We start from the raw sequence: 144,179 nt of genomic DNA on the forward strand, positions 1-144,179 counted from the left end.
TTTACCACTTTTTGATTTTACCGACGGACGTTTAATGCAACCTTTTGCGAGCACCATTAGAACTATCAAAAAGCCAGTTAAGGGACTGGATACTAGTTTGATTATAAACAATAAAATTTGAAAATTATGACCGGTATCGCACTTAAAAATCACTTTCAGTTTTCAAATTTGAGGGAATCCCCTTTTGTGCCAAATATTACGGTGGAGATTGTAGACCTGGGCCAAAATTGTTTAAACTACAACAGGTCGAAAAGATTTGACTTTGTCAGGGCCTATGCGCGCAATTATCAATTGACGTGTCTAGGCTAAAATCGAATTATCCGACTTTCTATTGTGCGCATGTGTAAGAAAAAAACACATATAATTAATACCTCCAACATAACTTGTATGGTCAAATCTTTCTTTCTCAATTAGTAAGAGGTACTTATCGCAAAATGTTAAAGTAATTAAATTTTTATTGCTCGTGCGACTCGAGCCAATACATCAAAAAGATTTACTTTTGTAAATTTGTATTGCGACTCTGCAACGAAAAATTATGTTGATACTGCCAACACTGCTGGGCCTTTACGCCGCTTAGGCTTTCTTGTTCTTATAGAAAAAAACTTGCACTTGTTCTCAAATCAACAAACATCATCAAGCTCGTTTCCTCTTTCTATTCAAAAAATGACGTCACGAAAAATCTCTAAAACCAATTCTCTGAAAAGAAAAACGCATCGTAATAAATGCGTGTTTTATAATCTAATGATGCATTATTGAAAAGTATAATATTTGCTTACATCAATTTTTGAATTTATTCTATGTGCCATTGAATATACATGGTATAGAACTTTCTTAGATCATTCTTAATATGTTCTCAAGCGAATGTTTAAGTTGTTGAAATTATTCTACATCTTTTTTGGTCATAAACATAATGCAGTTTGATGTTTTTGTTGTCTCGGTTTTATCAATATTGCACTATTACTTGATATCAGGTAAAAATAATATCTCTGGCCGGGGGGGGGGTGCTTTGGGGGGGAAATGATATACTGAGATATAGAGGAGATCGGATATCTGGGTTAGAGTGAAATATTACTGCGGTAAAGCAAAGCAAAACTCAGGGATAACTTTTTCTTTAGCTTGAAGATCATTTTTTCTTAGATATAGTCAAGTCTTCTTCGTCACAATCTACGCAAAGAACACAAGCTTCAAAAATGGAGCCTGTCCAAAATTTTTGGATCAAAAAGTGGATTCACGAGCCTGTCAGCAGTAGCATAGAATATTTGTGTAGGAGGACAGATTTTTATGACACGTAATCATTACAATGTCATAAAAATCTGCTCTCCTACACAAATTTTACGCCCCACTTGTCTACGCTACTGTGTCAGATATTTTCAGAGCCTAAAAAAGGGACCCTGCTTGCTCAGTACCACGTCCTCGAACCTCATTTTACCTGAGTTACCTTTGGGAGGGTATATAATTTTACCAGGTTCTGAAAAGTTTTTTATCGTTTAAAATTGTAACATATCAATGCCACTAATGATTGGCAAAAAGTTTTCTCTCGTTTCCGCCCGAAATTAGAGACGCAATCTTAATTGAGGAAAATATTCGAAATTAGCTTAGTCTAGCAAGCTAGACGACTAATTTATACATAGTAGAAATAAAGCAAAAAGTAATGAATGGAACAATTTTAGTCGTCTAGAAACCTTTGTGCACTAACTCCAAACAAAAGAAAAGTGTCAATATTGCAATTATAATTTTTTCCTGCTCAAAATGATTCTTGAGACAAAAAATATGTGTGGATTTGTGTATTGAAAGTTTTTCATTCGAGTTGATTTCGTTTTGAGAGTTTGTTGTTGCTTGATAAATTGTTTTCTCGCTACGCAAGTTTCTACGTAGCTAGCCCCTGTATCTATAAGGCTGGAACACCGGATTCTTCCAGTCGTTTATACAAACTAAATCCCGTATTATTATTATTATTACTATTATTAGTATTGGTATTATTAGTATTACACGCATTATAAACGACTCCAGTCTAGAATTAGCTGAGTTTAAATTGTAAAATGGATTTTGTAATTTCCCGTAAATTAATACACGATTTTTCATAAGAACATTCACAATTTTTGAAGCCTTCGGATGTTCTTAACGTTTTGAGTTTTAAGCCTAAAAATGTTCTTAACATGTTCTTATTTTGACTATTTTGTGAATATTTTTGACCATTTTCCTAAGAAATTTTCAAGTCCACAAAGCCTTAGATTGTTCTTAACTTGTTCTTAACATGTAGGCCATTGAAGCCTCATGGCCTTTTATAGTTTGTTTTTATAAAAAAACGTGTATTCTATCATTTCTGTCTTTATTACTGCTTTCATAGAACTGCTAAGTTATATAATTAAGGTCTCGTTTAGGTAATTGATACTTGGCTCCAAAATCACATTTATCTGCCAATTAGGAGACTATTTAATTAATACAAGCTCAAAAATGATATGCAACATCTTGTAATTACTAGTGATATTCCACTAAACTTTATTTTCTCATTATTAAAAGTTGGTGTATAAATGTAGTCCCGGGGATGGGGACATTCAAGGTAACTGACCTACCATACGTGCGGCCCTTAAGGGTATATTTCTCAAGCTTCAAATCAGCAAAGATGAGAAAAATTGCACTCTAAGGGTGTAGAATTGCCTGAAAATGGTCAAAAAATTTTAAGAAAATGCACCGTAAGGGTAGATTTTCGCCCAAATTTTGAGCCGCACGTATGGTCGTTTTTGAATGGAGTGCCCCCCCCCCGGAGTGTATTTTACAGTTTGCTTTCCTTTTAAAGCTGCAAAAACATTTACAGCTAAAGAATCAGTGAGGATTTCGAAGAAAAAAAATTTCACCAAGTGGGAATGAAATTCTTTATAATTCTCCGATGAGGATGATATTTCATGGCATTTTTATCACAGTGTTTAGATATATAGATAGAGTCGAGATTTATAATAGCCACATTCTTTTTCACTGTTCAACATATTTCTTTCACTGGGTCTAATGCCAGCTGAATCAATTATCTTTGAACTGAAGAAAATATTGGAAATAGTGGACATTCATGTCTACGGGGATAATTCTCTGTCCGGTATTTTGAGGTGGATTTAAGGGGTCCCATCAGGTCTCTCGAGGGGGGAGGGTGTTACTTGGTCAAAAAGGGTACGGGGATGTGGCGCTGGTCAGGGTACCTTTTTCATCTCCATGAGTCCCAGGTAGGGTCGCAAAAACACAAAAATAGAAAAATCAGTCCCTTGTAGGTACCTTTTTGGGGGAATTTGGAAAAAGTTTGGAAAATTTTCGAATTTCAGTCCCATTCAGGGTCACTTTTTCAAAATAACGAGTCCCACGTAGGGTTCATTTTTCGAGCTTCAGCGGCACACCCCGTCGGTCGGCAAGGTCGACTATTACACAGAGGTGCTATATACTCTATCTTTATCCTCTTACATACAGTCTCATCAACCGGCCCTTGCTCACAGTACACGCGCGAGAATGCAACTTCACTAACCAGAAGTGTAAAGAACGTTTTATCTCCTGGCGCAAATGGTCTATGTGACATTGACTTTGATGGATCAACTTGGTATCGGTTCACCACTAGCACTGGTCAAAATCAAATGATTCCTACACAATGTCCCGCTAAGAATTCGTGCGGTAAGCTTTCGGAGGAGGGCGTACAGGGTTTGCTATTTCCGAAATACCGTATAATCTTGCTAGAATTTCCGAAATTCCGTAAAAAAATACTTGAAATTCCGATACCGATTTTTTTGGGTATTTTTCCTCATTTTGACTAATTTTTCATCAAATTTGATTTTTCATGTATGAATTCCGAAAAAGGGGAATAAAAACTTTATAATACCGAAATTCCGAAGCAAAAATTCATTGATTTCCGATACCGAAACAATTTCAGCATTTCAAAATACCGAAGGAATTTTGCCCGATTTTCGAAATTCCGATGAAAAAAAGGTCGTTTTCCGTAATTCCGAAATACCGTACGCCCTTCACCTTTCGGATTCGATTGTAAATATTCTCTTATTCGACGTTCGACTATTCGATAAGCTCCCTCATTCGATGAAAATATAATATAGTTACTATAATGTAGTTTACGCTCTTTAATTCGACATTCAACTACACCATACGCTCCCTTATTTGATGAAAATCCCATTTTCCTTGAAAATCGAATTAGAGAGTGTCAACTGTTTATAGTGGCTATTTGAAAGTTCTATAATTCGAATCAATTCTCAGTTTCAAAAAGGGGAAGTCAAAACTTTCGATAGTTCGAACTTCTTTTTAATTCGAATAAATTAGATTTCCTATTCGAGCTTGAATTAACCAGAGTCAATTATAGGATAAAAATACCAATTTTAAAGAATATCAAAGCTGGTAAGTTCAAATAACATCTATTTAACATCCATTATAAACTTAGGTTTTGTTTTTCTTTTCAGGGACACAATATCCAATATGGCTTGATGGTACTCACCCACAAATTACCAATCAAATTTCATCGGTCAAAGTTTGTGTCCAAGTTGAAGGAATATGTTGCTTTGGATCGTGGACGATTGAAGTTGTAAAATGTGTCCAGAAAAATGAAGACTTCTTTGTCTATAAGTTGAGTGCTCCGACAATTGCCTGCCCTACAAGTTATTGTCTTGGTAATGCTGATTCTTTGGTCTAAACTTTCGCGCGACATGAGCGAAAACTTTTTGACTTTTTTGTAAGGTCATTGGTGTGTCGGTTGAAAAATGAAAATGAAAAAATGAAGAAATTCCATTGGTCGAATTTTCTTCAGGCAAAAAAGGTTACGAAAAAAATTGTCGCCCGTTTCGCGCGAAAGTTGAGACCGGCCTTAAGTGTATAGAATTACGGGTGAATTTTATTGGGCTATTTCAGAGAAAAATTTGTCCCCCCTATGTTGAGTGGGTCTTTTTTTGGGATAGGTGACTCCCTGGACTTTTTCAGGATCCCCTTGGATTTTTTTTTCCTTTTTTGGTTCACCCTTGATTTGATCAGACGGGATGGAGTTTTTATAAGATACACTGATTTCCCTGGATTACCTCATTTTACTGACCACCCTGGATTTTCAACCTCAAAAATCAGACCCCCTTCTTGGATGTTTTATTTTCTATTCCACCCCCGGACGACACACCTCCTCAACATAGGGGGTGCAGACTATTTCTGGAATAAACTATTACGATACAATGGAGTCTCTTTAACTCGAACCTCTATAACTCGAACCTCTATAACTCGAACCTCTATAACTAAAACAAGTTTTACGATCCCTTCACTTAACAATGCCTTATAAACCTTACTCCATAACTCGAACAAATTGTGTTTGAGTTACGGAAACTCGATTGTATGTGCCCATTGAGTTTAAAGCCCGAAGGGGCTACAGTAGAATCTCTAACCTTTCTCAGGCAAGAAAAAGTGAAGTGTTAAAAAATGCGCCGTATTTTTGACGACAGATTGAATCTAGCAATTCCTTTGTTTACGATTGATATTTTTTTCGAAATTTAGCGGTAAATTTTAGTTTCAATCTGTCATTTGTGTAAAAACCAGGCGAGCCGCTCAAGGCCGCACAACTTTGGTAGGATTTGTTGACTTCAAATCCTACCAAGGAGATTCCCCCTTCGGGCTTACACTTCATTGTATCTGCCACTTTGTTATCATAGTTAACCGCCCTTGGACGTTGAGTTAATTATAAATATATGAATATTGTCTATTATAGAAAATGAGCCACAAGTAGTTTCGACAACAAAGATGTTTTCAACCATAAAGGCGACAACCGCTGTAATCACTACCAAGGGGTCTGGTAACCAAGCAACTCCAACCCCAATGCGCATGCTTAATTCTACCACAGGTTAGAAAAGTTTTCTAACTATGCCAAACCACGAATTAAGATTTCATATAATATGCTAATGAGCATATTTTTGCAAACAGCAAAAAAACAGGATTAAGAGACTAAAAAACCCTCCTAATGCTATTGTTAGTCCGGTGGGGCTGCTTTAAAGTTTTTGAGAACAAATTTATTTATATGACGGCATTTGGATATCAAACGAAAAGTTTTAAAGTCTATTCTGGTCTGCAGATTACACTAGTGCCATATTTGAGGCCTTGGCGCAAAATTTTAAGGTTTGACTTTTTATTCTTTGGAAAGATTGCGAAGATCCCCCCCCCCTAGTCTTCGTTTCGGCTTATACATCAATATTCAAGGATTATACGACGCCCTTCTAAAGGCTTGGGGCACGAGAAGTTTTTTTTGCGTTGGTGCAATGCAACATATGCTCCATCCCACCACGCTTTTCGTGTCTCCACTCAATTTTTTTTCAATAACATTTGTGCTTCTCTTAGCTTTTGTCCCATGAAACTAAAAAAGAAACCATGGGACACGCACTTTTTTTCTTGTGTTGGTGGAATGGAGCATGTTGCATTGCATCAATGCGAAAAACACTTCTCGTGTATCCAAGCCTTTAACGGCTTACCTCTCGTTTTTAGTTTCATAACTGAATGGCGTCATCAAAAATACCAGGGAGATCATTAATTTGTTCTCTCTTTGTTGTTAATTTGCAGAATGAGATTTGATGGAATTCATGATATTCATGACGTAATGTTTTCTACGGAAAGACCCCGGTTTTTGCCAGTACTAGCAGATTTTATACAACTTTTGTCTAGTTTAAACTTGTCACTACTGGCTAAAACCGGGGTATTTCCGTAGAAAACATTACGTCATGAATATCATGAATAGTTTAGGATAATTTACGAAACGCATGCTTTCTCTTACATTCTAATGAGATGATGCCATGAGATAATTAAAATGCAAACAAGTGGGAATATATTCTTTTAATTAAGGAAGTTTTTTTTCATTTGGAAAATTTAGTTTTGTGTGTCGCTGTAAATCGTCGAATGAATGAAGAAAAAGTCTTGACTGGAGAAATGTATTTTTGAAAATATTATCTTTTTTGTTTTGATCATAATTGAAAAATGGTGGAGAATAATTTGCGATGCATTGCTTTTGTTGCAGTATTGTTTTTTGTATTACAAGGTATGTGTTTTGCTTATGTCTTGGTCCAAACTTATTTCCTTCTGTTATGTCCGTGTAATGTTATACATTAGATTATTCTCCTCGGAAATATCTTTCCAACAATAACTATATAACATAGTATGTATGGGTGCTGAGAAAAGGTCAAAAAACTAAAGTGTCCACATACTTTTGATACAGACTTTAAAAAGTAATCAGCATGCTTTCCGCAAAGATATCTTGGAACTCCATTAAGAGTAAGTGGGAAATGAAGACCGAAAGAGTGGCACCCCCAACAGTTTGGGTAGAAAGTCTTCGAAAAAGGAGCTTCCACAAGTTGCCTCAAATTGTGACTACTCGAATTCCCTTATTCCTTTGAAAACCATGAAGTGATCCCTAGCACATGACACAATTATTCTTTTCTTGTCACGCCTTGTTAAAAAGTGCTCAAAAGTGCTGACCCGTTGAGAATTCTTTTAGCAAGTGGAGCTAGCTACCGTGAGATCGGGTAACTTGCATCAGTGGAGGCTAGCATGCGTAGCCCTCAAATGAAAGACCTGGCTGGTCATTAAAATACAAAAATAAATCAAAACAAAAATGGTAGAGTAGAGCTGCAAGTGGAACTGCGTAGTTGTATTTTAATGACCAGCCAGGTCTTTCATTTGAGGGCTATGCATGTTAGCCTTCACTGATGCAAGATCTCACGGTAAATACCACCGGAAACGAAAAATCTCTTGTTTTGTTTGATGAGGCTTTTGAATTACATTCTTACAGCTCAAAAATCCCAGTGCGGGGGATTCCTCATGTTATAATGTATTTAGGTTTACTAGTAGAAATAAGATACTTCAGTTAGGTTTTTTCCCAATATAGACCTTGGACGACTATTTGGCTATTTTTCCCATGACAGGAGGCTCGTCGGGGTTCTAATACTTTCATGTGTTTATATTAAATTCACATGAAAATATTTCAAACACGACTACTAACTTTACACTCGATAGTTTATGCCACAATCTGATTCTCAATCAGGATAAAAGCAAATTTAGTAATGATGAATCATTAAATGATGCTGGATCATTATCATTGACCAGTTAAGTACCTGTTGGATGAGATCAGATCCCTCCGTTTCTTTTAGTTCTGTGTTCCTTCGTGAATGCAACACCGTATCTTCTCAATGCCAAAAATAGACTGTTTGAAAAAACTTCCATCCGCACATTCGCAGCACCTATTTTTGGCTGCTCTGGGGATTTGGCTGCTTTGGGGATCTGGCTGCTTGGGAATTTGACTGCTTGGGAATTTGACTGCTTGGGAATTTGACTGATTGGGATTTATATACTGATGACGTAAAACGCACTGGTAAATACTTAATAAGGTTTCCCCTTTATCTTTTTTCAAACAGGAATAAGAAACTAGAATCTAAAAATTTCTGATGATTTGATGAATTTATTAACGTCAGTTATTAAGGAGAAATAATTTCCTGTGTTAAAGTTTCCTACATTTACTCTATACGTTTTGTATAAGAATGGTATTTTTCCGATTCATCATGAAAATTCTTAACTTTTTGGGGAAAATTATTCTGATATGTTTTTAAGGTATTCTTAGGCTTGGATCAAATCTTGGGTCCTTTAGGCATTGCTAGGGAATAATTGTCAATTTAATGGTGGAATATCCTACAAATTACATTCTTTATGTTCTTTTGCAAAAATCCCGTGATGCCAGTAGTTTATTTTTCGGCCAATTTCATCATAAATATTCTTATAAAGTATAAAACTAATTATGGTGACATAATAATGTAAGTTTTACAATTCTTAAAATAAATTATCAATAAGATCCTTGAAATACCGTGGATTGTTAGTGCCATGTACAAACTACTTATACTTACAGGTTCTAAGTCAACTTAGAACTACTAAGTCGACTTAGAAGTGCTAACTCAACTTTAGGAGTGCTAAGTCAACTTAGGAGTGCTAAGTCAACTTAGGAGTGCTAAGTCAACTTAGGAGTGCCAAGTCGACTTAGGAGTGTTTAGTCAACTTAGAAGTGCTAAGTCGATTTAGAAGCACTAAGGATAAGTATAGGGAAGAAGCAGTGGGTCCTCCGTTGTTGTGTATATAGAATGGGTACATATATTGATGTGCAAAGTGAGGGGGTATGCAATGTTATGTACGGCAATATTGGGTATGTTTTGATGTGGACAAGGTATGAAAAATGTGTGTAAAGTCTGTGGTGGTTGTCTGGTTGTCTGTTTGTTGTATAAAAAGGGCTCAATAGAAGCTTATTATGATTCAACAGATTCGAATAAAGACCTTCAAGGAATCAATGATAGACAAAAGATTTTGTGAATAAAATACATAGATTAGGGATCTTTTCAACTCAGCCAATGCCGTTTTCAATTTTCTTTCGGGTCCAGACCACTTTTTACATTTCACTAGATGTGCGTAAATGATTACCCGCGCTTTTTTTCTAAGTTGACTTAGTACGTACTCCTAAGTCGATCGACTTAGCGCTTCTAAGTTGACTTAGTATTCCTAAGTTGACTTAGCACTCCTAAGTCGACTTGGCACTCCTAAGTTAAGACTTAGTGAAATTTAGATACTTGAAATCATAAATTAAATACTTTAATCAAATAGTAATAAAATAAAAAACATGAAATAAATAGGAGGCTTAAAAGCTACAAACGATTAAAGGGGCAATGTTTCGCTTATTTTTGGCCATGCAGGTCTTTTGTTTTACATGTGTTTTATGTATTGGATGATACCGAAGGCGACGCTAAGTAAAGTCGATGCAAAACAAAGTCGATAGTGGGTGTACGGCTCTATATCACCTTTGCTCATCTAAACTTTTTCTATTTGATAATTCACAGGAGGTTTAAAACAATTAAACTTTATAACTTTATAATTTCCAGAAACAAACGATGGTATTTTGGTGTTTTTACCGTAAGTAGACGGCGATTTTGAGGACATGTCAACTTTGCTTTTTTTATTTTCCTTTCGAATTTTATAAGAATGGTGTAAATCCATTTGAATCATGGATACTCTTAACTTTTTTGGGAAAATCATCCTAAAATATTCTTACAGTATTCTTAGACTAGATTTAACATTTAGTACATACGTCTCAAGTATAAAAATGGCATTTTCATGGTTTCAGCCCCCCCCCCCCCAGAAATCTGAAGGGCACCTAGGCCAGTTTATAGTAGCAGTGGGGGGCTAATGTTTTGTAATTTTTTGGGGTTACCTCTTCATTAAGGGTACCTAGCTGTCTTGATGCAGGCTCTGGGGGCTGGTTATATTTTCCAAATCGAATATTTCAAAATATTTCAAAATATTTCAAATTATTGAATTTTTTTACCCCAGCACCTAGTTTCCCATCCAAATTTTCTTTCGTTTCCCATCACGCCAGCTTTTGCTATATTTTTCTAATGTGATTGTTTTGATTTACAGCCGCCATCTTTATGGCATAACAACAAAGCTTATTAGCAGGCGTTCATTTGTGAGCGCTTCCCACGCTATCAAAGAGAAGCTAAAACGTCAGGATATAAGAGTAAACAAACATGGTAGCTAGTTTTGTTTTTGGCTCTGTTTCACACTCATAACATAACTGATAACAATCTTCTGTAGACGTTTTGAAATCTTTACTGGTACTAATATTTATTCCTTGCTGCATTCCTGTATATTATATAATAACACTATAGTCTTGTTTCTTCTTCATCATTAGAAAGATTTAAAAATCATTAAGATTTTAGGAATGACAAAAGAACAAAAAGTGTCAATTCAAAAAAATTATCGGCTGAATAGGGGTACTTAACTCAAAGTAATTTCTCAAGGGGACCTAACTCGTTGGGGGCACCATGCTTCAATGGGGGCACCTGAAAAGTGGGCTAAAACCATGATTTTTGTGAAAGGAGTGAGCCTTACTTTGGGATTATGACTATTTATAATTGAAAATACTCTAAGAATGGCATTCTTAACTTGGTATGACTATTTCTAATTAAAAATGCTCTAAAAATGGCATTCTTAGCTTGAGTAGCAAAATTCCATGATGGTGATATTCTTAGCATTATGTTCAATTTTTTGGCCATTTTCATCATGGACATTCTTATAAAGTCTATTCTTATAAAAAAACGTGTACATAAAACTTGCTTACATTTTCTCTTGTCAAACTCTTGATTACAGATTCCTTATTTAGACTTGGGCACCATAAATCCATACCTCCATAATGTTGACGGTGTTACTTAAACCTTGAGGTTGTTCAGCATAAAAAGCATCAGCATACCTCATACACGAAAACATTCTTCGTTTTTTACCCTCTAAATCACCTGTTAAAATGAATAAAAGCACAAATATATTGATTTGATTTTATTTTTTATTCAAGACGTCTCGTATTCAGGTCAATGTCCTCAGATGAAACACCCCTGTCTCACAGCCCCGGTGAAAGTTTTACCCTCGGGGACAAAAATTTCTATCAAAATCCCATTGGAATAGAAATTCTATTATTCCAATCTCAAAGGAGCAGGAGTTCAATTTTTAAAGTGACTTTTTAATGGATTGAAATCAAATTCGATTTCCCAATGGGGCTGAAATTTTGGCCAAAGTTTCCAGCGGATCAACCGGGTCTGTGACACAGGGATGTGTTAAAAATATTATATATTTTTTAAACTTTGGCTCTAAAAAAGAAATCTAAAAATGCTTGATACAATGGAGTCTCTTCCCGGGGGGGGGGGCAGCTGGGCAAAAGGACCGACGGGTATGTGCGGGTCCTAAGGGTACCTTTTCCAAGATGTTTAAAATGCACTGTAAGGGTCGGAAAAACTAAAGATGCACTGTAAGGGTAGAAATCTCAGAAAATTCTTGAAAAACAGAGATATTTTGACCAAAATTTTGACCATATTTTTTGCACGAAAGGGATCGAAAATTTGGGGGAAAATGCACTCTAAGGGTATGATTTTCACTGATTTTTGCTGCACTGTAAGGGTGCAATTTTAAAAGCCAATTTTTGGCCCGCACATACCGTCAGTCCGTAAACCCAGTGCCCCCCCGGGAGTCTCTTTTACTCGAACCTCTATAATTCGAATGCTTCCTTAATTCGAACTAGTTTTATGGTCCTTTGTGCGTGTTCGAGTCGTAGATTTATAAAGCCCGAAGGGCTAGATCTAGATCCAGATGTCGATCTTTAAGCCATTGTAGGCAAAAAAATTTGATATCGGAAAAAATATTGCCGCTATTGTTTTCGAAAACCTGCGAAGCTTCTGATTGGTCAAGCGTTGAAATTCTATTGTAATGTCACGTGATTTAGGTAGGATTTCCTGCCTAACCTCGGCACATTTTTCAGCCAAAGTACGCCATCTAGCCTAAGTTTTAAATCTATGGTTCGAGTTAAGTAGACTCGAATGTAATTGTATTACCTGTGTTTGCAAACCATATATAACGATCTTGTGCACCGCCAACAGATATGCTAGTAAAGAGGTCCATGTTATTGTTTCGCATGTCTATAAATTGTTCAAATCGATTGACGAATACTATGTAATCCACAAACACACGCGATTGAAATTCTGCCTTTTAAAAAGATGATAAAAATGATAAATTAGTGAAACAATTAATGCCCGCTTTTTAACAACAAGAACAAATGATATGAATTCATATACGTTTTCAACGAAATTTTGCAGTTCTCAACTAAGATATTGAACCAGATCTAATGTAGAATTAAAAAGTAGTTGATGTTGAAGAATTTTTGTGTTAATTTAGGGAAAAAGAAAATTTTGTGTTGAAATACAGCACCTCTGCCTCGCAGCCCTTTTCCCAAAGTGTGGACAAAAATTTCTGTCAAAGTCCCAAGGAGGAAAGGAATTCTATTCTTTTCAAGCTTAAGCAAATTTTCTGTCCGGGCTGGGAGTCCCAGCGGGTCTGTTACACAGGGGTGTAATGATCGAGTAACCTTTCGTTAATTCTTTCCGTCGTAAAAGCTCAAAATGTCAACATCTCAGGCTGTACTTTCTTATTATGAGTTATTTGCAGACTTTTATATGTTGGGTTATAAAGACCCTCAAAATAATGGTCAGCGAAACCCCAAAATGTAGGTGAAACGTTTTCGTCAAAATATCAAAATTAGGACAATGAAGTTTGAAATGGTCATCTAGCAGGTGGTCAGGTGAAATAATTCAACGCTACTACTTGAAATTAATTTTAAACCCTCTGTGGTGTATTTCATGCATTTAATCATTACCTGAAGCATTCTTACCTTCTTCTGTGAGTAGACCTCACTATACCAACTGTAACGACTTTTCTTGTTAATTCGAACGCTAATACATCTTTTCAACCGTAGTCGCGCGGTCAGGCGCGTCCGACTTTATTATATTTAATTATCTTCCTAAACTCGATTCGATCCTTTTTTTACACCTTTTTTTCTATTGTCTATAGGTGTGGAAAAAAGACTGGGAAGGTTTTAGATTGATAAAACGGACAAAAATATGCCCACGCGGTCTATAGAAGTTGAAATACACGGGTTGCAAAACTGTATCAATGCAGTAAAAACATGTGATTACTCGAAAAAGTTCACGTGATTTTATTCCCATGTTTCGCTACCATGTTTCTTACTTTACAACACACAGCTGATAACATTAGTTTTCGAACCAATCAGAAATAAATGTCATGCAACAAGCACATAAAAATGTTGGGTAAAAGCGTGATTTGTCTTCAGAGGGGGGGGAGGTTGTAGGGGTTCGAAATACCGTTTTCCCGTCAAAACTTTTGCTGAATCCCGGAATCCCGAAAATGGAAAAAATAATAACACCGTCACACCGGCTTGTACAGGGCAAAAATGTGCCTAAATACCGTCACCGTCTGATTTTAAAATACCGTTTTCCCGTCTCTTTTTTCGTCAAATCCCGTAATACCGTACTAAAAAGGGCCTATCGCGTCACACCGTAAAAGTACAAACCCCTTCAGACTTTAATCTTGCAACCTGTGTATTTACAAGAGTTAAGCTTGGGACACGAGAAGTCTTTTTCGCGTTGGTGCAATTCAACATGCTCCATCCCACCAATCTGAAACGCTTTCTTGTGTCTTCTTTATACCAATAAAAGTGAAATCCGTCGACAAGACTTTTGATAACATTTGTTTGTCTCTCAGTTCTCTCACTTAATCAATTTTGCTCCATTGTCTCAGGGACAAAATCAATGTGTCTTTTGGGTATTTCTCTCACTTATTGTCCCATGAAACAAAAAAAGAAACCATGGGACACGCACTTTTTTCTTGTGTTGGTGGGATGGAGCACTTTGTATTGCACCAAAGCGAAAAAGACTTCTTGTGTCCCCAAGCCTTTAGCTATAGTAACCAGAAAATAAAACGAACCTTGATCCAATGTTTTTGAGAAGCACCACCTTGTGTATGCCATTGAGACGTCTCCGAACCATCAAATGCTTTTGAAGCTGATCCCCAACTGGGCGATTCTGTTGATGCGGTGATTGTAGTAAGGTGACCTCGCAATGATTCTAAATAGAAAGCCATTTTAAATGTCTTTTGAGATATCGACCGTGGTGCAGTGGTATACCATCCGGCTACGGTTCTCAAGGTTGTGTGTTCAAGCCCCAGCCGGGTCATACCAAAGATTCCCAAAATGGTACTTGATGCCTCTCTGCTTGATGCTCAGCAATTAAGAGAATGATCAAGGGTAAGTAGGGAGCAACCCAGGGAGAAAGAGTGGCGCCCTCCCCTTCCTTCGGGTAGATAGCTATCGAAAGAGTACCCGAAAGAGGAGTCTTCGGGTCGCCTCCGACTGCGGTCGTAGACTTACTTACTTTGAGAACATTCATACAGCAAAATTGTGGTGTAAATTGTGCAAAAATTGTTGGCATTATGGGAAAAATGTTTGGTTTTAATTTTTTTCATTTTCTATCACGAACCAGTGTGCAAAAAAAACAGAATGCCCCGCAAATTTCGAATTAGAGTCCATTTTTTCTAAAGCCCCTTATTTGGAACTATGAGACCCAACGACCCAACAAACGAGAGTGGACTTTAATGTAGATAATGCCTTACCAACTGTAATAGATACACAAGTGGTCAGACCATCACAATTATCCACGCAACGTTTATCTGCAGGACAGGGATTGCTTTTGAAACACGAAATACCAATCTAGAAAAAAAGTTAATCGTGTAATAGCGGTTGGAATGTGCAAAAAGGTTATGGGATCTCAATCTCATGCCTAGAACCACCTGCACCACTTTTTGAGTTTACTAATGGAAGCGAGCGCTATCAGAATCATAAAAAGTGAACTAAAGGACTAGACTCGAGTTTTGTGAAACCATATTTTCTTAAATATGTTTTAGCTAGAGAAAGGTTTCTTTTCTCGCCGTCTATCCGTTGTAAATGGACAAAAATAGTTTCAAATATCACCTCCTGAATCTATTTTTTGTTCAAATTTGGCATGGTTAAACTCTGGTTAAGGAGTTTCATAAAATCAGTGTTTTTCATTTGTAATTGTGCGTAAATCCGATTAATCGCGATAGTCAGGTTCGATTTCCCAATCTTTCCGGTTTGATTTCCTGATTTGGTTTGCATTTGCGCTCGCACTTACTAGGATATACTCTTTTAAGGTTTATGTTAGATATATTAGAAAAAGGCTGACCACGATAAAGATGTTTGCATACACGTTTTTTTTTTTATTAGAACACCTAAAATTTGGCTGAGCCTGGATGTGCTTATTTTTTTAGCAATTTTCAGCCTGAAATGTTCTTAGATGCGTTCTTAAATTTTCATACTACTCTAAATCGACAACAATATCATGCAAAATAAAGAGCACTTAAAATTGGTAAAATTTGGACAATATTTGACTCTCGATTTAGAAAATCCATTCCTAAGTTTGATTAAAACTGCTTGAAAAGAGGAAAAAATTGTAGTTTCTTGTCATTTTTTTCCAAACTGAGGCTGGGCATGTTCTTACGATGTTCTTAAATTTTCGACGAATTTCAGCCTCGATGTTCTTATAAACTGGGTTCTAATAAAAGAAAAAAACGTGTAATGGTTCACTATTCAAAAATCACAATTCCTGGAGTTTGAAGCCGTCATTACGGCTGTTTTATTGTATCTAAAATGCATTTTTTAGATTCCAATTTCATTGGATGCGGCCATTTTTAAATTCTTACCGTTTTTCTATCGTAATTTGTTTCGAAATGATTCCAAGTTTCATTGGATGAGAGCGCAGCTGATGAATTTCGTTGTAAGCTGTTCCCTAAAATCTCGCAAATTTGATTGGTCCGCATGTAATTAACAGAGAGACAACCCATATAATACAAACATTTGGTTAGACATCGCCGTAAAGATATTGAATCTAACGTTTTAAATATATCTCCAAGTAATCGTTGACCATATGTGATTTTTGAGAATTCTGCATCAAAGTTTCGACATTGTTTGAGTTGTAGAACATGAGAATAACCAACGGTAATGCAAATTATTAAGATTGTAAAAAATAATGTATACTGAGTATCCAACCTCATAATTTTCTCAGCTTCACATTTTTTTAAATACCAAAAGACAATTTTCTCTTTTAAAAGTCCCTGTTGACGCTGTTGGGTCAAATTTAAAAAAATGAAAATTTAAGTTTTTTCGTGACAAAAAAAATTCCAAAATTGAAATTTTAAATTCGAAATGAAAAATTTATGAACGGTTTTTCGGCGCAATTCATACTTTTTTTACGGATTATAAAAACTGAATCGAATGAAGCAAAATTTGGTTATAAAATAAAAATTCATACTGGGGCTAATTGTCACGATATATGAATGTTAAATTAAAAATAATCGTTAAAAATTATTCACCTTTGTTCTTATGTCTGACAAATATTTCTATTACCCCTGCCTTCCGATTTAAGTTTTAAGCCTAAAAATGTTCTTAATATGTTTTTAAATTCCCCCATGTTATGAGTATTTTTTTCCATTTTCCTAAGAAATCGAGTGTTTTTGAGTCCCCAAAGCCTTAAAGTGTTCCTAACTTGTTCTTAACATTTTGGCCATCGAAGCGTTACATGTTCTTATATAGTTTGTTCTTATAAAAAACGTGTATCATAAAGAAAAGTAATACCTCTTTGGAAAGATAATTTTAAGTAGCTGATTTTAAGATGAAAATGAAAATTTCTATTGTAATACTGGAAAGGCTAGTTTACTTTACCAAACCGAAAAACCCGTTTGACTGTTTTTACAAATGATCACCAAGTTCCTACTAGTATGAATTTTTCCTCTCAACGAACATTTTTTAAGTTCGATATTACATAATTATGTGCAAAATTTCAAAGGGTGAAAGCTCAAAGGGTGATTTGAAGTTAAGCTTCTACCATCTACGTAGTCTAGCATGCTAGACGACGAATTCAGACATAATAGAAAATGAGCAAAAAAATAATGGAGGGAACAATTTGTAGTTTAAACAAACTGATTTTAACCTGTAAGAAATACCGTATTACTATATCGGCCAAAACTTAGCCCTAATTATTAGTCGGCCCTATTTTTAGTCACATCGTCAAAATTTAGTCACTAAGGGCCGACTAATAATTAAGACCGACTAAAAATTTGGGCCCTTTCTAAATTTACAAGGAAAATAGGAAAATAGGAGAACGCTTAAAATACTGGAAAATAAGGAAAGCTTAATTACGAACTTTTAATTTGGCCCAAATTTTTAGTCGGCCCTTATTTTAGTCACCAAACCAAAATTTAGTCACTTAGGGCCTAAGATATTTTATAACACCCATATCACTGTATTACACAAATTATAAACGAATCCAGTCTACACTTTGCGTTTCTTCTCTTTCTTTCAGGAGCAATGTCAAAGATATTCAACATCGAGATTTCAGATGGTATTGTGAACCAGAAGATAATCAATGGATCAAGTTACATTACAAAAACGGGCGATTTTACCGTTAAAATATCAGATGAAAAAGGAACAATTCCACTTCCGACAGCGAATGTAGAATCGTTACCTAGTTCATGTAATAGAATTTCTGGTGAACCTGCCCCTAACCTTTTCTGTGTCAATACAGCTTCTGGAGACATTTATGTCACGACAGTGGCGGATTTTGAATATCTTGGTGGTCAGAATTTCACTTTATCCATAGCTGTAAAAATTGTTAATTCACCAGCAGAAACGACCACTTTAAACGTACATTTCACGGATGAATGTCGAGCTACAAGCAAACCATACCAGGATCTTCTAGATAACGAATGCCAACTTTTTAGTAATACTATTACGAGGGGTTTTGGACTTACCGCGGGTAGTAAATCGACAGGTTTTCGATATACCAGACGGTCTTTTGAACGGTTGCTTATAGATATGACTATTCTACGATCGACTTTCGGTAACCGGGTTGGCAATGCTACTCTACTTATAACGGAGATCTTGAATGAAGGTACGCGAGAAATCTCATTAGATTCAATTCCTTTCGTGGTACCAGAAGGAACCAGTGATGTTACAGTGCCGTTAAGTTTTAAAGACAATGCCGAACTCAGTAGATCTTTCCGATTTACAATCAGCTTTGGAGGCTCAGCACTTCTTCTCAATACAAATTCTATTAAATTACGAGAAATCATATCGTGGAATCAATGCAGAAGGCCGGAATGTGTTTCTGCGTATAAAGAATGGAAAAAGCACGTGGCAACATCTGAACCTAAATGCAAGAAAGATACTGGAAATGTTGAACGGTATTTTGAGAGATGCATAAGTAAGAATCACTCAAATCTGTAAAATCTCACTTTTGTAATGTTTTGGCTTCTCGATGTTTACTACAGATGATACCCAGGGTACTAGGGTTGGCAGATGAGGGGTATATGTGGATGGGACCTCCAAAAACCGACCCTTAGAGAGACTTTTTTGAAAGAAAAATTCTTTGATTTTTGAAAAATCTTCTAAGGTCTTAAAGTATTTGTGATCTGTTTCTTTAATATAATTTTAACTGTATTAAAAGCACTACTGTATTTTAGAAATTTTTAAGGGTCAAACCACTACCATTGCAAAGCTTAGACTTTTTTCATAAATTACGTCACAAGCAACGCTGCTTACCTCGTTTTCGAAATATTACAATACGGTAAATGATTCCCACTTTTTTTATAAAAGTATTACTTGAAGACTTGAAGAAATATTATCACCTTTGCATTGCTCTCAAAACGAGGCAGTCGTTGCACTTAGAATAATTCATAAAAAGGCCCATACCACTATGACTTTGTATTGATGTTATTTTTGGAAATTTACCTAATACAAGAGCTTAACCTTTACTTTTTTCTAGATTTGGATCCAGTATTTACAACAACTCCCTTGATTGATGGCACCATGATCGATAACTGCATGTACCGTTCAATGTTTGCTTTCGATCAAAAATATACATATCTTTTAATTAACGGCGTTCGACGAGATTTTGAATTAATTCTACCGCAACGCAAAAAGCGTTCATTGGATGAAAACCATTTCACTGCCGGGTTGCCTAGATACCAAATAATGTCATTCAATGACGTTGGAGATGTTCAATGCGCCATCTTTGATCCTGAACGCATGAAAGCTCCTGCTCTTTCGAACGTCACTAGATTTTCCTTCGCCCGTGAGTATTTTAAATTCTTTTTTCCTGACGAATAAGGGTACTGTAAGGATTATTGAATGACTTTTGTAAACAAAATAATGTTATTCATATATCACCATACTCCGTATAAAACTCTGGTCTGGAAGCCTATTGTTTTAACTATTTGCTATCGCTTCCCTTCCTGGGATTGGTTCAACATATAATCACGTGATCAAAAATGGAACAAGACAAACTACCTCAAAAAAGTTCAATGTAGAACAATAAAAAGAAACAAAAGGCTTCCAGACCGGGGAATTTCAATACAGATTCCACCTACATGTCTAAAAAACGACGACAGTCGTTTTTTCCTGTATATATTTTTCTTGTTCTTACAAGCGTGCACGTTACATAATTTCATTGCTGTCAACAGACCCGGCGGAAGCGGGGAGACTGGAGAGACTTAAGCCTCCCCACTTTTGAGCAAAAGTATTTTTTTCTCAAATTCCTAGCGAATTTTATCTCATTTTGAGCCTTCAACTTCCCCACTTTTACGGTTTTTCCGCCGGGTCTTGTTAAGATACTACTAGTACTATGCTGTGCATAAACAATATAGATATCCTTTTCCCCTTCTTTCAGTACCAAGATTCGCGGGAACACCTACATATAATGCTGACATCGCTCTCCTTGGAAACTCATTAACTATAAGGGGTCCTGCTTTAAGTACCCACTTTACACTGACGAAAGGTGAAGCTTTTTGGATGAATGATGGGACGATTATCAGTAATGAGACTGCTTTATTTGGTGGGAGGCATTTCCCAGCATTTGAACTTAAAGAGTTGACTTTGCTCAGTACTGGCTTTTATCAATGTGGAGTCAAAGTTGCCGTGTCTGATGAAATCATAAAATCAAAAGGAGTGAATGTAACTGTCAAAGGTAATATTAAATATTTTTCTCTTCTTTAATTTCTCTTGTAAATCCTTTTACTTATATAGATTGATTTTACCACATCTAGAATGTATCCTCACTATTAAAGGTGAACCTGAACTTTTCAGTCCAAGAGAAAAAGTTTTCGAAGCCGACGTCTTACTTTAGCAAGGTACTAGGCAGCTTATATTTCCATCAAAGTTTTTTATTCTTTCTAATGGTAGCTATGAGAATTCTGGAAACTTTTTTGTACCGGAGATATAGGCCATCAAAGACTATAATAAGAAAGTTGCCAATGACGTTACAGCTAATGCTCGCCTTATTATGCACACTACATTTACTTAGCATAGCTAAAAACTAAACTCATGGCTCATTCTAGACGATCCTATCGTCTACACATTGTCACTAAAAAAGGGAATAATTCAGGAGGTGGGATAAATTTGAAAACGGAGTTCAGCTCGGGGCGGAGTAAACAGTGGCGGGGGTGTTTACAGTGTTTTGTTCCAAAACTCCACCGCCAATATTTTCCTGCAAACCGCCCTGACGCCCTGACTCTGTGCATATATACTTTATCGGGTTTACTGACCCTCTAAACGGACGATAGCATCGTCTAGGCTCATTCCCGAGTATTACTACTATTTCCGTTATTTGACTTATTCCCCCGATTGAGTGTACGAAAAAATATTCATTACACAGTAATACCGCCCAATGGTGCCGTGGGACTGAAAGGGTTAAATGTAAATGATAATTTAGGCTTGATCACTATGAATATTCATGACTCTAGGGTTTTTTCATAAACGAAGGGTCTTTAAAATAAACTGTCCATTCTCTGTTATTGTGCACTCTCTTTATTGCTAACATGTGGAAACCAATCTCAGGGAATCTATATATTAGTACGCTAAAACGTGTGTGTTTACAACGTATTATAAAAAGTTTTCGAAAATCTAACAAAGCCCTACAAAGCCTCCTCTTCATGGTGTTGAACCATCATGTTTTTGCACCGTATGCAGATTTCCTACCACTAGACTAACTTTGAGACGTAAAGATATTATTTTCTATACAGGTGCCTGGGAGGTGGATGGGTTAAATCAACCTTCTTCCCAAGTATAAATTTTCATTCTGAAGAATTCTTATTTAGATGCTCTTTAAAACTTTATGTTTACAATAGTGGCTCCCTATCACTTTCTAAACTTTTTAAAGTATTTCAAAGTCGCCTTCGAATGTCTTTCCACGATTGCTAGCCATGATGGCTAAATAGATCTAAAATATAATTCTTCTAAGCCATTTACTAATTGTGGTTAAAAATTGCAATGCAATATTATCTTTTTTCTCCTTTCTTTTATAAAGTCAAAATCTTATCATCAATCGGCAGGTATTTTTCTTCCGTTAGAGTTTTTAGATGTGTAGTGATTCACTGGAATGGGACACGCAGCGTGCGACGCTGCGCATACGGCTAGTTACTCTTATTATGCTGACATGGTTTCCCTGTAATGATGATAATATATTGCTATAAAACTACTTTGAATATTCTAACATTGTTTTATTCATAGCTGTTGACATTGAATTCACCAGTCAACCAAACTTCATAATTTCCAATCGAAGAATCCTTCTCCAAGGATGCAAATATAAATTCAACGCTGCTCGACTCGCTCGATCAAATAGTAATTCCTTCGCAAATGCAGCATATTACGAAATCTTAAACTCTACAGGAATATTCAAACTAACATCTTTATCTCAGCCAACGCCGACGCCCTCCACTCCACCCCGAACAACCACCATAGGGCGGGAGCAATTTTTAAGAAAAAGACGTGCTGCTGATATTGAAGAATTGAGCGCTACTATTCCTGGTATTGATTTGACTGATACCTTCCAATTAAACGCGACATACAGATGTGGTGTCTTTGATCCGAGATACATGCACACGCCATCAAATTCATCTTGGGTTGCAGGAGAGTCTCTCTGTAAGTGAATTGTTATTCCATTAAATATCCATAAAGAGGCTAGACGCAACCTTTTCAAGTCAAAAAACCATTCTTGTAAATGTGTGGATCCCCCTGAAAAATGGGGACGAGATGGAGTTTTTTTACAAGCTCTTATTTGATTTGGTTGGTCGTTAACCAGTAATAAAACAATTTTGTAACTTTTTCCGAAGAACGCGTCATTTTTATTACTTCAATTGACCAATTATTAAAGTATCTTATAAAAACTCCATCTCATCTGGAAAAATGGCAAAATTTGCAAAAAAAACGTGAAAAAAATTCTTTTCATACCTTAAAGAGAGGGTGCACGAACTAAAATCAGCCTTTTACCTCCTAGAAATTCTAAAATAACTGTTTACCCCCTGGAAAAATGAAAAACACTTCTTTAGACCCCCTGGATGTCTTTTTCGGATTACCTCACTGTAAATGTTCGTCCACCCTCTCGCAAGGGTAAAAAGTGGCCTATGTCGATCATAATTATTTTTAGAAATAAAAGTGAAAAAGTTTTTGTAATTTAAGCACTCGTTGTCTACATCGCTAACTCAATTGCCACGGGGTGGATCTGAAAGGGAATTCTTGTCTACTGACTGGACAGAGACAGTGAATTGGGAGAAATCCATATCCACATTGCTAGTGTGTTGGAATCCACTAACCAGCACTAACTAGTACTTTAATTTCTAATTTCTACGTTATCTTCAGCAAAAGATATTTCGTTTTCATTTGTGGCATCGATATAAAAGATTATTTTTAATCGTTCGTTCTTATTTTCTTGTACATTTTTAGCATTCAATATCAGTGTTGTTGGAATCCAAAGGGATGATTATTTAGCCGTCATGTGCGGATACGGATCACCTTTACCCATCGATGAAAGATATGCGTTCCTTGCTGCAGATTCGGTCACAAATGTTGGCGTGTTTGAAAGCCGCTTGGGCAATGCGCTTGCCTTCACTGTTAATAAATACGTATTAAATGAAACAATTCACTGTGGTTATCATGATAAAAGATATATGAAAAGAGAAATGTTATCCGGAACAGCATTTTCAATACCGGGTATGTGATCTCTCTTATTTTATTTACTTACCTAGGTTAAAGGGAATGAACTCGAACGTGGCTCCCGCTTGCTGGGCGCGCTGAAAAGAGATAGAAAGCGATACACATTTTCATAAAAACATTCACAATTTTTGAAGCCTTTGGATGTTCTTAACCTTTTAAGTTTTCAACTTAAGAATTTTCTTATTTTCACCATTTTGTGAGCATTTTTACCCATTTTCCTAAGAAATCGGGTATTTTAGAGTCCTCTAACCCTTGAGATATTCTTAGCTTGTTCTTAACATTTTGACCAGCTAAGCCCCATGTTCTTATATAGTTTTTTCTTATAAAAAGAACGTGTAACTTCTTGAAATAAAAGCATAGTACGTATAAGAAATATATATACTCGAATGAAAGCAAATGATAGAAAACACCTAAAGCACAGATCTGTAAAGCCCGAAGAGCTAGATAGGCAACTTTAAGCTTTTTCCAGAAAAAAAAAGTGAAGTAAAACTTTGTCTTTTTAAATTTCGTGCCGATGGATAGGATCTAGCATTTTAATTGTTTAGGAGATAGAGAGGGCTATCCACGTAAAATATCGACTCTCTCTATCTTCGGTGTTGGCGACCTCCAAAGACGGTGTCCGAAATCGTCTATTGAAAACGTCCAAAATTTGAGTAGGACATATTTGCTTTAATCTAATCAACTTTTTTTTATTAACCTTGAACCAATTGAATCAATTAAAATATTCACTTTCATTTTTAGAACCAAAAACAATACTCCGGTCACCAAATCAAACAGTTGAAGTTGGTAGTACAAACTCTTATCTTTGTTTATGTCGTCTAAAAAGAAAACTTTATGTTGATCCAAAATATGCCGATGTATATCTCTTGAAAGACGACTCTATCAAAATAACAATTAACCGGACCCTCTCCGAAGAGATTGTCCAAAAGAATGAAGAAATTGCTGAGCTTTGTTTCGATTCAGATGAATTTGTGTATATGTTTCCGGCTGTGAAGCTTTCAGATGAAGGCTTTTACCAATGCGCTTATCACCCAGATGGTTTACCTGAGCCGGTTTTATCAGAGAAAATGAAATTCACAGTGTCAGGTAAAACTTACATCTTTTCAGCTTCGTCCCCAGTATATCATTATTATATTAGCTCTGTCATGGAGCCAGAGTATTTAAAGTATGACATACACGAGGACAAGTTTGACCTTTGTATTATTTTTTGTTCAGATTTAATTGATGCCCGTTTGGCATAATGTTTTAAATGCAAAGTCTAATACGCTCATATTCAAATGAAATTTCCATAATTTGACAATTTTGCTACCCTTTTTTAGGTTTCCCGCCGTGCTAGTTCGAGTTAGAAGAACTCCTCTGTTAACTATAACAAGTGAAAAATTGAACGTGTATTTAACCTGTATATTTATTTTGAATATCAGCTTTAGAAGTCATCTTTACTTCAAAACCTTCGCAAACCAATGAAGATATACTTAAAGGTTGTTCATACAACTCAAAACAAGATATGGCTGATTTCTCTTACTTGCTACTAAATGATACAATACGTATAAACTACACCACGAAAGCTGATGCCGGAAGAACGCCCGATTTCATTTTATCGAGTTACCGATTCAGAGGTCGTTTCCAATGCGTGATTTTCGATGAGAATCGAATGAGGAAGTCTGTATACTCAAATTATTCAGATTTCATTTCTCTCACAGGTAATTTTTACATGCTTTTTCTTTCAGTTACATCAAATCATAGTGGTATAAAGAAAAACAGGAGTTTAATGTGTCGGTAATTGGTCCTTAAAGTCCTTTGATTTCTTTTATAAAATGTATCAAAAGAAATTCTAAGCTCGCCCGATGAAATAATGCTTTTTAGTAGAACTCAAGTTTGCTCTGAACATTCTAACTATCAGTATTGAAGATTCTAGCCTTTTAATATACGAAAATTTAGATAAAACTTCGCCCACGAAACAAGTTTTATGTTCCATTTTTTTATCCGATCAATTTTGTTTTGAAAAGGTATTTTCTCAAGCCAGAAATAAAAATTTCTTTATAAGCACACACGATTTCAGACTCAATTTGTAGACATAAAGTCGCTGGAGAATTTTGGAGGAAAGCATCAAGCAATAGAGTTCACCTTAAAGAAAACATTGATCGAAAAATCTTATCATTTGATGAAGGATTGCCAAGTTTACAGGCCTTTTTTTAAGTCCAAATATTTTCTTGCACTGATGTCAGAAACAATGAATCTCGTCTCATCTAATTTCTAAAGCTTAAATGAGCCAACAAGATTTCACCTATAGATAAAAGAGATCATTAAAAATGCACGATATATGAGATTATGAGCGTGCATACATCGTAACTTTTTTAATCGTAGCTTGGCTACAATAGCATACATCTCCTGTTTCTTTATACCTCTATGATCAAATTAATATCTTAGTACAATTAAAAGTAATTATAAAGTTTTTATATTCTAAAGACATTTTATAGGGAGCTCCCCCGGGAGGGGGTGTGGTACCAACCTTGATCACCAACAGGGACACACCGCTGAAGTTTGGAAAGTTTCCAACAAAACTTGGACCTTGATAGACAGAATTTAGCTGAAAGCCTTGAACTTTCTATATTGTAGACTAATTTTTTTATCTAACTTTTTATATCGTGCTTGTTTCATTATATAGAACCGACATTTTTACGTGCCTCACTGGACATCATACCTGTCCGATTAACAGGTGGTGTTCAATCAACATTTACATTCCCAGGGGGTTGCCAAATGACCGTCCCTAAACAACTCAAATTCAAACCATCAGAAGTTTACTGGTTGAAAAATGGTGTCAAGAAAACATTCTTTAATTTGACTCAACTCAAACCTGTCCCAAGTAAAAATGGTTTTGATGTGATATATACGTTTGATAACAAAGCAAGGGTGGTGACTCGAGAGGTGACAGGCGTTTATCAATGTGTGGCGGATTTTGATGGGCTTGATACACCGGTCATCAAAAGAACATTCAATGTTACCGTCAAAGGTGAGTTCGCACCAAACTGGAATTAATCGTGTCCAACACTGGCCTTTATACCCTAGAATGCTAGATTATGCTATATTCGTCATCTTTGATTTGTATTGTTTGATAAGTGGTACACTAATAGTGCAGTTCTGGACCAAACTTGCTGTCAACCCCTCCCCCTCAATGTCAGTGTTGATGGGAGAATTTTGGGATTGGGGAGGATTTTGAAAACATGAATTTTGAGGGCTCAGGGGGGTGGGGGGCTTTTAAGGTTGAAAATGGTTTATGACAGGGGTTTTGTCCAAAGAATGTTGCACTACTTGATGCTGTTCAATTTAAATTCATTAGTTGTGCTACCATTAGGGTACCACTTGCGATCAAAGATTTTGCTTGGCCAGGATCGAGAAACTGTACCCAGGATATATAAAGGTCATTGTGTCCAAACAGCGCCCATCTAATGTCAGTTACACCCATCAAACGTTAGATTAACGTCGACAGACAATGTTTGCCGATAATTTCGTGCTCTTTCAGCTGATATCACATACGTACGTTTTTCAAATTCAGTTAATTTTGTGCCCTTTTTCTTTGCAATTATTTGTAAATTGACTCTTGCCCAGTAGAATACTCCCTGAACTAATTTGATACCTTCCTCTCGCAAAAGTTTTGACATACATTGATTATTGCTGTTTATTCCTATAAAAGATGTCATGCGCAAGAAACTACAATTTAGGTCATATCACTGGCGTATTTAACACAATAGAAAAAGTATGTCGGAAACATGCGAAGGAGTGCAACACTCGTTAAAAGACAATGAAATTACGATTACAAATCTCTTCATCTGATAAGTTTGACATAGTCTAAAACCGTCTATGCATATAGCTATCTAAACGAGGGGGTTTATCTAAAGAATCCTGCATTACTAAAATTAGACCAAAAAAACGACAAATTTCATAAAGAACGACATATTTCGCCGTCCACGACCCCGACCGAAAGTAACTGTACCACTCCTCTTTATTTATCACGGAAATTAACTGCATGTGGTTTAAAAGAACGACAAATTACGCATGCGCGTTACAATCTAGGATTCTTTAAAGGAATAGACTGGAACTATCTGAAAAAAAAATTAATTCCATTTGCTTCTTATCTCTTTTTTTGTAGTTATCGAGGCAAAATTCGTTTCAAATCCTTCATGGCAAATCAATAAAGACAATATACAAATTCAAGGTTGCAAATATAAGGCAGAGAATCCTTTGTATGAGCATGCATACTACTTATTAAATGGTGAACAGAAAATTCGGATTGGAGAAATCAACAGTGAAACTCCGTCTATGTTTAGAAAAGACGAGGATGGATTTTATCATTTACCACCGTTAACTATAAATTCTTTTGACCGGTTGGGTACTTATGAATGTGTTATTACGCATGCGTTGTTAGAAGGTCAAACAATTTCGACAGCTTCAGCTGATTTGATGACACTCAAAGGTACAATGCGCTCCCAGCTGGCACACAACGTTGTTTCAACGTTCATCTAACGTTATATGGTTGTTGTGAACGTTAGATAGACGTTGAAACAACGTTGTGTGCCGGCTGGGCTTGTTTCTTTATATTCCTGACAAATGCCCTTTGAAATCACTATTCCTGATAAAATTGTAGTTTTTTTTTTCTTCAGAAATTCGTCGTAATATTTAGGAAAATCAAATTCATTTGCTCTTCGAGGGTAGAAAAATTGAAGAAAATATTCCTTGTTGAAAGTACTAATCTTCGACGACACGACCATATATGTTTAGATCAAAATGTCTTTGGACCCATTTGACATGGTAGTTTTAAATGACTTTTTTATTTACAGAATCAGACGTTTTACCAACATTCAAAAGTCATCCAACAAGCGCACACAGTAATACAACAGGAGGAGTTGTGCAAATCAGTGGATGTATTTACCATACAAAAATACCTTTATCACGATCGGAACAAGTCTTTTATTTATTCAACTCTGTGAAAAAACTCGGTGTGCCTTTCCCTGTTTTGGGCGCAGGCGACCGCGGAGGTGGCATTGATCGTTCTACTACTGGCGTCGACGAAGATAGCGGTTTCGATCCCGACAGGCCGCTCCCAAGAGAAGAAAGGGAAGGAGGTGATTTTTTCCGGCCAAGCCCAGACATGAGAATGATTGATTATAGAAAATCTACAAGTAGTTACGAAGATCAAGGCTTTTATCAATGTGGAGTAACAATAGGAAGTGGACCATATCAAAAAACCATTCTTTCAAATTCTGTTGATGTTCAATTTGTAGGTGAGTTGAAGCCGTTGACGCTCTCTGACTCGACGAACTACTATTCGATACGCTCCATTATTTAATAAAAATAGATCACCATCAACAAGAGACTCTCAAAAATGAAATTCTATTATTAAACTCGCTCCCTTATTTGATGAAAATCCAATTCCCCTTTAAAAATCAAATTAGAGAGCGTTAACCGTAGTCCTCTCTAAAATTATGTCTTTAAAGTTCCCACCTTTTATAAGTAACGCAAATTTGTTGGATGAGGTATAACGCATTCTTTCCTGATCGGTTGGAGCTGGAGGGACAAGGAAGAGTGTACTTTATAGAGAAATAGAGTATAAACAAACTTCTCAGAATCAACTTCAAGAATCTACTTTGCAATGATATATAATTTGTACGTACAAGGGTACGAGGCATTGTCATATCTCATAATAGACCTTATCGGAGTTTTTTATTTTTCTAAAAAAGCGATGCATTTTGGGATTGTTTCGAGTGTATTACAATAGAACTCCCTTAGGAATTCTATTGTAATACACTCGAAACTCCGACAAGGTCTATTATGACAATGCTTTTCCATTTTGTAAGTTCTACATCAAACTTCACTTCTAGACGTTGCATCAGCTAAAATGAATGTTCGATTAGATCAACAATGGGATAAGGATTTGGCGAATTCATCTTCAGAGACTTTCAAGAAGTTAGAAAAACAATTGGTTGAAGATATCGAGAAGATCTTGTCGGAAGAGAATGAAGTGAAGCCGCTTGTCAGGATCCTGGGTTTTAAGTAAGTTTCCTTCTATTCACCTTGACTCAGTAAATCTCCTACCAAAAACACTATCCCCATTTTATAGGAACAGGTAAAATTTTGGTTTAGCCTAGGCTTTTTTGATTTTTTTTTAAATTTTTATTTTGAATGTTCTTACAATGTTCTTAACTTTCTATGTTCATTTACCTTTAATTTTTAATTTCCAAATCTTAAGGCTTAGGGTTGTTCTAAACTTGTTCTCGGGTTCTGACAAAATGTTCTCATACAATTGTTCTAAGCACTACGCTTCTGCCTTTCTCTAATAGGAGTGGAAGCGTGATCGCAGACACGCAAGTGTTATACCCAAATGTCACTCAAACATCACGTAGACAAAAATGCAAAGAATTGCAACAGAGTTTGAAAGATGGAGTCAAGAACTCACAAACATTCAAAGTGACCAGTGTTGACGTCAACTCCTTAGGTAAGATTGTAAGGTATAGCATTGATGTGAGGCTCTATGAAACAATAACATCATTGTAAAATGCTCGGTTTTAATAACTCATCGTCCATGCTTAAACGATAGAAACAAAAAACATAATGCATAACAGCCTGCTTTGCTACTCTTTCCTGAACTATGAAAGGGTTAAATCAAGTCACTTTATCGTTTTGCACGTTACAACCCTAGTTCAAGTATATCTTCCGTGAACTTAACGCATACCTTGGTTGTTCTTTTCCCTGAGGTTGGATGACCATGCATTGTCTACCTGTATTTCACTTTTCAAGGGGTAAAGATTTCGAAGATAATTTTTGAAATTTCTAGGAACCTTCTAATTGAATTTCCAGGGGTTAAAAGAGTTATTCTAAAATTTCCAAGGAGTATAAAAGATTGATTTTAGTCCGTCCACCCTCGAGTAGAATTTTTCTAAAGGAAATTAAATGTGAGGCCAGAGAAAAAACCGTCGATGAAAAAACGGAGCACAAAATTCGAGGGGTTTAAGATAAAAATCTATATTATAATACGCTAAAATCGGAACTCTCCAATTCTCGCATGAAGCTTTTTCGCTAGCGATTTTTAAGCAGACGGCAATTCTTTTTCGCGCCTTTTCTGTGTTGGTTTTTACATTAGTAAAATTTCAGCTTTAAAATGAAAGCCGTGAAAAACATTTAATCTTTTCTCTCTTTTTCTTATCTTCTTTTTTGAATATTTTCAGGAGCACTTTGAAATTGAAGACTCTTCTTTTTCTTTTTTCATTTTGAAATATTTAAGTTTCAAATTTTCAAAGCTTCCATCTGGGGGGTCGAACCACTGATCGCTTGCATGTTAACCAAACGCCTTAACCAACTGAGTTAACTCGACGAAGCAATTACTGTGCATTCAAGCTATAAATTGAATTCAATGCTCTTTAGAACTTTCACTTTTGTCTTCTCATTTCTTCAACCTCTATATCTATATTATAATACGCTAAAATCGGAACTCTCCAATTCTCGCATGAAGCTTTTTCGCTAGCGATTTTTAAGCAGACGGCAATTCTTTTTCGCGCCTTTTCTGTGTTGGTTTTTACATTAGTAAAATTTCAGCTTTAAAATGAAAGCCGTGAAAAACATTTAATCTTTTCTCTCTTTTTCTTATCTTCTTTTTTGAATATTTTTCAGGAGCACTTTGAAATTGAAGACTCTTCTTTTTCTTTTTCATTTTGAAATATTTAAGTTTCAAATTTTCAAAGCTTCCATCTGGGGGGTCGAACCACTGATCGCTTGCATGTTAACCAAACGCCTTAACCAACTGAGTTAACTCGACGATGCAATTACTGTGCATTCAAGCTATAAATTGAATTCAATGCTCTTTAGAACTTTCACTTTTGTCTTCTCATTTCTTCAACCTCTATATCTATATTATAATACGCTAAAATCGGAACTCTCCAATTCTCGCATGAAGCTTTTTCGCTAGCGATTTTTAAGCAGACGGCAATTCTTTTTCGCGCCTTTTCTGTGTTGGTTTTTACATTAGTAAAATTTCAGCTTTAAAATGAAAGCCGTGAAAAACATTTAATCTTTTCTCTCTTTTTCTTATCTTCTTTTTTGAATATTTTCAGGAGCACTTTGAAATTGAAGACTCTTCTTTTTCTTTTTCATTTTGAAATATTTAAGTTTCAAATTTTCAAAGCTTCCATCTGGGGGGTCGAACCACTGATCGCTTGCATGTTAACCAAACGCCTTAACCAACTGAGTTAACTCGACGATGCAATTACTGTGCATTCAAGCTATAAATTGAATTCAATGCTCTTTAGAACTTTCACTTTTGTCTTCTCATTTCTTCAACCTCTATATCTATATTATAATACGCTAAAATCGGAACTCTCCAATTCTCGCATGAAGCTTTTTCGCTAGCGATTTTTAAGCAGACGGCAATTCTTTTTCGCGCCTTTTCTGTGTTGGTTTTTACATTAGTAAAATTTCAGCTTTAAAATGAAAGCCGTGAAAAACATTTAATCTTTTCTCTCTTTTTCTTATCTTCTTTTTTGAATATTTTCAGGAGCACTTTGAAATTGAAGACTCTTCTTTTTCTTTTTCATTTTGAAATATTTAAGTTTCAAATTTTCAAAGCTTCCATCTGGGGGGTCGAACCACTGATCGCTTGCATGTTAACCAAACGCCTTAACCAACTGAGTTAACTCGACGATGCAATTACTGTGCATTCAAGCTATAAATTGAATTCAATGCTCTTTAGAACTTTCACTTTTGTCTTCTCATTTCTTCAACCTCTATATCTATATTATAATACGCTAAAATCGGAACTCTCCAATTCTCGCATGAAGCTTTTTCGCTAGCGATTTTTAAGCAGACGGCAATTCTTTTTCGCGCCTTTTCTGTGTTGGTTTTTACATTAGTAAAATTTCAGCTTTAAAATGAAAGCCGTGAAAAACATTTAATCTTTTCTCTCTTTTTCTTATCTTCTTTTTTGAATATTTCAGGAGCACTTTGAAATTGAAGACTCTTCTTTTTCTTTTTCATTTTGAAATATTTAAGTTTCAAATTTTCAAAGCTTCCATCTGGGGGGTCGAACCACTGATCGCTTGCATGTTAACCAAACGCCTTAACCAACTGAGTTAACTCGACGATGCAATTACTGTGCATTCAAGCTATAAATTGAATTCAATGCTCTTTAGAACTTTCACTTTTGTCTTCTCATTTCTTCAACCTCTATATCTATATTATAATACGCTAAAATCGGAACTCTCCAATTCTCGCATGAAGCTTTTTCGCTAGCGATTTTTAAGCAGACGGCAATTCTTTTTCGCGCCTTTTCTGTGTTGGTTTTTACATTAGTAAAATTTCAGCTTTAAAATGAAAGCCGTGAAAAACATTTAATCTTTTTCTCTCTTTTTCTTATCTTCTTTTTTGAATATTTTCAGGAGCACTTTGAAATTGAAGACTCTTCTTTTTCTTTTTCATTTTGAAATATTTAAGTTTCAAATTTTCAAAGCTTCCATCTGGGGGGTCGAACCACTGATCGCTTGCATGTTAACCAAACGCCTTAACCAACTGAGTTAACTCGACGATGCAATTACTGTGCATTCAAGCTATAAATTGAATTCAATGCTCTTTAGAACTTTCACTTTTGTCTTCTCATTTCTTCAACCTCTATATCTATATTATAATACGCTAAAATCGGAACTCTCCAATTCTCGCATGAAGCTTTTTCGCTAGCGATTTTTAAGCAGACGGCAATTCTTTTTTCGCGCCTTTTCTGTGTTGGTTTTTACATTAGTAAAATTTCAGCTTTAAAATGAAAGCCGTGAAAAACATTTAATCTTTTCTCTCTTTTTCTTATCTTCTTTTTTGAATATTTTCAGGAGCACTTTGAAATTGAAGACTCTTCTTTTTCTTTTTTCATTTTGAAATATTTAAGTTTCAAATTTTCAAAGCTATTCAAAGTCTTTCAAATTCACCCTCGAATGTCTACCCACGATGGCTAGCCACGATGGCTAAAGGACTTAAACGAAAGAATATATTTACAAGATATTTTTCATTGTGGTAATTTCTAGCAATGCAAGATCTTCATTTCTTCCCAGGCAGTTTTCATTTAATTTGCATTCAATTTACTCTATCATTTTAAAGTTTTCTTTTCAAAAACCAACTTGATGAAAGTAGTATCAAAATAGTTTTAATTTTCTTTGAACATAAAAAAAAATGTCTGATGTAATTCTCCCCCGAAAATACAAGAAATTATATTAAGTGATTTGACAAAAGATGTTTTCCTTTTCCTTGCAAAGTACAAGAAATTACTTCAATTAGTTTTCCTTGGAAAATTCAACATATTTTTTTAGGTAATTTACCTTGAAAAATACAAGAAACTGTACATAAGATGATTTTCCTTGGGAAATACAAGAAATCGTAACAGGGTATTTTCCTTGGGAAATACAAGAAACTGTACATAAGATGATTTTCCTTGGAAAATACAATAAATCGTACTCGGTGATTTTCCTTGGAAAATACAAGAAATATGTCTTAACTATGTTTCCTTGGAAAACATAACTAACTGTTCGTAGAAATTTTCCTTTTACATTACTAAAACATATTTCGCATAAGTAAACAAAATATGTGTAATTTCTAAAGTGAAAGCGAGCGAAGCGAGCGTAATAATCATGTTAAAGAGTCGTCTCGGACGACGCCGGGACGGCTAGTATACTATATTTCGTATTCTATCTAATACATCATTCAGGCAAAAAGTGAAATACGGTTTAATGCAAATGCGGTTAAGATAAAAACTTTATCAAAAATAAATAAAAAGTGATCTTGTTTTATAATTTTCCAGATTGTTGCTCTGAAGACTTAGAGGGAGAAGAATCATTCAAAGGTGTTGAAAGATTTCCTGAAACTCTGGTTTCCCAATCAGTCACCAACAACTGCACATACAAACAATCTGCATCCAGCCAACGACAATGTCTTGGTAACATGAAAGATGGTCCCAAATGGTCCAATGTCAATCTACAAAACTGTCCTGCTAAATCACCGATAACTAACTCGTTAATCGAACTAAGTTTAAAAAAGATCTGTACCCCGTCGACACTCACTGATTGCCAGACACCGGTAGAAGTCAGTGGGAACCTTTCACAATTGATCAACCGAACAGACTCTATTACCACCAGACAAGATTTAGAATACATCAGCATTGTTTTGCAAAACTTGGCAATTCATCCAACCGCATTCTTACCGAATGATACAGATAATGCTAAAACGGTACGGTATATGACCATATAAAGTCTATAACTCGAAGGTTTCATGGCCCCTTCAGTAAGAAGTGCCTTACTGTATAAACCTTACTCAACAGCTTAAAACACACCCCTGTCTCACAGCCCCGGCGGAACTTTTTTCTCAGTGGAGATAAAAATTCCTATTGAAATCCCAATGGGGATAGAAATTCCTTTGTTTCAAGGTTAAAAAATTCAGTGGCAATGGTTTTGAAGTGCAATTTTGAAACATTGAATTTCGAATGGGGATGAAATAAAAGTTAATTTCCCAGTGGGGCTGAAATTCTACGGTATTTTCCCACCGGGGACGAAATTTTTGTTAGTCTTTCCAGTGGGGCTGGGCTCCCGGTGGGTCTGTGACACATGGGTATTAAAACACAACACAAGTTTCCTTAACCCGAACAAATTTGTCTTTCCCATGCGAGTTACTACCTCGAGAAACTGTTCTCTAGTCTTAAGTTTCACTACCTTCTCCCTTCCATTGGGCCATCCGGAAAGCAAAATTACCATACTCTACTTACCGTACTATCTTTTACATGTAAATCTTGATTCCATACCTTTTTATGTACTCAAGAAAAAATTGAATCTTAATTAATTATCTTACATTTTGAGTTTTCCTTGCCGTGAGTCATTCCGATGCTTTCGGTACCTGTGTTTGTAATGCATGCAAGTCCGCAGAAATCCTACCGCTGGTAACCTCTTCACATGGTATATCTCCTCGACTGTTTAACCAATAGATACATTTCATTTATAGATAGTGGCCAATGTTCTTGAAACTGTCGGTAATGTCATCGGTTCCAATCGAACCATTGTTGCACAAGCACAAAAAGCAAAACAGACATCGTCCAACATTCTTAAATCTCTTGATGTCATCGCTGAAAACCTTGGTCAAATCGCAGCTTTCTTCAATATAAACGGAACTATTCAAATCAAGTTTGAAAATCCATACGTTGCACTCGCTGTAACATATACGGAACCTAAACCATTGAAAATATTTGGTGGATTCGATTCTGATAGAAGTATCAGTGTAAACATTGCAGCTAGAGAAGATAAACCGACTTACTACAACAATAAAACATTGGAGATTCTAGCTTCTTCTCATATACCGAAAGAGGCGTTCCGTAACAAAAGTCAAATTGTCTACTCATTCCTTTTCCAAGACGATACGCTTTTTCTAACAGGAAAACAAATAAAAGCTCTGGATGCAGGTCAACCCATAGTTTCACCACTATCCAGTCAGATTCTAGCAGTGACTATTGGTAAAGATAAACTTGAGAATCTATCAATACCGATCTTGCTCAAATTTGAGAAAATACACCAACCAGTGATTGGCACTGAAGAAAACTCCTTTTTCAATAACACGTGTACGTTCTGGGAAGTCCAACAAGGTATACAAAAACGTTTCAAAAATTTCTTTATCTGGAACCTGAATATGCTAGATTGAAACTTATGCTTTGTGTAACCCAAAACCAATAAAAGTGCTCAATGTTAATGATAACAGAGCTTTATATTAGTTTGAGTAAAGAAAAACGATTTAAGTTAATTTCATACTCAAAGTTTCATGCCATCCAGGATAGCAATCTTCAGTGAAATCTTTGCTTGAAACTTAAGAAAAAGAGAAATGTTAGCACCGCTTTTATAATTTTTACAGAAAGCGTGTAACAGAGATCCGTTTACAGCAGTTTTCATAATCAAGCTTGATGGAATTTCTTGTCCTCTTATACGTTCTTTTTGGACCTACCTAAGGTAGTCCTTTAAATTAACCCTTGTCCGTTCGTTCGTTCGTTCGTTCGTCCGTTCGTTCGTTCGTTCGTCTGTTGCCAGCTTTTCTCGGGATCGGCTCATTAGTTTTTTCTATGTTTTTGCACGATGATGCAAAATGGCAATGCCCAAAATGTGACGGAGCCCGATTTTCGAAAAAAAAATTTTTCCGGCCGAAAATGGCGGAAATATGCCGGAAAAACTGGTTTTTCGGCATTTTCTCGAGATTTCATCATTAGTTTTTTCTGATTTTTTGCTCAAAGATGCGTATTAACAATGCCCAAAACATGGTCTAGTCCGATTTTTGAGAAAAAATTTTTTCCGGCCGAAAATGCCGGAAATATGCCGGAAATCGCCGTTTTTCTGGATTTTCATTGGACTTTTCATATAATTGGTTGTTTTTTCATTCAAAAGATATCAATAGCAATGCCCACATCAAGCATGTTTCAATTTTCAATAAAATTGATTTTTGAAGCCGGAACTTTCTAAAAATCGCCCCGGAAACACCGATTTTCGCCGGAAAAAAACGGTATTTTTGAATTTCTTGAGCTGTACTTTATATTTTTCATGAAAATTTTGCACACTGATGCAAAATGTCAATACCTAAATTGTGACGGAGCCCGATTTTCGAAAAACATTTTTTTCCGGCCGAAAATGCCGGAAATATGCCGGAAAACCGGTTTTTTGACTTTTTCTCGAATTTTCATTCTTAGTTTTTTCTGATTATTGCAGAAAGATGCGTATTAGCAATGCAAAAATTTTTTTCGGTTGCTGGAAATCGCCGTTTTTGCAGATTTTCATTGGATTTTTTCCTTGTATTTCTATGTTTTTCACACAAAAACATTATTGATAACAATGCTCACCATCAAGCATGATAGAATTGTCAATAAAACTGATTTTTGCGACCAGAACTTCCTATTTATTTTTCCCCTACAACCCTTCTCTCTCCCCCCATCAACAATCAATGATAAATTTATTGTGTTGTGTATTTTCGCTAAATGCTATATTTTCTGACTGATTTTTTTCATTTTTCTTTTCGCATTGCTAACTAACTTTCATCATCAGGTAGGTCCATTCAGCATGTTGCTTGTTTCTCCTTTTTCCCACTCATTAGAGATATGGTCTGGCTTTGTCTATAACAGTCCTCAGTAGCGTAGACAAGAGGAGCGCAATTAATTTGTGTAAGAGAGCAGATTTTTATGACACTGTAATTATCTATTCATAATGTAAAAAGATTATTAGAGTGTCATAAAAATCTGCTCTCCTACACAAAATTTCTGCCCCTCCTGTCTACGCTACTGGACCTTACCCATATCTAAATTTGTCAACTATCACACCTTTTTATTGAAGGTATTGTGGGTTGACTGGGACTGTTAGAGTTTCAAGCTAGGAATAGAAGACTATAAATTCTTTTGAATCGATCTATCGATAAGACTTAAGAGTATATCGTTTGCTTACTCCATAATTTTTAATTCACGAGCTTAGCTTTTTCACATTGGATTGACACGGATCTGGAGCAAGATTGGCTAGAAAAAGAAAAAGAAAAACATTTTTGCTTATAATATAAAAATAAGCAGAAACTGTCCTGATATGAAACATGTGTCTGATATGAAACGGGAACACTTATGTAAAAATAAAACCTTTAACATACAGTAACTATTATCTTTATATTTTAGTCGGTCTTTGGTCATCCAGAGGTTGTTGGAAGATCAACGAAACAGAAACACAGATCTCATGCGAATGCAACCATTTGACCAACTTTGCCATCCTATTGGATGTTACTGGTAAACAGAGCAATCCATTGGAATTGAGAATTATGACTTGGATTGGATGTGGGATCTCACTTGCTGGATTGTTTTTAACGTTACTTTCTTACACCATCTTTAAGTACGTATTTAACCGCTACAGAAATTCCTTGTTTTTATTTCAGCCATATGGTCTGGTTATCACTTTTTATTGTCGATTTAATTCCTATAATAAATTAAGAATGATGCTCGTGTTCATTAAGTTTTTCTGTGGTGAAAACTTTCATAAACTCACTGATATTAACGTCGTCAGCTCTGGAACATTGCAACAGCGTTATAGTGACTATATGGTTAGCTTCAAATAGTCCAACTTTCTAAATAAAACGTGAACGTATAATCTTCTTGACAATTTCATTTGATCCCTTCCGATGCATAATTTTGTAGAAGTTTTTGTAACACAGTGTTTCTTTTACCTTTATCGAACCGAGTTAGTTCATTTTTCATGATTCTGATAGCGTTCACGAAACGATTGTACCGATCTCTATTAGTACAATCAAAAAGGATCTGGGTACAAGATTAAATCCATTAACCTTAATCATTTTTTTACCATTAGAAAATTACACAAGAAGCTACCTCCAAAGATTTTGATATCATTAGCACTATCTCTCTTCATCCTACTCATTGTATTTTTGGTGGGTGCAGAACGAGGTTCAGTTGTGACATCGAAATTAGGATGTCAAATCGTTGCTGGTATTCTTCATTATTTCATGTTGACCACATTTTTATGGATGTTGATTGAAGCCATTAACTTGTATCGTAATTTCGTCAAAATCTTCAGATCAGGTGGTGATGGGAAATTCTTCAAGAATTCTTCACGCATAGCATGGGGTATGTATCTCATGTTTTATAATTTATCTTCACAATGTCTCACAACACCTCAAGGGCTTTTGATTCATAGTTCGAAATATTTGGGAAATAAACTTTCTGACCCACTTTGAAATTGTATTTATATCCTTCGCGTATCATTTTCACTGGCTCAAGAACACTGATAATACAGTTGACACTCTCTAATTCGACGTTCTAACATTTGATACAATCCATTATTCGATAATATTGTAAGTCACCGTCAACATCAAGAAGCTCTCATAAACGCTGATCTATTATTTGATACTCTCTTGTTCGATGAAAATCTAACGACCCTTGGAAATCGAATTAGAGAGCGTCAACTATGTTTGTCTTTTTTTCTCAGGGATTCCACTGTTGATTGTGGTGATCAACGGAGCTGTCGAACCAGATAACCTTGGAAACGATCAATTGTGAGTGAATTTCCAACTTTTTGTTTTATTATCAGGGATTGTCCCAGAGTTTAATTTTAATTGAAAGTTGATTTGATGTTGTTTTTCAAATAGATGTTTTCTAGACTACGGTATGAATCGTTGCAAGATATCATTTTTTTGGGACCGTTGAAATTTTACATGATTTTACACCCTGAACTTTAGCAAACTAGAAAGAACAAACATGTCATAAGAACCCTTAGTCTCAACATTGTTCTCATTTTTCTTTCAGTTGTGTCATTCTTGGCAACAGTTTCTATTTCGCATTGTTATTGCCAGTCGCTTTGATCCTGTTCATCAATTTCATCGTCCTCATCATGGTGTTACGTTCACTATCCAAAAACCAAGGCTCCAAAATCACTTCAACGCAAAAACAATCATTAGCAACTCAAACTAGAATCACATTGGCATGCGCTACACTCCTTGGATTAACTTGGCTTTTCGCATTGTTAGCTGTCGGCGATTTGAGCTACACGTTCCAACTACTGTTCACTATTTTCAACTCACTACAAGGGTTCTTCATCTTTGTGTTTTATACGCTTTTAAACACAGATGTTCAAAAAGAATGGAAGAGGTTGTTTAAAATTAAAGATAAGGAGCAAGGGAACTCAAGCCAACCTGTTGTATCGACTCTAAATCGAGAGAAATATCACGTGAAAAGCAGTCCTACGGTTGGCAGTCAGTATACCTACTTTTGATACAGTTCTCAGGGGCAGTGGCGTGGTGGCAGGGGGGCCAGGGGGGCCAGGCCCCTCCAGCGGAGCCCTTTTGAGAAGGGGTGCCCAAAAATAAGGGACGCCAAGAAAAATTTTTCAGGCGCCCATATCGAAATTGACAAATAAAAAAACAAAAATGGCGCCCCTCATCACCTCAAAAACTCAAAATTTTCATGCTCGCTTCGCTCGCACACTACCTTTTTCGTGTTCATAATGAGCGTATAGAGAGGGGCGCCAAAAACAAAAAATCTTTAAAAGGGGCGCCATATTTGCCTTGGCCACCCCAGAGAAATTTTCCCACCACGCCACTGCCCAGGGGTTCTTTATTATGAAGTAAAAATATATCTAATTTTTGAATCAGATATTTTGACTCTCATTGAGCCTTCAGACAAGGTTTTAGACTCTTTTTTAATAAGACTCATGATGAGACAAACAAGAAAATTTGAATCAGTGTACGAAATGAGGAAAAGTCAATACCTTGGCCTCCCTCCAAATTTTAATATGTTTCCTGTTTAATTAAAAAAAGTCGAAACCTGGATGCAACCTAAAAAATTTCTAATTTAACCTGGTTATGAATCTACAAAATAGCTCTTTTTCGTTAGCTTTTATCATACTGTGTCTCTCATATTTTATCAACACCTTCTTAAAAGTAAGATGGCTTTGTAAGGATGGAAGGTTTTCTAACGGCATCCCCCCATTTGTAATGTGATAATAAAAAATGACAATAATTCCCTTTATTTTTCAGTATACGGTAACAGCGATACTCCACCCGCTGAAGAGATCGACCTCTGTAATTGTAATGTGATAATAAAAAATTACAATAATTCCCTTTATTTTTCAGTTTACGGTAACAGCGATACTCCACCCGCTGAAGAAATTGATCTTTCTTCGTCAACCGGTCATTTAATCAAGCAACGACAACATTACACAAATCCTACGTATGACCAAACGGACAACAGCAGCTTTAAGAAGTGATTAAAAGGTGCGTTTTTGTTGGCAATTATTATACCCAACGTTGTTTCAAAGTCCAAAGTGTGACATGGAATGAATGCTTTGAACGTCGGTTGACAATCGTTGTTTTAAGCTACGTTGGTTAAAGGTCGTGGTTTTAGCTAGGTTACTATTAAAAGCCTAGGCGCCCCCTATGCGTATATCTATATGTAGACTGAAAGAATCTCAGATATGAAGCCTATTTAAAACGATTAGATTTTATATATTGTAATTGGCTTATGGAGTACCGTTGTTGTAGAGTTTACACTTGGGTAAGTTCCCCCCGCTAATTAATTTTTCGAAAATTTTCCACACGGGACACCTTTATTCCGACCCCGACCCCCTGGCCCTGGCTTATTAAGTTTTGAGATTTTTCCAACCTCTCCCCCACGCGGCTATTAGGTACCCGAGAGTAAACTTGTGACCTTTGCTGGTTCTCTATGTTATGACCACGAACTTAAAAGTCTTAAACTCTTACTGGAGCTCAATGTGGAAATTCTAGGAATTATTTCAGCATTCTACTGTTTTGCTATTTTGATGGTTTTAACTTAAAGGAAACATTTAACGTATCTCCTAACATTTTGCCATTTTCAAGGGGGAATCCACACATTTTCAAGAATTTTGTTTACTTTAAAAGGTTCGCCCACCCCCACCTCTGTATGGTTTTTTAATGGAACAGCTCAATCGAAGAGAAAGTTACTCTTCGGTTTAGAAATGTTGTGTAAGCAAAGTGTTAGGAGATACGTCAAGAACATTGAAGAATCTTTAACCTTTCTCAAGCAAGAAAAGTGAAGCTTTAAGATTTTCGTCGCTTTTATAACTCAGGATTGAAACTATATAGCTGTTTCTTTAATTTCACGTGGTACAATTTGTGATAGATTTTTATATTCAATCTGGCGTGTGTGTGTGTGTGAAAATCACGTGGGTCACACGTTTTGGATGGGAAACAAATGGCTTCGCTTACACCAATAAGGTCATTAAACTCATGTTGAATGATAAGACTTTATATCTTTTTAAAGAACGATGTGATCACGATTGTAACAACACTTAATCCTCTTTTACACGATTTCTTTATAAAAACATCCAAAAATTTTAACCTTTCCAGCGCGCAACATTTTTATATCTTCAGCCCGTCTGCGCGCAACGTTTTTTGATGAAAATGCAATTTTCACGATAACCGTTATAACTTTTTGAAAAATTAACTTCAGAAAAAAACCCTTATATTTTTGGAAAGCCCTACCTTTCCCCTTTCTAAATATGTTTAACTGAGTACTCCAAACAATTTTGGACAGAAATTATGAAGCCAGACAAAAGGCATATGGAAAAACAATGTCGCGAAAAAGTCATTTTTGGTGCAAAACTTCGAAAAATTATAGAGAACTGAAAAATTGATAAAAACACTTACTTTTTTCTTTAGAAGGTTTCTTTATAGTTAGGTAATACAATTCAATACTTTTGAAAAGCCAAATAAAACTCTAAAACACTTTTATAAACCCTTACTTTCATAGCTAATTTTCAGCCTCCTCAGTTTCACAAAATCACGCAGCATAGCTTGGTCTGCCATTTCTATTTTTGAAAAATGTTGCGTCATACCAAAACAAACCCCGATTGTTTCTTATCGGTAATTTCACGCTGATTCCGATTTTTTAATCGGTTTTACCGTACCTCTGACGGTTGGGGCGTAATCCGACCAAATATAAAGGTCACCTTAAAAACGTCTTCAGATACGTCTTTCGGAACGTATGGCGAACGTATCAGATACGTCTTTCGGGGCGGAAAGGTTAAAGCCTTGGAATGTTCTTACTCTCGGGTACCTAATAGCCGGGGGAGTTGGAATAAGGGGGGGATTGGAAAAAATCTCAAAACTTAATAAGCGGGGGGGGGGGGGTTGGAATAAAAATGTCCTGCGTGGAAAATTTTCGAAAAACTAATTAGCGGGCTATTAGGAGTCTGAGAGTAACTTTTTGGGTTTCAAGCCTAAAAATGTTCTTATAATGTTCTTATTCTCTCCATTTTGCGACTATTTTTATCCTGAGTCCGCAAAGCCTTAAATTGTTCTTAACTTGTTCTTGACATTTTGGCAATCGAATCTTTATGTTTTTATATAGTTTGTTCTTATAAAAAAACGTGTACAGCGAAAGGGTTCTTTCATTTATTAATGGTAGGGGTTTCAAAATATCTTAGGTGTATTTTACTTTATAAAAATGAGAAAATATTTTTTATAGGATTTAAATATTTTGTAATAGATTATGCATGTATGACAATATTTACATTAAAGAAATTACCTATAGTAAATTTCATTCAATCCCAGGCTCCATATTCTTGAAGTGTGTTGAACATCAAATACTGTAATATTTCCAAAATATGTCAATAAATTAGTATAACTGATTTTTCTTCTACACAAATGGCCAGAACAGACTGACATATAAACTACACGTTTTTTTTTATAAGAACATCCAAAACTTTCGAAGCATTCGGATGTTCTTAACTTTTTGGGTTTCAAGCCTAAAAATGTTCTTTAAAAAGTTCTTATTTTCCTCATTTTGTGACAATTTTGACCCATTTTCCTTAAGAATTGGATGTTTTTGAGTCCACAAGGCCTTAAAATGTTCTTAACTTGTTCTTAGCATTTTGGCCATCGAAGCCTTATGTTCTTATATAGTTTGTTCTTATAAAAAAAGGTGTATAGCTGTTTTTCCTTCTACGCAACTGGCCAGGACTGGCTTACATATCCCGGGGGGGGGGCACTCGATCTGAAAACGACCATACGTTCGGCCCAAAATTTGGCTTCTAAAATCGGACCCTTACAGTGCAGTGAATTTCCATGAAAAATCATACCCTTACAGTGCACTTTTTCAAAATTTCTCGCCCGTAAGAGCGAAAATTTTTGCAATTTTCCAAGAAAATGTGGAATTTTTCCTCCAAAATTGACAATTTTGTGCCAATTTTACCAAAAAATTGGCCTTTTATCACAATTTCCTACCCTTACAGTGCAGTTCAGTGCAGTTTTGTAATTTCCTACCCTTACAGTGCACTAGCTGAACTATGAAAAACCTACCCTTAAGGGCCGAACGTCTGGTAGGTCATTTACCTTGAGTGCCCCCCCCCGGGTTACATATAAACTAGTGAATTTAGAGAGTTAAACCATAGTAATTATTTTCTTCTCAAAATGATGTCATATTCCATTGATTAAGGTTCCTTTGTAAAGGAATAACGTTCGTTCCATGGTCATCGCATGATCATTTCTTGATCTTCGCTTCGCTGTGCTTGTGTTTCCTTTGAAAGTAAGTTTAAAGTTATAAATTCTTTTGATAGAAAAAACATGGAGGTATAAAGAAAAACAGGAGTTGAATTTGTCGAATGGATGAATTTTAGTCTAGGTTTTTCCATGGAGGTATAAAGAAAAGGAGTTGAATTTGTTGGTAATTGATCGTTAAAGTCGTTTGATTTCTTTTATAAAATGTATCAAAAGAAATTCTAAGGCTTCGTATCGTATATTAGAAGGGTAGAAATCTTCAATACTGATAGTTAGAATATTCAGAGTAAACTCGAGTTCTACTAAAAAGTCGTATTTCATCGGGTAAGTCTTAGAATTCATTTTGATATGTTTTATAAAAGAAATGAAACGACTTTAACGACCAATTACCAACAAATTCAACTCCTTTTCTTTATACCTCCATGGAAAAACCTAGACTAAAATTCATCCATTCGACAAACTGGCAAAGTGTTGTTATATGTCAAGGTTACCAATTCTTAAAAGACAAATCATTATTTTCAAAGGGAAAATATTTGGACTTACCACACTATTGTGACAATTAACAGCAGCAATTCCCAAAAGGGAACAAATCTTTATGCAGAATGAATTGATGCAAGCTGCCACAACGCAGAAAAATAGTTCCTTTCTTTTTTGCTTGAACACTTGACAAGCATTATTGTGTCCACCCTCTTCTTTCAAAGCCATCACTATTAAAGGGAAGGTATACAGGGTGTCCGGAAACTACATATATAGAAAGAAAGTTCTTGTGTGTGTTTCACTAAATTTGCATTTTTATCAGTTTCTTTCTGTGTCATATTAATTTGGGAATTTCTAAACATCGACCAGAAATGACGACCACGACCAGCAACCACGACCGGCGAACAGATAAATTTGCGTTAACGAGTTTATCTGCTCTCTCCACCGTAGAGAATGTCTAAATCAAGTCCTCAGAATACTAACTAGTCATAGCTTTCACTAAATGCCCCCACATAAAGATCATGTCATGCACTTATAAAGCTTTAATGCTTTAAATATTAAACATTAAAAAATAATCAGGAATAATTGATTGATTTAATTATTGATTGATTGGTTGATTGATTGATTAATTGATTGATTGATTGATTGATTGATTGATTGATTGAGGCGTTTGCTTGAAAAAAAAATTATATTCCATTATAAAAAAATACATACTTGAAGAATTCATGCAGCTTGATAACTTAATAAAATTTAAGGAAAAGCTGGAAAGCCTCTCAAAAATATATTTAAAAAGTTATGGAATCATTATCTTACTGATTTTCACATCTCCTGTTTGTTTGTTTTTTTCCTAGTTTCTTTCTTATAACGATATATGTCATGATTACTATTCACTAAATAGACCTTTTCTAGATTTCTTTTCAAGTGCATAGTCCTTTTCCATGATGCAATCTTTTCTCCAAGCTGATCACAGCGCAGACAATGAAGAGACGTGCCTTCAGGAAGCTAGACTTTTTGAGTTTATAGCTAGCGATATACTTTCCCTTTATGATGTTTCTGTATGACTGTCTGTGTACCTAGTCTAACCACCGTTAAATGCCTTCGGGAAGGTCTCTCCTAACTTAGAAAGCCAGAATTTGGAGCTATTTCACCAAACCACTGGAGCTTAAGTTATTTAGGCTATCACAACTGCATGAAAAAGTTTAACGTGCGCATGTAAAGTTTAACGAGTAAACAAACTTTTTTCAGGTTTTTGAAAAAGATTTACCACACTGAAAAGACGTAAAAACACTCTAAGTGAGGTAAATTATTTGGAAGGCCAAAAGAAAAAGTCAACCACGTTTGGATTCAACTTTACATATGCGTACATTCATCTTTTTTGTACTTTGCCCGTTGTTTTATTAAGTTAAGAAGGACTTTCTCGAGTTACGACCATATGATAGTATTTAAAGCTCAAGAAGCCCTATAAACAATAAAGGTAGTTATCAATAAAATGACAGACAAAAATAAATTAGAGTTTGAACAAAAATATCAAATGTACATTTGAAAACTTAAGCAAATTTCTTTAAAGATTCTGGAAAAAGAATTGAAATCATTGCTGAAGTGAACTTCTGACTAAATTACAGTAGTTAGTATTCAGTTTCAAAGACAAGAAGCAAAATTTGACATACAAAATACTTTTTCTAGTCAATGAAGTCAGCCCATCATCATCATAACCAGTCTGCCATTTTGTTTGTTTTGATTTGCACAAGTAATATTGTAATTCGTGTTATATCATACACTGTTTTGATTTGCATTTATAACACTCGCTTCAGCTTTTCAAAGCTAAATCAAAACTAAAATTGTAATATTTAATAATGATAATACCATATAACGTAATATGAAAATATGTATACTATCGTCCCGGAAAAAAACCGAACATTTACGGAAGAGACTAACTACGGATATGCTTACGCGACAACAACAAAACAATTCGCAAAGTTTTGAGATTCCAGTCCAATATCTATGCGTGAAACTATGAGAGCCTCCTCGTCGCTACGCTCCTGCGGGGGCAAAAAAGTGACATTTGAAATAACTTGTCATTTTCTTGACAAGTGACACTATTTAACAAAAATATTGACAGGGCCATTAAGTATCATTTCTGTAACTTTTGTAGCACCGAATATTTTAATTATGCTGATTGAGATGCCTTTAGTATGAATAGATAGAACTAGTCAGTAGGAAATAATTAGGAAGGCCAGTTTTAGAGATATGAATCTAATTAATTATTCTATTGTCTTTGTGCTGACAAAATGACTAATTTCGACAGAAATAACAATCTGAAGATGAAATACAAAGCTTCTCAAACCGATTTCAAAAATTTTGTGTCATTAATTATTTTGATGCTGATAATACAAAAGGATAGAAATTGACACCATAATCAAGCTCCAAGAGCGTCGAAATGGTTGTTTTAGGCATTGGGCACGTGGCTCTAAATAGATGAGACAGGGGTGAGGTTACTTTTCAATATGATATATTCAGGAGAGACGCTCTACGTTGGAGAAAGGGAAAAAACTCAGTAACCCAAGTTTTTCTGGTCGCTCGTTGCGGTCGCCGTTCGTGGTCGCCATTTCTTGTCGATGTTTAGAAACTCCCTATTAATTGTCATAAGACATCTTTTATGAGGTAAAACAATTCTCAATAACTTTAACGTCATGAAAATTGTAAAGAAAGTTATTTCTTTTTAATCATAATGACTGTTGTGAAAACAATTAATTTGTTGGTATATATTTTCTTACATTTTGTTAAACACACGCAACAACCTTCTACTCAAAATCATGTTCGTGCTCGATACTTTTTTCCGGACACCCTGTATTTAAAAATGTATGGTAGGATAGCAAAACTTTCTCTTTTTTTTCTGTGTACAAATGCGTAGACAACACGTGAATAACCGCCTCACAAGTTGAACTCACTTACTCAAGGCTTGGGGGTACGAGAAGTTTTTTTCGCGTTGGTGTAATGCAACATGCTCTATCCCCCCATTACCACCCTTAGAGTGACTATTTTCCCAAAATTTCAGCAAAAATTTTCAAGAATTTATTGATTATGGTAATTCTGAAACCCTTACAGAGATTCAATTGCTTTTTAAAATTTGTACCCCTTCGAGGGACTTTCGAGGATGTGAAAAAGTGACCCTTATGGCTCGCACATTACCCGCAACCAATTTTTCCTAGGTACCCCCTCCCCTTCCCGGGGCAAAACTCACCTGTATTACTTGAGCATGTAGTAGAGTGAAAATCTCTCAGCTTGTGTGCCAAAAAGATATTAGACACAAAAATAGCAATGATCAGATATAACGAAACTCCGAACTGAAATTAAAAAGATATTTGTGGATGAAATTTATGATATAATAAATAAAGTCTGTCTCAATATAAATTAACTGCATTGGAGACAAAAAAGGCTGTAACTTTTGACAGAATTAGAATTAGATACATTTTGTGTTCGTTAAAAAGATAATCCGGAGTGGAATATTATCAAAAAAGTTTTTAAAAATGGAAATACGAAGATCAAGGATTTATTATACACTGGATATACAAGTAACAGATTTTTGTTGATTTCTCGTGTACTAGCTATGTCCGCAGTAATGATATTATTGTTCACTCTCCTTCCCTCATTAAATGATTTTTCGAAGCATTTTTATTGCATTTCTTGTCGAAAATCACTCATCCAATTCCCAAAAGAGACTTAAAACTTTCCTGTGAGAGTCAGATTCTTCCACTTTTGCTAATTATAAGTCGTTATGACGTTTCAAGCTGTGAGAAAGATGCAAAAGACGTGTTGTGTATAAAAAATTTAATGTTGACACCGGAAATTTTCAAACTTCAAGCTAAAATAAACCACCTTGCCACCACGTGCCTCCAAAGGATTTTCATACCACAGTGGAGCCAAGCCACTCAAGTCGAATGTATGTTAATTTCAGCTCCTCTGGGGACAGTCTTGGAAAGATATTTCCAATTGAAAATTTCGTGTCACTATAAGCATTTTGTCTGATTTTCTTGTCTATTGATGTTTTTCTCACATTAGATTTCACAAATGTATCCAGCTTGGAATGCTAGCCTTACTTTTAAACTTTTTTTCTGCAAATGTACAAAAAGAAAGAGATAGAGAACTTTTTAAAAACAAGACTGATAAACATTTTTAAAAATCAGACATCTTCGAGCCGCCATGACAGTTGTCCTTTGCGGACAAAGCTAGAACATCAATTGTTTTCTGAAACAATGAAAATACAATGATCGCTCTCCATCGTTTTATGAGTCGTTTATCCAGTGTATAATAAATCTTTGCGAAGATGAAAAAGGAAGAAGAAGAAGAAAATCAACTTCTTGTAGAATGATTCTATGGTTTTCAATAAAACATCTAAGCTAATATCAAATAAAAAATTCAAAAATTGATGACGCAATTAAAAATGACGTCGTTGTTTTTTGAAAAAAAACTCACTCATCTTCTTCATAGATTTTAAATGTCAATTTTATCAGTATGTTAAAAACCGGCAATTATGTTAAAAGTATTCTTTTTGGCTTTCAGAAAATCAAAACAGAGTTGAAAAATCTTTATTCGTTCAACTTTAAATGCTATTTTAGAGTGCTTTTTCACTGGTCAGCGGTAATTGTAAAACTTTGTGATGACGTCATTAATTCAAATTTTTTTCTATGAATTCCCGGTAGAACATTTCTGCCAACTTCCAAGTCCATAGCTTTCCTAGATCGAAAGTTATGCAAGGGTGGCGGTTTACGACCCGGGGGGGGGGCACTCGATCTGAAAACGACCATACGTTCGGCCCAAAATTTGGCTTCTAAAATCGGACCCTTACAGTGCAGTGAATTTCCATGAAAAATCATACCCTTACAGTGCACTTTCTCAAAATTTCTCGCCCGTAAGGGTGAAAACTTTTGCAATTTTCCAAGAAAATGTGGAATTTTTCCTCCAAAATTGACCAATTTTGTGCCAATTTTACCAAAAAATTAGCCTTTTATCACAATTTCCTACCCTTACAATGCAGTTCAGTGCAGTTTTGTAATTTCCTACCCTTACAGCTCACTAGCTGAGTTATGAAAAAGCTACCCTTAAGGGCCGAACGTCTGGTAGGTCATTTACCTTGAGTGCCCCCCCCCCGGGGTTAACGACTTACCATTGTCCTAGCTCGTTCATTTTGGTAACATGTAATGGCGCTCGTCACACCACTTATCAATAACTGGAAAAATTAAAAAATGAATGGTGAGATTTCTGGCTTTCACCTTAATATGGTTTGGATTGAATGATTAGAAAAATTTATAATTTGATTAAAAGGTTTTGCTTTTTTATAAGAGAGTGATATTGTTTGCTATTCATCAATTTTCGTTCGCAAGTTTTTTACATTGAACTGACACGGATGTGGAGCAAAATTGGTCAAAAAGAGAAAACAAAAAACACTTTTTGCTTAACATAACAATAGGCAGGCACTGTCACATCTTACTCCAAATCCGTGTCAAATCAATGTGAAAAAGCTTGTAAATTAAAATTGATGAGTAAGCAAACGATACCACTCTTATTTAAAAACAAAACCTTTAAGTATCCGTGGACTTACCAAAACACAATTTTCGATAACGAGATAATCCAGTTCATGGAATACTACTTCGAAATACTTTTTGTTGCGTGCATAAAGCACTATAAAACATATCGCAATCAAAAGTTGAGAAAATGCGAAAACTCCAAACGCAGATGCAATATTACTTTTTAGACTAGCCATTACGTATCAAAATTTATAACCCTACTGCTGGAAATTCTAGTTTCGTTATGCATTTCTTGAGTTGTTGGCTAGAATGAGATCTAAAGAATTTCGATCTTTTTAATTTATACACTTTCCTTAGTTTCGATGGTCAAACTTGGCCAACAATACCTGTAATAATTGAAATACTTGACATGAAAAGGGAAGTCAGGGCTAATTGCTTGAGATATAAAACTTGGGCAATACGGATAATATTTTTACAATGAAGTGTTGTAATTTTGATCCTATTAAAATAGATCTTTAAACGAATTTCATCATTTGGATTCAACTCTTTTTGATCGTTTCCGAGACAGCGAGAGATATAGGAATGTGCTGAATAATCTTGGAAATAAAAAAACTTTGTTTTAATAACCTTATAGAGTATTTTAAAATTAATCCACACATGCTTGCCTTGATAATTTAAGAACGTTCTATTCCGATATATCGCATGGGAAATAACTTTTCGATTGAAATAACTAATATTTTCGAAACAAATTGCAAAATTCTGAATGAAACTCTTAAAAAATTAACCTTTTGTTAAACTCTAAACATAAGGAAAACTTATTTTCGAGCTTATGACTTGGACCTCAAAAAACAATCCATGTCTCGATGTCCTGTTGTGACCGGTCAATGAAATACTGGCTTGGCTCTAAATATTTTTAATTTTGAATGCGAGTGTTTTTCCAATAGGCCTTTAATATTTTGGGTTTGATACAGGGGTGGAGCCTAACTATGTATTGATCTATCCATAAGTCTTAAAGATGGAATCTTTCTTTCGATGTAAATTACTAAAGTGTTTAAGTAGTGTCTAAGTAGTGCAGTGGTAGAGCATCCGACTACGGGGGTTCAACCCCTAGCCGGGTCATACCAAAGATTCTCAAAATGGTACTTGATGACTCTCTGCTTGATGCTCAGCAATTAAGAATAGGATCAAGGGTAAGTGGAGCAATCCAGGGAGAAGGACTGGCGCCTCCCCTACCTTCGGGTAAATAGCTATCGAAAGAGGAACCTTCGGGTCGACTCCGACTGCGGTCGCATACTTACTTACTAAAGTGCGTCTAAAAAGTATCAAAATGTGGCGAGAGTTCCTAATGCTTAGAGGAACTTTACACACAAAAATTGGAAATTAGTAATTTCTTAATTGATTCTTATCTGGTCATTATCATTAATTTAGTAATGGATATATTATAAACACATTATAATAAAGGAAAACAGTAATACCATGCCTTTATAAATTGACTTACACACCCCTGTCTCACAGCCCCGGTGGAACATTTTTCCTTAGTGGGGATAAAAATTACTATTTAATCCCAATGGGGGTATAAATTGGGTATAAATTCTATTGTTCCAAGGTTAAAAAATCCAGTGGGATGGGTTTGAAGTGCAATTTTTAAACATTGAATTTCGAATGGGGTGAAATAAAAGTCAATTTCCCAGTGGAGCTGAAATTGCAGGGTATTTTCCCACTGTGGACGAAATTGTTGCTAAATGTTCCAGTGGGGCTGGGGTCCTAGTGGGTCTGTGACACAGGGGTGTACTTTCTTTAGGCCAATTCAAAATTTTCTGAATTCCTCGAGTACAAATATAATGCAAATTAACTAAGTTATTTTCTTTACTACACTTTATGCAATTATCGACTGCTTAAAAATGCTCTTTTAAAGTAGACAGAAAAGTAAAGCTTTAATTTGTCTTATAGTAGTAAAAGCCTATAGAAATGACTCCTTGGGAGACCGAAACTAAAAGGTATCTATGCTGATATATTGCTGAAAGAAGGGGAATCCTGTAAACAAAATAAAGGCAGGAATCAAATGAATATCAAATAGAATGCAAAGATGCAAAGGTTTTGAAACTTAATGAGAAATTAAGGGACTTTTTTTGATAAGGCTATTTTTATAGCCTTTATAGCTAACACTTGATAAAAATGCTAGGGACTTTTTTTGATGAGGGTATTTTTATAGCTAACGTTAACCCAACCTTTCCAGCACGCAATATTTTTAGAAAATGTGAAAATTAATTTCCTACTTTCTTTTTGAGATCTAAGATTTCAAACTGGTATAAAATCATGTAGCTTTAGAGTCAGACAATGGTTTTGGTACCACAAGACGGGTGTTTTTATACTCTTTACTCTTTCTGAAAGCATCCTGTCTACGCCCTTTTAAATCAAGTGGTTAAAAGTTATAGTTTAAAGTCTGGGGCTTTAAATATTTGAAAATTTAGAACGTGTAATTCGGGTTTGAAGGGTATATTCAACTCTTTTTTCATTATTAGAATTATAATCATCCTAACTTGTTGGTTCCAAGAAGAATCTTTGGTGCATAAAGAAAAAAACCCTAGAGAAGAATCTTTCACCTCGTGTCTTAGTGGCCATGCGAGAGTTTGCAGAATTTTTCTTTAGAATAAAGGAGCTAGATGTGAATTGGGATTGAGATCGCCTGTTTCGAGGGTGGGAATTTCAGGATATAATTAAACTTCTAGTTGGTGGATTCTCTATCTGATTGGGATAAGAGCTCATAATGGGGAAATTTTACGGTTGGGATAAAATACCAGAGTATTCTCTTGCTGGCGACAGTCGCAGTATTGACCCTCTTGAATCATTATAACACGGAATTGTCTTAAATGTATACATGGAATATCATATTCTTAGGATAATAATTTCATATCTTCTTCATCTTTATCAAAAATCTCATCAACAAAATTAAACAAATGTGCATCTTCTTTTTCTCGCCTTTCTTTCTTCATTTGTCTTGGATGGTTCATTGACGGAAATCCACGCCTGTGTTGTGATGGAGTATTCGATTGTTGATCATTGTCATTGTTATGTCTTAAGAAGCTGACAATCTTTGGTAAACATTTGAGAAGTGCTACACGGCAGTATTGGTCTGAGTCTCCCTTCTCCTAATTTGAAAAAAATTAAATAAAAAAGGGGGGAGATTATGTACACTGAAACCAATAGACGCGGGCAATAAATTACGAACATCACTGGCCTCGTATTCAAACTATTTCCATGGTGATCATATCCCTTGAGACATTAAATAATTTTTTTATGAACAGAAAGTAGTTGTATTGTAATAAAATCCGCTAAGAGTTAATCACCATGGCAATAATTTCAAAACGAGGCAACTGATGTTCGTGGCGTAATTTATGGAAATAGACCTGGAACCAAAAGTGTAAAAAAGATTAGAAAAAGCGAAAAAGTGGGAAAATATCGTCTTTTCTTCAGGACATTATGTGAAATTCCCAGCTAGTTTTGTTTCAACGTTTTTATAACATTGTTGGACAATTTAAACCCTTTAAAAGACGTCAAAACAACGTTGCGTGTTAGCTGGGATATTTTACATTATTAAATTTCGTAAGATTCGTATACAAGGTATACAAGGTACACAAGGTATACAAGGTATTTCTCCAAATATAAAGTAGTTGCGATCTTATGTACAATCCTGCTTGGGACATTATAGTTTTAAATGCTATTACTAATTAATTTTGAAAGCTTTCTTAGAAAGTTAAACTCTAGGAACCACTATTCGTGGTTGTTTAACAATAAAAACACCTCTATATGGAAAAGACCTGATCCTCCAAACCACTGGAAAATTTAGCTAAATTTTCGTCCCCTTTGGGAAAAATACCCTACGATCTCAGCCCCACTGGAAAATTGACTTTCTTTTCATCCCCATTTGAAATTCAATGGAAAAAATTGCACTCCAAAACCATCCCCAGTGGTTTTTTGACCATTAGAATTTCTATCCCCATTGGGATTTCAATAGAAATGTTCATCTCCCACTGTGGAAAGAAGTTCCACCGGTGCTGTGAGACAGGGGTGTATAAAAACGTAGGTCGATTTTTGGCAATAGATTCTTACCTGAGATATGCGTTGGAACTCATTAATATTTCGTTTCCCATGTCCACCACCAAGAAAGCATGACGTCATTTCAATCAATATCAGGAAAATGACCAAACCAAATGAAAATTGATTTCTGAAGCTAATCAATGTTACCATAGCTCTTTTAGAATTTTGAAAGTGCTAGATTATTCTGACAACTTAAAAAGAGCGAATGGCCAGATTATAAACTTAATATTTATACTGTATTTTGTGATAAATCTAGGCAAGAACCTATATTTACTATTGTATTCGTGTATTTTGGCAAGAACATTTTGGTAGGAATATTTTGAATAACCTCTCCAAGAGCGAGGGTTTAAAAAAAGTTCAAGTATTATTGGAAAGTTTTAATATTGTTATGGTGTACACCTATCATCACATTCAAGATTTTCTCAGCAAAAGAAAGAGCCGCAAAGATGAGGATAAAGATACCAAAATGACACAGTAGTAAATTGCAGTTCGACAGCCCGACCGAATATACAACTCTATGCAACTCTAGGTCAATAGTTCTTTGCAGTCCCCTATTATTTTTTAGTACCTTACATAGTAAAAGTATAGCATAACCAAGACACGCCAATACATAATTTTCAATATTTGAAGAAGACGTTTATAGTGCAACTTTCAGTATACACGGGTATTGGTTTTTCAGGTGAGATGGAGTGTTCTTGTCACCTTATAAGGAACATTTTCAATAGGAGAGATTTTTGCGCTTCTTTTTATGATAGATGTCGAATCAAAAAAATCCTCTGTGTCCTTTTATAGTTCCATATGGAACCTGCCATTGATTTTAAAGTTAGTGATTTTTGAAAAGAGTTCTGTCAAAAAGTAAGATATATTATCTAAAAAAAGTTTTGAAACACTTTAAATCTTCTTGAAAGTAAAGTCTTGTTTAAGGGATTCAGAGAAATCCTGATTGACATGAGCTTGACTTTTGTGTGACTAGAATGAAGAGATCTTCTTCTTTTTGAGTCTCGTGTTTCCTCTTCACACTGTCTCTTCTTTGGGAAGGTTTATTCAAAGCGATTAAGTGACGTTTATAACGTTGTCCGAAGATAATAAATTTTACACCTTACCATATTTGGGAAAATATGTTTTTTTTTAGGTTCAGTTTTGGCCTCATTCTACATTTTATCGGAAGTATAGTGTGTAAAAAAACTTTAGGGTGTGGTTTTCAAGTTAGCGAGTTGGCGTGTAAACATAACTAAAATATATCATATTGTACCGGATAAAATGCTACACTTTTTTCTCAAAACACTTTATTTTCAATATTGATGACTAAAATGTGATTAACCTCTTTCGAGGGAACCAAAAAAGGAGATAATCAGGGAAAGCATTTGGCCAAAAGAAATTGTTCCTCGCTCGAATTGAACTTTGTAGTTCATCTATCTGTCCAACCTTTTCATTCACTTAAATAAAACCCTAAAGGCCGTGAGCACTGTCAGATTCATAAAAAAAGCAAGGGATAGTTGCGTTCCATCAAATTTTATTCTTGCCTAGGCTGCTGGCATCCACTAACGGATTTGTGCTCCTTATAGACTACTACCTACTTATATACTACCTGGGGTTTTGTAGAGGTCTGCGATTCAGACTAATTCTTGCCAGAATTCTTCATTTAAAGAAGTATTTGTCAGAACGTTTTGATACTTGATCCTTCAAGCCATCTTAAAACCTTTCAATTTAGAGATTTTACCGTATATGATTAACTATAACTTTAGACTCATAACGTTCGTTTCAATTACTTTGTACCATAGTGTATCTCACGTTCATCGCTTCGTAGTACACCCTGTGCGCATTGTCTGTTTGATAGAAAATGTCCCGTACGGAAGACCTCTGTGATGAAGTATGATTTATAAATAACAGCACTTCTCTCATCGTATTCTCTCTCTCACCAACACTCCATCGCAGCGGTCGGTTTGAAAAATCTCAAATGAGAAAAGATAATAACAGACCACCTCTACGGCGATGAATTTTGAAATTAGCCGTAGATACAGAGTCTGTGCAGTGAACTGTTATCAGATAGAATAATATCTCACTTTGGCTACTTCATCATCTATTCAGATTCCCTTTGTTAAAAGTGATTATTGGTCGTAAAAACAGTTTCTCAAAATCTGATGCGTGGATAGAAATCTCTTTATAAGGGTATGTTTGCACGGTATTTTTTCTCAGTTACGAGACTTTTAGTTTTGGAAAACGATTGATATTTATAAATCTATTTTAGTTTACAATCTGGAATTTTAGGAGCTGAAATTTAGTGATTCCATCGATTTAAACTCCTAAAATTAAAAAATAAATTTCAGTCTATACGGAAAGAATAACTAATTTAGGTGAAAACTTGACACCCAAATTTCTTTTCTTATAAGTGCGTTTTCAAATAGTTTTCAACACTGGTCAATCTATAAAATGAGCTGATTTCAAATATGTAATTCTTATTTGCATTGAGGGGACCGAAGTGCCCGAAATTTCCAGTTGAAAATAATCAAATTATGTGCATAATTTTTGAGAATTCAAAAGAATCCAATCAAGCATGAGAAAATATGCAATTAAAATACGATAAGAACAAAGAAATGACATTATCATTGCACACGTGCAATTGGATTCCCATTGTAAATAAGGGACCCCTTACAGACACGCTTCATTTTGAGGAAAAAAGCATGAATTCATTCTATCTGATAATAATTCTATGGTCTGTGTACAGGCAACGTTCGAATGAGAACCAATGATATCTACCATTGATACTATCAATTCGGCTATGGTTGTTGCCTAACAGCTATTGGTAATACTCCACCTGCTGGGCCGATCATTGTTATGTTTTCGTTGTGTTTATACGCTTTTCATATGGCTTCATTGCTCATTACAATGTGCATTGATATTGACCGGTTGATAGCGATAAAATATACGTTGAGATATCATACCCTTGTCAACAGACGAGAAATCAACGGGATGAGCTGGAGTTTTTACAAGATAATTCACTAATTGGTCATTTAAAGTGATAGAAATGACGCGTTCTTTAGAAAAAGTAATAAGATTATTTTATTACATCTTAACGACCAACCAAATCAAATAAGAGCTTGTAAAAACTCCAGCTTGTCCCAAATCAACTTGGGTGGTTTGACAGAAATATGCTAATATATGCTAGTTTGTGGTGATACAAACATGTCTATTTTTCATCCCCGGCATCAACATCATATCAACGCAAAACATATTCTACCCAAATCGACCAACTTATTGATTTTTCTTAGCAACCATAAGAGGCTTGACTTATTGTATTATAATTAATGCTCTAGGAAAATTGACCTTTCACCTTCGAAACAAAATGAAACCAAATCTACTCATTATCGCGAAATCAAAAGCACGCGAAAAATTTTCAAAATAGGCCGAAAATCGAAAATACTTGTTTGCCAAGTTATTATTTTCTGGTATGTTTACACCCAATACGTTGTGTTGCAAGCGAATAAATTTTTGCTTTATTTCCACTTTTTGAAAATGGCCAATTTAGTGAATCGCAAAATTTTGTAACCCGCGAAATTTAATACCAATAAGGTATTACAGCAAGTGGGACCATCTGAACATGCCCACCTAAAGAACTATTACGTTAAAGGGGTGGAACCTCTTGCGACCATTGAGAAGTGCCCTAGGTACACCGAGCGCATCTTTGTGCAAAAAATCAGAAAAGCTAATGATGAAATCTCGAGAAAATCCAAAAAACCGGTTTTTCCGGCATATTTGGTCGGAAAATTTTTTTCTTCAAAAATCAGGCTCCGTCACACTTTACGTATTGCCATTTTCCATCAGTCAATTTCATGAAAAAAATATAAAAGCTCGAGAAATTCAAGAGAAACCGTTTTTCCGGCGACTTTTAGAAAGTTCCGGCCTCAAAAATCAGTTTTACTTTTATTGACAATTAAATCATGCTTGATGTCGAACATTGTTATCAATAATGTTTTTGTGTGAAAAAACAAAAGAAATATTAGGAAAAAGTTGACAATGAAAATATGGAAAATCGGAGATTTCCGGCATTTTCGACCGGAAAGAAACTTTTCTCAAAAATCGGATTCGGCCACATTTTGGGCATTGCTATTTTACGCATGTTTTTGCAAAAAATCAGAACAAAACTAATGATGAAATATCGAGAAAATGCATAAAAAACGGTTTTTCTGGCGGAAAACTTGTTTTTTCGAAAATCTGGATCTGTCACTTTTTGGGCATCACTGTGCAAAAAACAGAAAAAACTAATGAACCAATCCAGAGAAAAGCTGGTTACAGATCTGACCATCTGACAAACGATCTGTCTAGACGAACGAACGAACGGACCTCCGAGGTAGGTCTAAAAAGAAAGCAGAAATAGTTGAGTCAAAAAAGTAGTCACACTGTGTAATCTCTCCCGATTAGAATACTTTTTCGATCACAAATTAAACCTTGAGATTCGATGACTGAAAATACCTAAGTGGATAAATTTTGGCGTGGATTTAATTTGGTGATTGGCCTAAATACGATTTTTGGCGACAGATCAATTTCGTAAAATTTGGCGGGGATTTAATTTGGCGAATTGGAAATTTTGTCACATTGAAATGGGTGAAAATTACTCAAAATATGCTAAAAAGTTGTGATTTTTCACATAATTCCCTTTTTGTTAAATTTGGCGGGGATTTAATTTGGCGAATTGCCGAATTTGGAAATTTTGGCGAATTTTGGCAAAATTCGCCAAATTTAATCCTCGCCAAAATTTATCCACTTAAGGTATTTAATTAAATGTATCCGAAATTCGTACACAAGGATCGAGAAATTTAAAAGAATGCGTTTGACTTTCGACGACGACTCGATCTCGATTTCGGATGGGGGGGGGGGGGGGGGGGGGGGGGTGGGGGGGGGGCAGTCAGGCATATTGACCGACGGGTATGTGCGGCGGTTAAGGGTATGTTTTTCAAAATGTCAGAAATGCAATGTAAGGGTGGATTTTTGATAAAGGATGCAGCAGGTGTAATTCTAATGAGTTCAGCTGAAGGTCCAGAAGGAAAACTTGAGGAGACTGGTATGCTTCATCCTTTTCCACCGTGTGAAAATTCAGCAAATCCGGGAAAAATTGCAAATTTTTGCTCGAAAATGTTGATTTTTTTTGCTCTAAAAGAGTTTAAAATTTGAAAAATGCACTGTAAGGGTATGAATTTCGGTTAGGAACTAAGAAAATTCTGACTGAATCAGTTGAGCCGTAAATCCAACGTCGTAAAACCTTGCTAACGATGGATCTCTTTTTGACGGATTAGTTCGAATAATACAAAAAAATCAATAGCTTTTTAATTATCGTGAAAGATGTAAAATTCTTGTGCTGCAATCGAATCTTTTTTCATACTTTTTACAAATCAAAGTCATCTTTATATAAATGGAGTTCCTAAAAATAATGAAGTTTGTGATAATAAAGTGGTAAGTTTCTATCTACACAAAAATATACTAGAATATGAAAGAAAAACCGCTCTTAAAATCGAAGTAATCATTTTTGACTGTTAAGAAGAATGAATATTAAGGGATGTCTTTCACAATCAAGACTTTACAAAGCGACAATTTAGATCCTGCATGTTTTTATAAAAACCTCAAGCCTCGGAATACTATTTCGATGTAAAATATGATTTTTCTTAGAAGCAAAATTCGTTCTTATAAAGGCCCGATATTCTTTTTCTGTTATCATGTCCGTTTCACTTTTCAGAACGTTATAAAGTTAATTTTAAAGCTAGATTCTTTTTTGTACTGAATTGTATAAGGAGTAGCAGGGGACCAGGGTCGTTGGAAGAAACCCTTAGAACTCGATTTTCTGAGAAAGTGCTGAAATTCTAATCTCCTCCCTTTCAGGGAATAAATTAATGCGAGGAGAAATTAATGCGGAATTGATTAATGCGAATTTGGCCCTTTTTCGCAAAATTAAATCGACTAAAAACAAGATGAATAAATAAAATTATATTTTGTTGGGATTTTTTTAGTTCGTTCTGTATATATCTTGAAAAGGAAAAAAAAACATTCAAAACACTATTCCGAATTAATCAATTCCGCAAAATTCCTAAAATTGGGCAATTCGCATTGATTTATTCCACAAAACATAAAATTTTTTAAGGGTCGGTCGCATTCATTTATTCTCGCATTATTCCCTTGAGGCGAGGCTTCTCTCAAGCAAAATAAGAGCGAAGAGCGAATGATCTTTTAAACCATCACTCCTACTCATAAAAGATGCCCGGAAAACCAAACCTGCGACGCATTACATCATTCAGGACAATTTCAAGCACAAAAGAAAAATCAGTATCTAGAAGTATTAGTTCCAAATTAAAAATATCATGAAATACTTTAATCCTAATAATTTAGAATTACTAAGCATACATTAATTTTTGTAATAATTTTAAGATGAAAACGAAACAGCAATTTATATTCAAGAAGTGCAAGTCAAGAAAATTCAGGGCAAAATGAAGTAAAGATCTTATGTGTCAAATCAGCACCTACAGTCGCATTTAGATTGTTATTATTTTCAGCAAAACTCTTTATGGGTTGCTTTTCAGAATCTCAAAATTATAAAATCTTAAAAGTGACGGTCGAACCACCTAATTTTTTCAAGTTAATCGAATACAGAGTTTATGAAGAATATATAAGTAGAATGAAATTAGGCAGTTCTACAGCACGTAATCATAAGCTAAGATTTGAGTTTCTAGAATTCTTGTTGACTCAAAATACAAGACCTAAAAATAAACTATAGTAATAAGATAATATCAAAGATATCTCATATCCAGTAGCTTTCAATGGGTAGAATTAATGTCCACAAATAACCAGCAACAAAACTCTCCAAAACAAAATACCAGTAATACCATAATACTGTCTTTTTTCTTTTTTTCTGAGAAGCAAAAATAAAACGTCTTAGGTAGATGAACACGATGTAAAAGTGGTAATTATAGATTCGATATAGCAGCCGTAATAAACAAAATCATCAAAAGATATCAAGACTTCATGAAGTAGTTCCTTTAACAACAACAATTACTAAATGGTCTTCGTTCAAAGGATCAGCACCAGCATTTGGAGCGGCTTTCAATAATTGTTGCTGTGAAAATTCACACGGTGGAAAAGCATGAAGCATACCAGTCTCCTCAAGTTTTCCTTCTGGACCTTCAGCTGAACTCATTAGAATTACACCTGCTGCTTCTTTCTTTTTAAAGTAAGTCACCAAACTTTTCAAAGGTCTTCTTTGATACGATACTTCAAGTTCAACCTCATCACCTGTGGGTAAAGCCAAAAGCATGCAATGGCCACCAGCACCTGACTGTTGCACACGTCTAGAAACTTCATCTAACTTGGGTTGATCTAATCTCAATCGTTGGGTGATGTTAAGAATCTTTATGGCAGGTCCGGCACCTGTACCAATGCCACGCAGGTAAAAGTTAGCAATATCAGGATTTCCACCGATCAAATGCATACGGACAGGGAATGCACTATTCTTTAATGCAAAAGCTCCTTTCCAAGCAACAACAAATCTCTTAGCAATATCAACTAAACTTTCTTGTGGTTTTGATGAATCATAAGGCTCAACTGAATTTGAAACTGGTTTCTCAGGTTTTTTTTTCTGTATTTGAAGATTTTGAAATCTCTGATATGGATTTTGGATGATTATCAATGGGGGTCTTTTGTGGACTGGCTCCTCCTGGTGGGGTATTACGTCCCCTTGATTCATTTCTGTCACCATTGATTGGGCTACGACTACGTGTCCTACTCCTCCTGCGATCAGAACGATCCTCTGAATCTCTATCCCGGTAATTATTACCATTGCTTCCTCCTCCTCGCCCTCTGTAAGTAGTGTGTAATTGCTTTGATTTTCATTTCCATAACGATTGCCTCGGTTGTAATCACGGTCCTCATTACGATTATCAAAATCACGTCTATCACCCTCCTCGATCATCATTACGTTTGATTTCAGCATAATCAATCTTTATCTTACGTTCAGGGCCCCCCCCCAAAGGAAATCCTCTCATTTCAGTATAAGCTGCTGAAGCAGCATCAATACTCTCAAATTCAACAAATGCATGACGGTCACCTTTAATAAAAGTAACATTTCGAAGAGCTCCAAATCTATCAAACTCACGAGTTAGCATGTCAGCATTACACCAACCACCAAGGCCTCCAACCCACAAGCGTGGAGAGGGCATGGTTTTACCATAACCAACTTTAATTGGTCTACCTTTGATGTCACCGCCAAACATTTGGTTCTTGGCACAGGCAGCAGCATCGAGCTCAAGATACTTAATGAAAGCATAAGGAGGGATCCCATTTGGTGGTCTCTTAACATCAATATCATCAATGGCACCATATTTATCAAAGATTCTCATAAGCTCCTCTTTCGTAATATTTGGCTCTAAATTTCCTACAAAAAGAGTTCTGGTGGCTCTAGGATTGATATGATTATCATTGTTAAAGCGGTCTTTTCCAAAATCATTTCCTCTCCCTCCTCGGTTAAAATCATTTCTATCATTAAACCGGTCATTATTCCTGAAGTTGTTACGTTGAAAATTATCTCTATTTTGATAGCCTCCACGGTTGAAGTCTCCACCTCGGTAATCATTACCATCAAAATCAAAATGCAATGTTCTATTGAATGCACTAATTTTCATACGTCTCTCCAAACAAAATCTTTTAAGTTCTCGAGCTGCATCTCTTCTTCACCAAATGTGATATAGGCCTTTCGGTTTTGATCATGACCTCTAACAAGAACATGTATAATGTTTCCAAACCTTTCAATTTCTCTGAAAATTTCTTCTTCCTTGATTTCACGATCAGTAGCGTCAAAGGGAAAATTTCTAGCAATAACTTCACTTTATTGGATCGATCACGTCCAGAAAATTGTCTGTTGTTGTTGTAGCCATCATAGCGTCCAGAGTTTCGGTTTAGAGAGGAGCTCCTCCTATCTCTATCAAGTTCAGGCGACGACATAATTTTCGATTCTTAATAAGTTAAGTAAAATTATTTTTTCATCTAAAAAAGATGCACAGATTTTAAATTTATTCTTCCACTTTCACGACAAATCAAAGCTGAAAGACAATGTGTAGCTGTTTGTAGATCTTCCAAGCGAAGCAGGTCACTTTTGAAATTCAAAATGGCGGTACTCAATGGAGTATGGAGTTTACACACGGTCCGATTCGGGTAAATAGTTGGGAGAAAATAGTAATCGGTCAATGAACTCAACAGTTTTTACGCATGCGCATTTGTCTTATCTCTAAAATTGAAATGAAAATTTGAAATAGCTGCTAATGACAGACACAGACAAGAGAGACCTGACAAAATCATCCATTTAATCGAAGAACGCAATTTTAATGTCAAAACTATTATACTTTTTATCATTTCATTGTAAAAATGAAAGTAAAAAGGGAAAAACCAGGACCGGAACCACTTCTCAAAAAGGGTGGCATTGCATACTTTTAAAAACGTTTAAATTTAAATGTGATTCATTCGTATAGCCGCTGGCGCTGCATTCACTAACGGATTCGTGCTTCTTTCATCTTATATACGCTGGTAGAGGTCTACCACAAATCTTGTATCCAGCTACCTTGTACCACTGTCCTATTATGGACGTGATAAAATCGTATGTGCTATCAAAATCATACAGCGAACTAAGGGACTGGGGACGAGAACGCGGACGAGTTTAGAGGCCTGACCTTCAAGACTAGGTTTAATGAAACATTTAGCTGTTCTTTTGGGTCCTTTTGTGACTTTTTAAGGGAAATAAAAATAATTTAGTAGGGTTCCAAACAATTTTGTACATGTTAACATCTACTTGTGGCAGATTTTTCCAACGGTAACTTCTTAGATTTGACTGGAGATCACGGTTCAGTCTTAGGTCTTAGAGGCAAGGGTAAAGGGGTGAAAAGACAATACAGAGTTTACATCATCAAAAAAATTCTTCCAAGTTCAATATTGTACACAATAAACCAAATTATTATTCAATCGTTATTTTAAATACAATTTCTACGTTTTCTCCAAGTAAATTGGCGTAAATATTTAGTATTGAAATTTTCAAAGGCAAAAAAATAATCATTCAAATTTTAAAAGAAAATAAAAAAAATCTACAAGCAAAAAAAAATTGATTAAAGGTCTAGAATAGCTATCATAGAATTATAATTATATGACAAGAATATAATAAAAAAAATGAAAATTTAAGAAAATCAATGCACAAAAATAACAAAAACAAACTAGGAACAAAATATTCAACAGACACAAAAAAATATATAACAAAAAAATAATAAGATAAAATTTTGGTGAGTGACTAGCGAGTAAAACACGTATGAGTGACAAATTAAATTAAACATACACATATTCAACTAAACTTTTATTCGATCTGGTTAGTATTGTAGAAGCAGAAGGGTTTTAAGCCTAAAAATGTTCTAAACATGTTCTTATATTCACCATTTTTCGAGAATTTTTGTCCATTTTTTAAGACATTTAGAGTCCACAAAGACCTAAAATGTTCTTAACTTGTTCTTAAGATTTTGGCCATCGAAGCCTCATGTCCTTATATAGTTTGTTCCTATAAAAAAAACGTTTTAAAGTTAAGATGTTTCACAAATTAGTTTAGCGCATGACATGTGTTTAATTTGCTAAGTGCAATATAAGGGGAAGTGAAAAATAATATAAATTGTAAAAAGTAGTAAAAATAATAAGAGAAAAAAAGACAATTTGATAAATATCCTACAACACCAGAATAAAAGCTAAAAGATTACCAGCGATGATGCGCGCGAAAATGAAATACACGCTTTTTTTTATAAGAATGGTGTAAATCCATTGTAATTGACAATTTGATAAATGACAAATGCTTTAAAAATTGCATTCTTAGCTTGAGTGGCAAAATTCCATGATGGTGATATTCTTAGCATATTCTTAATTTTTTGGCCATTTTCCTCATGGACATTCTTATAAAGTGTATTCTTATAAAAAAAAAGCGTATAAAGAACTCTGAAAACGATTTAACTCTTCAAGCACTAATTAAAATCTTTGTTCACTCCCACTCCCGGAGATACAAACAATAGTATGGGTTAGTAACTTCAGCATTTTACAAACCATGACGATAAAATGGGAAGGTCATTCAGGCGAAGAGCCTTTCCAGGGTGTTACAGGGCCATAAACACACGAAGAGTTAAATTTTGTACCTAACATGAACAGTAATTTAAATTTACGAATGAATATTTGCTAAGGCTCCGTTCAGATGTCGAAAATCGTTGTTTACTCAGATCCTTACTACATGTTGTGTCAATAAAAAATATACGGTCCACAGATATCTAAGCCCGAAGGGCTAGATTTGCAACTTTAAGCTTTCTCCAGCAAAAAAAAGTGAAGCTAAAATTTGACTTTTTAAATTTCGTGCCGATGGATAGGATCTAGCATTTTAATTGTTTTCGGAGCGCGAGATCAAAAAACATAGGCGGCAAACGCTATTTCACATCTCTCAAACCGGTGAAATTGCATATTTTAGTCACGTGACTCTGGTAGGAAATCCTTCCAAAGATGAGCTTCACTTTTTGATAAAAGTCGCAAATCTAGCCCTTCGGGCTTTACAGATATCTGTGGTACGGTCCCAATTTTTCTGAACAGTACTGAACGAAAACCTTGCATCGGATTGTTTAACGATTCATAAAAATCCTTATTCATTTAAAAAGAAACTCCCGATTTTACATTAAAACATTCTTATTTCTCTAACGCAATATCATCTAGCATCTCATTCAGTATATTGTTGTTTTTTCATCGATTATGCCATCTTCAAGCACACCAATTTTTTTTTTGAAAATTGTTCTAATCTCTTATTCCGTCATGGTATTTCTCCGTCGAATGTCTAACACACCTTGATCCATTTTCTCCTCTCTTTGTGACAACAACAAAAAAACCAAAACAAAAACCAAAAGCCCAAAGAAGTATGATGGGGTACAAGAAAAATGGGTTATGCGGTTTTTTTTGTACGTCGTTTTTTTTTAAATTCACTTTATGTTTCGTTTGAGGAGGAAAGAGGGTTTGGGTTCTCCATCATATACTATACTTCAAGGTTTCGTAACTTCAGTGTTTCGACTAATGTGGAAATGTACGCATAGCCAATTGGAGCCTTTACGCTGCCAAACACGAGTTTCTTCGTTTTGAACGGTATACGGTTGATTGTTACTAAAACAAACAAGACAAAAAAATCATTATCGAAATCAGATAAACAGATCGAAAAAAGGCAGATGTGAAAACTATTTTCACCTAGGTCTATTTTCTTAAGTTCAATGTCCTGTAAAATGAGAAGGTAGTATTTAACGGCCTTGAAATTTGCACGATCTGAAATTAACACGAACTTTCCTGCTTTTCAAGGAAACAACAGCTGGTTTTAATTAAGAAGGTTTTTATTAACAGGAAATTTTTCAATTCGTGTTAATAAAATGACTAGTAATATTCGTGTAACAAGGTATAACAAAATAGTTCCGAATGTGTAAAGCCCCAAAAGTGCAACCCTTGGATGGGGGGGGGGGGTGAAGCAGTCGAAACCACCTATTTTTCCATTCAAAACGCGTGACACGCGTGGTTTTCACACAAACACCGGATAAAAAGTCAAATATATCATAAGATTTCGAAAAATATGGGGCATGAAAACAAAGTGGGCCACTAGATTCAATCTGCCATTCTAAATGTGGCGCAAAATCTTAGGACGTCACCTTTTCTTGCTCTGGGAAGGTTGAAACCGTGGACACCTTTCCCCGAGATTTTACATAAAGTCTCTGACCGACTCAAGACAAAACCCCGATAGTCTTAAATGGTTAAACAAAATTACAGGAGTAGACTTACTGGTCGATCTTTTGTGTGAGACGAATGTAACTGATACACGCGGACTCGTCCGAAAGCAAAATGACGTGCGGTGAGAGAATGGTCGTGTTCACAGGCGAGTTCGATGGTTTCAAAACTGTTAGAAATGTTAAAAAAAATGTTTCAGATGATGCTGATTTTCATAGACAAAATTCCCGACAATTTCAGAAATTGGGAAAATTTGAAAATTCCTGACCATTTCAAATTTCCAAACATTAACAGACCAAAGGTCTGATGCAACTTAATTAATACTATTATTGAGGGGCTTTAATTTGAGCGAGCAAATATCAACTCGAAAATCGTAAAAGGGTGAGATGTACATGGACGATCTCTAGAGGGCATTTATAAGCAAAATGTTTTTCTCTCACCCTCATTTTTATGTCGTTAAAACAGGGAAGTTAGATAGGGGGACGCTAAGTACACGTCTCATAGAATAATTTCTCTCAAGGTTAAACCCGTAAAAAACTCAAAATACACCTGCTAGAAATGAAAGTGCTAAAAAGGGACCATATTTCGAGCCAATTTAGAAGGGGGAAAGACAGGGTATTTTGATAAGAAAGAGCTGTGAAAATGAATACAGTACACAAAAAGGATAACTAACAAAGACTATTGAAAAAAAAAGGCACCTGTCTAGGATAACAAATTGTTAATGTTTTTTATTCATATTTTAAGGAAAACAGTAGGACATTATAGAAAGTCGCAAACATGAATATTGTTAAGCTTACCGTTGTCGAAATAGTATTTGTGAAAGTCCAGGCCCTCTACTAAGTTTCCTTTGCCGTGTGGCTCAAAGCAAGTCAGTCGAAAGTCCACAAGTTTCCTGCGAAGAATAACGAAGGATAGTAGAGAGAAAATTTCACGGAAAAAAAATTAATATAGATCCAACTCTAAAATCAACACCGGTTGAATTACTTACAAATTTAGAAATTAGATTTCAATACAGTTAAAATATTGAAAAACTATAAGAAGAAAGGCCAATGATGACTGGGACCACCTAAAACTTTCTTAAAGAATTTATATTTCAAAATATGCCGAGAGAACCCTAGAAAAAGCAGTTTTTATTGAATAGTAGAAATTAAGTATTTCAAAGTATCTCAAATCATATTTTTCTATAGTCTTAGTGGCCACAGTGACTGGTTACCCTTTTTAAGGCGGACATGTGCAGGAAGTCTCAAGAAGTAGACGCAAAACAATAGTGGATTAAGAAGGCAGTCAAAATTCAAAGCTACAAAATAGCCCATCAATTTCGGAAAATATGATACAGTTAGAAACTCTGTTCGTGGAAGATTTTTCATGATTTCAAAATGAATTGGAGGGAGTGTGGGGTGGAATGTTACTCACGAATAAGTTTCGAAGTCGCCAATGGTGATTGAAGCGATCAAACGTTGTGTCAGCTTGATAATCTCTTGTTCTTTGGCTACTGAAAAAATAGGAGATTAAAATGGTCTTATTTGATCAGCTAAATTCTGAGTCACTTTCTAGCTAAAAAGTAGTGCCCTAAACAATCATTTCGGCACCTCGCAAATAATTTGGTCCATGTTTGGAATATTTGTTGCAGCCCCTGAAAAGGTCATGGTTCAATAGGTCGACGACCTACCTTAATCAACAAACAACAAACGCTAAAATGATAAGAGCTTTACAAAAACAAATGCAAATGGGAACTTTTTTCTTGACACAAGCAAGTTGCAAAATTGTAGTTGACACGGCGTTGGTTAAAAAACACTCCTGGAAATCCCAGATTACCTCAGTCATCAAGAGAGAAATTGGTCACGAGCTTGTGCATCCAGTAAAGACCCCCCCCCCCCCCCCCCCCCAATTCAACAAACTTGAAAATTGCTCAACGAGTCGCAAAACGCAAAAAACAATCAAGTTTTTATAATGGTTCCAAAATTAACAAAATTAAAAATAGGAGATTGAACCCTATTCAACCTAGGCTTTTAGGGGCGGTTCAGAACTAGGGGCGGGGGGGGGGGGTCTTTTCCTGTACCACCCTTTAACTTTTGATCTAGTGGGTCTTTTTGGGTGAAATTTGGCACACAAGATCCTTGTCACATAAGGTAACTTTTGATAAAAAAACTTTTTGATGACGTCACTACTCATCATGCGCAAAGTGAGCAAAAACTGAAAATTTCCTTTGTTCTTTTAAATAACTATTGTATTCTAACAAAGGCTTCAGAAAAAGAGTTGCCTGAGTTTAAGTTGCTTATTTTATCCTATATATTCAAGAAATTACGGTTTAAACGATATATTTTACATAAAAAAAAATTTGTATTGGAAGAGTGTCAATTTTTGTGACACCTTACTGTCAGAAATGTCATCATGCTCAAGGTGTGAAAATTCTTAGGTGTCAAATTTTATTTTATTTTGAAGCTAAATAAAAGTTAGGAATTTACAATAAATTTCATGGCAAAAGCTATTATTTCAGGAGCTATTACCAATAATTTGACCTCCAAACAGAAACAGCCCCCCCTAGGCCGAATAGGGTTTAAATCCTCAATCGAAGTCGCTGCACGCTTGCTAGGCCTGTAGATTTAGAACGCTAATGAGCCATTTCCTCGCAATTTAAAACTACAATTTAACTTAAGCGTGCTTAAGCAAATATCATTTTACTCTGACTTTCATGGTATTTTTGTGAAGACCGGTAAAATAGGTTCTCATAGATTTTCATATTTATTAGTTCGGAAACGTGGAAAATCATAAACGAATAAACTACCTCTCATTTCGTCATCTTCATTTGGCAAAATGACGTCATCTTCAGATTCCTGCAAAAAGATTAAGTAACGGTTATCCTTGTTATTTCAACAAAAGAATGACACTGAACGATGCCATTATACTTGATAAATTGTAGGAAAACTCCCCGATTTTCATTCATGAAATTCAAGACTTATAAAGTATTGTACTGGATACTAAACTATTTCAGGAAAATCAATATTCTTGAAGGATTTTTGGTGAATTCAAGTACGAGAAATATCAGCTTCAAAAAGCTGTTTTGAAAGAAGTCTTTGCATGTCGAAAACCTTTAAACATTTTAAAATTGGAAAGTTGGGAAGCCGGGAGAAGTTGGTAGTTTTAAACAGCCTAAGGCTGCTGCTTTATCATTGTTTTATACCTCACCTCATTTTCAAAATAAGTTTCAAAGCTATTCAAAATGCAAAGATTTTAGGAATTTCGGAGAATTTGGCGATTCAAATCTATTTTAAGGATTTTTAGGAAGCTTGGAAACCTGCAAAAGTTTCAAAACTTCAGGTGGTTTCAATGCCTTCAAAGCCATCATCACTTGAAAGAAAGTCCTCATTGCGCCGTTCTTGAGTGGGAAACCATGAAACACCAAAGCAACGTACCTTGTGGACTTTGTCATTCATCAACTTATCCTTGGCTGCAGCTGAAAACAAATAATAAAAGGGTTTTTGATGACAATAAGAAAAAAATAAATCATATTAAATTCAAAATTTAAGGTCTTCTTTTTCTCAGAAATAAAGAGATAAGGGATAAACAGTATTTATTAGTTGGAAACGAATTAAATGATGGCGTGACCAACAAAAGTTGTAAAAAAATGAAAGTTTCCAGTTAAAAAGCTCTCTATAAGAGTAAAAAATGGGCTATTCCAGAAATAATCTGTATAGGTGTCACGTCCAGAGTGGTTTGGAAAATAAAAAATCCAAGGATGGTCAGTAACGCGAGGTTGAAATCCAGGGTGGTCAGTAAAGTGAGGTTGAAATCCAGGGTGGTCATTAAAATGAGGTTGAAATCCAGGGTGGTCAGTAAAACAAGGTCGAAAATTCAGGGTGGTCCAAAAAAATTAGAAAAAAAAATCCAAGAGGATCATGAAAAATTGGAAGAAAAAAAATCCAGGGAGTCACCTTTCCCAAAAAGACCTCAACATAGAGGGTACAAATTTTTCCTGGAATAACCCAATAATAAAAAGTCAAAATATAGGTCTATTTGAGATGATGATGAATCGTGGATGAACCAGGACAGTCACACTCAAAAAAAGATTATTCGTAAAAAGTTTTGAAACAATTTTGTGACCATAGCAATCACTCCTGATTCATTACGACCATTAGAAAGGGATGCCATTTGAAATTTATTTCATTTAAGAAGGCTAGGATCTAGTCTAAAGTTAATCATAAACAACATTACAATTTTTGGCTAATTGATATGAGGTCTGAAGAGAGGTTGGTACAAAAAATCCATTTTCAATCCTCCAATCAGATAAAATGAAATGTTGTTTATGATTGATGTGCATAAGTGTTAGTGCAATCAGTGATTAATGCATTAGTAGCACAGAACTCTATAATCCCTGGACCAAGCTATATCCGCCATCTTTGATCGGAGTTTTTTTGTAATTGGTACCCGAGAAGAAGCCATTGCAATGTTAATGATTAACGCCTAACGGCGCTGCATCATCAAAAGTATTCAAGGAAAAATAGATCTAGCGCTCTCGATGCATTTTCACCGCTTTTGAGTAGTGTCGCCATTAGGGTACCAATTTCAAAAAAAACTCCGATCAAAGTTTTTTTGTTCGCCAGGATTGAGTAACTTGGTCCAGGGATATAAAGGTCAGTGTTTAGGAGGTAAATAATGATCAATGCTTTTCATAAAATGTCCATATTTTTTAATCTGTAATTCGAATGTTTAAGGGACCTAAAAATTCCATATTCAAGTCTAACTAAAAAGACCTGGTTTTCAGTCAAAAGAACCAAAGACTTGGATTTTTAATGATTTTATCATTCGATGAAATTTTTCAGAAGCTAATTTTAAATTGCGTGACTCCTTTTTCAAGAGGAACCCCTTTTACTTCAAACCTGGAAGTTACGAAAAAGGATTTAAACTTGTCAATTTCTTCGTAAGCTACTTAGAATTTGTCTACAATTTTCTGGGTTTACTGACATAATCTTTTAAAACCAAAACCAAAAAATTTACATCTGAGAAAGCCTTCCCCTTTAAATTGACAATGTTATGAATGTTATGACATTAACGGTTTTTTAAGCTGGATTTTATAAAATCTAACTGTTCTCTTAAGACTTCCAAGATAAATATACACACCACTAGTTAGTTAGGATAGCATAAACTAGTTAAATCATCCATCGGTCGAATTCTTGAAACTTTTCCAAGATACAAAGATTTTCTAAAAGTTACAACTGTTCAAATGTGTTTCGAAAACCCTCGTGTATACTTGTCCCATAGGACAATAATCTTTTGATCTCATAGCCATACATGAAACGATATAAAGAATCGAAAATCTTAGGCCCATCTTAGGTCTGGAGTCATTACATTGAAGAGCTCGTAAAATCGAATCTAATCTCCTGGTTGCTTTAGATGATGATAGGTTTGCAATGATTCTTCTGTAATCATGACTGATTGTGCTCTAATAACCACTTCTGTTGACTGTCTTGATTACCCATGATACATTGCGATCGAAATGGTCTATTACCTTATTCGTGATATGCACCACTGTAATGACTTTACGAAATTATGCAACTTTTCTGTTTTTGTTCCACCCAATATCAATAAGTCACTTTTTCTATTGTTTAATTGACGTATTGGGTGGAAAATTTTAAAAGTTCTCAGAAGACTCTCCAGAGGTGCATACCATGAATAGACAATACTGATGAGGAGAGGATAGCAAATTTCTTACCTTGAACTAACTGTAACATAGCTGAGGTTGAGACCATTTCTCTCTCGCATATAGAGACACAGACAAAATATATCAACTCAATTCCAATATTAGTCCTTTATTTTTCTGTGATTAACCAAGATGAAAATGAAATAAAAAATAACGCTGAAGGAAAACATGTCATATTCTCAAGATAACAGATTATTTCTCTCGAGATTCGAAGATCATTTTTCAGCCTCACATTATCAACAAATCCAAAAATATGAAATTAAAATATCACCAACATCAAAAGAAAAAGGCAAAGATTGTTATTGGATTCTTTGGCTTCAACAAAACCTGATTAAAATATCTAGAGACATTGTCAAAGAAGATAAATCTTGTAACAAAAAGGTTGGATAAAAATGGAGTTATCAAAAAAGAGAGCAGGCTAGGAGAATGCAAATAAAAAAGAAAACTTGATATAACAACTTTTCATTATAGAAGCACAATCTGTGAATTCTCACATTTCAAAATTTCGACAATATAATATCCAATTCCAAACAAAGAACAAAAAATTGTCAACTCCAGAGAAGCTCGACAAAATATGTACCACCACTCAACTACACTTAAACATAACAGAATCGCGTGCGAGTAAAAAAAACTTAACATTTTAGATAGAAGTTACACCGACAGTATAATGCTATGTTGAGGTGCCTTGACCTTCTTAATGAACAGAAAAAAGACGTTACGAATTATTGTTAAGTTTAACAGATTATGTCGAATCAAGGAAAGACTCAAGTGGAGATCAAAATATAATTGAAAGAACGGGCCAACATGTAGAAACGCTATAATAAGAAAGAACTGACTGGGTAAACGAACTTATCAAAACTTATTAAAATTAAAATAAGATAAGGCATAGCTAAAAGTACTTTGACTGATATGGTGAAGACTTTCTAACACATTCACAGCATGCTTTAAATATCATAGAGTAAGAATTACCTGTTAATGACGGCCAGAAAACTTTATTACTTTGCAAAACCATTGCTCACAAATAGTACGCCTTAACTGAACCAGTATACAAATACTTTTAAAAAGAAACCTTCTGGATGATACTCTATACACGCGTTGAAGTTATAAATCTATCCGTGTATCCGTAGGTTAGAGAAACCAAAACATTTAGCAGGAACAATCTAGATATAAGATGATAACAAAAAATGTTTTTTCTTCATACATCGTAATGTGAAGTTTTAGGTCAAAATGAATTAATTAATGGAAAGTTTTTGATGTGCAGAGAGCTTTTTAGTTGATTAGCTTTAACTTTACTATTTACTTTCACAACACTACGTAAAACTTTAACACTAGCCCATAAAAAACAGTGAAGTTCATTGCCTTGGTAACAACGACGAGAGTTTTTAAAATACTTAAGTCACATATCTTTCAACATCTATGTATCTTAGGCCTTAACCTTTTTAATCCTTAAAGCATTGTTTAGATGCTAAGCTGATTAAAGGTTTTAACATTTAAATGAAAAGATTGTTAATATCTCATTAACGATTATTTTAATAATGAGATCAATCTGCAAGTCTAAACTTTGTTTTAGTTGTGCTATAGTTGTCTTCATAAAGGCAAATCAAAATGCTAGTAAACCAAACGGACCTACTTAAAATCTATAATTTTTATTGACCTTGAAACATGAGACAACAACCCAAAGAACCAAACGAATGAAATTACTATAACTGAAATATCCCTCTATACTGAGATGACAAACTTTGAGAGCCTTTCCTCTTGAAAAAAGCGAGTCTTTGTTTCATAATTTTAATGAATTACCAGTTAAAATTTGATAAATTGTTTTGATTACGTTTTGTAAAATGAAAAAAGAAGTTAGTTAAAAAAGTTGGTTAATTTTGTCTTGTCAAAAAGTTTTCGTAAAAATTTTTCATGCTTAGCAAGCTAACCTACCAAAAATGCCTCCACCGGACGTGCCAGAGATACGGCGTGCAAAGACTGTAGTTAATATAGCCCCCTAAAAATAATGAGAGATAGAAAATAGTGGTGAAATGTATGGTATGTGGGTGAAATTGATGATAAATGAGTGCACTTTGTGCCTCAGTTTCTATGGCCATTATTGCTTTCCTTGGCTGGAAGAAACTGGGTGCAATGAGTGCTGATGTTGTACACCTTTGTCTGTCATCATTTGACGGACAGTCTTAATTGTCTAACCTTCTCCATCAACAATTTCTATACTTTCAGCTTCCGACACTGAAGCGGTCATTTTTTTCTCCATGACAGTACCACTTCTCATTTGCATACCAGCTGGGATGTTGGTGGTTGTGGTGGTCGTGGTAGCAGTAGGGGCGGTAGATGCAGTGGTCGTAGACCCTGCTGAGCTTGAGCTCTTTTTTTGACCGAAAGCACCTAAGACTTTTGTGCCAGCAGAGACAAGCAAAGTTGTGAGCATTGCTCCCTAATATCAGAAACAATGACGATTATAAAATCCACGTAACAAATATAATTAATTGACTTGCCTGTATATTCAGTTTTTAGTTTGAAAAATGTTTGAAAAGGCCATCGTATTTAGGTCTGAAGTATTCTGAAGGAATTGTCTACCCCATTGAAAATAAAACAGCAAATACCAGTTTCATTCAGAAAACATAAAAATTGATAGGTACCATGAGAGAATAGAAAGTCTAAGAATCATACCTTCAGTTTCCTGCGTGCATTGAATTTCTTCAATCCGTTGATGGTTTCTTGTCTGTGGAATGTTGATGCACAGACATGACGTTCCTAAGATAGAGCACAGGAAAAAAGTACAAGAAAGCAATCTTTGACAAATTTCTGGAACAGCCACATGCAGTCTAATTTATAGGCTTTTAATTAGTTTTTAAAGGGACCAGTACCTGCGAAATTTGTAAACAAACTGTATGCAGCGGGTACAAAATCACAACAAATGTCACATGTCAAAATAAAAAATCAAACCAAATATGGCTAATTTTGATTGTTCAATTGTTTTACAAGTTTATTTTGGACACGTGATTTTAATTGTTCTCTTTATTGACACGTGGTTCGCGCAATGTTTACATTTTACTACTTTAATGTCCCTTTAAGATTCTACGAGCTAACTTCTAGTACCTTCTTCCTCGATAACACGCAATATTTTGGGACTAGTCATTGGACAGGTCATTTGAGCGTCTGAAATGTACTCGCACGTTGCAGAATTTATGTAGGAGGTATTATTTAGGAATTTGGGACTTACAGATATCCATTTGTGTTTCAGAGCATCAGATGCTGATATCCTCCTCTTGGGATCGACTGTTAACATAAGATCTATTAATTCCTAAAATGAAGTTAAGACAAGGATATCGTGTTAAAGAAAGCATGGAACAGTTAAGACTAGTAAATATTGGTAACATGGGCCATTTCATCGTCACAAGGAACCATGGGTAAAAAGGACTACCACACCCTAAAAACAACTTTCTGTTTGTCTAAACCTTTGGATGTATTTGCGACTAACCAACAGGAAGCCATTTTGGGGGTGCAACAAGTCAGGTTACCCATGATTCATTTCGACTGTGAAATGACCTATGAAACATGACTTCTAGAAAGTGTTTTAGTTTAAGACTAAAATAAGTACTGAGATTCTTTACATAACACGTTGAACAAGCGAAAATATTGTCTAATGCTTGACAGGAACTACAAACTTAAAAGATAATATGCATAATATGCAAGCCTGCGTCATTTAGTATTGATCTTTTAAAAAATCATTATCGGTAGTTTGAGCCAAAAAGAGCAACAAAGTTTACCTTAGCTTCTTTTGTTACAGAGTCCCATTCAGGGGAGGGATACTGAAAAAAAATATGAAAAAAACAATTAATCCGGTTCAACAAAAAGTAAATGTTGTGCGAAAACGAGTCAACGATTCACCTTAGTTCAAATGAAAGATCCTTGTCTGGAAGCCTATTGTTTTAACTTTTTGTTAGCTTTTTCCTTTGTTAATAACAAGAAAAAAATTCATTTGTCGAGTTTTTGATCACATTACCAAATACTCCTTCTTGGAGTTGGATCGAGATTTTATCACATGATCAAAAAGTGAGCGAAACAAAACAATTTTTCAAAAGGTTCTTTTTTTACAGTTTATGGGTTCAGGATCTCCGAAAGACGTGCAAATTTCTAATTTCAGTAGAGAAATAGAGCAAAGTGGCAGTGATCCTAAGGAAGAGCTCAAAAACAAGTAAGATTTATCTTGCTTGCTTTCAGTGATAAGTGATTATTCTATTTCATTGAGACTAAAAATTGATTTACAATTTCCTGAAAAGGCAGTGTAAAAAATACAGTTAAGGGGCCATAAACATAGTATGTGTACGTATTTGCGTACACGCAAATTTTTTTAAGATTTTTGCCACCCCCTTGTACTCAGACACCTTTAGGAATTCCGTCATTTAAATACTAGACGTACACTTTTGCTAAATCCTCCTTCCCCCCTTTCCAGGGGGGGGTCGGTAGTAAAATCTCAGACATAATGACGTTTACTACGGTGGTGGTGTGACGAAAAATCGAAAAAAACTTTTACTACCCAGGGTAGTTAAATACCAAAATGGGTGGTATCTATGTGTTAAATGTTGAAAAAATTTTACTACCTGGGTAGTTAAACTGATAAAATTACCTAATTTTAGCTATATTATTGTAATTCTCTCAATTTTTTGAATGACTTTTCCGAAAAAATCTGAAAATTTTTATAATTTGAAAAAATTTTCTGTTGGAAAGTTGTTTGCTGCAAACAAAAAATCCTCGAAATTTTTTGTCAATATAAAAAAAGATTTTCATTCTAAGGGCAAAACATTAATTTTTGCACTAAGTGACAAATGTGTCACAAAAATAATCATTTTTTAGCTTTTTTTGCAAAATCAGTCCTAAAAGCAACCAAAAAGTAGGTGGTCTCCATGACAAATTGTCCCAAAAACTTTTACTACCAGGGTAGTAAAATACCTCTTCCAAGAGTCTGGGTGGTGGTAAGTAAAAATTCATAAAAATCCTTTTAATACTCATATATGTCTGAGATTTTACTACCGACCCCCCCCCCTGCCCTTTCACGTACGTACATACTATATGGATAGCCCCTGAGCTGAATATATTTTCTTTTTTGACTTACGTCATAGGCTGCTGCTTTGATTTGTGCATATAGTCGGTGTTGGTCTTCATCCCAGAATGGTGGGTAACCGACCAACAAGATATACAATATAACACCTGAAAAAGATTTAGAATAATATAGGTCAATAATATTGGAAATCTCAGTTACAAAGTGATAACATCTTACAAAAATAAGTATAATTCAATCGTTACAGCTTGGTCTACTGATTGGGAGAGGAGAAGTATAAAAGATCATCATTTAAAATTATAGTCAAACACACCAGACCGAAATTCTCAGATTCTAGTTCAAGTAGTGTATCTAGCTCAACTGAAGTTAAAAAAAACTGGCAAAAAACAGCCAGCAAAGGCTGAAAATACTACTTTAAACATTAAAGTCAGATTCATACCACAAGCCCAAACGTCAACTGGTTTTCCATATGGCTCCTTTCTTAGTACCTCTGGAGACAAATAACCAGGCGTACCAGCAAACCCTGAAAAAAATGTGCAACATTAAAAACTGATACTATTTACGAACAAAATCAATTAAAAAAGTGAAATAGTTCAAATATTCTAACCAAACCAGTAAAATAACAACTCGCAATATTATAGATAATAAAGATTGCATTTTTAAAAGGCAAAGAATAGATCATCATCATACCATGCCATGCTGGTTTTTCTCCATCAACTTCTACAGCCAGGCCAAAATCAGCAAGTTTAACTGCAGCTCCCTTCTCTTTACTGGCCAACAGTAGGTTTTCTGGCTACAAACACAACAGATTCTTCATTTTTATTTTTACCATTCTTATTTTTTATAGGAGGGTATTGACAGAGGATCAATGAAATGGTCTAGGGTTAAAATTGAAATCTAAGTTTAATAAGAACCATAGTGTGCAGAGGGGTCCAGCCCCAGTATTTTTCAGGGGGGGGGGCAAAATCTTTTTTCAAGAGGAATAAAACCTTCCCCACAGCATAGATTTTTAATATAACCCCCTAGCCCCTAGTATTTTTTGAAAAATACAGCCACCAATTAAGCAAAAATGGTTTAGCCCCCCATAAGCTCAGGGGGGGTGCATTCTATGAGAACCATTACCAGAGCATCTTTAAATGAAGTATGAATGAATGAAATCTCTTGAAACAATACTGAGCATTTGAAAAATATGTTAAAAAATACAATGAAAATACCTTTAAATCTCTATGAACTATATTCAATTGGTGACAGTGTAATACACTTTCTAATATTTGTTGAATGCAATGACTGCAGAGAAAGAGAGAAAAACGTTTATCTACTAACTGATTGATTGTATACACAAGTTTCTGCATATCTTCTGTCACTTGCATGTATAAAAAGATATTGTGTTCAGTGTCTTATTTAAAGTATGCAAAAAAGTTGAGTGATATTTCAGTTGAATTTTCTCGAAAGGATGAGGAGATCAGGCTAATTTCATAGTCACATTATCAAATACCATTTCTCATGCCTTTTAAAAGTCTGGTAGTCAGACTCTGCCTCTCTAGCAATCCCTGGATTATACACAGTTTGATCCTCTTCTTTAATTACTAAACATTAAGTAGAGAACCATCAAGTACGGAATCTTTAATATGACTTTTGTTTGTAACAATGGTATCATATCAGGAAGGCTTTCAAAGTATTCAAAATCTTACCTTGCATCTGCTTCACTGTAATATTCTCGTGCAACAATATCTTCAAATAATTCCCCTCCTGTGACCCTGTAATGGGGTAAGGGAATGGATTATGTAGTGTGGGAAAAGAGAAGAAAATAAACATTCAGAATTAATATAGGTTTTTATTGATACTATCAGGTACAGGCCAATCGGAATACACAAAAATCTCAAAACTTAAACTGATTGGAGTGATAATCTGGTGGAAAACTTTTGAGAAGCTTGCATTTGATAAAAAAGAAAAAAATGAGAAATTTTGCAAAAGAAATTATACAAAATTAACTATAATATTTGATGTTATAATGATACTATTACACTGCTATTGTTTGACCTTGTTAATTCACGGAGAAAATAAATTTTTATTAAATCACGTTGAGATATTACTTACAAATCGAAAACTAAGTAATGTACTCCATCTTCAGGAATACTTGCGTGTAAACGAACTAAAGAAAAGAAAATACAGTTGGGTAACACATGGACAATTTTTTAATTATACAAAAAGTCTTCAATTCCTGCTAGAACTTGGAGAATTTCAGTCGCTTGTGCTGATGAATAGAGTATCATACCTATATTTGGGTGTTTTAACATACGACATATTCTAGCTTCTCTTTCTAGTTTTTGAAGATCTGAAAAAATAAAAAATAAAAATATGGTTATCATGATGTGGAGAGGAAATCATTTACTAAAAAACAATTTCGTCTATCTTATTGTGATTGTAACACTCAGAAGGAATGTCCTACATGAGAGAGGACGGATGAGAGAAAGTTTTGTTATCCTTGTTTTATATCTGCTAATAAAGGCTAGAAGGGATGGGAGGGACTCTCTATAGTTGCAAAGTTTTTCTTACATATCTTATTCTAGCATTATTTTAAAGAAATTATTTAAAATGCAGAGTGTCTAAACAACCTTGAACCACTAACATGATAAAAAAAGTAAATTTCGCAATAGGGGTTCCAATAAGAATAATGATTTCTTTATATTAACATGATAAATTGCTGTGATAATATCACAAGAAAACACTAAAGTTGTGTATAATGAAGTGAATACCAGCTGTGTAAATGTCAATACAGCATAAAGAAAGCTTCAAGAATACTGCAAAAATGATTTTATCATCTTACCTCTGGATGAAAGTTTACGTGTGTTGAATATTTTTGCAGCAAATTCCATACGATTTTCTCTGTGAATACATCTTTTGACTATACTGAATGCTCCCCTAAAAATAAACAAACAAAATTTATCATTAATTCACTGATACTTTGTTAAAAAATCAAGGCCATACCAAAAACTCTCAAAAAAGTACTTGATAACTCTCTGATTGATGCTCAGCAACTTAATCCAAGCAGTCTAGACTAGTGCAGCATTTTTGAAGAACCAAAACTTTTAAACTTTTTAAGGTACACACTTGAAATTTTTAGCAATGAAACACTTCAGAGAAAGCTCCAGGAAAAATCAATCTTGAGTTTTCAAAAATTTCCTATAAATCCATAATGGCTCATTCAAGTTAGAGCATCCTCTATACAATAAAAAAAGAATGAACAAAAAATTTAAATTCTGAAGCTCACAATATCTCGACAAACCTGTATACTTTTTTTTGGTGCACCCGATATCTTTGTGAGTTTTTAAGGAGAAGCAAGGGAAGGCATGGGTTAGAGGGACCAAGAACTATATTACAGTTAAATTAATAATCAGACAAACTTAAAGTCGGATATTGTCAAAATGGTATTTTGCAGTGTATGATGGAAAAAGTTTTGCAAGAATAATATTAGGATTTGAATATATTGAACTAATCAAAATTCAATTGACTCCTAAATTGTCATTAAACAACTTGGCTCAATTATTTTCATTATTGAAATAAAATTGATTGATGGAGTTCATTCAAGCTTGACTAGTTCCATTGAAAAATTTGGTCCATCAGTTCACTTAATTGGATGTTGGTTCTTTTGAAATCATCTTGATAAGTTATGAAATTTGGAGGTTGCAGTCTCCTTTTGCCATTGGGGTATTATGGGGGATAAAAATGTGTGTCTATCAACCAATTTCCTATTTTTAAACCCACCAATGTTGTTGGGAGTATTTGACAACCTGATGTAGTAGGCAGCACCCCTCTGACCCCCAACTGGAATCTCTTATTAGCCAAGCCCCCACATTATTCAATGAACCCCACTATTGAACTGCAATCTGAAAATTTTATTTATCCAATTAGAACTCCCCCAAGCTCTACAATCTGGAGAGAAAGAGACTGGAGAAAAGCTTTTAACTTAGTTAATTTTTTGACTATTATGTATAAAAAAGATTGAAAAAGACAGAAAAGATTATATGCAAAAAAAAAAATAAAAGGAACAAAAAAGCCATGGTTGGAAATAGTTGGACAATATGCAAAATATATGCAAGATTACATCAAAATTATATAGCTAACAAACATCTTAAATGAACAAATACTACTAGAACATTAAAAGATCGAGAGCATGACTAGAAATTTCTTAAAACATTAAAAACCCTTTAAAAAACAAGTTCTTAATAAAGACATAGCATATTCCACTTTGAATCAACAAAAAAATCCAAGAGGACAATCAAGTAGAAACACCAATCTTTGAAAACATGCAAATTGAAAGCAGTTATTATGATGTCATATTCTCTTTCCAATACAAGAAAATATTTAAACTTTTGTTTTGATCTATGAGGTCCAGCCAAAAAACACGCCAGTAAAAGAAGTATTATTCTGTTATGAATCAGCGAGTTCAGATCAATATTTTGATTTGAAACTCAACGCCATTTTTTAGTACAATTCCCAGGGACAGAATTTGCTGTTAATCGAAAAAGGGTTTTTTGCGCCTTCTTCCAACTCGACTTTATGTTTAATGTTATTGTTTTTTGAAGGACTTGTTCTAAGAGATAAGAGGAGAAATTTCTTTTTGGTTTTCAAGGATCACAGAATTTTAATTCCTCAACAAGAGTAAATTTTAATAAAATGGCAATCATGCAGTAAGTTTTCTAATGATACAAACTTTTTGCATACCTTAGGGGACACTCACAAATCAATTTTAGGTTAGAAAAACGTCATAAATTTGACCCACCCATCCAAGACATTAACATCTGGCCATTTGCTTTGGTTTTCAAAAGAGCGAAGACGATGAAAAAAAAATTCAACAACCTTTAACCCATCCACCCACTAACGCCAATCAACATTTTACAGTGTTATTTACATGCCCCCTGTTACTTTCTCATGTTTCTTTCTGATAGCTTTGCAGTTTTGTTGAAAACCAAAATAAACGGCCCAATGGCCATCATGTCTTGGGTTCCCTTTGTTTCATGGTCTGCTAAGCCTTTTAGATTTTGCAGATGGCTGTTTTTTTTTACCGCTTTATGTTACAAAGTTAATTAAAAAAATGTTTTTTTATTTTCTTTATATAAACTTAGGAAATATGCAGGCCTTAGCAAAAGTAAACTGGGGGCTGACAAAACAGCAATGAAGGGTTGAAAGTCTTTTTATTATGTTTTAATGCCATGGTGATGTTATTGGGGTTCAATTGATGCAGAGGTGGTATGCATTCGGATATGCATTCACGCAATTTTTAAAGCATTTGATTTCTTACACATTTTCCATTTTTTGGAAAAGAATCCATAATTTTCCAGTTTTTTATGAAAATTACACTGGTTTTCTAATTCTCAGAAAAAAATTTCTTCCATTTTCCTAAGTTGGGAAAAAATCACTTTGATTTTTTTATTTTTGAAAAATATTTCCCAGATTTTATCTAATTTCTCGCTGGTTTTACTTGCATCCACTGAGGTATGGAGTACCGTGAAGTTGGGTAACTTGCATCAGTGGGAAACTTGCATAGCCATCAAATGACATACCAATCAAAGCAGCAAAATTTCAAAACAAATGAACTGCACAGCTCCCCTTGCAGCTCTACTACCATTTTAGAATCTCATATTTGCCGTGCAAGTAATTTCGGCGAGTTACAGCATTGTTGGATAATAAAAGATCATGTGAGATCATAAGTTTCAACATGGCGGGAATTCAGACGTTTCTCCATGGCTGCTGGACGTGTAACCTCAAATTTAATAATGATATCAAACATAATTATGCATGACATCACTTATGATTAGGAGATATGCATTTTACCACTTGCAAATTTTGTAAATCAGGTTTGTTTTAAGCAGGGTCCGAATTATAGCTTTGCACTTCGCAAAATGCGAAGTGAATTTTAGATTTAGCGACCAAAAATGCGAAGTTAAAAAATGACATTGTGACTTTCTTCATGCGTTAATCTCTTGCTTTATCTACTTGCTACTTCGCTACTTTCTTCATTTGTTTATCTGTTGCTTTATCAACTTGATACTTCGCTATTTTATTCATTCGTTTATCTATTGCCTTATCAACTCGCCACTTCGCTTCTTTATTCATTTGTTTATCTATTGCTTTATCTACTCGCCACTTTGCTTCTTTATTCACTCGTATAGGCGAACCCGAAAAAAATTTTTGTTTCCGGTCCACGGGCCGGGTGAAAATTTATTTCGTCGTCAGCCGGCCGCGTTTTTTTTGTACATCATCGTTAGGGTTAGGGCTAGTTTGTTTGTTTGGAAAACTTTCGTGAATCAGTTTTTGAGGCGTGTGATTTATCGCATGTGATATTTTATATTCTACTGTAAAATCCACGCCTAGAAATCACTTGGAATGAAGGTTTTATCCTGATCATTGTTATAGAAATGAAACTTTATTCATCTCAAACTAAACCCTGCATTGTTTTTGTTAAGTCAACTTTTAAGAATATGCTTTTTTTATATACAACTTGGTTTTTATAAAAGAATCATGCTGATTTGTGAGTAAAATAAATAGAAACATTCACAAAGCGGGGACTTTTCAGTAAGTAAACAGCTTTGTTTTTATAAAAGGAATCATGCTGACTTGTGAGTAAAATAAAAAGAAACATTCATAAAGTGAGGATTTAAAAAATTGGGGAAATGTTTCTCTCACTCTACTTTTTTCTCAAAAAAGTTCACTTCGTAATCACAGTTTGGAGCCTTTAGCAATTGAAGATAAATATTCAAAATGAAAGAGAGTGTCCAGTTCTTAGAGATATTGTAACACAATTGAAAATATAAACAATGAAAATTAAGTATTTGAATAATCGCACGCCTAGACCACTATAAATCAAAATCTAGACGTGCGATGATCACACGTGAATTTTTCTTATGCCGAAGCCTGTAGCGGTGTCAAGTTACTACAGATTTAAGGTAAAGAAGACCATCATTTTAACTTCTACGAGTGCTTTAAAAAATCGAGTTTTGGGATCGAAATTTAGCAAAAAAATTTTTTTGCGGCCGGCCGGGTGAGTGTTTTTTTCGTCACCCGGTGGACCGGAAACAAAAATATTTTTAGGGTTCGCCTTATCTATTGCTTTAGCAACTTGCTACTTCGGTACTTTATTTACTCATTTATCTATTGCTTTATCTACTCGCTACTTCGCTACTTTATTTACTCGCTTATCTATTGCTTTATCAACTCGCTACTTCACTATTTTATTCATTCGTTTATCTATTGCTTTATCTACTCGGTACTTCAAAACTTCACTATACTTTGCTTTGTCTATAATCTCTTACTTCAAGTCTTACTTTGCTTTTCTAGAGAAATAAATAGAAGATACTTTTGCATAGACCTTTTCGCCTTTCCATCCGCCATATTGAATTGTATGCAAAAATTATGGTGGCCGAATTGCCGTGGTGAAATTCCCTTAGAAAGTATGCAAAACATATGCAAAAAGAAAGTATGAATTAAAAACTTACATGCATAATTGGCATTATATTAAAGTGCCTGCGGCGCTCATTTTTTTTACCTTGCTTCTCGAAAAATAGCGAAGCTCCTTAAATTTATAATTCGAACCCTGTTAAGATTCAACTTTGTATTTTAATGACCAGAACAAGTCATTCATTTGAGGGCTATGCAAGTTTCCCTCCACTGATACAAGTTACCTGACTTCACGGTAATTAGTTATGCAATATTAACTGTTGCGTTCACATAGAGCAGAATAGAAGGTAGGTTCAGAATCAGTGATTGGAAAAAGTTTGTTCCTCCCCTACCGCTAATTAGCGATTGGCGATTCCAACCTTCCAATTATTCCCAGCTCTAAACTAAAGAAGGATGCCAGAATTAGATGATGGGGATGTTGACATAAGACCAAGTTACGGTAACAATGGGATACAGTATTCTAGATAAAAACAGCAATTTTCAAATGATAAATGCTAAAAATACGTTTGCACTTGCTGTTTTATTTAGAATTTGTTAGAAACAGCATTGAGCATGTTCGTGAATCATGCATCATATGAAAATGTTAGATAGAGGTTGAAATAATCTTCATCAAGCCAATAATTACTATAATCAAAAACCAAAGAACTTCAAAATATAACAAGCTTAACATTTTTTTGAGATGTCATACAAAAGCCATGACATTTTAAAGCAGCGACAAAACACAGGCACAGGGCAAGTCAAGGATGACCACAAGAGTGTGTGAGCCCTGCATTTCAATTAATCACTAATGTGGACTGCTCTTTCCTGCACTAAAGCTTTGCTTATTGCAATACCTTGCAAAATAGCATTTCACACACAATAGCCAACTATTTAAGCTTTCAATACAAATGATAAAATTATTACACATTATAATACTTACTTTCCTAATTCATCCTTCAATTCATATATATCGTTAAATCTTGGACTACCAGTGCCTGCTGGAGTAGACATATTTTCTTGTTTTATCAGGAAAATGGATTCTGTTCTAGGAATGTTGTTTATGAATTGACTCTCGGATATCACCTCCACTTCACGGCCCCCTATTTTCGTTTTCACACAACAGCTTGTTCTTAGGGAGATAATAAAACCGGGACAGGGTGTGTAGAAAAAACGGGTTATATTTCCCCGATTTTTTACGAACTCTTCAAATTTTTCGCGCATTCCTAAAATTCAATACTAAAGCCTTCCAGTTTTTCAAGTAAATCAGAGTAAATATTGCGAAAAAAATTTAAACTCGCTTTCGCCAAAATGCAAAGGCACTAAATGTGCCGAAAATACTAAGGATACACCGTCATTTCAAGTCGTCAGGACAGGTCGTCGTCAGGCAAACTAAATAACGTGAGCGCGTATCACAGCTCGATACCTTTTTTAAAATATGAAATATGCTTTTTGTTCTCGGTCTCTGAAACCTTGGCTCAAGGTAAACCTTAAAGACCAAAATAGGAAGATCTTGCAAAATTCAGAAAATGTTGTATGAAGCATTGTTGGTTTCTTTATACAAAAATCAAATATATTAATCCTTCACTAATATACATACAAAAAAAGGAAATACTGTCGGTTTTTTGGTTACAAATCAAAATCACTCGGAGATATATGGTTGAAATTAAAAAAGTATACAAATCAAAAAAGATTTACAATTCATTACTATTTTACTACATAAAATTTACAAAACTTGAAAATATTGAAATTAAAAAAGATATGATTTGTGATGAGATTCTTCTCTTCAAAGGAAAACAGAAAGCGGCATGGAATTCATCTTTTGTTCGTTTAATTCTTCAAGCGCTTTTGCAACAGGATTGGTCAGTGTTGCGTTGAAAGTACTCTTCAATACTGAATGTTGTAGAAGTGGACTCAACTAAAATGGAAATAGAAATAATGTAATCTCAGTCGAGCAGGTTCTGATAACTGCATGTATGGCAAGTATTCACACTAAAGGGTAGAATGAATGATCTGTTACACCACGTTTTTTTATATAAGAACAAACTATATAAGAACATAAGGCTTCGATGGCCACAATATTAAGAACAAGTTAAGAACATGTTAAGAACTTTACGGTTTAAAACTCAAAAAGTTAACAACATCCGAAGGCATCAAAAATTTTGGATGTTCTTATAAAAAAAGGTGTATATGATTAGAAATAAGGCGAAGGGTTTGTCTGGTCAAAACTGGTCAAAATAACATAAGAACTTGCAGTTTTGATTTGCTGAAATTTTCCTTATTTTTTACCATGGTCAAGATTGGGCTTTTCAAAAAAAAAATTGAATATGGAGGGTGGAGGATAGTTATATTTATCTTTTAGAAATTTACCCCCCGGACATTGTGAATTTTGACCCCCCGAGCAGGTCTGACCCCCCAGATAGAGCAAGTGTACCCCCGGATAGGGCAAATTTTGTATATTTTTCACTACCTCCGGACACTATATCCTCCACCCCCCCCCCTCATTTTTCTGGAAGAGCTCATTGTTAGTATAAAAATTAAGGTTTTCAAACTTCTGGTTGGTGTTTCTTTTAAAGCACTAAAAGTTCATAATGAGTGACAGAGAATTTAAAAGCAGTAAATTTTGAAAATTTCTGAACTCTGCAGCAAGTCTATTTATCCCTCGATGCCAATAATTTTGCCAAAAAATACAATTGTTTTCAGGTCTAGTACACGCTGGTGTAGTTAGGCATCTTCAAAAAACCCAAAGCTGTAAAAACCTACAGAATATTCGGAAACCCGAAGCGTTGTCTAATCTACTTTTATGATAAGTAAACACACACAGAGTGAATTTAGCGTAAGAATAATAAATCCATTTTCTAAGTGGATCGAAAAAATATAAGGCAAGAGGATCACAGTTTTATGCTTTTGTTTGATTTTCTTAAAAAGTGATAGTAGAATAATCCTCTTATAAAACTTACTGTCAAGATTTGAGTTGTGTCAATTAAAAACATGTTTACTTTAGATGAATGATATGGCTGTCGTGATACTAGTTATACAAGATGGTAAACTGTATGTGTTGATTTAAGAGATAACGCATTAAATTGGTGCTAAGCTTGCGGGGCACCTCGAGAAGACCGCGTAACTAAAATGATACCCTCAAATTAACAATAGGTCTATAGATTTAGCATTTTCAAACTCAATTTGTCGCAGGAATTCCTGGATTTGCAAACAGGGAAGAAGTTTTAAATTGTTGATTCATTTTTCGAGATATTGGCGTTATTTGATTTCAATACATTCAGTAAATAGACCTTTTTTCAAAGAGGACATCCTGTTGAATAATTATGTAGTCCAGCAGAAAAAGAATGATAAAACCGTGCATAATCATTACAATATGCATGATACAGTAATTATGCATGGCCCTACCATATGGTTGGACTACATAATTATTCAACAGGATGTCCTCTTTGAAAAAAGGTCTATTCAATTTTCAACTCCCCCAGACAATACTGATCTAATCAGTGATTACATCAGGCACGTTTCTTGAGATCTCTTTATGGACTGTAAAGAATATGTAAGATCACTGCAATTGATTTACCATTTGAACACCCGTGAAAGTGGTGAATTAGCCGAAAAAAGGAAAAAAAATTTGCAAACATTCGACCTAAAGAAAAATCATGACTGATTTACGCTGCTGCATGCTGTGATTGTTGAAACTTGATCTGTTACAGGCAAGAATACACAGCTATCATTCCAATTTACAGTTGAATGCTAATTGCTGTGAAAGGTGTTATTTTGTATGTTACATGGTGATCAGCCTTCAATTCAAACATTATCGTATGATCCATGGAGGTTTACGACCATTTGAAACCAGCGAAACCCCGTGTGGAGCTCAGAATAGGCTTTATTAAGACTGTTCAACTACTGTAATGAAAAAGATCAAGGAATCCTGGGTAGATAGCTATCGAAAGAGGAGCTTTAGGGTCACCTTCATACTATTCATACTAAGCTTTTAGGGGCGGTTCAAAACCACCCCTTAACTTTTGAAAAGTTAGGAATTTACAGAAAACTTCATGCCAAAAGTTCCATTATTTCAGGAGCTATTAACATTAGTTTCCCCCCTGAGCAGAAACAGTCCCCCTAGTACGAATAGGGTTACACTTTCGACGATATAAGATTCTCGTAATAAGGATCAAAAAGAAATTCGTATTCCTCTTCAGAAAAGAAGATTGTGTGACCCAACCCCTTTCTCTCATTCATCTTAATCGGTTTTCAATCATTTTCTTGATGACCGAAACTGATGTTGTGAGGAAAGGAATTGTGTTAAGAGGCCTAGAAAATATGTCCTAATCCTTCTGAATTTTGGAGCTAGAAAATTTAGGGACAGTCTCATGCGAAGGCAAAGGCTCTTTGTTATAAGAACACAAGGCTGAAATTTGGCCTAAACCTAAGAACAAATCAGGAACATTCTGAACCTTAGACTAAGTTACCAGAAATTTATTTTAACTTTTATAGCTTTTATAGCTTTTTTATAGCTTAAATGCATTAAGACAATACGTAAAGAGCATTATAAAGCTTGAATATTTTGAAAAATTAAGAATAGCTGAAACCTCTTTCAAAATTAATGTGTTCTAATAAAAAGGTCGTACTAGGAAGTACTGAAAACAAGGGAATGATGGATTATGTTTTGAAGAAAACCTACTAAATAAATTATGAGAAGAACTAGTAAAGGAGGAAAAATTACTAGTTTTTTATAAGAACATTGAGAATCTTCGGGTGTTCTTAATTTTGCGAGTCTGAAGCCTAAAAATGATATATAGAAAATTACACGTTTTAGAGCTAACAAAGACTTAAAATGGTCTTAGAATATTTTTATTTTTTTTGGCCAGGAAGCTTTTGTTCTTATATAAAACAGCATGTATATCAAGGAAGTTTCTTTCAACAAGGGAGGTATAAAGGAGGGGCTGTGAAAAAGGGAAGGGGGTGATAATGGAGCCCATTAAAACTAATAACATACGAAATCTAAAAAAAAAAGTGCAAATTTTTCATCGTGAGGAGATAAGCTTTGATTTAGACCGAGGTTTATTTTAATCAATAGCTAAAAAAAAAATTGATCCTAATAGATATCGCGTACTAAGATATATCGATTACTAATTTTCTCTTTTTTTCATAACTTTGATATTGGATGGAGTATTATCCCAGATTTTCATTCGTTTATCCTTATATCATAGATTTTTCTATGTGAAAATTTATTAAGCAATAAATATCATGGGGTGTATAAACCATCAAAGCTCCTGTCCCATCTCTCAGTGGGAATTTTTAAGCCACTATGAGAAATTTTCATGAACCCTTAGAGCCCGATAAGGTTGGAGAGTCTATTGTAATGGCAGCCCTTTAATATGATAGCGGTGTAATACGGAGGGGGGGGGTACTAGGGTTGAAGAATTGTCGCCGTTTGGCTTTGGCGTTAGGCAAAGTTTTAACACTGCAATGGCTTTGTTGCGGGTTTATAAAAGCAGGTGAAGGCAGACCAAACGCAATAGATAAAACGATAAAAAAAATAAACTCGAATGAAAGGTCAAGCAAAGATGCAGAGGAAATGGTAAGCTTATTAACCTTGTAGTTAAAACTTATTGAGAAGTCTTATTCGCAGACTTCTATAGATATACTGTACTTCCTATAAGAAACGTTTTCGTAAGAGGATGAGCAGAAGCCTACTTATTGAGATGCAGTAAGTAATGTATGCTAAATTACCTTAATCTATAATAATAAGTCATGACGCAATTAAAAGAACAAATTATGTATGGGACCATTTAACATTAGGTGATAACAATACATGATAGCATGATTTTAATTGGTCATGAAACTTCAGGTATTTACAAAGTTCAGTGGATATAAGTTGATAGAGAGTATCTTAAAAGAATAAACGGTTCTCTTGATTGAGCGTTTTGTAGTCACATGTAGTCACATGAATAATCCTCTTTAGGCCCAGGCATTTCTAAGCTATGTCATATCTTCTTACGTTTCGAGCGTAAACTTTAAGTAAGGCCAAAAAGCCTGGAGCTGTATATTATTTAGACTAAGGCATTTCCAACCCATGTTCATTATTGAAGGTTTCACAAGGAATGATAGAAGAATTTTGGAGCAAAAATTACCAATTATAAGAATCTAAGAAATCTAAGAAAGAGAAAAAGCTAACCCCTGAACCTTTCAAAGACAGTCTCCCTCGAATATTTGCAAAGATGCTCAAACGTCTATTATCGTTTTAGATAATTTAGATAATTTTTGATTAACAGAAAGCTAAAGGACCTAAAGTATTACATGTTTGGAAAACATTTTATCATTGATTTTTATCCAACAACATTAAATTGACTAATAGGCAAGAAAGGATCCTCGATTAGACAGAAATTTAGGACTTTCTTAACTCTCCGTTATATTTGGGACCTAAGAAAAACAAAAATCAAAAAAACATATGTATTTACCTGATAAGAGCCTGGTCCAGGGACATTGTTATCATGTTGTTTGAAACGTGATTCTTTGGTGACCAAGTTACCACCAGGGACATCTGGCTCTTTGATATCATAATGACCAGGACCTTGATGGAGTTAGAGAAAACAAAGATTTCAGAGGACGATTTCCCATTCAACAAAAGAATAACTAAAAATTCATGCCACGGCATGATTTTGTAAGCGGATAGGCAAAAAATATAGCGAATAAAGGAGGCGCAGCCATGGTTTCAATTTTGTATGTGCCTTAAAATGGCCCAATTTCAAGACTGATTTTGCCAGAATTGTAGCCATTAAAAGTATGGCGCGAGCCCCGAATGTCAATGATTTAACCACAGTGTTGTTTCGGTAGATTTTAAGGTTATTATTAGACATATCAAAAATTGGTTTTCCGTCTTATTCCATGCCGGGCAATGGGCTTTTCCAGAAAAATTTATTACCCCCACTTTTGAGGATATTGATTTTTCGAAGTATCGAACCCCCTGGATATCCTACTTTATTAGTGTAGACTACCTGAATATCCACTCTTAGAAATATGCTCAACTCCCTAGATATCCTCTCTTGTAAAGATGCTTACCCTGGATATCGTATTTTTTACTTGAAAAGACACTTCACCCCCTGGATATCCGCTCCCTTGTAGATATTTAACCCACTGGATATCCACTTTTGAAAAAAAATCGTTAACCCCCTGGATATCCGATATCCTCAACCCCCCGTTGAGGACTATTTCTGGAAAAGGCCAATCTTGGATTCACTTAAATTGATATATTGAAAGTACCCAGATTATTCGAAAATGAACTTCAAATAGAAATAGTGAACTTTGCACTCTGCCTTACCAGGTAGTTCAAGATCAGCTTTCTTATGTCTGACATCCCTTGGTTGTGAGAAACGTTTGGTTGACGACAAGAAACCTCCATTGATCTTCTTTTTACTTTCAGTGATCTTGTGTGTATCCCCGTACAACACTTTCCCTATAAAAGTAAGTTATTGAATTAGCAAAGTTGCAGAAACTTGGATCGGTCTGCAGTTCTCCCAGTTGCGTGGTGTCAGAGGATACCCCCCCAACAGAGCTATTTCAAGGAGGCAACAAAAAGGTGAGGGGTACCAATAAGGAAAATCGTAATAATTTCGTAAACCAAGTTTAGGCAGTGCTCATCTAAACGTGAAAAGGCGCTCATTTATTACAAAAATGGCGAAAAAATAAAATATCTACAAACAAAATATCTTTGAAAGAGCGTCAAATTTTTGCTTGGCAACCCCAGAATTTCTTTCCCATCACGTCACTTGTTCAGGCTTCCTTGTTAACGTGAAGCAAGTCAATTTTACATATTTTCCTAACCAAGCACAGGCTTAAGGATCTTTTATTGGAGAACAAAAGAATCATTATTTTTATGCGGGCCCTATGTCCAGGAGGATCGCAACCACCACAACCATATTTTCAATATAAACATTTCGAACCTTGAGTTTTGTCAAACGATTTTGCGACTTCGTATGAGCCAGGCGGTGGTGCATCCTAAAATTCAAAAGAAAAACATAATCAGAAGAAAATCAGATAAACATGGAGCGTGTCTTACTCAAATACAATACAATTACAATACTTCCCACCAACCTGAAAATATACATAAAAATATGATAGATCATCTTCCTGGAAGATCGCCTGAAAAAAAGGTCCCCATCACCAAAGGAAGATCCTAGGAACCACCCTCCCTCCAAGAAAATCACCAGCATCGTGCTTATTCTTATTCTCTTCAACCTTCTCATCGGAAATTAACACCAAATTTCTTCACTTCAGCTCTAAAAAGGAGCAGATAGATTCTTCCATCTTCATGTTTATTTGACTCCTTCTTCGTCTGACTGGATCAAAAATTTTCAACGACTTCAACGAGAGAAACGATACTTACATTAGGGTAATTAGGATGACCTAATCGATTGGTACCCGATTCGAATACCGCATGTTTCTTATGACCAATCGATTGTTGAATGTTCGATTTGACCTCGTATTCTCCAGGACCTATAAGTGACATATTTTACTAGTAATAAAAACGATCTTTAAAGGACATCATCATTTAACGTATCTCCTATCCATGGTCCCCAGCGAGCCGTTTGAAGTGAGGGGGAGGGGCAAAATTTTAGGAAAAAAATGGGAAGAAATTTTTGCAACTTAAAACACCTTAAAAATTGAAAGAACAACTTTATCCTCCTCCCGCGACGCACTAGCACAAATTTTGAGAAACTCTTTTTGTTAATTCTACTTCGTCAGCATGAAAAGTGCGTATATATAAAACATATTATTAAAAGAAAATCTTCAATCATCTCGAAGATGAAATTTTGTCTATCATTCTTGGTACAATGTAGTAAAAGATAGGTATTAAGTCTTGGCTGTTTGAGGAGTCCGGCGTTACATTCTTTTTATAGCCACACATACTCAGAGTTTCAAATTACCTACCGTTTTCATTATTTTTAGTAATTGATAAAGTTACCTCTTTAGGTAAGCTACTCATTGGGCGAGTTTGCAGTAATCGGGGATAAAAAACACACATGTATATTGCGAGGCAAAATACAAAATACAAAAAGCTGACCGAGCTAACATACGTCAGTTAAGGAGAATAATGAACAATAAATTAGTTTTTTTTCCAGCGATTACATAATAGATGACTTGGTTTTAAACTCGAAAATTTCAGTTAAAAGTAGACTCTGAACTATGTGTGTCTGAAGCCCGAGATGTCCGAGATTCGATACCATTCGATGTTGGAATGTTGGAAAATTTAAGCCTGAAGACCTTTCATACAGTCTTTACAGATCTCGATGCTAGACTTTTTTGATAGGTGTTTAATGCATTTTCAAACTAATTTACACTCGATATTAAGCGAGAATAAGTATCTATAGATATCATGAAATGGTTTTTTTTCACATGAGAAGAAAAGTTTATTTCTTTGCAGGGTAAGTCAGGTCTACTTTGCTTTCGGGTCAGCCTGCAGAATAGAAAGGTTCCGTAGCGTCAGCTAAGACCACAATGAAGTTCAAAATATCGAGGATTTTGGTTATTTTGCCGTTATTCGATGTAGCTGTCATCATGTAGAGTTGATACCTGGATGATCATCTTTACAATCTAATGGTGCCAAACGATCTGCTGTCGTTCCAAATACTCCTTTCCGAGTTGAAGATAATCTACAACAAAATGAAGGATAGAATAGCAAATTGTTTCGCTCGCTTGTGAGACTCGGTGTCAGAATTGCTTTCAAAATCTTAAGTAGTAGTCTAGTAGGACTAAATTCAGAAGAAGAAGAACATTTTTAGGCACTTTTTGGCCCAAATTGACCCAATTTTTTTTCTTCAGAAATGGGGCACCGTCACTTTTTGGGTACTGTCATTTTGCATCAATATGCAAAAAAATCAGAAAAAAACTAATGAGCCGATCTCGGACGAACGGACGAACAGACGAACAACGAAAAAACGAACATTCCGATGGCAGATTGGCGACCGCCCACGCTAAAGCTCTAAAGGAGGGGCCAAATCCCATCAGAGAGGAATAATAATAGTCAACCTTTGACGTGCCGTATCTCCTGGTGGATTCAAAGACAATCAAGGTCATAATATTTGAGAAAAAAAGGGAAATCCACTGGGAAGTTTTTGAACCACAATCGATTTGTAAGTGCTCTAAAGTAGGTTGGAAGGGTAGAGTTTTAACATGAGACTTAAGACTTTAGGAAGACCTTAGGATAAATATGAGGATCCAAAAGTTCAAAAATAGTCCAATAAGACTCAGAATATAGCCTGGAAGTCTTCCAACCCCTCCCAAATTGAAATATTCGATTAAATTAAAGAGATAGCCCAAAATCGACTTTCTCGCCAGAACTTCTTGAAAAACGTTAAAATAACCAAAATTCTCAATATATTATGACCTTGATTGTAACCTTGCGTGTAAACCTGAAAGTATTTTGGTTTGACCAAAAATCCCCGAAAACGAGGGCTGGGGTTCAAACCTCCCGCTGTAAAGTCCTTGGCGCGGTCTTGCAAAATTCCGTAATCTAAACCTTCCAGATGTTAAAATTTCGCCACCTTCAGAACTTTAGCGTGTCGTATAAAAATTTTTGAATTTGAACCAGATAACTTAAAAGTGGACGATATGAAACTTTCAACAAAGTGTGCGCAAGAAGATGCCAAAAAATATGCATGAAAGTTTACAGAATATTTTTCTATTTTACTTCACTGTACAAATATAATATACTTTCAACTTACTTTGCTTGCTTCTTTAAATCTGTAGCTATGTCTTTATGATTGTAAGTTCCAGGTCCTTTTCAAAGAAAAAGAGAGAATAACGTCATAATTATCATACACTAGCCGGTACCCGGCGTCGCACGCCGGTTAAGCTGTAGCTGAACGCACTAAAAGTCCTATCGATGTTAAGCTGGCTTAAAAAAACGATCAAGAAAAAAAAAATCTCTACAACGTTTAACTCTAACCTTCCCCGGGTGTCTTATCTTTTAACCATATTTGGATCGTGTACTGCCCCCCCCCCGTGACATAATTTTTTGTTTAAGTCAAAAGTTATCAGAAAGAGCATCGTTTACTGTACCAGTGTCGTTTGAAACGACTCTGCAGGTAGTTATTTTTCTCGCTTCGCTCGCGTTAAATATGCCGTCCAGTTTAAATGACAATTTTTCAGGAAAAAGTGGGAAGGTCACAAAGAATAGTGCAACTCTTTGTTTTCTATCAGATCGAAAAAAAATAAGACAATTCTAAGTTGCTTTTTTTTAAACCCTTTTCGAATTTAAACATAAAAAATGACGTTCACACTTTTTAACGTAACGACGACTTGAATATTTTTATAAGAATAAAGAAGTGAACTAATTTTTTCTTATATCGTCCTTTGAATGCTGTTGATTGTCCACAAACTTTTTAATTTTCATGTTTTGATTTACTTTTGAAATATTCTTTCTATGAAATGAAATTGTTTTGTTTTGAAAAGAATTCGAATGTCATTAATAAATACGATCGTTAAATACATTCGAAACATTTAAAACAAAAAGAAGAGAGAAAAAGGCAACTCTGGGCAGAAATTAAAATTACTAAAATGTAGATGGGCCTTAAATTTCAAAACAAAGGCTGAATAAAGTCTAAACCAAGCTCTATCCGATCTTTTGCAAATGGCGCGAATCCAATAGAACAAACTTGTGGAGCAAGAGACTAATAAAAGTCATAATTTTAAAACACAAACAAAGCGAAAACGAAAGTGGTGACACACAGACACACAAAGCACCGCTATTAATATATAGATTACAGACACGGTTGCATAAATTATCATAATTAAGTGTTGATTGGTTAATTCTTTCATAATAATATCGGCAAATATTTGACAGTTTTTTTTTCTTTTGTTATGTAAATGAAGTCGACTCATTTTGCAATAATATTTTGTGAATGTGTTTTTTTTCTGTTGAGAAATGTAATGAGAGAAAACTCATGTTGTGTGATAGAGAAAAGTATGTAGTGTGTAGTTTACTGTTTTATTAATAAATTTTATGAAATACAGTAACATTTGTTTCTGGGATAATTTCGTTTTAGAGGTGTAGCTCAAGGTGCAATTTATTTTCGATTCCCTTCCCTTGTAAATAACTTTATAGACAATTTTGAATTTTGTAAAAAACTTAGTGATATTTTTTTATGGTGTAGCCCTGGGTAGCGCTCTTTCCCTTCTTTAGATGACAAAGATGCATGTATTGTAGTCGTACATATAGCAAACCCTATCAATTAGAATCTTTTTGTCTGGGGGGTACCCAGTTTGTACATATCCTTTTCAACTTTTTTGGGATTAGACCGATTTTCTTTGTGGAAATTTAAGAAGCAATGAAGAGTTTTGGCAAATATTATGGCATTTTTCAAAGAAAGTTGAAAAAGAGCCTGTTCCCAATGTTCAAGATAATAGACTTTTACTGTTATATTTTCGTCTGCTTTTTTATCAAAGCTTTACAGTATTAAAGGTCCAAAAAACGAACGTTTCATTAAACAAAATGAGCAGCATTCACGCAGTTGGCGATGAAGAATATGAAACTTTGGTTGCATTAGCTAAAAAGACTTTTGCTGTTCCCGTCAAAGCTAGAAGTAAAATACAAAAGAATGCTGTCATTAAATTCTGGCGATCCAATGGAAAATTCACTGCTGAAGAAGATGTATTGTATTATAAGGGGAAAAAGGTATGTTAAAATGGTTTTATTATATACATCTTAATTAAAAAACAGGCTGACATGAGGCTTACTGAGGCTGCACTAGACTTGAAAAACAGCGACATATTCACAAATTCAAAAAGATTTTCGTTCCCATTCTCTTTTGTAAACTGGAGACGAATACCCTTTTGGCGTTAGGGTTAGATTGGTAAAAGTTTGCTTTTTGTATTGATCGGCTTTTTGAAAGAGATTTCTGTTGTGCCGAAAAAGCTTAAAAGGATGCCAAGAAATATGAACAACAACTGAGAAACCAAAGGTAATAGAGAAGTCGTCAGTCCGAATTCTAATCTTCCTTAGCTTAGATGTCTAAAAAAAAAAAAAAAATTCTCAATCGATGCTCTCTAATTCGACTTTCAAGGAGGATTGGAATTTTCAAGAGTGTTGTTTATGAGACAATATTATTGAAGGAGACTTTCAATGGAGCAATCGAGTAATGGATCATATCTAATAGTACAACGTCGAAATTAGAGAGCGTCAACTGTATGCGAACGGAAGGTAACACTCCAACAAATTGACTATTTGTTACTTTTGTTTTCATTTTTAGGTGATCAAGAAAAGTCAAATCAAAGCTATTGTTGATAATCTTAACAAAGATAAACCAGCTGGTTATAAAAAGATTTATACCAGAGTGAAAGATGATTTTGCTGGGCTAAGTCAAAAACAAGTTCGAGATATCAAATCTAAAATAGCGGAACAGAAGAAGAGAGATGAACAATGTCCTCCTTCTATGTGTGTATTAGACCAATCAAATATGCAGGAAAACGATATACAACATTCTAAGAAGGAGCCAACAGATTCTTTATATGAGAATTCTATGGGTGAAAGTGATCAAAATACACTACTTCCTCGGGAAGTGTACAGTTCCGGAAATACATTATCAGGTGCTTCAATGTGCATAAATGAACAAAAAGCGACCATAGAGCCACCATCGAAGATACGCATCAAAGAAGAAGTTGATCCAGATCAAATGTCAATGGTAGACAATGCTGCTTCATTGAGTTATCGAGAATGGACTGTGAGACATAAAGATCGTTTTTACAAATGCAAATTTACGGTAGAACCCATTATAAATGATCCTTATCAAAATTTACCATATAGTCACAACAATGTTGATCAGAATGTTACCAGGGCTATTTTAGATGATGTGAGTGGTGAAATATCAAGACATTTGAATGACAATGTGAATAATGAAACGATCAGCTCTGGGGACTCCATACCTGGCGGTGGCATTAGTAATTATTTAGGAGAAGATATAACTATGGTGCAACCGAGTAGCTATCTATGATTACTCGATGTTTAGGATGTGATGAGTGATGGGTATAGAAAGAATTTCACGGTCCATAAAGTCGAATCATACTGTAGGATGTAGGAAACTTATTGCCACTCTAACAACGGAGAAAGACCTACACTGGATAGGTAAAAAGTCGCTTCAGCTTGTTAGGTGTCAGTCTCAGAGCCGTTCTGTGTTGTTTACGCAATTTGTACGCAGCAAAAAAACATTGCCGGCATGCCCGTAAAAACAGCAGAATGATCCCGTAAATTAGTGTTGCAACCAGGTTTTGTAACTATGGACGGAATTTGTTAAAAAATCTTTGCCGGAAATAAAAAAAGTTTACCTATCCTAAGGTATCCCACACATACCCGTAGCTTTCTGCTATCGGTACAAAGTTTATACTCGAATATCAACGCCAGATGATGTTGATTTAAAAGACCACACTGAAGTAGAGTAATATCTTCTCAACCAGTAAACAGCGACATATGATTTGTTAGGACTACAACCTTTGCATAGCATATTTAATACATAGGACTTTTGTAATTTATTTCTTTAACTTGTTTAACAAACTTTGTGCGTGCCTAAAGTAATCATTTTTACGAATCTGTCCACTTGCGTACTAAACTTATTAGTATAGTAGAATCCAGGTTTTTTTTTTGTCTTTGATAGGCTGATGAATGAAAAATTAACCCCAGCGAATTCTAGATTCTAGGCTGGCGAGTTTAAAGAAGCCCATTGTATTGATTAGCGTGAATGTGCACTTGAAAAGGCGGTCAGAATTTTTTGACCAGTCACTTGTAATTTTCTCGTGTCGAAATTCGCATCTTACCGAGCCTAAATAAGACTCCTGGTAGAATCAGTACTATAACTCATTACCTGGTGTTTTGCGAACATGGTGGTCTTTTCGAAATCGCGTTGAAGTTTGACCGAACGGACTTTTCTTCATTCCACTTATTCTAAAATCGAGAGGAGAAATTCCAAATAACATAAAAACAATATGAAAATCTTTAGTTTTCGTTACCCAATGAAAATTGTAGAGGAAAGAAATCTTAAAGAGACCAACTCTGCTAAAATTTGAAAATCCCATCATTTGAAAACACATCAAAATCCAAGCTACACGTTTTTTAATAAGAACAATCTATCTATGATCATCAGGCTAAAATGGCTGAAATACTAAGATCAAGTTAAGAATATTTTAAAGGCTTAAGGGCACTAAAACATCCAATGTCTTAAGGAATTGCATAAAAATACTTACAAAATGGTGAAATTAGGAGCATTTCAAAAGAAATTAAAAATATCCGAAGTATTCAAAAATTTTGTAATGTGGAAAGTCTTAACCTAGCTTCGAAGGAGCATAAAAACCAAACAGTACCTACCTGTTACAGATTTCAAGGGCGTGGCGTGGATCATTATACATCCCAGGTGAAGGTGTGGAATCGTAGGCGTTTGAAAATCTCTGGAATAAGATTTCAATATAAATCATCAATTAAAATTGATGTTGATTAGTAGCATTATTTTACATCAAAAAAATAACTTTTTTCACCAACCCAAGTCTCTTTCATTAATTCGTTCACCACGTGGGACTTAATTATCGAAAAAGGTATCTAGTTTTCTTAAAAATAGTTTTCACTAACTATTTGATAATCAGGCTTCCCATATAAAAAGAAGCGTGACCAGTTTAAAGCTGACAAGCCCTCCGCTCCATCTTGTTTTCAATTCTGGTCGTAAAAAGCGCGATTCGAATGCTCCAAGATTCGAACGATTCTTTTGAAAAAGTAAATTAGAAAACATCATGGTGGACTTGCCGACTTCAAAACTGGAAACACTTCCACGGAAAAAATCTGTGAGCAATTAGCTCATCTAGTGTGTAAAGAAATATGATATTTGTGCATACTTTAGCTTGTGATCCGAAAGATGGTCTTTCTGTAGCATTATCATTTACTTTCTTCGCTTCAAATTGTGACTTGATTTGATAGTGTCCTGGCCCTGGTACAGCCTAATAGAGAAAAAACAATATAGTTTTAGCAAAAAAAAATTTAGGCATGAAAGCATCGTTTTAACACCATTTTAATTATAATTACAATTATCAGATATAGATACATAAAATTGCTAATGGTCGAAACATTTGGTTTAAAAAGTAATTATTGTCACATCCAGGGTTTCTTACAACTGTTTAACCCTGTAGATTGGTTAGTACAACTAATCTTTCAATTCACCCTCATAAAGAGGACCAATAAAATTTACCTTCTTTGTTTCTTGTTTAGTGACAATTTCATGATATCTTGGTAACTAAAATAAAAAGGTTTTCTCAGATTAGTTAAAATTTCTCATTATCTGATTGGCTAATAGCCCTAATTTTGCGTCCTTTTTCAATTACGTATACACATGTTTATATATATTACGTAAATTTGTTGTTACAGCGATATTTATACGGTTTATGTTTTTGCGTATCTCGAGAGTACGAACCCTGCGTTACAGATCCAGTCTACCCAGTCTAGCCACCAGAAAAAGTTATCCAAAGAATCGTACAAGAAAAGTACCTTGAAATTTCACCCCTATTTTAGAGAACAAAACTGAAGTCTCTCTCCGCAAACAATAACACTAGAATTAGGATATTAAGGCTGTAATAGTATATAATAATAACAAACTTCAAAATTCTCACCACCTAAACACAACACATTCTCCGTCTCCATTGGCATTTAGCCCCTTAATCTTATACCCACTGACTAAATATTCCTTACCGTGTTACAACGACACAGTGGGTAGTGATGTGTAAAAAATGAAAACAAAATGAGCATACCTGCGCAGCTACCGTATTTTTCTGCTGTTCTTCCATGATCTGCAAAATACGAATTAAACAAAACAAAAGAAGTTAATGGAAAAGGTCTTACCCTTAATTTGACCCAACAAAATGAAAAAAGTAAGGATTATCCGGTCAAACATTTCATTCGTAGACCCATATTCGGCAAACTAAACCATCCTAAAATCAGGAAAACGAGCATCGAGAAAGAAAGTAAAAATATTTACAAATACTTCATGTAAAGAAAGGAGGGTGGTTGAAACGGTTACAATAAGGTCATACTTACAAGATCGATAGGGGCTTTAGGCTTTGGCTTATATGGATCATATGCTCCAGGACCTGGTAGGTCTTCCACTACAAATAAAAATAAACAAGCAACATGCTGAATGGACCTACCTGATGATGAAAGTTAGATAGCAATGCGAAAAGAAAAATGAAAAAAATCAGTCAGAAAATATAGCGTTTAGCGTTTAGTATTCACACAACACAATAAATTCATCATTGATTGTTGATGGGGGGAGAGGGAAGGGTTGTAGGGAAAAAATAAATAGGAAGTTCTGGTCGCAAAAATCAGTTTTATTGACAATTGAATCATGCTTGATGGTGAGCATTGTTATCAATAATGTTTTTGTGTGAAAAACATAGAAATATAAGGAAAAAATCCAATGAAAATCTGCAAAAACGACGATTTCCGGCATTTTCAACCGGAAAAAATTTTTTCTCAAAAATCGAACTCGGCCATTTTTTGAGTATTGCGAATACGCATCTTTCTGCAAAAAATCAGAAAAAACTTAAAATGAAAATTCGAGAAAAAGTCAAAAAACCGGTTATTCCGGCATATTTCCGGCATTTTTGGCCGGAAAAAAATGTTTTTCGAAAATCGGGCTCCGTCACATTTTAGGTATTGTCATATTGCATCAGTGTGCAAAATTTCATAAAAATATATAAAGTATAGCTCGAGAATAATTCTTGAAATTTAATTCAAAAAATTCTTGTTCGTAGAGCTTTTTCTTGGCCCAATAAAAATTCTCATAAAAAGGCATCTTTCTTGACTATACTGATTTCGACCCCCCCCCCCCCCCCGTTTATTCAACACCCTCCCCGTCTATTATATTTTACAGAAATTTCGGACCCCCTTTTATATTTGGACCCCTCTATTATTCGGGTCCTTAGAGCAGAATATTTCAAAAGGAAAATGAAGATAAACAAGCAACATGCTGAATGGACCTACCTGATGATGAAAGCTAGATAATAAGGCAATAAGGAGAAAAATTAAAAGAATCAGTCAGACGATATAGCGTTTTGCGAAAATGTATAAAACATTAAATTTTATCATTGATTGTTGATGGGGGAAGAGGGAAGGGGAGTAAAATCAATTTTTTTGAAAATTGAAACATGCTTGATGGTGGGCGTTGCTATTAATAATGTTTTTGAATGAAAAAACAACCAATTGTAAGGAAAAAGTCAAATGAAAATCTAGAAAAACGGCGATTTCCGGCATATTTCAGGCATTTTTCGCCGGAAAAATTTTTTTCAAAAATCGGACTTGGCCATGTTTTGAGCATTGTTAATACACATCTTCGAGCAAAAAATCAGAAAAAACTAATGATGAAATCTCGAGTAAATGCCGAAAAACCAGTGTTTCCGGCATATTTCCGGCATTTGCGGCCGGAAATGAATTTTTTTCAAAAATCGGGCTCCGTCACAATTTAGGTATTGACATTTTGCATCAGTGTGCAAAATTTCATGAAAAAATGTAAAGTACAGCTCAAGAAATTCAAGAAATACTGTTTTTCCGGCGAAAATCGGCTGTTCCGGCGATTTTTAGAAAGTTCCGGCTTCAAAAATCAATTTTATTGAAAATTGAAACATGCTTGATGGTGGGCATTGCTATTAATAATGTTTTTGAATGAAAAAACAACCAATTACATGGAAAAAGTCCAATAAAAATCCAGAAAAACGGCGATTTCCGGCATATTCCGGCATTTTCGGCCGGAAAAATTTTTTTCTCAAAAAACGGACTAGGCCATGTTTTGGGCATTGTTAATACGCATCTTTGAGCAAAAAATCAGAAAAAACTAATGATGAAATCTCGAGAAAATGCCGAAAAACCAGTTTTTCCGGCATATTTCTGCCATTTTTGGCCGGAAAAATTTTTTTTTTCGAAAATCGGGCTCCGTCACATTTTGGGTATTGCCATTTTGCATTATTGTGCAAAAAATTAGAAAAAACTGATGAGCCGATCCCGAGAAAAGCTGGCAACAGACGAACGAACGGACGAACGGACGAACGGACAAGGGTTAATTTAAAGGACTACCTTAAGGTAGGTCCAAAAAGTTGATTAGAGTAGATTACGAACGCAAACGTCTAAAATGAATCGTTCATTGTAAAAGTTTGTTAGGGGTAGAACGATATAAGTTTGGGGAGATTTTTTCACTGGGTTGTCCACCGGGGAGGATCTGGCGAGTCACTGATATAGGGGTGTTTGACTTTTGAAAATCAAACTATTTTCTTACCCCTTATTTTCCCTTGCAGTTTTGCCTATGTCGTCACTTTTTTGGTCATAAAAACTTTTCCCGGGCGTAATCCGCGTCTTCCCTCTCAAAAATATCTTGTAATATACTGTTCTTTGGAATAGACTAAAAATGATTTGGTCGTAAAAAAGATGTCACGGGACCCCAGGTTTGGCCCCCTACTACTCGTCGGATTCTAACCTTTTTTGATACTGGTTCGCTTGGATGTCATGTTTCCGAAGTGAATTCCCTTGTATTTCTGTACAGCCTTTGTATCGTCCTATGGTAGTATAAAGAGAAGAAATTAGATTCTTCTCACACAAAGTACACAAATCCTATATCTAATACAATCATATAAGGATAAGGTATGTAAGAGTTTAAGGCTTCGAGGTTAAGAAATTAAAGAACATTCTAAGGCTTTGTAGAGCACTATAATGGAGCAATCAAACCATAGTATAAGAAAGCGCCGCGACTGAAAAACTGCCACTGGTCGATTAAAAAAATCATAAGCTGTCCAGCTATAGCTTTCTTATACTATGATAAAACACTTATACTTTCTTGAGGCTCACTTGATATTTCGAACAAAGATTCTATACATTTAAAGATATTCTTTCTCATGTCATAGAAAGTGTCACTATGCTGACAAAGCAGGATAAAGAATAGAATTTCTTAAAATCTGTGCTTAGAAGGTGTGAAAAGAAAATAATTTATCTTTCTTTTATTTTTAAAATACTGTGCAAGGAAATACGTTAAACGTAGTCCTTTAACGACGCTGCTTACATAGTTGATTTTATAATATGCTGGTCCGAGAGAACAATCTTTGGCTGGGATCTTTTGTTTTTGTAGGCGGCCATCTTTACTTTCTTCGTAACCGTAAGCTTGGCCAGGTGATGGGATGGACGGAGGAGCAGATTTGCGTTGATAGTGGATGTTTACTTGACTAGTTTTGTTATCCTAAAATAAAAGATAATGTGAAATGATAATGATAGGTCAAATTTTCAAAGTGTGATTTGTATTTAAGTGTAAAATACCAAAACAGCAACATCTCCACATTTACATTTTTATAAAACCAATGTCAGGTAGCTTCTTTAGAGAACTTTAGGGTAAGTGTGTCCATTCGCATGTCATATCTCAGAGCTTAAAAATGTTTGAAACTGTAGGCCTACAACCTGGAAATGTATGTGTATCAACTAGGGAGACAGGTTTTCAATAGAATAAAAAAAGAGAAAAGTAAAATTCTTGGATACAAAATCAAAGTGGATACATTTTAGTATATACCTTTTTAAAAGGCTGAACACCATCCTCGCATCTATATTTTTGCTCTTTCAACCAATCAGACGGTTTAGATAAATTGTAGGTTCCAGGGCCGGGCGTGTCACGTGGTTTATCGTGAAAACGCATGCTTTGATTGGCTAATGCGGATCCCCCAGAAATAGTTTCGTATATTCGTGGATTATAGGCTCCAGGTCCAGGTACAGCTGCAATATCACTTTTGACGGCTAGGAAGGAGTTTCGCATTGACATAGAGAGGAAAGGCGCATATCCATCTAAACAGTATAACAACAAGACATCATTTTCAATCTATACTTTAATTTGTAGACCATATTCTAAAAAGCTTGATCATCTGAGCTTTGGAAACAGTTGTCTTCAAATAATAGTATTCAGATGTTCTTTTCAGGCTTTTCGACTTGATCATAAGACACTTTTAAAGCAGAGGAAAAAGAGTCCAAGAGGGCCAGAGAGCACTTAATGCTAAAAGAACTTCACAAAACACCAAGGCACATGCAAAACTTTCATTGCAATTTTAGGAACTGTAGCTGACTGAAAACATTGGAGAAAATGCACTTTGTAATCTAAACTCTAATCTCCATTCTTCAAAGTGACGAGTACCGAGCTCTGAAATAGAAAATCTCAAAATGGTAAACGTATTCGTGGAGAAGTCTTAAAAAAGCATGATAATCTTAGCTTTTGAATCAGTTATCAAAACAATATTCATTCCTTTACTTTCAATAATTCAATGTAAAAGATTTATGATCAATTTCTGTATAAAGATTATAATGGAATTTTTGTTACCTTGCTTTCTTCTATTGGTGAGATCAGGATCATATTTACCAGGGCCAACTTCATCAGTGGTGCTAGATGTTCCCAGGGAGATAAGACGAGGTGCACGGTCATACATTGTGGAAGTTGTGTTTTATTAAAGTTATATTTTAAATTTGTTTTTTCACCATGATTTTTTTGTTTCTTACCTAAAACGAAAGAAATGTTTCTGAATTAAATTCTAGTTCTCATTACAAGAAATTCATTAAAACTGTTTAAAGAAAATTTTTGCCCGAATATAAAAGAGAAGACAGAGAATTTGCTATAGCTGATGAAAGAAGTCAGTAAATTGAATGATTTCAAGTACTTCTTTCATAACATTACATAATATTTGCTATATACAATATTTTTTAAATCAGTATTTTACAATTGATAAACCATTAGACTAAAAAAAACCATATGGAAGAAATTTTAATGGTCTGGAAAAAAGTTGCCAAAAGTACTTCAAGGATGATATTTCCCTTATATTTGACCTCTTTGCTGCTTTTGGTGATCTAATAATTCTTAAAACTTTTACGATACAAAAAAATGAAACAACTTTGATTGATCAAGAATAGGACAAAAAAATTATCTTCAATTTATATGAATGTTGGAAAAATTTAAGAATTTTAGTTAATTTTGGTGGATCATAATGGTCTTTGTTTAAAAACTGAAAAAACTTTGATATACACAACCAACAAACCAAACGACCTACCCTTTTACCTGGTATATTTGGAAGGTATTTCAAAATCCAGATTGCACATCATATTTGAATTCCAACAATTTAATGGTCGAAGTATTGAAAACACTGACAATTAATGGTGATAATGCTTTTAATTTTGTTTTTAATGGAAATTTGGGATTCAAGTAGAAAGTCTCATTTGTTTTCACAATAATGTCAGAGTTGGATGGTGCTTCAACTGCTAGCTCACCTTTCAAAACAATGAATGTGAAAGGGTCATGCTGGTAACTGGAGTCAATCTCAAAAATGACTTCATTAGTTTCAGCAACTGTATAATCCATTTTCAGAACCATTTCGTAAAGAAAAACACGTGGTAAATCAATAAAATTCTTTTGTTCTTTGATAAGGTTGAGCACATGGCTTGGATGCAAATATGCTAACTGCTCATTGTTTAATTCAGCTGTCGATTCCAAAAAGACTTGCCAGATCTTTTTCCATTCCATAAATTTAGCACATTCAATAGGATAGTTTTTCAGCAATGCTTCAAAATGCCATTGATGAAGTGTGACGCAATGACATGTTTGTTTCACTTTAGAAGAATACAGCATATTGTTGGTATTACCCAATAAATTTTCCTCACAAAAAGCAGTACAAGAACCACTGCACTCCACTTCTGCAAATGCAACCTTTCTCAACAGTTCAACTGTTCCTTCCAAGATCAAAAACAAAGAACTGTTTGATTCATTCTCAAATGTGAGCAGTGTATTGGTTGGATGAACCTCAATGAATTGTTTTGATAGTTGGTTTGTCAATTCCATTACAGCCTCTTTGGACCATTCATAAAACAATGGGCATTCATGTAAACGACTCTGTAATATAGCTCTTGGTATATCGATCGATAGAAAAAGATTTGATGAATCAAGATATCCTTGTTTGATGAAATAAGACTTGACATCTATTGAAGGTTCATTATCAAGAAGAATCTTTTTCACATTTGAATGTGGTAACATTGCAAAATGACATTCACTCTGATTATCAACAGAAACAGTGCATGTATATGGCTTACCATAAAGACTAGATAATTCACCAAAGAAATCTCCACGTTTCAACTGCCGAATAACAGTTTTACCATCACTTCCAATAACATTGAAAATACCTTTGATAACAACAAAAATGCCCAAAGGTTTATCACCTTCCTTAATAATAACAGTACCAGGAGGATATGTTTTTTCAACTACCTCATATCTCAACTGTTGAACATTCTCATTATAAATTGTAATTGGTAGTCTCTGCATAGATTTGATGAAGACCTGGAAAGATGCTTTGGAGATGGTTGGCTTGGGTGTTGGGACATGACGTTCATCATCTTCTGGATTATCTTCATCTTCATCATCATCATTGTTGATAGTTTCAATACTTTCAGTAGATTCTTTATTCCCCATTTTTGTAGTATTGATATTATATGTTTACTTTGATCATGAATATTGCCCTTATGTATTACAATGAAGTGAATACAGTTGCTCTCATATTGTTTTCTGACCAGCAACCAGAACCGTTGGAAAACCAACGGATCCGGCGAGACTCGAACTCACAACCATGCCATTCGCTGGCATTTGCTCTACCATTGAGCTACGGGTCCATGTGGAACCAGAGGACTCAATTGCCACTTAGTAGAGCTGGAGGTGAATTCTTGTCTACTGACTGGTCAGAGACGCTGAATTGGGAGAAATCCATCTCCACATTGCTAGTGTGTTGGAATCCACCAACTACTACACTAACGGAAGGTTTGGGCATGCGACCACAGGTATTAATCATGAATATTGCCCTTATGTATTACAATGAAGTGAATACAGTTGCTCTCATATTGTTTTCTGACCAGCAACCAGAACCGTTGGAAAACCAACGGATCCGGCGAGACTCGAACTCACAATCATGCCATTCGCTGGCATTTGAGATGGAGATGGATTTCTCCCAATTCACCGTCTCTGACCAGTCAGTAGACAAGAATTCACCTCCAGCTCTACTAAGTGGCAATTGAGTCCTCTGGTTCGACATGGACCCGTAGCTCAATGGTAGAGCAAATGCCAGCGAATGGCATGGTTGTGAGTTCGAGTCTCGCCGGATCGGTTGGTTTTCCAACGGTTCTGGTTGCTGGTCAGAAAACAATATGAGATCGACTGTATTCACTTCAATGTTTACTTTGCATTTCAGAGAGAACATTAGAACAAGAAATTAAAATTGTCAAACAATGAACTATTACAGTCAACAAGATGACACATGAATATATAAAAACATAAAAAAGTATCAATCAAAGTCTCACAATTCTAGAATTCATCTAAAATGAGCTAATAGGCACATCCAAAGAAAATAATTTACCTTGGCAAACAAAGGATAACCTTTACTGTGGCTTTTACTGCAATGCTGCATGTTGCAAAAAACACTATTTGAAGAGAACCACATTGTCAAAAATAAGAGAGTTTGTATCTATCCAATGCAAAAAACTTTGGAATCAATAATTGAGTGAGCTAAGAAAAGAGAAGTCAAAAGACCACATCCCTTCCACATCCCTTCCTTCCCGATTTTTTTTCGGGGTTTTCAAGGTTTTCAAGGTTTTTTTGGTCATTTTTAAGTGGTTTTTCAAGGTTTTTTGGCAAAAACTTTGGCACTTTTCAAGGTTTTTTGATACTCAGTTGATATGGCTCTTTACAGGAGTGGTAGGTGAAAGAAAAATAGAGGACAGCAATTAAAAGCTTTTGGTGCCGGGGGAATTACTTCCACAGTTAAATTCCTATCTCCCTCTCGAGAAGAATACCACAAAAAGAAATACTCCAGCTCCCTAGTCTTCCAACTGTAGAAATAAAGAATTAGATGCAAAACCAATTGCGACCGAGGAGGCCCAACCATGGTTTGCGCCGAAGAGAGAAAATTTTGATTTTGACTCTTTCAAATGGCTAAAAAACGCCTTGTTTTTGATTTTGTTTTTTACAAAATCAATTGCCAAAAGAGTTGTTTTAAGAAATCCTCGAAATTTTATTGATGAACGGCCATTATTCCAAGACGCCCTGAAGTGATTTGAAAATTGGGGAACAGTCGATTTCTTAGGGCTCATGCAGATGGAAAATTAGTGACAAAAACTCAGCTAATGATAAAAGAATATGTTGCATTCGTTGCAACAGAATCGCAACAGAAACAGGGAAATATGGAATTCTCTAGGCGGTTTTTTACTTATTCTTACTTTTCGAATGACTGGAGGGTGCTTTTCAAGGTTTTTAACGATTTTTCAAGGTTTTCAAGGTTTTTCCCAGAAAATTGATAGTTTTCAAGGTTTTCAAGGTTGGCTGGTTCATTTTCAAGGTTTTCAAGGTTTTCAAGGTTTTCAAGGTCCCGTAGACACCCTGCTTCCTCCTTTCCTTCAAGGCAAAAGTCAAAAACTTTTAAGTCATTTTTATGTTAGCAAGATTCTTTTTGTTGTTTCTGTTTCTGATGCTGTCTTCACTCTGTTCACAGTGGCAACTCCAATTTTCTTCAGACAATCAGTGACAAAATACTTGGCACAAAAGGGAAATTCATCGGGGTGTTTTGAAACCACAATCGATTTGAAAGTGCTCTAAAGTAGGTTTCGAAGGGTAGAGTTTTAACTCTGAGTTTTAACGCTAGACTTAATCCAAAAGTTCAAAAATGGTCCAGTAGGGCTTGAAATATAGCCTAGAAACCAATAAATCCCTCCCAGATCGAAATAATCGATGAAATCAAGTTGAAGGCCTAAAAATTTACATTCTCGCTCGAACTTCAATTTTCGAAAAATGGTAAATTAGCCAAAAGTGCCAATATATTATGACACTGATTGTAGTCAAGGCATTATGCAATTCAGACTATAAAATAGTCTTTTATCTTTTACAAGCCTCTCTTTTGTCTGGCAGCAATCAAACCAAAACTAAAATGACTTAGAAACCTGCAGGTCTAAAAATGCATAAAACACAAAACATACTAAGCAGTTATTGTACAAAGTCGGATCCAATATGCAAACAAAAATATTCAAATTCCAATTTATAACGTCATAAATCTGGTTTCTTGGAAGTTTTTTTCAAAAGTCTTATTTTTATTTTGTGACGTAACGTCAAAAAGAGATGCTCAATTGTCATTGAACTCGTTGTTTGATATCAATTTTTGAAATATGTAGTCTCCATGGAAGCTATGTAAAAAATATTGGACAGCAAAGAAGCCAATCAAATGTCGCTATTTACGCACATCAGATAATAATGCATAATAATAGTATAGTGAAATCAATTTACAGAAAGATTTTATTTTTTCCAACACTCCCCCTTTAAAGAAGCAAAAACCTGTTTTAAAAGTTTCTAGTATATAGGTATGAATAAATAAACATTCCAATCAGAGAAAGATTTCTCTCCTCTTCTCACAGGTGATCCTTCTTGTGATTACCATTTAAAGTTTTTACTTTTCAAATCCGAATGAAAAACAAAGGGAAAGTGTTTTCCCTCAGATTAAATAAAAAGAAGATTAAAAAGATAGCATTAACCTCTTTCATTTATGTCAGCTATCAAATAATAAACAAAAAGCATCCACAAAAGCACCCATTTTCCAGTAGAAAATGGTACATTTGTTTTATTGACAGCATTATCTCTCTAATTCTCCCTATTATAAAATTCAAATTTTTCAACTATATAATGTATAATCATGTTATATATGCATTATGTTTTATGCATTTTTGGACCTGCCAATCCTTGTCACTCAAATTTCTATATTGTTATTTTGCTGTAGTACGCTTTATTTTTTCGCCCTGCAGGGGGAAACCAAGGTGTAATAGGTGCAGTTTTTCTTCAAACGGGAAAAACTGTGGTGGTCAAACGAGGAAAAATAGATTTTTGCATTTGTATAAGACTGATTCAGCAAAATCCAGTTACAGTATGCACTCTATCTTCAACCAAATCTCAAAGCAAGTTGCATGTTCCTAACTGACTAATTTTCATCCACAAAATAAAAAAACAAACAGAAAGCTATATGCGAGCTGCCAGGTCAAACAAGAAAGCGCTTTAAAGCCTTGGCAGTTACATCAAAATGCCTCGAAAATGTCAATATGAAAATTGCGTAATCAGAGAACGTATGTCTCGCTCATTATAAAAAGGCTGAGACCAACTTTCAATAATTGGATTGTAACATCAAGTTAAGTCTTGTTACTGCCGCAGTGCAGTAATTAATTTGTATATTTTCAAATGTGTCTCGTGAGAATTATCATTTTTATTGTATATAGTTAATTGTCTTTTATCGCCTTTATGTTCTGTAATTACACGTTTTAGTTTTAGTATTTTCCTTTGGGATTTAAATTGCATTTAGAAATTTATAGATTTTTTGTATAAATAAGAGACTTTGTAAGAGCAATATTGTGTGAGCTATGCTCAGAGAGCGTACGTGGTGAAATCACAGTTTTTCACCTATTGGAAAATATAATGTTTTATGTTTATTCAATTGAGTCGATTCTCGTTTCACCAAGTTTGGATTAAAGGTTTTGATGGCAGTGGCCTGCCTTTACAAGTCTCTTTTGTTAAGTCACCAGGGGGTAAATAAAACAGACGTCTGATACATTTATCGTTCGTTTCAACTTGACGATTTGTTTAAAACTCAGCCTCCTAAATATTTGGGATAGGTAAAATATGTACAAAGAAATTCATACTTTTCCAACCCGGCGAACAATAAAATATAATTACCCTTTCCAAATAAACCTCTTTGGAATTGGTGGCGAACGTAGTCTACTCTGACGTAATTGTAAAATTTATGTGATAGGAGTTTGACATAGTAATGTAATGTTGTTTGGGGAATTATGAAGTTCTGTGGAATTTCGATTGCATTTCTTCAGGTTGATTTTTTATGACTTCTAATGGTACTTTTTCTAACGAGTTTGATTACTTTGATCTCACACTTATGTCTTTTTTTTTTGCGTCCTTTTCCGTGATTACTTTTATTTATATTTTTAAAGACAGGTAAGAAGGCATATTGATGTAACTGCTTGGAGCTAAGCAACGTGTTAAATATCCTGTACACACATATATACTTTCTGCAATTTCTTAGAAAAATGGCTGATCGTGGGTGAAAATGACATCACACGGAATCGGTCTCTATATAAGGGCCACACGACACGTAGGCTAAGCATGCTATTAAAAGGATAAATCCTCAACTCAGACAGACATACAGACAGATAGATTTCCCTGCTGCGCTGTGTGAAATACTTCATGTGGTTGTCTAGTACAGAATGCTGCTGTGGCCTGTGCTGTTGTAGAAAACTGTCAGACATTTTTGAATTTTATCATATTGATATTCTATACCGTGAAGTGGGGTAACTTGCATGAGCGGAAGGAAACTTGCCATAGCATAGCCTATCAAATGACTGACCAACCAAACAAAGCAGGCAGCAGAAATTCAAAACAAATAGAGGGGGGTGCACAGTGCACGAACGGCAAACTTATTTTTCACTTTTCTCACTTACTTCTGGTTTTTACATAAATCCTTTTTGACCATCTCGTAAACAAGCTTGAAGTCCTTCTTTCAGTTTGTTTTCACTTTATTTGAAAGCTTCTTCTTGGGATAATAAATCGTTAAAGCGAGCGCTATTCGAACCCAGTCCGCGAACGAGAAACCAGTTCGCGAACGATCTTTTGAAAGAAAAAATTAGAGCTCTGCTCGCTTTAACTCTCTTCCGAGATGATACAGGGGTATTTGAACTTTTCAAAACCACGCGCTTTTTCACTGAAAAAGCGTCTTTTTTATAAGAACTTTAGTGTTTTACACTAACCTGTTTATTTTTGTAAATATTTTCTTGTCGTCCATTTTTTTGTTTTCCTTTTCAAGTTTTGCTCATCGAAAAGCGCGGCAATGTAGTGTCTTCTTTTTTAATTGAGATCGCCAGCGCTTTCGAATGTTTTGACGTTGCAATATCTTCATTTTGAATATGGTGTTCGGATTGTTCGCGGATTGGAACCTTTTTTATATCAACTACTGGTGATATGTTTCTATTGATTTTGAATTAATGAGCTAACATGTTTCAATGAAATTTTGTGTGATGGAAGATAAAAGGTTTTTAAAAGAGGAAAGTCATTTTCAGAACTCTTCTTGCGCAAATTTTCTTCTAAAAAACATTTTCTCTCACGATCAGCCATATTTACAAAAATCCCGAATTTCGTGATTTTTTTACTTGGCCTCGTTCAAAATAGGTTTGGTGTTGTTCTAGTGCTCCGTTTATTTTAATTTTTGGAGAGATTGCAAGGAATAGTTTGAGGATTCTGCTGCACAAAAAAAATTTTATAGAAGTTTGTTTTTGGTTGTTTTTTTCAAGTTCAAAGACGCTCGTTCGTGCACTGGGGCCGTTCGTGCACTGGCGAACTGACTCTACACCAGACCCCCGCGCTCGATAGGATCGATCATCGGAAGGGCTCGATGACGGATCGATATGTGATCGATGGATTACTTATCGATCCGGATAGGAGATCGATGGAAGATTCAGCCATTAAAAAGTCTTGAGTATCGATCCTTCGTTGATCCATTATCGAGCTAGTATTTCAATCGAGTATATCGATTCGTCATCGATCGTTAATCGATTCGTCATCGATCGTTAATCGATTCGTCATCGATCGTTAATCGATTCGTCATCGATCGTTAGTTAATCGATTCGTCATCGATCGTTAATCGATTCGTCATCGATCGTTAATCGATTCGTCATCGATAGTTAATCGATTCGTCATCGATTGTTAATCGATTCGTCATCGATTGTTAATCGATTCGTCATCGATTATAAATCGATTATGCATCGATAGTCGATAGGGTCGATAAGATCGATAAAAGATCGATGATAGATCGATGATAGATCGATGATAGATCGATGATAGATCGATAACTAATCATAAGCTTAAAAAAATCTTGAGTATCGATCCTCTATCGATCTCCTATCCGGATCGATAAGTAATCCATCGATCACATATCGATCCGTCATCGAGCCGTTCCGATGATCGATCCTATCGAGCGCAGGGGTCTGGTCTACAGCTCCGCTCGCAGCTCTTCTTTACCATTTTGTTTTGATTTAAATTTTTATTTTAATGACAAGCCAGGTCTTTAATTTGAGGGCTATGCAAGTTTCGCTCCACTGATGCAAGTTACCCTACTTCACGTATGTCACAGTAAAAAGTATTAGATATGTCTCTTCTAAATCTGAAAACTCCCCCCTTCACAAACCTACAATTGAATTGGTATGATTTAAAAATTGATCCAAACAAGGACCAATCGTTGCTCAGAAAAATTATTTGAATATGAAATTGCATACCTTAACACACAATCGATGTACACATGGGAAATAGCAACAAATAATAAAAATTAAACCTAAAAAATTTCCGAAAATTACCCTGGCAGTTAATCCGACATATTTTGTTGATCTTTGTCCATGGTGATGATTTAAATCTCGGAACGAATCTGAGCTAAAATCTTCAGTAGCATCAAGTGTTCGGTATTTTATTTTGTTCAAAATCAAATCGAATGCTCCAAGGGGTACAATTTCTGGACCAGCTTTAATAAAAAATGTTTTCAAAAAAAATTTCAAAAAAATCTTCCAAAATACAAATTTAAAATTTTTTTATATATAAAAAGATACATTGAAAATAATATAGGTCTAACTATTCCATTTGATATGAAAATTTGTCAATAAAAATAGTCTTCAAATTAGTCAGTAAAGTCAAAAGTTCAGATGTAAACACGGGATAATGGTATCCTGGCCGTGTGGAAAAAGTTCAGTCCTGAAAAGTTTGGTGATTTTCATGATTTTTGTCGACAACGTTTTTGGAGTCTTTGTTCTTTGAAGTATTTATTTATTTAATTATTTAGCTATTACTCACTATGTTAAATTTCTTTTTTTATTTCGTTCTTTTTTCCATCATCTTCATAATTTTCAACCTTGAAATGACGAGGACAGTTTGGTGGTGTGGAACATTTACGGAGTCCAAAATCAAAAAAATCATAACATAACAGCACTCATAAAAAAGTTATGTTGCAGTCTTTTTTTACCGTTTTTGCCTTGACAATATAGTAAACATAGTAAGTACAAGCAGACTGTGTCTTTAATTGGATGTGGAAAAATTCTGCAAACAAAGGAAGAATTTTCTCCAACTTAACTGTCAAAAAACAACAATGATAGAACACACAGTCAAAGGCACACCTTTTTGGTTTTGGTTTTGGTTTAGGAAAGTGTACTATAGGTGTCTAAACTTTTCAATATATCTCCAGAACTAACAGACTTTTTGAAATTCTATAAAAAAGTTCAAACTTCAAAATAAGTTTTACTGAAAAAAATGATACCAGTCACCAGTGTGGGAAATGATGCAAAGTCTACGCCAAATTGTTATTTGTCAGTTACATCAAAATGCCTCGAAAATGTTGATATGAAAATTGCGTAATCAGAGAACGTATGTCTCGCTCATTATAAAAAGGCCGAGACAAACTTTCAATAATTGGATTGTAACATCGAGTTAAGTCTCTTTTGTTAAGTCACCAGGGGGTAAATAAAACAGACCTTGATACATTTATCGTTCGTTTCAACTTGACCATTCGTTTAAAACTCAGCGTCCCAAATATTTGGGGTAGGTAAAATATGTACAAAGAAATTCATACTTTTCCAACTTGGCAAATCTTTAAAAAAGAAGCGAACAATAAAATATAATTACCCTTTCCAAATAAACCTCTTCGGTGGCGAGCGTAGTCTACTCTGACGTAATTGTAAAATTTATGTGATGGGAGTTTGACATAGTAATGTAATGTTGTTTGGGGAATTATGAAGTTCTCTAGAATTTCGATTGCATTTATTCAGGTTGATTTTTTATGACTTCTAATGGTACTTTTTCTAACGAGTTTGATTACTCTGTTCTCACACTTATGTCTTTTTTTTTCGCGTCCTTTTCCGTGATTACTTTTATTTATATTTTTAAAGACAGGTAAGAAGGCATATTGATGTAACTGTTTGTTTGAACTGAGATCTACGCCAAAAAAGGTCAGCTTGTAGGTGACTGAGCCCTGCTGGGTGGGTGAAAGCTTCTTCATAAAGACGAAAGACATGTATCTATTTTTCGGATCCGGTATGCGGGAATAATGTTAGGACATGCAGGCGACCTGGTAGGGTTGGGTATGGTTGTGGTTTGGACTGGAAAGTACAAAATAATTCCAGATCTGTCTTTCGTCTTTGTGAAGAAGCCACAACCTGCTGGGTGGGGGGGGGATGGTGTTCATGGGGCGCGCAAATCTTTGACTTATGCCATGCGATGCATCCAATATCTTACTTATTATCCCCTCCTTACACGCCAAATACCGTGAGATTGGGTAACTTGCATCAGTGAAGCCTAATATGCATAGCCCTCTAATAAATGACCTGGCTGGTTCTGGTTATTAAAATACAAAGTTAAATCAAAACAAAAATGGTAGAGTACAGCTGCGAGCTGCTGCGAGCGGCGCTGCATAGTTGTATTTTAATGACCAGCCATGTCATTTCATTTTATTTCATATTTCCAGACCTCATTTCTCCTTTAAGCTTAGTTTTTTGAAGTTTGCAAAAAAATGCCACATAATTATATAGTAGAATGTTTTATATTTTTAGTAAGATCTTTCATATTATGTGAATAAACTTTTTTTGCAAAAGTTCCGCAAATAAAAATAAAAAGAATAATGACAATTGAATAATATTCACGGATGATCTGCTGCACTACCGTGAGAGGTCCTAAATCCGACACCACTGCCTAAATCCGATGGGCTCTTTCAAAGATACAAACTAAAATAAAAACAAACCTTTCGCTGTGAAGCAACGAAGATACCAAAGTGTCAACTAAACTGAGAGATTTGATACACTATCTATCTATTTGGTTGAGTTGCAGGAGGCTTTAGAGTCCTATTCTCTCCTAATTCCCCTCACATGGCATGGGTTGACCCAGGCGAAGGAACGTTCACTTGCCAAGTGAACTGCCGTGAGTGGGAATCGAACCCTGGCCGCCTGTACAGAAGTCAAGGTCGACTACCACTATACCACGGCACCCACTGAACCAATTGAACTGAATAACAATAATTGCTCCTTATAACAAAACATAATTTTTATTGCAATATGCACAACGTCATAAATGACAACAGTAGTAACAGCATCATAAAAAGTAATGAGAAGTTTTGATTTTCCAAAGCACGCGAAAATATAAAGAGAACTGTGTACGAGTGTGCTCGTTTTGAAACGTTACGTAATCAAGCCTGGTTTTTATTACTTTACACTGGCACTTGGCTTGATAGTTTATCGTTCAACTTGGAGAGAAAATGTTTGTAAACATAAAAATTTTTTCATAACAGTTATTTGGGGGTCGGAATTAGGCAGTGGTGTCGGATTTAGTGACCTTTCACGGTATCGTCCAGCATATAAAGCTAGAATTATAGCATCGCATACTCTATGCTTGATAAAATGTTTCAGTGCCATTTTCTGTAAAAATCAGGGAGAATCAGGCAGGCCGAGGAAATGATATCCTCAGATTTTGCCAATTTTTGGATATTTTGTTTAAATACATGAAAATAACATCCTGTGAAAATATTTTTGAAAAATCTTTTTTTGTTCCCAAGATATGGGCCTTTAAAACTTGGGCCAAAAAGTGCACTTTAGATAAATCTTTGACTTTAAGAGCAATTTTAGACATGATCAAGCTTAAGATTCATTTCAAAACATATTTTCATGGAAGAAATCCCTAGGTACTTTGAAGAAATGTCATTTTGAGAAAATTTTTCTGACCTGATTTTGAGAGCAATTAGCTGGCTTGGCCACAAGTGTCACATTGATATTTTTGTATATTTCTGAAGTCTTTATGGTCATCTTTAACTTTCAATTAAAATTTCCATGTAACACTTTTAAGGCCTAAAATGGCGGTTAAACATAGCTTTTCGCTCAATTTTTAGTATTTTCAATTAGCTTTTAAAGCCTAGGCCTTAAGTTCCACCACTGGAACAAATCATTTTTAGTTTGTCTTTTGGCCATATTACCCAATCCTAAAATCAAACCTATGTGCTCTAATGCCATTTGCACAATTTATCTTCGAAATTTTTTTAAAGTCATCAAAGCCAATTTTTCCTTTAGCAACGCATTGTTTTTCCCTAGCAACCAGGCATCCAGCTTTATCAAAATTTTCCAAACTGTTTCCTAGTGGTTCCAGACCATGGTAAATGTCTTAGATTGCAATAGCAGAGTCTTGGACACAATTTTCACTGAATTTTAAGGCAAATTAGGGTTGCAGGGACAGAAATAGCAGACCCAAACAGGTAACGAGGAAGCAACTTTGGCTGATGCTTGTTGCAAAACCCTAAGTCAAATCAAATTGATTCCAATGTTTTTAACATTTATTGCAGATGTATTTGTACTATTTTGTCATTATAGATACTACACAGACCTAGAAAGGAACTTTGAAGAAAGTTATGCTGCCTGATTTTGACCTAGTAGTGGGCACTTTAAGTGTTTTGGTCATCAGCATCGAGCTGAATGAAGTTAGAAAACTCCAGAAGGCCAAAGGGTTATTTTGAATTTAGAAATCTGTAGACAAAAGATATATTAAAGCATTTGACAAGGTAAAATTCTTTGAGACCTTTGAGATCAGAAAAGAGTGTAGAAGAAGGGCACCAAGAGTTGTTGAAAGAGATAAGACTATCCAAGGCTATCTTTTGAAGGGTAAATATAAGTTTAGAGGTGGTATTGTCAGTGAGACCTCAAAGTTGACAGTCATATTGAAGGTGGGAATGAAATAGAGCATAATGTAAAAACTAAAATACCTCACTCAATTTTACCCTTAAATAATTAAAAAAATTTTGAGGCTCTTGCTCAAAGTGCCAAAATATGAGAATAGTGGGCTTCAACAAAAATCTGTTGGGTTCGGTAAAAAAAGAAAATGTATACATCTTTTATTTCCTTAAAAATTGTTCAGGTCTGTGAGTTTTGTATACATCTTTTAAAGGACACTCCTTTTGCCCTTTGTGACACAATTTACTTTCTTTACAAACTTTTCAAGACAAGATTCTTGTACATAAATCCATGGAGACTACTCGTATGTATCAGTCTTTATCTATATTGTTTTACCAGACAATCTTTTTCTGAGATTTTAATTTGAGAATAGATCTGTCCTTAATCCAATTTTTGATGTATATAGAATGGAAATGTGCATGAAGATAAGAAGGATGTGGTGAATTGATAGCTAGTACATGCACAAAACATCTTAATAATTCCTGTCGCCTTTTAGAATATTTATTTTTGCCTTATTTTAACCCTATTCATACTAGGCTTTTAGGGGCGGTTCAGAACTAGGGGGGGCTTTTCCTGTACCACCCCTTAACTTTTGATCTAGTAGGTCTTTTTGGATGAAATTTGGCACACAAGATCCTTGTGACGTAAGGTAACTTTTGACAAAAAAAATTTTTGATGACGTCACTCATCATGCCCAAAGTGAGTAAAAACCGAAAATTTCCTCTGTTCTTATAAATAGCTATTGTATTCTAACAAAGGCTTTAGAAAAAAGTTGCCTGAGTTTAAAATGCTTATTTTATCCTAAATATTCAATAAATTACGGTTTAAACGATATATTTGACAATGAAAATAAATTTGTATTGGAAAAGTGTCAATTTTTGTGACACCTTACTGTCAGAAATGTCATCATGCTCAAGGTGTGAAAATATTTAGGTGTCAAATTTTTTTTTATTTTGAAGCTAAATAAAAGTTAGGAATTTACAGAAAATTTCACGGCAAAAGCTCTATTATTTCAGGAGCTATTAGCAATAGTTTGACCTCCGAACAGAAAGAGCCCCCCCCCCCTAGTACGAATAGGGTTAAAGTTGTTTTCTTTTACTCAAATGCAGCAAATATATGTTAGTATGGAGCGTAAACTGAATGCATTTCATAAAAATAAATCAAAGTCGCAAACTGATTTATATAAACCAGACAAGAACATTGATGATCACCTACATGAACTGGCAACATTGAGTGGTGTCAACCTTGACAGAGATGTTTTCAATATCGTTATTGATTTGCTAAGACTAAACGTCAATCCAAATACTATTCTAGACATTATGCGGAAGATGGCGCAACAGAAAGGAATGCGACCATCCAAAAGCTCAGATAATATTGCAGCAAGACAAAACAGGAAAAGTGCATCTGAAGCAAAAATGAAAAATTACTCTGCCTATTTGGAATCGGGTGAATAAAATGGTTATATTAAAGTTTGTTTTTGTTGTTCGTTTGCTTCTTTGTATTTTGCAAATTTCGACTTCATTAAATAGTATAAGTCATTTTTTGACACTTTGACTTTTTGGTTTTTGTATTTCGAATCATAAAACTAAATCTTTTCCAGAATTAACAAATTATTTTAATAAAAGATGAATCTTTATGTTACTCATCAGACATAAGGTACAGTGGGGGAAAAATGAGATATAATTTTCTTAAATTGTTTTATTTAAAGCTTCACAAGTAGATAGAACAGTAACGAGTTTTATTTTGTTACTTAAAGTATCTAGGTGACGATTTTTAAAATGTTAATGTGAGAATCGATTGAAAGTTAACTTTTATTTCATTGTAAAGTTGCTAAAGTTGTAAATATTTTTTTCATACAATTTTCTATTTATGATTTACGACATTTTATACACGATAAACTATTAACCTCTTCTCTGTTTATTATTTTGGTGTATTTTATTACAAAATGCAAAGGCATTCAGGCTATAATCTAGTATTCCTGAAAGTTAAGTTTTGGATAATTACACCCATAAATCTTCAAGCAGTGGGTATCTAGAAAAACCTATTTTATTGTTTTGCTGGCAGTAAATATTAACTCAATTAAAGCAAACATCAGGCATTTTGTATTAACTTCACTTTAAACTTGTTTATTTACATTACAGTATCAGCGGTATTTCATTTGAATTCTGCTTGTGAGTTTTTTTCTATACCATCACCAATACCTATTTTATATTCTCTTCAGAGTAACATACTTAAAAAAGACAAGGAATAAAACTAGATTCAAAACTCAGCGGAAAATGAGTACATCCAATAAATCTATCCATGAATGGACAGTATCAGATGTTGCTGAATGGCTGGATGAGAATAATTTATCCAAACATAAAGCATTATTATGTGATGAACACCAGATTGATGGCAGTGCCTTGATATCGTTGAACGAAAGTGATTTACGAAAACCTCCTGTGGAAATGACCGTGCTAGGTATTCTTCACTTTTAGCGATTTTATTTTATTTTTGAATTTGTTTATAATTGTTGAAAAACAATCGAAATTTCATTTTTGGTAAGTAAGTAAGTAAGTAATAGTTTATTTCATGTTGACGCAAAGGTAGCAACAAAGGCTAATAAAAGTCAACGCTACTTTACAATTAAAAAAGACTAATGTTTTGTTGGCAGCTCATCGTCGCTGCTACTGAGGCTAGATATTGACAGCTTTTGGTTGGCAAAGTTTTTGTTTGTTTTTATCAAGTGAAGGTTATCTGTTCTGGGACTTCCTCTCACACGCCAAATGAAATCACCATCACATTCGGAGTTCCATTTTTTAGCTTTTTCGCACATCTCTTTTATTTTTCTTCTTTCATTGATGGTGAAATCATCAGTGATGCTTAGATGATATCCAAACTTTTTTAAGGCTTTAAGGTTGCTCATGATTCTTTCTTTTTCTTCTTCACTTTGCAAGGTCACCTTTATCGGACGATTTTTCTTCGATTTTTCATGTTCGAACCCAATACGATGTTGATGCGTTGGTTTGATGTCGCGGATGCCGATATCTTTGAGCAGATCCTCAATTTCCTTTTTGTCCTCTTCTTGATCTTCTTCTTTCGTGTCTTCAGCTTGTTCACAGAGTCTGTTAATATTGCTACGCGGAAACTCCATGGAATGTGGAAACCTAAGAAAAAAGATCAATTGTGTTTACACAACACTTTCTTCCTTTTATAATGAAAAGTAAATAACACTCATGATTGATCACGAAACATAAAGGCCTATCTACACTAGTCAATTATAGATTGTTTTCTTCCTTTGTCGTTCACCCCTGGCTCAGTAGTAAAATTTCGGTACATCACGAAAGACTTCTTTGAACGTTTTAGGGAGTAGAAATCTCGTGGCAATCATTGCAAAGTGGAGTGAAGATCGAATTATCAATATTTTAGTTTTCAGTAAATTTCTTAGGCCCCTTCTGAGAGATTTTTCAAGTTACAAGTCTCCTGTTTTTCCGTTGGAAAAATATGTGGATGGAAGTTTTTAACATCCCACATCTTAACAGGTCTGAATTTCTAAGCCACTCTCCTTTCCTCCTTCTATTCTGTAACGCGGAAACCATATTTCTAGACATTTCTAGACTATTCTGTTATGCAGAAACCTTTTTTCTGAACATAATCTAAACATATTCTGTTATTCAAACACGATTTTTTGAACATTTTCTAGCCTATTCAGATCATGTCTAGACTATTTTTCTTACATCGAAACCATCTCTTTTGGCTTCTTCTATGCTATCCTGTAGATACCGTTATTGTGCGTTATTCCAGGTACATCTATGATGCGTAAGCCATTATTACAAGTATCTATGCTATTCTGTTACGCAGTAACCACTATTCCAGGTTATTCTGTTATGCGAAACCACTATTCCAGGTTATTCTGTTATAGAGAAACCACCATTCCAGGTTATTCTGTTATGCGGAAACCATCATTTCATATTATTGTTATACGGAAACCACTATTCCAGGTTATTCTGTTATAGGGAAACCACCATTCCAGATTATTCTGTTATGCGGAAACCATGATTCCAGATTATTCTGTTATGCGGAAACCATTTCAGGGTATTCTGTTATGCGGAAACCACTATTCCAGGCAATTTTGTAATGCGGAAACCATTATTCAACGTATATATGTTATTCTGTAATGCGGAAACCTTCATTCCGAGTATATCTATGCTATTCTGTAATGCGGAAACTCTCATCTTACGTGTTCCTATGCTATTCTGTAATGCGAAAACCTTCATTCTAAGTGTTCCTATATGCTATTCTGTAATGCGGAAACCTTCATTCTAAGTGTTCGAATTAGAAGGAGTGGTCAATTGACAAAAAGAACCATTCAAACTAGTGAAAGAGAGAGAGAGAATAAAATCATTCGAATTAGAGAAAGAGTGAGATCGGTATAGAGAATCATTCGAATTAGAGAGAGCGATCAATAAAGAAAATCATTCGAATTAGAGAGAGAGAGAGAGTGATCGTTATTGTGATCTCAGGTTGGAAAATCTTAGCACTGAAAAAGTTAGAGAAAAGCCGTTTTAACCAATATTTCCTCTAACAGGTGGAAAACATGAAACAAAAGTGGCGAGTGTGAAAAGAGCTTAAACCAACAATGTTTAAAGAAACTGAGAGAGAAAAAAGAAAAAGTATTAGACGATCATGTTTATTTAACGCATCAATAGCTCTATTTATTTGATTTGATCACGCTATGAATATTATAGTGGTTTCCACATTCCAAGACGTTTCCGCATAGCGATATTAACAGAGTCCATGAATTATGATGTTTTTTCTTTTTGATTCGATGTCTCGTTTTTCTCTCCTCTCCTCTTCTTTTTGTTCCGCAACAACAGATTTAAGATTTTCCTTGTGTGCTTTGGTTATATCAGCGTAGGTTTTACGGGATGACTCTTTCATAAAATCTTTTGTCTGTTGTATCTCTTCTTTTATCATTTTCCTTGTTTTGGCTTCTAGGTCGCTCATCTTTTGTGTTAGCATTGTTTCGATGTCGTTGTTGATGACTTCTCGGTTTTTGGTCAGTTGTTTTTTGAGTTTTTTGATTTCGTCGTCTTTTTTAGCAATCTGCTCTTGCATCATATGGTACTTGTTTTCTCCGATTTTACTTCTTGAGGATCTCGTTATTCGCACACAATTGTGACATACATATTGATTATTGTACGTGTTAGCGAATATTTGCAGTTGGTAAAGTGGCAATTGTGTGCATTCGTAATGTACCATACGTTGGCAGCTACGGCATTTGAGTCGATTTTGATCTTCATCATCAATACACGTAACAAGGGTGCATGTTGCAGTTCTGTTTGCTGCTTCAATTGGTGGGTCTTGGGTGTTTTTATCGCGATTTTTGTTCATATTTAGCGAATTTCGATGCTTCTTTGAGTTTCCACCATTTTTTTGAAAGCGATGCAGAACACGTCTGGTGGTAAGAAAAATATCCTCAATTCTTCTATTGATATGGTATTATATCCTATATGAGACTGTTTGTATGAAAAAAATTTCTGGTTTTACTAGGTGATTTTATCTAGCTTAGATTTAGGATTAGGAAACATGACAGAGTCTGGAATAACTGAATTGAACCGTGACAAAAGAGTTTTAAAATTTGAATTGACAACATCATAATTTTTTCAACCTTTAGGTGATATCAAGCGTATTACCAGTGCAGTTGATCGCTTACGTGCATTTAACAATGCGGCTATGTACAATGACTTTGCCGATGGGTTTAGTCCAAAACCGGGTGGTGGTAGTGGCCGCAAGAAGCGGCGTAAACAACGCATTATGTCGTTTTCCGATGATGAAGATAACGAGTCTTTATTTACAACTGATAATCCTGACGGAATCGATCCGCGCCGTGTGAACCCTTTGGAAGAGGAAATCAAGAACGCTCTTGTGTCAGAATACGTTCGCACGGCTATCAGTGCTGTGTACGCCTTTTCTGTATTCTTGCTTGCCGCGTTCGTGTTAGTAGTAGTCCACGATAGGTTACCAGATACCAGCAACTATCCACCACTTCCTGATGTCGTCCTCGAAACCATACCAGTCATACCAAGTGCCTTTTATTGGTGTGAAATATGCGGTGGCATTTTGATGAGTTTTTGGTTTTTGATTATCATCTTTCACAAACATCGATTGGTTGTTTTTAGAAGGAGTTGTGCGATTTCGGGCACGATTTTCTTGTTGCGTTGTTTCACTATGTATGTGACTTCGATGAGTGTTCCAGGCAAACATTTGCAATGCTCGCCTACGGTATGCCTTTTTCTTATTGTGATGAACTTTTTGATTTTTATTCAATTCTCTACCTCACTCAAGTTGAAAATCGTAAACAGTAGAGTCTTGAACCTCTATAACTCGAATGCCTCCTTAAACAAACAAGTTTGCTCGTCCCTTCTGCTAACAATGGCTTATAAACCTTACTCCATAACTCGAAATTTCTTTAACTCGAAAAAATTTGTATTCCCATGCGTGTTCGAGTTACGGGGTCTCAATTAAATCAAAACCATTTCTTTTTAGAAATATGCGACATTCTACAATCGTGCGTTTAGAGCATTTGAGATTGTTTCTGGGGGAGGTATGGCTATGAATGGTGTTCGAACGTGCGGTGATTATATGTTCAGTGGTCACACTGCAACACTTACCTTGTTAAATTTCTTCGTAACTGAATGTAAGTGTTTTTGATCAATTTCACGTTTCTTTTTTTTTGTTCTTTTTTGTACAGTAGTGTGTTTTTAACTCGAACGAAGTTTTCTTAAGTCCCTTTAGTTGACAATGCCTTATAGTCCTTACTCCATAACTCTAAATTTCCTCAACTTTTTTGTACAGTAGTCTCTTTAACTTGAATAAGTTTTATGGTCCCTTCAGTTAACAATGCCTTATAAGTTACTCCATATCTAGAGATTTCCTTAATTTGAACAAATTTGCGTTTTTTTATAATAAGCAGTAAATCTTAGCTGAAGCACGGCTATTCTTACTTTAGTGATTTTAAAGCTTAATTGTTCCTAGATTGTCTTAATATATACTAACTTAATTCACTTATTGACTTAGGTGATTAGGTAATTTCTAAAAACTGAGGCTGGAATTGTTTCTAGATTTTTGCCAATTGGGCCTCGTGTTAATTGTTAACTAACAGCAATATACGGGTTGCAAAAGTATATCAATGAAGTCAAAACATGTGATTACTCGAAAAAGTTCACGTGATTTTATTCCCATGTTACTTGCTTTACAACTTACAGCTGATAACTTTATTAGTGTCAATAAATTCGAACCAATCAGAAATAAATGTAACAAGCATATAAGAATTTTGAGTAAAAGCATGATTTGTCTTCAGACTTTTTATTTTGCAACCTGTGTATTAGTTAATTTTGATCTCCTAGAAACACCAGTTTCACGGAACAAGGTCGAGTGCGAGATTCTTTTTCAATAGAAATTTAGAAACAATTAACATCTTTGGTCGCAGCTCACGCTTTTGTTTTTACAGAAAGATCAGACCAGAAAAAGGCTGATGTTTTTTAGTTTACTTGCATAACAGTATTATGTTCCAATTAGAAGTTCTGAAGGCTTAACAGTATGAAGCAAGCATCTTTTGAGAGTTCCAGAAAAGCAAGCAATATTTTCAGGTAAACATTTTATTTTTGTAATTCGACAACCTTTTCGGCCCCTTTTTAATTGGAGTAAACATCTGCGTTAGTTAAGTAATAATTGTTATAAAAAGGGCAAAAAATAGGAATGTGAAACGAACCATTTTGCCGCAACCTGAAATAATCCATGGCAAAAAAAGAAGTTAAAATTACGCCAGTAAGGGCCGATGAAAAAAGGGCCGATAAGGTATTTATAAAGGCAAGACTTAAGATTCATGTAGCTAATAAGTATTTTACAAGTAAAGAATTAGAAAAGAGTAACAAACTTAAGATACAAGTATAAACATTTTGAGATACTCTAGCTTTAGACTTTATTTCTACCATCTTTCACTTTAGATACACCGAGAAAATGGTATGTTCTCCATACCTTCTGTTGGTTATTAAACGCCTTTGGTGTCTTCTTCATCCTAGCCGCACACGAACATTATTCCATAGATGTCTTGATTGCCTTCTACATTTCGTCTCGATTGTTCTTATATTATCACACGTTAGCCAGTACCGTACAATTTCGTACAAGTGATCAGAAGAGAAGACGTATTTGGTTTCCTATGTTTTGGTTTTTCGAGTACGGATGCAGGCTAGTTATTCCAAATGAATTCGAATGGCCGTTCACTTATCGGAAACTACAAGACGTTTTCCCGTCTTTGAGAAACGACAGTAGTAGTGGCGCTGGTACGCCGGTAAAAAGTAGTGGTGGCGCTGGTACGCCGGCTAAAAGTGGTAGCACGCCGGGAAAAAAGAAGAAGAGATGAAAATTATAAGGTGTCTTCCCGATTATAGGAAAATGCTGTCTTTTCAAACGCTACAGATAATAAAAATCTGCAAAAATATGACCTTGGACTTGGTTATATTGTCAAAAAATCATTATGATTAATGATAACTAGGATATTTGCGATAACAGATTTTTTTTTGTTTTAGATGTCAATGGTTTAAAGTTTTAATCTTTTTTTTTAACTACCCGGACTCTGGCCATTTCGTCTGGTCATTTTCGCTAGTGGTGTTTGCCCGAATTGTGAACTTGATAGATATTGGGATAATGAAAACCTCTCTATTTTGACTGAAATACTATATCTTCCACTGTGGATAGTACTGGCTAATATTCTTATAATATTTTGAAATGGGGTAATTTAGAAATGGTCTTTAATCCCTATGTTGAGGAGGTATGCCTTCCAACTTGGAAAATAAAAAAATCAAGGGATCGACAATCCAGGGTGGTCCCAAAAATGAAAGGGGTCCTGAAAAATAGAAAAAAAGTCCAGGAGGTTACCTTTTCCAAAAAAGACTTCCTCAAACAAAGGTGGTAAAAAATTTTCTGCAATAACCCAATGTGACAGAAGCTTGAATTTTCTTTGTAGGTCGCCCGTAAATTTAATTTTTATGATATAATATATAGTATTTCTTGCATTTTTATCTAATTTATATGGCATTTTTTATTAACAATAGATTTTGAGTACGTAGGACATTTTGAGCATATTTTAGTAGACAGATATTATATTCTTTGAACTTTTTAAAAAATCTTTGATATTTTTGTATATTACTCGACGCTGCTTACTTAGTTTATACCTCCAGCGCTGACATATCCTTTTAATCTTTGGCTTAGCTTTTTGATTGTTCGAAATTTTCAGCCTAAAATATCTTAAAAGATGGTTAATAATTAGTATTTTCTTACATGTGGGGCTCCTAGCTGTTCCAGATCTTTATTTTTTATTTGTTTGCCTTATCCGCATCAAAAGTGACAATTCAGTCCTGTAATCTAAACTCTTTTCTGCCTTATTTTACCCCCTCACACCATTTTTGATTTTACAGTTTTTGAACTTTCTTTCACTCGTCTTGCTCAGTGGATGGGATGTTTCATCAAGAAAGCTTTTTTAAAGCTACCATCCTCTGCTCACTGCATTCCCTTAAAAGATTTTACGGAACTTTGATAATACAATTGATTCTCCAGGCAATATTTTCAACTCGAACACGCACGGAAAACGCAAATATTTTCGAGTTAAGGTGGTTTTAAGTTATGGAGAAATGTTTATGAGGCATTGGGACCACAAAACTGGTTCGAGTTAAGGAGACATTCGAGTTATAAGATTCCAGTTAAAGAGACTCTGAAGAAGATGTATATATCCTTCTTTTTAAAGCCATTTATTAAAGTTTTTTTTTTGTATTTTTACTATAGATTAGGTATTATTTTATAATATTGTACAATACACATAATTGTGACCGTGAAATTTGTCACGTCAATTATCGAAAGATAAAGACAAATTTACCAACTTCTAATTTAGCAATATTCAGTGCATTTAAAAAAAAAACATTTTAGCATTGAGAATAAATTGGGAATTACCTGTTTGGAAATTTTATTTACGCCTGAAATTTAGATTATTACAAAATTGACAAGATTTACCCTTTTCTAGTAACTTTTTACTTCGTTATATTCGTTCCAAGTCGGTTTCTCAATCACATCAATCACTTAATATCAATTTATTGTTGTTGAACGCAGAACATCTGCATCTTTTGGGGGTATATTTTTTGGTTTGTTTTTTTCAAAGGTCATGGTCTGTCATTTTCTCATTTTGGGGTAATTTATGTATTATTCATAACTAATGTATTCGGTTTTTCACAAAATAGACATTTTCAAGCACGTTGAAAAAAATCTTTCATCATTGACGTGGGTAGCTTTAGATTAAATTTATTTGACGTCAGAAAGTTGCTTAAGTTGTTTTTCAAATTCCAATTTTTCAGACTTGAGCTGCCATCGATGAAGATCTTCTGAAATTTTTCTGGTAAGTGAACATTCATTCTTTTTAATTTAATTTAATTTAATAAAGACAATTTTACAACTATTTGATGATAAGCTATAGTTTAGGCGGCCTTTTTCCTGCCCTGCTTATTTTAATTTTTAGAGTAGACAAAAAGTGGACAGAACATTGGCAATTAGAATCTTTGCATATACGTCAAAAAGAGGGTCAATGTATTGACTTAAGACACCCGACTTTTTGCCCATTTGTTTAACAATTATAATGCAACGAGTAGGCCGTCTAAGCCAGACCTAATGTAAGTATATAAAATGTGCGACCGTAGCATGAAGGTAGAGCATCCAGCTACGGTGCGCAAGGTTGTGGGTTATCCCCAGCCGGGTCTTACCAAATATTACCAAAATGATACTTGATGCCTCTCTGCTTGATGCTCAGCAACTAAAGAAACGGATCAAGGGTAAGTGGAGAAATCCAGGGAAAGGAGTGACGCCCTCCCTACCTTCGGGTAGACAGCTATACGAAAAGGGAGCTTTTGGGTCGCCCTCGACTGCGGTCGCAAACTTACTTATATAAAATGTCGGCCTAGTAGTAGAACGTCATTACATCATTTTACTCCAACGGGTTGCCAATTGAAAAGTTGTTGAATGAAGCAATTTTGGCGATGGTCCTAACGTCTGTAATCATTGTGGGGTAAATCGCTCATACAATCTTATTTAGTATATGAACTATCTTTAAAAAGTACAGCTTGGAAAGATTTTTATTTACATCTTTGCAGTTCAAGAAACTTTTAAACCTATCACTCATAAGGTATTTTTTCAACTTTGGTTACGTGTGGTTGGTTTGTTGCCCTGATGGAGACTTTGTATACTCTTATTTGTGAATACCCCTGTCCTAAGACTATTATATATCGTAAAACAAGTTTCATCTAAGAAGAACAAACCGCAAAGAGGGGAGCTTTTCTCTCCGGAGTAGCTTTTGCATAATTCATCATCCTCGCACCGTTTTTTCTCCACCCATGAACACCTTCAACCGTCTGCGTCAAATTTTTCCCCACGCGCTCCCATAAAGCTTTACGGACGATAACATCGTCTGCCCCTTGTTTAGAACATGAAGATTCAACATGTTGGTTTCCATCAGATGGGTTTGAATATCTTGTGATTGATCTGATCAAAAAGCTATACGTTTTTTTATAAGAACATCCAAAATTTTTCAAGACTTTGGATGTTGTTAACTTTTCGGATTTTCAGCCTAAAAATGTTTTTAACATGTTCTTATTTTCACGATATTATGAGTATTTTTTGCCTATTTTCGTAAGGAATCTGGTTTTTTAGTTTGTTCTTGTATAAAAAAAACGTGCAGTTATATCTGTTTTGATAAATGTATTACAATGACAAAGCTAACCAAATCACTGTTGAGATCAATTATGAGTTAAATGGTTAGATATAGCTTCTCAAATGAGGTGATTCTTTTATCATTATATATCAGGTGATATCATTTAGAGTTCATCACGAAGTAGAGTAGATAGATAAATAGATGTATTTATAGGCTCTCGACCCTAGTCGGAGGTGACCCAACGGCTCCACTTTTGATAGCTATTTTTAGGCGAGACCAATTTAATTTGTTGTTCTACGTGCCCGACCGACCTCACCAAGCACCATAGAAGGCTAAATAGGTGAATTTTCAACCTTTCCCAAAGGTTGAAAGGTTTTTGAAGGTGTACCTTGAGAAGATAACTTTAGTGTATACTTGATATATCGCTTAGTCAGGCTTTTTCAAAGTTAGTAACCAATCCCATTTCTTTCGGTCTTTCAGTCTTTCTCTTTATTGTAATACACCTTTTCGACCGTAGTCGTTATCCCCCTAAACTCGATCCAATCCTTTTTTGACACATTTCTCTATTGTCTACATGTGCGAGAAAAAAAACTGGGACGGTTTTAGTGGGATAAAGTGGACAAAAAATGCCCGCGCGGTAATTGGCTGCTACGGTCGAAAAGGTGCATAAGTGCGGAATGTGATCGCCAGCAATCGAATGCGTGAGTAGGTTTGATACAGTCTGTATTTCATTAGACAGCCAATAGCAGTTATTAGCAGCCACTGACGCATTCGTGCTCGACTTTACTACCGGTGGTTTTGTAGAGATATGTGTAGTATCAGACTAGTATTTTCTCTACCCCTCTCTAAAATTACTGGTTTGCCTGCAATAGAAAAGTTTTTATGACATGACTTTCTCAGTTACGTCAATTTTGAATAATTAATTATTTGACGTCAAAAAATAAAAAACAACAAAAAACAAAACTGTTTCCAATAAAATTTGTTAACATAAGGAATAGAAGTTTAAAAGGTGTGAGAGGTGAGCTCGTCAAGAAAGGCGTAGAACATGATGCTACCTAACAAGGCTAAAATATTGTAAACTAGTAGATCAGTTGGAACGGAAGAGCCAGAAGGATTGTTTGTATGTGATCATTAAGGTAACTTTTGTTATAAACACTTTTGGTCGTTCCTTTTCCTCTAATCAAACCTTATGTCGGTATTTCGGTATTTTTTATCAACTATCGGTATCAAAGATCACGAGCCATTGCGCTCCAAGACCAATTTTGGTGGAATAACTTTAAAAATCTTGCAATTTTTTTCACGTGCTTCGCTCGCAATAAAGTTCTTTGATAATTTGCTGAATACAATTATTTAAAACAAAAAATCTCAAATTTTTTGTAGATTTAGAACGCCATATGATAGCTTGATGGCTTTAATGTGTACCATAGGTAAACATTCTCAAGACGTCAAACTAACTTGTGAAAGATCATCGATAAACTAACTGGGAGAAGTAATGTTTGGTTCATTGGACGTGTGAGATGCCAATTGAAATTACAAGTTAGATTATACTAAGGGATAGTAGTCATGGTTACCTACTTCTTTTCAAAGAAAGTTTGGGCAAAATTTATGATTTCTATCTCCAAGTAATGATACTGTATGTTTCAAGGGGCTCTTGGAAACAGAGTAACTGTTAACATAAGGGACTGAGTAACACAAGGGACTAGAAAAACTTGTTCGAGTTAAGGAGGCATTCGAGTTGTAGACGCTCGAATTAAAGAGACTCAAATGTAGTAATCCACTTAATCCGCTAATTCTTAAATAGTACTTCTACGGCTCCACTTTGACAGTGATAGGGCCATGATATACCAACGGGCGAAAAGTTTTGAATGCAAATCTTCCTTCCCTCACGTTAATCGCTGTCTTGGTCTGTGTTAAATGAGAACCAGTTCTTGGATCAAGTGTTGACACGAATCCTAAAACTTAAACAATCAAGCGAAAAGAAATAATACAATATTCATCGTCTCCAATAGAAGTCTGAACAATGATTTTGGTAGGTTTTTTCTCCCACTGTAAAAATAAACTTTTGATTAAAATTGATGTTAATTAGTAGTCTAGCTCTAGACTAATAAAATTTGATTTTAAAAATCGTTTTCAATGAGATGGAAATTTGGATACAATAAAATGGTATCAACGAATTAAGTTAATTCATTGTTTTGTATCCATAGATCATTGGATGTACAAATTCCTAAATATTTTATTCATTCAGCAAACTATCGAAGACTTAACTCGTTAGATTACACCTTACTGTATGTTAGCCCTCTAAGAGGCTACCTCTATATTTTCTTACGGATCATAAGGTTTCTTAGTGACGGAAAACTGTTTTAAGCCTGTTTATATGAAACAGGTTGTATTCAGTTCCCATCACTAACAACCAATATTTATAATAAATTATGAATACTGTGTCTACCGTTTGTTAATACTGTGGTACAGTGGTCATTAAACTCGGTCGCTGCACAGGCGATTTTCAGTAGCAAAATTCTTTCATGATAGAAATGGAGGAGTAAACCTTTCTTTTTTCAAAGAAGAGGTTTTGGTTCTGATCCTTTCTATCACAGATAGATGATTCAAGATAAGGATTTTTCTATACTAGTAAATATGGCGGTTTTTTCTTCAGTCACTAAGACCCCACTAAGATTATTGGTAGAACTTTCTTTAGAGATCATTTTTATCATCGTTGCAAAATCAGACAGAAAGACAGAAAGAAGCAACGAAAATTTCTAGAGAAATTAATGACGTCAATTTTGAAAAAACATTTGACGTCAAAAATTAAACTCATGCATTTTGAATTTCAAACATTGGAAATCAATCTACGATGAACCTGAATGGATCTACTTTCTTTTTGTTCACTCTTCTTTAATGACTGATAGAATTTATCTTGAAAGGTGAGATTACTTTGTTTGTAGGGGGGAGATTTTTACTTTTACGGTGTGACGGGATTGGCCCTTTTTTTGTACGGGATTCGACAAAAAAGAGACGGGAAAACGGTGTTTTAACTTATACAAACCGGTGTGACGGTGTTATAATTTTTCTCAATTTCCGCTATTCCGGGATTTAGCAAAAATTTTGACGGGCAAACGGTCTTTTGAACCCCTACAAATCCCCCCTTTTGTAGGCAAGACTTCTTTATTACATTAGCCGGTGACTGTGCGATATGTGTATTTTTTAGAAAATAAATCAAAAATATGTTTGAAATAAAGAAAATTGTTAAAGGGGTGCGTCAAGATTTCTCACAATGTTTTCCTATTTTCGATGGAAATTTAGATTTGAGCTCAGCATAACCGCTGTTTGTTAACGAATTTCCTGCCTTAGGCTACTTAGCGAATAGGAAACTGAAACAATATATAATGTTTTTATAGAACGGGTTGTTTTCTTTCTCATCACTAACAACCAAGCTTTTATCAATTTAGCTGTTGAAATTAAAAAATCTAATTGAACTAATTCTCGCAAGAACTTATTTTCGCGGAACTTATTTTCGCGGTGCGTGGGTACAAAATTGGCGCATTTTGCGGAACTAACTTTGGCGGTTGACACCCACTTTCGCCGAGATTCTTTCATATTCCTAGGGGTTTGGGATGATTTTTAGTAAAAATTGTATTTCGCGGAACTAATTTTCGCGAAGGACACCCAAAAACGTGAAAATTAGTTCGCGCGAAAATTAGTTCACTTAGCTATATATGATAGAGTTTGACGGATCTGCGCTCAAAACTTTTAAAGCGTATTTGTTATAGAGCTCACGGAGAGTTTATTTGTATATTTTTATTTAACAACGTGATAACTTCATATGGTCTAATATCCTGGGCGCTGGGGGGGGGGGGTACACGTTTTTTATAAGAACATCCAAAATCCTTTGGTTATACTTAACTTTTTGGTTTTTAAGCCTAAAAATGTCTTTAAGATGTTCTTATTTTCGCCATTTTGGGAGCGTTCTTGTCCATTTTCCAAGAAATCGGGTGTTCTATTTAAAGTTCGTAAAGCTTTAAAACATTCTTAACTTGTTCTTAGCATTTTGCCTATGGATGTGTTATGTTCTCAACTTCAGTTGAGTTAGAATCTGAGAATGCGGTGTCTGTGTGTCTGTGTGTGTGCGTGTCTTTGGGGCAGCCTGGAGGCTTCAAAAAGTGTTCGATTTGGCTGAAATTTGGCACACTTGTTCCTTGGGTAAATATCTGGAGGTATTTTTTCATTTTTCAAAAATTTTGATTTTTGGGGCCTGGGGACGAGTTCTTCGCCAAAACGAGGCTAAAACTTTGGTGAAGCCTGGAGACTTCAAAAATTGTTCGATTTAGCTGAAATTTTGCACACTTGTTCCTTGGGTGAATATCTGGGGTGTTTTTTTCATTTTTTGAAAATTTTGATTTTTGGGGCCTGGGGACGAGTTTTTCGCCAAAACGAGGCTAAAACCTTAGGGCAGCCTGGAGACTTCAAAAATTGTTCGATTTGGCTGAAATTTTGCTCACTTGTTTCTTAGTTGAATATCTGGGGGTGATTTTTGCATTTTTCAAAAATTTTGATTTTTCGGGGCCTGGGGACGAGTTTTTTGCCAAAACGAGGTTAAAGCTTTGGAGCAGCCTACAGGCCTCCAAAATGGTCGAATTTGGTTGAAATTTGGCACACTTGTTCATTGGGTGAATATCTGGGGGTCTACAATTGGGCCTATGAATAATTTGAAGCCACTGAAGTTGAGCCCAGTGCGTTGCGCACGTTCGACTATTCTTACATAGTTAGTTGTTATAAAAAAAAGAGAAAACTATTTCAGTGACGTCAATTTTGAAAGAAGTATTTATCGTCAAGTATCAAGAATTTAAAATTGAATTCAGATTTTAAATTGAATTTAATTTACATATGGTTTTTTAGGAGTATGAAAGTTAGAGAAAAACTTTCATTAAAGTGAAGTTATTGGTAGTAAGAAATCCAACAGCCAGGGTCGGATACAGGAGGTAGGCTATCTTATTTATGGAGAGTAATTAGTTTCCATATAAGGTAATACGATAATAAAGTGCACTCTCCTCCATTGGTTATAGCCTCCCTCTGTATCCGAGCCTGACAGCATGATGGGAATTTTGATCATTTTTTAAATGAAAATCTTCATCGGAGAATTTCCATCATCCTGGGTATTACAGTGATGATTTTAAGAAGTGTGAAATATTTTGAGAAAGTTTATTCGGTGATGATAGAAATGAAGAAATGACTTGTCTTTTCAAACGAGACATTTGTAATTCTTCTTTTCTATCACCGATCGATGATTTGATAATAATTTTTCTTGATATTCGGAAATATTTCACTTCTTTCGCTGATAGAAATGAAGAAATAACATATTTGTAATCCTCGTTTCTATCACCGATCGATGATTTGGTGGTAGTTTTTCTTGATTCGGAAATATTTCACTTCTTTCGCTGATAGAAATGAAGAATTGATTTGTCTTTTCAAACGAGACATTTGTAATCCTCGTTTCTATCACCGATTGATGATTTAGTGGTAGTTTTTCTTGATTCGGAAATATTTTACTTCTTTCGCTGATAGAAATGAAGAATTGATTTGTTTTTTTCAAACGAAACTTTTCCAATTCATTTGTTCCTATCATCGATCAATAATTTTCTTGACTACTAAGGAAATATTTCACTTCTTTCGCTGATAGAAATGAAGAATTGATTTGTTTTTTTCAAACGAGACTTTTCCAATTCATTTGTTCCTATCATCGATCGATAATTTTCTTGACTACTAAGGAAATATTTTACTTCTTTCGCTGATAGAAATGAAGAATTGATTTGTTTTTTTCAAACGAAACTTTTCCAATTCATTTGTTCCTATCATTGATCGATAATTTGATGAAAATCTTTCGTGACTACTACAGTAGGAATTACTTTAATTATTTTTGCTGATAGAAATGAAGAATTGATTTGTTTTTTTCAAACGAGACTTTTCCAATTCATTTGCTCCTATCATCGATCGATAATTTTCTTGACTACTAAGGAAATATTTTACTTCTTTCGCTGATAGAAATGAAGAATTGATTTGTTTTTTTCAAACGAAACTTTTCCAATTCATTTGTTCCTATCATTGATCGATAATTTGATGAAAATCTTTCGTGACTACTACAGTAGGAATTACTTTAATTATTTTTGCTGATAGAAATGAAGAAATGACTTGTATTTTCAAACGAGACATTGTTACTATTCATTTCTATCACCGATCGATAATTACACAACTTACGAAGACAATGAATAAATTGACATTTGATCCGTCTTTTGGATATCATTCACCGTGATACTCGAATTAAGAGTTTATTTTACGATAAAGCTCGATGATTGGCCTTTAAGATTCTTTCATAGGAGAAATTGGTCCACATTTGAGATTTAAAGTTGAGATGTGGTTGTTTAAAATGCGCCGTGTCATGGGGAAATCATCTTTGTTCATTGTCTCGGTCAAAAAATATTGATCAAAATGGTAAGAAGAGCTCTTGTCCCTTCTAGTAACTTTCTGATACAGTCTCAAAGTCGTTCGCAATAGACTCCTTGTTGATTTGTTCATTTTATGATGAGACAAGTCTTCTTGGGCTCTGTTGCGGGCATTTGAATTGAAGTAAACATACATACTTTTTGTATCGTTGGATTCAAAGGCTGTTATTCGACCTGAGAAGACAGAGCCCTTATTTAGTCTAATCAAAAGTAGTTATGGCAATCATTCAAGTTCTAGAAACAATGATGGTAATTTCGAGGAAGAGATTTTTCTTCAAATGAAAACTCTCATTACAAAATGTCCATGACAGACGATGCTACAGTCTGTTTTTCAAATGTCAGACGTTGCGATTGATTCTTTTTGCTGATAGAAATGAAAGAATTGACTTTTCTTTTCAAAAGAAGTTCTTGCTTTCTATCACCAATAAATGATTTGATATACAAGTATTTTTCCAGACTAGAAAACATCTCAGTTCTTGATGTCATGGCCTTTGTGGCGTTCAAGTCTTACTAGGATTTTTAATCTAAAGTCTATTCACGATAAGTGTGCACTCTTTTTTCTTTTACCTATAACTTTTGAAGGGATTCTTCAATCTTCATAAATTTGGTATCGTTGGAGAAATATTTGTGAGTGGAACAATTTAAAATCAAAAAGCCTTTTAAAAAATTCTAAAAATGAAGATGAAAATGAAGAAGAAAAAAATGAAAATCCTGTAGAAAAGTGCTATAACCATCATTTTCACTTAAGTGAATCCTTGATCATCGAACGTCATCAATGTGAAAAAATTTCTAAAAAATAATACTTCAGTCAAAAGATATCAAACAAAGTTATAAGCTGATTGACGTCTAAAAACCCTGTTTTCTGCTGTTTTCTGCTGTTTTTTGGGCTCAATCACTTATTAACTTTGTATCATAACTTTATATTGAATAAATATTTCAGTGAAATTTTTTCCCAGCGATGACCTCCTAAGATCAAAGAATCTCTCCAGTGAAAATGAAAGTTATAACACTTTTCTTCATTTTCATCTTCATTTTTAGAATTTTTTTAAAGACTTTTTAATTTTAAATTGTTCCACTCACAAATATCTCTCCAACGATACCAAATCTATGAAGATTGAAGAATTCCTTCAAAAGTTATAGGTAAAAGAGAAAAGAGTGCACACTTATCGTGAATAGACTTTAGAAGTTATTTTGTTGGTTATAGAGAAAGCTTTATCAATTTAAAGTAGCCGGTGAATTGTTACCCACATTATTTGGACAACATATAAAATACATGCATTGCAGTCATCTAGTTTGTCCATTCATTAAATTGTTTGCGATAGAGCTTAAGGAGAGATTGACATGTTCATAACATTCATTTTCTTTCTCAGCTCTATTGCAAACATCTGAAATAATGATTAGTTGTGTTGTATTTCAGTCAGTTGGAAAAGGAAAAATTTTCATCTGAAAATTCCATGATGGACGATCAACATTCAGTAATTTAAATTAAATGTCAGACGTTGCAAAACATTTTTTTGCTGATGAAAATTAGAAAATCAGTCTTTCTTTTCAAAAGAAACGTTTAGTTCTTGTTTTCTATCACCAATTAAAGATGTGATAAGAATTTTTCTGGACTAGAAATTATTTCGGTTCTGATTGAATTTTTTTTCACGAGTGCAAATTTCGAATTGTACGAGTTAATATGTGATTACGAGCTAATCGTACAATTTCTTCACTACTTTTTCCCCGTCAGGAAAGTAAATTACACTGAAAGTATTACATTTTTCTCTTCTCTTTATGTTTTTCTTTTATTGTTAATTTCGCATAGCGAAAGTATTACGATCGTCTTTCGCGGCGGCGGTGCGGAAAAAAAATTAGAAAACGAAAGTAGTTGAAACTTCTAGAACATTCTCGAAGATTATAAAATATGAACTCACTCGCTAAAATAAAATTTAATGATTCCACTCCGCAAGTGCTTAGGTAGGTGGAACCAAGCATTCGTAAACATTGCTAGTTTTTTTAAATGGTGGATTCGATCATGCTGTCAGGCTTGCTCTGGATTTTTGTATTTTTATCATGTTTTTGATGTTTTTAGAGTACTTAAAGAGGTTTATATTTCTTTACAATAGCATAGTATTTTATGTTTGTGTAGTTAGTAATGCACTAATAAAGTGATAGGAATCATACAATTAGAGTTGCTCTTGAACATCACTACACACAACAACAATAATACAGACAACAACAATGGGCTTTTCCAGAAAAAAACCGTGCACCCCCTGTTGAGGAGGTCCAACCTTTTGTGACCTACCCCCTTGGAATTCCAGGCAATTTTAGGATCATATCCCTCTGGAATTCCGAATTTTTACAAATTTTCAATCATTACCCCCTTGGAATTCCGCTTATTTTTGACGGATTTTCGTCTACCCTTATGGAATTCCACTGCATTTCAAACCTTACCCCCTTGGAACGGAAATGGACCTCCTCAACAGGGGGTGCACGATTTTTTTCTGGAAAAGCCCAATAATACAGACAACACAGACAGGTATGATCATTTTTACAAGTAGAATTATGATATTTGATTTATTAATTATGAATGTTGATATTTGATTAAGTTGTGTTGTAAGACAGATTATCATTTACTAAGTATTATCATTTACTAAGTATTTCACAGAAGAATTTATAGCAGGGGGTGTCAATCTATAAGTGATAGAGAAGTTACCTTATGCTAGCTAGAGTAGGTGCGATGTGTTAATTGTCATTTTCCAGGCTCAATATCAATCGATGACTAATTGGTAACCAACCGATTGATTGGATTTAGATTGATTTCAATAATCGAGACTATTCTAACTGATAATAGATTAGTTTTTTAATCGATTGGACTCAATCGGCTGTCAATTGTGATCAATCGAACATCTTAAGAATAAATCGATGGAAAATGGATCACAAATACAATTGATAGCCAATCGAGCTTCCCGTGAAATATTATCGATTCTGTCTATCATGTATCAATTATTGAAATCAAACGATATCATCCAATCCATCGATTATTTATCGATTAGTCATCGATTGTTACCTTGATTGCTACGGTTGGCAAACGATATCATACTCCAGGATGCAAGTGAAATTTTCCAATCCGCGGACCTAGACGGGGGTTCGGTTATTATCAGTTAGGGTTAGGGTTAGGGTTAGGGTTGGAGCTCGAGAGTAAGGCCGAAGGCCGGTAGGGTTGGGAGCTTTCTTAGTTAGGGTCTGTAAATTACACGCTATAAGTATTTGTGAATGACAGCTTTCTGCCGTGTCTCGTTGGCGCAAGCGGTTAAGCATTGGGATTGCAAGCCAAGGTTGCTTGCATTTGGTGGTTCGAGCCTGGGTGGGAGAGCTGTTTCACCGGTACGGGCAAATTTCAGAAAAATACTTAGAAAACAGTTAGAAACACTTGAGAAAGATAGAAAATCAGGATAGAAGATAGGAAAGTAGAAAATAGGGGGAAAATAAGAGACGATGCATCCTGGAGTATGATATCATTTGCCAACCGATTGCTAAGCAGGCGTCAAAGTTTAGGATTCCCACTCACAGAGGTTCACTTGGAAAGTGTACGAGCCTTCACCCGGTCAACCCAAATGGATGCGAGGGAAAACGGCAAGACTGTTGTTGAAGTCTATATCAAAATCTTACTGTAAAATTGATTGAATACTGTATATACAATGGATTTGAGTTTTGATTGATCAGATATATAACTCAAAGACAAACTTTTTTATACAGTGCCAGACTCCCACTCAAAACAATTGATTTATTTTCTATCAATGAAACATCGAAAACAAATCAATTGACTGGATATTGATAGGTTCTAGTACCGTAAGTTGGTCTAATGTCGACATCCCTCTTCTAATTCCGACACCCTTCTTTAGAGATAGGAATAATAGTTGAAATTAGAAGGGGGATGTTGACATTAGACCAACGTACAGTAATTGATAGGTATTTGATAGTTTTATGCTATCATTCAAACCCAATTAATGATCAATACTCAAAAATTTCTAATGGGCTTCATTACCTATCGAATATCGAAACAAATTGATTGGTTATTCATCAAAAAAAGAAATGGAAGTCAATCAAATTTGATCGACCTGCTCCAAAATCGATTTCCTACTAGTCAATCAATAAATTCTCAAAAAATATGTAACTCCACGTCTCAATGATATGGATGCATGGCAAGTAACAACAGTAACAAAGTAGCAGTAGCTTAAAGGTAAAACATTTTTGCAGAAAAAAAATTGGCCTTAAAAATTTAAATTAATTTCCATCAAATTTAAAATATTCATGTAATTTTCAAAATTTGTGCATTTTAATATTTTTGTAAATAGTCAAAGATATTGGTATGATATTGGAATGTAACTTGGCCACACAGTTCACAGACAGTTCACATTTGGGTGACAATATAGCTCTAGCCCCGTTCTATTTATTGCATTCTTTTAATGGTGAAGGTGGTGGGGGTGTACTTGGGCATAAATAGGTATATACCAGGTATATGCTGATGCTAAGGTTCTGTTTTTAACCTTCCCAAGTCTCGGAATTATTTAAGGTACGAACTTGAAAAGTCAAAAAAATCTCTAGAAGGTTAGAACATTTTTTGAAAATGTGCTCTAAGAGTCACTTTTTGGCCTTGTCTCTGTAAGGGTAACTTTATTCTCTGTTAGAGGTCCGATTGACATTCTTCAACCCTTGCATTCCCCAGTCGTTTAATATGATTATTTCATTTATGAATAATAGTAGAGGCGACTATGTCTTCCCGTGTGCAGCAGCTTGTTGATATTTTCAACTTTTGCCTGTCGAAGGTTGGAGCTTGGGAGTACGCCCAGCCAGCACATTATTAAAGGCAAAATTTAAAAATATCAATTTTGGCTAATACACTTCTTAAAAAGGATTTTCTGACTTTTTCGTAATAATATTTTATGTTCACCACTGGAAGGTATTCTTTCCACAAAAAACTAAAATTTTTGAATTTTAACAAATCTTTATTTTTCGATGACGTCATCGTTTCATGACGTCATTTTGCCTTATTTCCTTAATATCTCATGATATATTCATTTTCAGATATAGGTCTTTTTCTTCATCAGTTTTTCATGCTCTTTCGAATGGAACAAAAATTTTAACGTCAAAAAAGTCAAAATAATTGACGTCAAATATTTTTTTTATTTTTTTTTAGATTGATTGACGTAAATGAATTTATTGACGTCAAATATCATTTTTTAACTTTTTAAGTGTCAATGCCTTAAATTTTTCTACTTGAATTTTTGCAATTTAGATATTTGTTTATTCCTGAAATATTCCTCAATCCTACGACTGAGCCTTCTCTAATCCTGCTAAGTATCCATCCATCTGGGTTTACAATCGAGCCTTCCCCTTCCTGCGAACGATCGCCACGTAGGCTTATCAACCAAAGTTTACAATTTAGCTCTGTCTTATTCCGAGTAACCATCACTTTTGGATTACAA

The 144,179-nt window shown here is 34.9% G+C and overlaps 7 protein-coding genes and 1 long non-coding RNA gene across 12 annotated transcripts; 3 read left to right on the forward strand and 5 right to left on the reverse strand.

Moving 5' to 3' along the window:
* The first annotated feature begins 712 nt into the window (after positions 1 to 712).
* On the forward strand, positions 713 to 41,358 carry LOC136802798 (uncharacterized). Its single transcript, XM_067059560.1, has 23 exons — positions 713 to 971; positions 3,451 to 3,648; positions 4,440 to 4,646; positions 5,720 to 5,851; positions 17,799 to 18,698; positions 19,260 to 19,568; positions 20,163 to 20,459; positions 22,001 to 22,411; positions 23,213 to 23,479; positions 24,224 to 24,568; positions 24,904 to 25,182; positions 26,148 to 26,492; positions 27,630 to 27,953; positions 28,318 to 28,761; positions 29,359 to 29,530; positions 29,818 to 29,972; positions 34,308 to 34,732; positions 35,498 to 36,131; positions 38,181 to 38,391; positions 38,863 to 39,137; positions 39,499 to 39,565; positions 39,816 to 40,261; positions 41,141 to 41,358. The coding sequence occupies exons 1-23, from the start codon at positions 911 to 913 to the stop codon at positions 41,272 to 41,274; spliced, it is 7,038 nt and encodes a 2,345-aa protein (XP_066915661.1). The 5' UTR covers positions 713 to 910; the 3' UTR covers positions 41,275 to 41,358.
* On the reverse strand, positions 11,151 to 16,257 carry LOC136802809 (uncharacterized). The gene is made up of 5 exons (XM_067059574.1): positions 16,141 to 16,257; positions 15,034 to 15,130; positions 14,350 to 14,489; positions 12,405 to 12,555; positions 11,151 to 11,318 (listed from the first exon to the last, which is right to left on the reverse strand). Exons 1-5 carry the CDS (start codon positions 16,255 to 16,257, stop codon positions 11,185 to 11,187), a joined length of 639 nt encoding a protein of 212 aa, XP_066915675.1. The 3' UTR covers positions 11,151 to 11,184.
* A 3,736-nt stretch (positions 41,359 to 45,094) lies between the features above and the next one.
* On the reverse strand, positions 45,095 to 50,253 carry LOC136802825 (uncharacterized). The gene is made up of 3 exons (XR_010846061.1): positions 50,187 to 50,253; positions 48,264 to 48,366; positions 45,095 to 45,252 (listed from the first exon to the last, which is right to left on the reverse strand). It is a non-coding gene; the product is annotated as an uncharacterized lncRNA (long non-coding RNA).
* An 11,309-nt stretch (positions 50,254 to 61,562) lies between these two features.
* LOC136802820 (RNA-binding protein spenito-like) lies at positions 61,563 to 63,794 on the reverse strand. Its single transcript, XM_067059584.1, has 2 exons — positions 62,584 to 63,794; positions 61,563 to 62,504 (listed from the first exon to the last, which is right to left on the reverse strand). The coding sequence occupies exons 1-2, from the start codon at positions 63,303 to 63,305 to the stop codon at positions 61,652 to 61,654; spliced, it is 1,575 nt and encodes a 524-aa protein (XP_066915685.1). The 5' UTR covers positions 63,306 to 63,794; the 3' UTR covers positions 61,563 to 61,651.
* Positions 63,795 to 66,307: 2,513 nt separating this feature from the next.
* LOC136802801 (calcium/calmodulin-dependent protein kinase type II delta chain-like) lies at positions 66,308 to 86,749 on the reverse strand. 4 transcript variants are annotated; one of them, XM_067059563.1, is made up of 19 exons: positions 86,578 to 86,749; positions 81,028 to 81,122; positions 80,476 to 80,535; positions 80,298 to 80,352; positions 79,892 to 79,957; positions 79,415 to 79,487; positions 78,891 to 78,993; positions 78,640 to 78,723; positions 78,255 to 78,349; positions 76,909 to 76,950; positions 76,362 to 76,442; positions 75,809 to 75,892; positions 75,068 to 75,131; positions 70,854 to 70,894; positions 70,226 to 70,274; positions 68,854 to 68,932; positions 68,238 to 68,332; positions 67,495 to 67,609; positions 66,308 to 66,834 (listed from the first exon to the last, which is right to left on the reverse strand). In XM_067059563.1, exons 1-19 carry the CDS (start codon positions 86,646 to 86,648, stop codon positions 66,717 to 66,719), a joined length of 1,470 nt encoding a protein of 489 aa, XP_066915664.1. In that variant the 5' UTR covers positions 86,649 to 86,749; the 3' UTR covers positions 66,308 to 66,716. The 4 variants fall into 4 exon arrangements, with proteins under 4 accessions (XP_066915664.1, XP_066915667.1, XP_066915665.1 ...); XM_067059566.1 differs by lacking the exon at positions 75,068 to 75,131 and adding an exon at positions 75,329 to 75,572 and having other exon boundaries at positions 86,578 to 86,746; XM_067059564.1 differs by having other exon boundaries at positions 66,465 to 66,834; positions 68,854 to 68,929.
* A 415-nt stretch (positions 86,750 to 87,164) lies between these two features.
* On the reverse strand, positions 87,165 to 107,171 carry LOC136802802 (sperm-tail PG-rich repeat-containing protein 2-like). The gene is made up of 17 exons (XM_067059567.1): positions 107,000 to 107,171; positions 106,205 to 106,473; positions 105,707 to 105,880; positions 105,128 to 105,206; positions 102,700 to 102,767; positions 102,414 to 102,452; positions 101,858 to 101,902; positions 101,508 to 101,609; positions 100,990 to 101,069; positions 100,490 to 100,569; positions 96,359 to 96,413; positions 95,208 to 95,287; positions 94,021 to 94,130; positions 93,578 to 93,632; positions 92,956 to 93,090; positions 92,096 to 92,208; positions 87,165 to 87,552 (listed from the first exon to the last, which is right to left on the reverse strand). Exons 1-17 carry the CDS (start codon positions 107,103 to 107,105, stop codon positions 87,421 to 87,423), a joined length of 1,722 nt encoding a protein of 573 aa, XP_066915668.1. The 5' UTR covers positions 107,106 to 107,171; the 3' UTR covers positions 87,165 to 87,420.
* Positions 98,114 to 99,708, forward strand: LOC136802803 (uncharacterized). The gene is made up of 2 exons (XM_067059568.1): positions 98,114 to 98,310; positions 98,885 to 99,708. Exons 1-2 carry the CDS (start codon positions 98,128 to 98,130, stop codon positions 99,623 to 99,625), a joined length of 924 nt encoding a protein of 307 aa, XP_066915669.1. The 5' UTR covers positions 98,114 to 98,127; the 3' UTR covers positions 99,626 to 99,708.
* A 15,534-nt stretch (positions 107,172 to 122,705) lies between the features above and the next one.
* Positions 122,706 to 130,909, forward strand: LOC136802805 (sphingomyelin synthase-related protein 1-like). 2 transcript variants are annotated; one of them, XM_067059571.1, is made up of 4 exons: positions 122,706 to 122,943; positions 126,140 to 126,747; positions 127,012 to 127,162; positions 130,869 to 130,909. In XM_067059571.1, exons 1-4 carry the CDS (start codon positions 122,760 to 122,762, stop codon positions 130,886 to 130,888), a joined length of 963 nt encoding a protein of 320 aa, XP_066915672.1. In that variant the 5' UTR covers positions 122,706 to 122,759; the 3' UTR covers positions 130,889 to 130,909. The 2 variants fall into 2 exon arrangements, with proteins under 2 accessions (XP_066915672.1, XP_066915671.1); XM_067059570.1 differs by lacking the exon at positions 130,869 to 130,909 and adding an exon at positions 128,472 to 130,406.
* Positions 130,910 to 144,179: the final 13,270 nt, after the last annotated feature.

This window comes from Clytia hemisphaerica, unplaced genomic scaffold (assembly GCF_902728285.1).
Source record: "Clytia hemisphaerica strain Z4C2 unplaced genomic scaffold, Clytia hemisphaerica genome assembly, whole genome shotgun sequence".
In the NCBI taxonomy this organism is placed as follows: Eukaryota; Metazoa; Cnidaria; class Hydrozoa; order Leptothecata; family Clytiidae; genus Clytia; species Clytia hemisphaerica.

What these genes read in the sequence shown, in the direction of transcription:
- LOC136802798 (XM_067059560.1), top strand. Translation starts at nt 911, where the DNA reads ATGCAGTTTGATGTTTTTGTTGTCTCGGTTTTATCAATATTGCACTAT. An exon ending in AGTGAATGTAACTGTCAAAG is followed by an intron (nt 20,460 to 22,000) that starts GTAATATTAAAT and finishes TTTTATTCATAG; the next exon opens with CTGTTGACATTGAATTCACC. An exon ending in CTTTCTTACACCATCTTTAA is followed by an intron (nt 38,392 to 38,862) that starts GTACGTATTTAA and finishes TTTTACCATTAG; the next exon opens with AAAATTACACAAGAAGCTAC.
- LOC136802809 (XM_067059574.1), bottom strand. Translation starts at nt 16,257, where the DNA reads ATGCGGACCAATCAAATTTGCGAGATTTTAGGGAACAGCTTACAACGA. An exon ending in TTGTGTATCTATTACAGTTG is followed by an intron (nt 14,490 to 15,033) that starts GTAAGGCATTAT and finishes CTTTCTATTTAG; the next exon opens with AATCATTGCGAGGTCACCTT. An exon ending in TATATGGTTTGCAAACACAG is followed by an intron (nt 11,319 to 12,404) that starts GTAATACAATTA and finishes TCATTTTAACAG; the next exon opens with GTGATTTAGAGGGTAAAAAA.
- LOC136802820 (XM_067059584.1), bottom strand. Translation starts at nt 63,305, where the DNA reads ATGAAAATTAGTGCATTCAATAGAACATTGCATTTTGATTTTGATGGT. An exon ending in CGTAATGATGATCGAGGAGG is followed by an intron (nt 62,505 to 62,583) that starts GTGATAGACGTG and finishes TGAAAATCAAAG; the next exon opens with CAATTACACACTACTTACAG.
- LOC136802801 (XM_067059566.1), bottom strand. Translation starts at nt 86,648, where the DNA reads ATGTCTACTCCAGCAGGCACTGGTAGTCCAAGATTTAACGATATATAT. An exon ending in TGAAACACAAATGGATATCT is followed by an intron (nt 75,893 to 76,361) that starts GTAAGTCCCAAA and finishes GCTCTATCTTAG; the next exon opens with GAACGTCATGTCTGTGCATC. An exon ending in ATGCACGCAGGAAACTGAAG is followed by an intron (nt 75,573 to 75,808) that starts GTATGATTCTTA and finishes TTCTGATATTAG; the next exon opens with GGAGCAATGCTCACAACTTT.
- LOC136802803 (XM_067059568.1), top strand. Translation starts at nt 98,128, where the DNA reads ATGAGCAGCATTCACGCAGTTGGCGATGAAGAATATGAAACTTTGGTT. An exon ending in TGTATTATAAGGGGAAAAAG is followed by an intron (nt 98,311 to 98,884) that starts GTATGTTAAAAT and finishes TTTCATTTTTAG; the next exon opens with GTGATCAAGAAAAGTCAAAT.
- LOC136802802 (XM_067059567.1), bottom strand. Translation starts at nt 107,105, where the DNA reads ATGTATGACCGTGCACCTCGTCTTATCTCCCTGGGAACATCTAGCACC. An exon ending in CACCAATAGAAGAAAGCAAG is followed by an intron (nt 106,474 to 106,999) that starts GTAACAAAAATT and finishes TATACTGTTTAG; the next exon opens with ATGGATATGCGCCTTTCCTC. An exon ending in GCCCTTGAAATCTGTAACAG is followed by an intron (nt 100,570 to 100,989) that starts GTAGGTACTGTT and finishes TCTCGATTTTAG; the next exon opens with AATAAGTGGAATGAAGAAAA.
- LOC136802805 (XM_067059570.1), top strand. Translation starts at nt 122,760, where the DNA reads ATGAGTACATCCAATAAATCTATCCATGAATGGACAGTATCAGATGTT. An exon ending in TGTGGAAATGACCGTGCTAG is followed by an intron (nt 122,944 to 126,139) that starts GTATTCTTCACT and finishes TTCAACCTTTAG; the next exon opens with GTGATATCAAGCGTATTACC. An exon ending in AAATTTCTTCGTAACTGAAT is followed by an intron (nt 127,163 to 128,471) that starts GTAAGTGTTTTT and finishes CTTTCACTTTAG; the next exon opens with ATACACCGAGAAAATGGTAT.